Source organism: Bidens hawaiensis, unplaced genomic scaffold (assembly GCF_021521415.1).
Source record: "Bidens hawaiensis isolate Kalapana, Puna unplaced genomic scaffold, B.hawaiensis_p1.1 tig00022287_1, whole genome shotgun sequence".
Taxonomy (NCBI): Eukaryota; Viridiplantae; Streptophyta; class Magnoliopsida; order Asterales; family Asteraceae; genus Bidens; species Bidens hawaiensis.
The window spans coordinates 57852-168833 of NW_027493456.1; the positions used below are offsets into that span (position 1 = coordinate 57852).

Below are 110982 nucleotides of genomic sequence, written 5' to 3' on the forward strand. Positions count from 1 at the left end.
TTGGAGACAGATTTAAATGGATTATTTTAAGACTTTTGAACTTTGATGAGTTATTTTGAGAATCTCTCTCATAAAAAGAATAATTTTGGGAATTTTCTCAAAATTAAAAATATTGTAATCACATCAACTTTTTACTGTTGTGTTATTATATATATTAAAAACTAACATACATTCCTCTCACTATTCATCCATCTTTAATTTATAACCACGTAAAATTTTAATCAAACTTATTATCAACCACACACCATTTACCTCATATATAGTTATATACCATTTAAAAACCAAAAGATATTCACTATTAATAAGATATACAACTTTTTTAGCTTGGTATGCAAGTTCTTAAAACATGTTAGTTATTACATTTTTCATTTATTAAAAGCCATTTTTCAAACTTTTAACCCTTTTTTGAATGTTAGACTATAGTTTATATTTTTGTGCTATTGCTTCTATTGCATTTTTTTACATTTTTTAGTTACTACATTTTACCACTCTTAACTTTTGTTAACATATATTTTTATGACGGTACGGTAACAAAACGAACCGATTACGCCCGAGTTTCCATTGCAACGTGTCGGCTTAAATCAACTACAAAGAGAGGGTTTTGATTTTTTGTTTTCTGGTGAACCAACAGAGACATTAAAGTTTATTTGAGAATCAAATTCGAGTCGCTGCAACGCGGGGGACATTAAACTGGTTATTATGATGATGCAATATTGTGTCACGTGACAAAAATGTAGTCTTTTAGTTCATTTAATAATATTTACAGTCCTTTGTTTTGTCTTTCACTCCCTGCTTGCGGTGTACTCATATAATGTATATATGTTTGAACCCTCGGGTGGGTAAAAGTGAAATTGCACTATTTTGACGTTATTTTACTAATTTCGTGAAAACAACGTTAAAAGTGGTAAAAGGTTAATCAGGCATCATGTGGTGGCGTTGATAGCCGAAAGACAAGGGTACATGCACCAATCGGTCTGCGTCCTGATGGTTGAGTGTTATGTGTCTTATGTCCAAGGCTTGATGCAAAACTATTATCGAGCCGAGGGTCTCACCGGAAGCAGCCCCTCTATCCCTACGGGATAGAGATAAGGTTGTCTACATCTTACCCTCCTCAGACCCTACCATAGCTTTGCTATTGGTGGGATTTACTGAGTACGATGATGATCATCATCATCATGATGATGATGATCATCATCATGATGATGATGATGATGATGATGATGATATTTTCTATTAAACTAGTTGAGACCTCACTAAATCTATTCCAAGTTCTTGAATTTGCATATTCAAAACGGTATTAAAAACTTCAACCTCAAAATGGTGTCAATTAGTAATGATATTCTTTCGGTTTCGTCGATTCCCCTAACTTTTACAAAAATATGTCACCCTAGCCAACATCTTGTCAAACCCGTTTTGTCTTAGATTATTCAATGCTCGGTTAAGTCTTGATTTTTTTTAAAGATGTTTTGATATAGCATTTGTGAGGCGTAATATATCGTCCAACAAATGTATATATATTATTTTAAGTGTAACATATATTAATGAGTTTTATTTGGACTTTAGTTGGGTTGCATTTTTAAATTGGTTGGGCTTAAAAAGTATATGGGTAACCAGTGGCGGATCTAGAACCAAATGTCATGAATAACGTTCAAAAAAAAATTAACTGCATTTCATACAATGTAAACTAAACAAAAATAGAAACACGATGATAAATAAATTTAAACACGTAGGTTGCATATTCTACATTCGGTTTTTAAAAGCTTGAAATCGAGCCATTACATCATCTTCTTTTACTTTATCAAGAGTTTCTCTTTCGACCACACAAATTAAAGCATTGTTCAAATACTCATTACCAATTCGATTGTGCCAATCTGTCTTGATAAGCTTCATTTTAAAAAACCATCTTTCAATGGTTGCAGTTGCAAACGGTTAAATCAATGCTAGCTTTAATATACGATAAACCAAAGGAAAAGTTGCGTGTTATCCAGTTTCTATTAAACGAGCAAGGTCACACATTCCACCCAATTTTGCAAATTTATCATCTTCATTTAAGTGTGATAAAAGATTTTAAGATCACCCGAAATATATCATCTTTCTTCATTACTAAAGTCATTCGAATACATATTAGAAAATGCCAATATCTTCGATATATATGTCAAACTTAGAAAATGAATCACAAAGATTTAAACCGAACATATTTTCTATCAAACTAGTTGAGACCTCACTAAATCTAATTCCAAATTCTTGAATTTGTATATCCAAAACGGTATTAAAAACTTCAATCTCAAAATGATGGTGATTAGTAATACTATTTTTTCGGTTTCGTTGATTACCATAACTTTCCGTCATATCTAACATCTTAATCTTGTTATTTTCCACAAAAAGATATCACTCTAACCAAGATCTTGTCATGCGCGTTTTGTCTTATTCAATGCTCGGCTTGTCCCGTTTATCAGCATAGACGCTTCTAACAAGTCTTGGTTTTTTTAGGATGTTTTGATAGAGCATTTGTGAGGCTAAAATATTGTCCAACAAGTGTATATATATTATTTTAAGTGTAACATATATTTTTTAATGGTTAATGAGTTTTATTGGTTTCGACTTTACACCTTTGTTTGGGCTTTAGTTGGATTAAATTTTTGAATTGGTTGGGCTTAAAACGCATTAGGGTAACGTTATTTTTTCAGGGGTAACGAACCATGAAAACCGACCTAATACATTTATTTTTACGGTACCGACGAGAAGTTGAGGGGTAGCGGATCCGCCACTAGGGGTAACATATTTCTTTTTCAATGGTAACGAAACAAGAAAACCGACATAAAAAAAATTTACACTACCGACGAGAAGTTGAGGGGTAGCGGAGGCTACCCCTTGTATTACACTACATCCGCCACTGCTTGCTGGAATACACTGTAAGTATCGTACATTGTTGTTTCAATTTTTGAAACACGACTCATACGTAAAAAAAAGTGCTCATTTTTGTTGTCGGGTTAGGACCTTTCGAAGATATAGGTGTTGTATTGTTGAAGAAACACTAACCGGACCCGGTACAGATTACTGGTAACCTGGGGGTTGGATAGCTGTTTCCCACGAGGGGTTAGACCCTTGGAAGATGGTTCTTCTGATAACCTGCAAAACAGACACCGTGAGCTCGTCACTGAGAAGGGGGGGGGGGGGGTTCCTCCTTGTGACCACCCTCCGGCGTGAGAATCAGACTAGATTGCTCTTTAAATATAAAAGTATATTAAGAGATTGCTAGAGCAGATATCAGGTATATTCTGATGATATAAGATAATGTAATGTAATAATATGTTGAGATGATCATACCATTTGGGGTATTTATAGCCGAAGGTAGGTTTCCAAGGAGGTATGGCCGGCTGCTACAGTGTTCCTGTTCATCAACAGTAGCCTACGCACGTGCCCTGCTGGTAGTTGGTGGGTAAGCAGCGGCTGATAGTGACCAGGCCTGCTGTGTACTATTCCCTTTCCACCAACTGCCGGCTACGCACGTGGTATGACAGTAGTTGGTGAGTAGGCAGCGGCTAATAGTGATACAGTACAGGAGCATGCTGCTTCGCCATACTGTATCAGTGAGCTGTCGTATCTCTGATCAGATCTTTCGCCCATACCTCGTCAGGTACAGTAAAAGATCCTTTAGTATACGGACTGGCTTATTTGGGCGGGAGTATTCCCCCTCCCGCCTCTGTGCGGGATTGCTCCCGGCTTGGCTCATTCCTTCAGGTGACACTGAATGATCGAGAGCTAAGTGCCTTGTGCGTGTAGCCATGCTGCGCGGGTGGCCTTCCCTAATGGCTTGTATCCGAGGCTGCGGGGACAGGCGGAGTCCTTCACCATTGGGAGGCATTTCCTGCGGGACCAGCTTGCGTACTGCGCGTAAGGACGTCACGTCTCTGAGCATGGTTGGTTCTGCGGATCCAGTTGGTCTCTGCGCAGACTTCCCTGTTTAAGGTGAGTCTTGCGGGTCCAACTGGGCTCTGCTGGGACCTACCTCTTCAAGTCCCCCCAGTCCAATGTTCTTCTCATGAGTGTTTAATAAAGTGAGGTGAACTTTTGGACTTGAGCAAAGGGTTTTGAAAAGGGTTTTGTAAGGTTTTCCATGGGGATTCTTTCCGCGGAAGTCCTTGTCACTTGCAGAAATGCCCGAGTTTCCTGCTTGGTCTTTGGGTATGATGCGGGTAGGTCTGTAACCTCCTCGCAAGTCAGGAGCATTGAGTCCCAGTTGTATGGATTTTCCATGAGGTTTTGGTAGTTTTGAACATAGTGATCAATTATGTTAAGACCACCAATTCCATCCTGGAGCTTCAAACAACGTAGTTCTCGACGTTCCCGCTATGCGGGGATGTTATTTCCGTTTCCGCAAGCATTGCCCAGAAGATCCTTCTTGGTTTCAATTCCCAGCGGAGCGCTAGGTATGTGAAGGGTTTTGCCTTAACACTGTACCTGCGCTCGTCTTACGGTTACTTTACTTCCAAGGTATTCCTGGCGTCAATTCCCTGCGGGTGCTAGGTATGTGAAGGGTTTTGCCTGAACACTGTACCCGCAGCCGTCTTATAGTTACTTGGTTGCTGAGGTACTTGGCTTCAATTCTCTGCGGGTGCTCGGTATGTGAAGGGTTTTGCCTTTACACTGTACCCGCATCCGTCTTACGGTTACTTGTTTGCCAAGGTTTATTTGGCTTCAATTCCCTGCGGGTGCTAGGTATGTGAAGGGTTTTGCCTTTACACTGTACCCGCATCCGTCTTACGGTTACTTGTTTGCCAAGGTTTATTTGGCTTCAATTCCCTGCGGGTGCTAGGTATGTGAAGGGTTTTGCCTTTACACTGTACCCGCATCCGTCTTACGGTTACTTGTTTGCCAAGGTTTATTTGGCTTCAATTCCCTGCGGGTGCTAGGTATGTGAAGGGTTTCCCGCCGATCTTTGCCACCTTCCCGTCTGCCTGACCTGTTGGATGGATTTCCTTTAGGTTCAGGTGATGGGTTTGGCGGCTATCGGCCTGTCATTGACCCTACAGGTGCGTGGGGTTCCTTTCTTTTTCCCTTGTTTTTTATCATCTTTTCCTTACTGCCTTTGTTTCTTTTGCAGTGTCGGATTCCAATGAAGTGTATGTTCCGCGATGGAACATACGCCGAAGAACAACCCTTCGTACCCCTGTGGAGTGCGTGGACTGGGCTCGCCACGCTGCTCCTCATGGTGCGTTGGGGGAAGCCATGGCTAGCTACCAGGAGGGTAGGCTAACCAATGAGCTTCGGGTTCTCCAAGCCCGGATGCAGCCGCGCGTCGAGCTGCTTTGTCGTGAAAACGACAAGTTGAAAGCAGCTCGCGCCAAGGACGTATCTGAGGCGCGTGCTCTTCGGGAGGAGAACCAACAGCTGGCGGCAGCTGCCGCCGACAAGGAGAAGGCCTTCAAGGCCCTCGAGGTTGAAGTTCAGGCGCGACTCGAGGCCCGCTCCAAGGCTGCCCAAGCTGTGAATGAACAGCTTCGGCTGGCCAGGGAGACTGCGCGAAACGCAACCGAGAGGGCTGCCAAGGCTGAAGCCGTTGCTGAGCCTTTGCGTGTGGAGAATGAGGAGCTCAAGGCCAAATTAGAGGCTCTCCAACGCGCTCATGATGCCTTGGCAATGGAAGATGCCAAGAAACTCCAGGAAATCCTGGACCAGAGGGGGGTGCTTGACCACACCGAGCGGAAACTTAAGGGCGCCGAAGAGGCTGCCGCAAAGGAAGTTTTACTTGCCAACCTTAACAAGAGCGAAGCCGAACGCGCCCATAACGAAGCTCAAGCTGCCCTCCAATGGCTTCTTCGAGAAGCGTTGCCTCAGGTATGTTTAGTTTTATCTTCACGCTTTTCTTTTGTAAGAAAAGGTTCTAATACTTGTGTTTTCTTTGTAGGTTGTGCGTCGGGTCTTTTCAGAGACCTCTTACGATGATGCTATGACCGCAGCCCTCAACGCTTCTCATGAGGATGGGCAAAAGGCCGGCTTCCTGCTTGGTCTAGGGTTTGTTGAGAAAGGCGTCCCGCCTTCCAACTTCCCTTTGTTCGATGTGGATACCGAAGCCATTTATGACCAAGCATTGAACCAATACGCCGCCTTCCCGCATCCAGTGGTGGAAAAGGTGGACGAAGTAGCTGCTGCTGATGATGGGTTAGCTGTCCTCAAAGCGTTCCTCGAACCACCCCGTTCTTCTGACGGAGCGGGTCCAAGTGGAAGCGGCCCTGAAGCTTGATCCTGAAGATCCCTTCCCATTGCTAAGATAGACTTGTATAGTTTTATTCTTTTAGGCGGGTAGTTACCCGGCCATTCTTGTAATATATTCTTGAAATATTAATCTTTTTGCCTATAAGATTGTTATTTCCTTCTTTGGGTTCCTTGCTTTATAAACTTATGACTTGCATACTTAGTTTAAATTAGCAATTTTCCAAGTGTTTAGAATAAGAACCTTTGAACGTGGTTGATAATGGGTTAAAGTTTCGCTTCCTCCTTCGTGATTGTGCGGGTAGAACCGTCACTTGCACTTGGTAGGATGGCTAAACTTTAACCTTCATCTGACCTGCGTGTAGGTTTTCCTTTTCGAAATTTCTAAGGCATTAAGATAAGTTAACCTTTGAACGTGGTTGATAATGGATTAAAGTTTTCGCTTCCTCTTTCGTGATTGTGCGGGTAAAACCGTCACTTGCACTTAGTAGGATGGCAAAAGTTTACCCTTATCTGACCTGCGTGTAGGTTTTCCTCACCTTTTGAGGATAAGTTAACCTTTGAACGTGGTTGATAACAGGAAGTCTTGCTTCCTCTTTCGTGATTGTGCGGGTAGAACCGTCACTTGCACTTAGTAGGATGGCAAAACTTTACCCTTATCTGACCTGCGTGTAGGTTTTCCTTATCCTTTTTAAGAATTTTGTTTTGAACCGTTCGACGCGCGGTTGTCGATAGGTTAGTGTTCGGTTTCCTTTCATGATTCATGCGGATAGACTGGCACTTTCATTTAATGGGATAATTGAACTCTTCCCCTTCAACTGACCTGCGTGAAGGTTTGTCAAGTTATTGGGTTCGTGCGGGTAGGACCGCCTTCCCACGCAACGACTTCACGTAATGTGAACGCCGTCACCAGTGTTGCATAGTTTAACCGTTCGACGCGCGGTTGTTGATAGGTTATTATTCAGTTTCCTTTAATGATTCATGCGGATAGACCGGCACTTTCATTTTTGGGTGCTGAACTTTTTCCCAAACTGACCTGCGTGAAGGTTTGTCACGTTATTGGGTTCGTGCGGGTAGGACCGCCTTCCCATGCAATGACTTCACGTAATTATGCGGTGAAAACCGGCATATTAGTGTTCAGAAAAGTATGAATGTAAAATCATCAGCTTCGATGTTCTTAAAGAGAATCATTTCCATTAGAAGTGGCTCTTGGCCTTTTCTTTACAAATTGGAATTGATTTACATGCAGACTGTGTAAATGAGCTCCCTTCCATGTTGTTGGGATGGGAGTGCCATCGAGCCGATACGCACCTGGTTCGGGATCTCGTTCTTTACGCAGCATGTAGTCTCGATTTTGAAGCTGGAATTGATTCGTGTTTTCCCCAGCTGAGGTTCTATACGCACCCGCCTGCTCAGCCTTTATTGTGCCACGAGGTGCGCGAGCGTCCCATCTCTGACAAATGCTTCGACCATGTCCTTTACGTCTATGCATTCTTCAGTGTTGTGGCCTTTTGTCTTGTGGAAGTCACAGTATTTGCTCCGATCAGCATCGTGACGATGTCGGATTATTGGAGGCTTTGGCCATGGGAGCTCTTCAGTGGCGAATATCTCAGTGACGCTTTTGGTGAGTGGCGTCCATCTGGAGTTCCGGTGCGACTGTACATTATCCCTTCCGCCCACTCGATGTTGCAAGCCGGATGAGGTGTCAAAGTTTACCCTTGACTGCCAAATGCCTAGCTTTCGCTTTTTATTTAGTCTGGCGGTGAGGACGTTGTCTTCTCTCGTCTTCTGAGTGTAGAGGTTTGTGCTCTGTGGGAGATCTCTACCCAGTTGCTTCTCTGTTTCCGCATAGCATTTTGCTGCTGTCATGATGCCATCCCATGTGGATGGCATGCCATCTTTACCCGTTAGGGTGCGGATGAGCTCTGGGTCATGCGCGCCCTGGATGAAGGCAGCGCGAACAAGATCTTCGCTGATATTGCCCAAACTTAGCTTCTTTGAGTTGAAGCGAGTGATGAAGTTTGGCAGAGATTCATCTTCCTCTCGTATGCATTTGAGGATTGTCCATTGCTCCTCGGTATACTTCCGTTGCTGGCTGAAGTGTTGGCTAAACTTCTGTTGGAAGTCTGCCCAGTCGTAGATGTGGTTGACCGGTAGACGATCAAACCAAGCTCTAGCAGCCCCAACAAGCGTCATTTGGAACATGTAGCACCACGTGGGTTCCGTCCAATTGCTGACGGTTGCCCCCGCTATGAACCTGTTCAAATGATCGTCTGGATCAGATAAACCGTCATATGTGCCTATGTTAGGCATTTGTTTGGCACTCTTTGGGGCGATTGCTTCCGCAATGTCCCTTGCAAACTTGGACGTTCCTGCATTCGCAACGTTTGGTCTGAACGTTTTGGAGAAGTCTCGTGGACTTCCACCTGTGCTTTTTGGTTTGAAGGCTTGTCCAAAATGCCTTTTCGGTTGGGATTCCGTTTCCTTACGCTTCCCTTTTGCCCTATGGCGAGGGTTCGCGTCGGAGTCGGATTCCTCCGAGTCATCCTCCCAGTATTCGAATTCGTCGGCCTGTGGCACGGAACGCAAGCGTTCGTCCAACTCAGCCTGGAATTCCTTTTGTCGTGCCTCCGCCCATGCCTTAACTTCATCGAGAGTCTGGCGGGGGAGTCTACGTTTCTCAAACTGGGTATCGGTGGATCCCAGTAGGCGATCATTTACTGCACTTGCCCCAGCTTTGGTAAGTGGGGTAGTGTTCGTAAAATTTACTTCACTTGCCCCGGCTTCGGTAGCCGGGGTAGTGTTCGTAAAAACTGTGTTGCCGGTATTCCCCCCAGTAGCTGGGGTTGTGGTTACCGGAATTTCTCTAACCATCTTTGTAAAAGTTTGAAAAAACTGGAGAAAATTGTAGTTCTAGCTTTATGCACGGATGGCGCCAATGAAGAAACACTAACCGGACCCGGTACAGATTACTCGTAACCTGGGGGTTGGATAGCTGTTTCCCACGAGGGGTTAGACCCTTGGAAGATGGTTCTTCTGATAACCTGCAAAACAGACACCGTGAGCTCGTCACTGAGAAGGGGGGGGGGGGGTTCCTCCTTGTGACCACCCTCCGGCGTGAGAATCAGACTAGATTGCTCTTTAAATATAAATGTATATTAAGAGATTGCTAGAGCAGATATCAGGTATATTCTGATGATATAAGATAATGTAATGTAATAATGTGTTGAGATGATCATACCATTTGGGGTATTTATAGCCGAAGGTAGGTTTCCAAGGAGGTATGGCCGGCTGCTACAGTGTTCCTGTTCATCAACAGTAGCCTACGCACGTGCCCTGCTGGTAGTTGGTGGGTAGGCAGCGGCTGATAGTGACCAGGCCTGCTGTGTACTATTCCCTTTCCACCAACTGCCGGCTACGCACGTGGTATGACAGTAGTTGGTGAGTAGGCAGCGGCTAATAGTGATACAGTACAGGAGCATGCTGCTTCGCCATACTGTATCAGTGAGCTGTCGTATCTCTGATCAGATCTTTCGCCCATACCTCGTCAGGTACAGTAAAAGATCCTTCAGTATACGGACTGGCTTATTTGGGCGGGAGTATTCCCCCTCCCGCCTCTGTGCGGGATTGCTCCCGGCTTGGCTCATTCCTTCAGGTGACACTGAATGATCGAGAGCTAAGTGCCTTGTGCGTGTAGCCATGCTGCGCGGGTGGCCTTCCCTAATGGCTTGTATCCGAGGCTGCGGGGACAGGCGGAGTCCTTCACCATTGGGAGGCATTTCCTGCGGGACCAGCTTGCGTACTGCGCGTAAGGACGTCACGTCTCTGAGCATGGTTGGTTCTGCGGATCCAGTTGGTCTCTGCGCAGACTTCCCTGTTTAAGGTGAGTCTTGCGGGTCCAACTGGGCTCTGCTGGGACCTACCTCTTCAATTGTATACTATTTTAACCCGTGAAAGGCACAACGCATGACCATTTTAATACAAATAACGCGTTAGGGGGTGGTTTTTAACGCATTATAAAAGTCCACGTAAACTTTAATGGATGTGACATGATAGTGTGTACCGAGAGGCCTAACACCACTTTCGCCTAACTTACACATATTTAACGGTTTCATATTTGATTTTTTTTAATCTTGGGTAAATTTAAATAATTAGTTGTAAAAAGTTATTGTCTGAGTTCTGCTTAAAACCAGTTCTTCTCAATTTTTCTTACTTTTTTTTTATATAATTTAGTATTACTTTGTTTCATTTTTTATACATATTGATTTATAGATCAAGTAAAACATTCTGTTATACTTAATAAAAATTCTGTACAGTTTTGAGCCAAATAACTTGATGTTAACATTTGGTTATTTTCATTTTGCTTAAAGTTTTAAATTTTAAATTTTTGTATTAATTTGTTTCATTTTTAACACAGATTGTTTGGGATTGAGGTTAAGCAATAAGTGGCCATGGATGGAAACTCGAAAAGCTTTACCAAATGAACCGTGAGTTACGACATTGTGATATTTTACCCAATATAACTGATGACTTGTTAACCCATTCCAAGGACCGGCCCATTTTCTGTTTATTTTATTAGTGTTTAAATAATGTTTGGTTAGTTAGTTGGGCTAAAAGACTTTAGTATTAAAGCCCGTCTGTATGTAATTTATTTTGGATCTAATCTTGGTTAATTAGGGTCAAAATAGAGGTAGCAAAGGAACGGCGATATACAACGGTTTTGCACAACCGTCACAATCTAACTGACACGTTTGTTCCTTGATCGCCCTCTCCTCCTATATAAACCAATATCCAAATCTCTTGTAAACATCTCAGTTTAATCAATATACGTTGTTGTTGTTATTTTTCTTTCTTCCACAAATCTCATTCAATACTTAGAATTATTGTTGCTGTAAAAACAAAGTATGAAACCACAATCGAAGTTCAGACAAAAACAAATGATCAAGGCTAACAGTGGCATCAGAGCGAAGGTTAGAGGCGATTCGCTTAACGATTCTAGCGCCACTGAAAAAGTTCGAAATCCTGCCGTAAGCCTCGAACGACGATGATGTTCTGGCGGTGATTCAAAACTTGGTTTTGGGAATAAGATAATCACGAGGGGCTTGGCAAAAATGTATATCGAATCATGTCCGAGAGAAGGCACATGGAGAAAACAAGCCCATACTTCTGGAACTATGAAATCCTTGGCAACCCGGAAATCAATCTCGAAAGCAAAAGTTTTTGCTAAGGTTGTGTACAAGGGTAATTCAAGTTCTAAGCAGAATATGAAACGGGTTACATGTTATCGGTGCCGTACTCGCGGTCATGTGGCAGCCAAATGTACGAGTAAGTCTCCTCAATTATTTTCGTTTGAAAACAATAATCCAAAGATTACTTGGTTAAGGGAACTGAGTATGGGAATTGGAACAAAATATGGGTTGTTGATCCTTTGTTTAAAAAGCATATGACCAGAGACGAGTCAATGTGTAATAACTTGAAAAGTTGTTTTTCAATTGAAACAAAAGGAAAAGATCATGGATTTCTATATTCCCGTGGGATCGGTGAAATAGAAATTTTTATGAATGAAAACCCGAAATTGATTCCAAGTGTTAGGTTTGTATCAACTTTTTAAAGAAATGTGTTGAGTTTGTCTCAATTAAATGATCAAGGATTTGAAGTAACATTTGAAGGGGACAAGTGTTACATAAGTGGTATGTTTGACACAATGGGGGAACCTAGTAATGATGTTAATTCTGAAAACAATTATGTTGCTAATTATTATGATACCTTAGATGATCTATGAAGAAACACTAACCGGACCCCGGACAGATTACTGGTAACCTGGGGGTTAGATAGATATTTCCCACGAGGGGTTAGACCCTTGGAAGATGGTTCTTCTGATAACCTGCAAAACAGACACCGTGAGCTCGTCACTGAGAAGGGGGGGGGTTCCTCCCTGTGACCACCCTCCGGCGTGAGAATCAGACTAGATTGCTCTTTAAATATAAAAGTATATTAAGAGATTGCTAGAGCAGATATCAGGTATAATATGATGATAATGTGATAAGATATAATAGATGAGATGGTCATACCATTTGTGGTATTTATAGCCGAAGGTAGATTTCCAAGGAGGTATGGCCAGCTGCAACAGTGTTCCTGTTCCACCAACAGTAGCCTACGCACGTGCCCTGCTGGTAGTTGGTGGGTAGGCAGCGGCTGATAATGACCAGGCCTGCTGTATACCATTCCTTTTCCACCAACTGCCGGCTACGCACGTGGTATGGCAGTAGTTGGTGAGTAGGCAGCGGCTAATAGTGACATAGTACAGGAGCATGCTGCTCGCCATACTGTGTCAGTAAGCTGTCGTATCTTTAGTCAGATCTTTTTCCCATACCTCGTCAGGTACAGTACAGAAGATCTTCCTGTATCGTACAGACTGGCTTATTTGGGCGGGAGTATTCCCCCTCCCGCCCTTGTGCGGGATTGTTCCCGGCTTCGCTCATTCCTTCAGGTGACACTGAGTGATTGAGAGCTAAGTGCCTTGTGCGTGTAGCCTTGCTGCGCGGGTGGCCTTCCCTGATGGCTTGTATCCGAGGCTGCGGGAACAGGCGGAGTCCTTCACCATCGGGAGGCATTTCCTGCGGGACCAGCTTGCGTACTGCGCGTAAGGACGTCACGTCTCTGAGCATGGTTGGTCCTGCGGATCCAGTTGGTTTCTGCGCAGACGTCCCTCTTCTAGGTAAGTCTTGCGGGTCCAACTGGGCTTTGCTGGGACCTACCTCTTCAAGTCCCCCCAGTCCAATGTTCTTCTCATGAGTGTTTAATAAATTGAGGTGAACTTTTGGACTTAAGCAGAGGGTTTTGAAAAGGGTTTTTTTTTTAAGGTTTTCCATGGGAATTCCTCCCGCGGAAGTCCTTGTCACTTGCAGAAATGCCCGAGTTTCATGCTTGGTCTTTGGGTATGATGCGGGTAGGCTGTAACCTCCTCGCAAGTCAGGAGCGTTGAGTCCCACTTGTGTGGATTCTCCATGAGGTTTTGGTAGTTTTGAACATAGTGATCAATTATGTTAAGACCACCAATTCCATCCTGGAGCTTCGAACAACGTAGTTCTCGACGTTCCCGCTATGCGGGGATGTTATTTCCGTTTTCGCAAGCATTGCCCAGAAGATCCTTCTTGGTTTCAATTCCCAGCGGAGCGCTAGGTATGTGAAGGGTTTTGCCTTAACACTGTACATGCGCTCGTCTTACGGTTATTTTACTTCCAAGGTATTCCTGGCGTCAATTCCCTGCGGGTGCTAGGTTTGTGAAGGGTTTTGCCTTTACACTGTACCCGCACCCGTCTTATAGTTACTTGGTTGCCGAGGTACTTGGCTTCAATTCCCTGCGGGTGCTAGGTATGTGAAGGGTTTTGCCTTTACACTGTACCCGCATCCGTCTTACGGTTACTTGTTCGCCAAGGTTTTCTTGGCTTTAATTCCATGCGGGTGCTAGGTATGTGAAGGGTTTTGCCTTTACACTGTACCCGCATCCGTCTTACGGTTACTTGTTCGCCAAGGTTTTCTTGGCTTTAATTCCATGCGGGTGCTAGGTATGTGAAGGGTTTTGCCTTTACACTGTACCCGCATCCGTCTTACTGTTACTTGTTTGCCAAGGTAAGGGGGTATTTTCCCGCCTACTTTATGATCTTTTTGAATTTTGAATTTTGAAATTCGAAAGGTTGGTGAGGATAAGAACAGTCCAAACATCTGAAACGTCGTGCGACGGTTTCTTCTGACTGTGTCAGATCGTGCAGGAAGTTATGGTGACGTGACAGTACATGGTCATTCCAGACGCTTTTTCAGGCGCGTGGGCGCGATTTTTCGGGCGCGTGGCCGCGAAAATAATGGTACGCGTCCTGTCATCAGCTGTTGCCAGCCTGCTCTTTGCCACGTGTCATAGTTTCATTGCACCTTCGATTTCTCTCTCCTTCGCATTAAATTCACCGTATTAATTGCGATCACTATATAAAGGGGAGAGGGTAATTTGTAATTCTCATCTTCACTTCTCTTTCATCTCTAAGGCGATTTCTGGTGAATACTCTCTTATTCAGTTGAGCATTCCTCCGAAATCGTTTCTTCTTCCTCTGCAATATGTCTTCACATGATACTGAAGCTGTAGTCGATGATAAGAGTACTGCTGGCGAGTGCCAGTGTGCTCTGCCCGGCGATCAGTACCGGTATATTGTTAGGAAGTTCATGCTCGATCCTCTCGAGCCTGAGTTTCCTGAACCCCATCAGACCGTGTACGATGCCCCCAGTGGCAAGATCGGGGTATATGCCGCATTCTTTGTTTATGGGAATCTTAGGTTCCCATTGACAAAGTTTGTTTACCGTGTCCTCGAAAGGCACGGTGTTCATTTGACCGAGTTGCACCCCATGGCGATCGCCAAGATTCGCCACTTCGAGTGGGTGTGCCGGATTTTGGGCATTGAGCCCTATGTGGACCGCCTGATGACCTTCTATACTTGGAGGTGCATCCAGGGGTGGTACACCCTGACAACCCGGATCAAGGGTTTGAAGATTTGCGCCACCGAGCGCAGTCTCCGATCGTGGAAGCGGGAGTTCTTCTACATTTCTGCCCGCGCCGTCCCCATTGCCATGAAGTTTAAAAATGGCCAAGCCATTCCGAGCCACCACGCCACCAACTACCAGGAGGCGGAATGGTTTGCGAAGATATCCCGGGTCCAATCTCCGGTTTACCGGTTTGCGGAGTCCGGGATGGTGATGCTGGGGATGAGCCGGGTATGGAAGGAGAAGGCGGCCTCCACAGCCGATCCAGTGCTCCTATCTGACACTGAGTCAGATAGTGAAGAGTTGGCGGGGAACCCCGGTGGTGAGAAGACCACTGTTCCGGAGGCTACGACTGTTACCTCCGGAGAACCAATGACGACGACGGTGACCGGCATCAAGAGACCGGCTCCATCGGGTTCGTCCCCGCCCGTCCGTACGTTCAAGCTCAAGAAAACCCGTAAGTACAACTCTTAGCTTTTATCTTCGTAGTGTAATCGTCAAGTCTTTTAACACTTTTCTTCTTTACGCAGGTGTGGATGTTGGCGCATTCCAGGGTGAGGGGCCGAGTACTACCTCTCCGCCAATGACGGTAGGCTTGGTCAGCCTACCTGAGGCGTCGACCCAGGCGCCTGCGCCTGCTTCCGCTGGTTCAGTTGCTCATTCTGAGCCGACTGTTCCAGCCGAGATGACGTCACCGCCGGTGGTAAGTGCGATTTTTAGAGCATCTTTCACCGAGCCGGCGGTTACGATTGCTGCGGATTCTGCGGCAGCGACTGCGGCGGCTGCCACCATGCCCCCGCCACCGGCACCGACGGCCGGCCCATCAGGTACGCATGGGAGTACTCGCCAATCTTTGCCACCTTCCCATCTGCCTGACCTTTTGGATGGGTTTCCTTTGGGTTCAGGTGATGGGTTCGGCGGCTATCGGCCTGTTATAGACCCTACAGGTGCGTAGGGTTCCTTTGCCCCTTTTTTACTTTTATTTTTTATCATCTTTTCCTAACTGCTTTTTTGTTTTTTGCAGTGTCGGATTCCAATGAAGTGTATGTTCCGCGATGGAACATACGCCGAGGAACAACCCTTCGTACCCCTGTGGAGTGCGTGGAATGGGCTCGCCACGCTGCTCCCCATGGTGCGTTGGGGGAAGCCATGGCTAGCTACCAGGAGGGTAGGCTAACCAATGAGCTTCGGGTTCTCCAAGCCCGGATGCAGCCGCGCGTCGAGCTGCTTTGTCGTGAAAACGACAAGTTGAAAGCAGCTCGCGCCAAGGAAGTATCTCAAGCGCGGGCTCTTCGGGAGGAGAACCAAAAGTTGGCCGCAGCTGCTGCGGAGAAGGAGAAGGCCTTCAAGGCCCTCGAGGTTGAGGTTCAAGCGCGACTCGAGGCCCGCTCCAAGGCTGCCCAAGCTGTTAACGAACAGCTTCGACTGGCTAAGGAGACTGCGAGGAACGCAACCGAGAGGGCCACCAAGGCTGAAGCCGTTGCTGAGCCTTTACGCGTGGAGAACGAGGAGCTCAAGGCCAAATTGGAGGCTCTCCAACGTGCTCATGATGCCTTGGCGATGGAGGATGCCAAGAAACTTCAAGAGATCCTGGACCAGAGGGGCGTGCTTGATCACACCGAGCGGAAGCTTAAGGGCGTTGAAGAGGCTGCTGCAAAGGAAGTGCTACTTGCCAACCTTAACAAAAGCGAAGCCGAACGCGCCTGTACCCAAGCTCAAGCTGCCCTCAAAGAAGCTCTGGTTGCCAAGGAATGGCTTCTTCGAGAAGCGTTGTCTCAGGTATGTCTATCTTCATGTCTTCACGCTTTTCTTTGTAAATAGGGTGCTGACACTTGTATATTTTCTTATGTAGGTTGTGCATCGGGTCTTCTCAGAGACATCCTACGACGATGCTATGAGCGCAGCCCTCAACGCTTCTCACGAGGATGGGGAACGGGTCGGCTTCCTGCTTGGTCTAGGGTTTGTTGAGAAAGGCATCCCGCCATCCAACTTCCCTTTGTACAATGTTGATACTGAAGCCATATATGACCAAGCAGTAAATCAATACGCCGCCTTCCCGCATCCAGTGGTGGAGAAGGTGAACCAAGTAGCTGCTGCTGATGATGGGTTAGCTATCCTTAAAGCCTTCCTCGAACCGCCCCGTTCCTCCGATGGAGCGGGTCCAAGTGGAAGCGGCCCTGAAGCTTGACCCTGAAGATCCCTTCCCATTGCTAGGATAGTCTTGTACAGATGTATTTATTTTCTTTTCGTAGGCGGGTAGTTACCTGGCCATTCTTGTAATAATTCGTTTGTGAAATATTAATCTTTTTGCGTATAAGATTGTTATTTCCTTCTTTGGGTTTCTTGCTTTATAAACTTATGACTTGCATACGTAGTTTAAATTAGCAATTTTCCAAGTGTAGAATAAGTTAACCTGTTGAACGTGGTTGATAATGGGTTAAAGTTTTGCTTCCTCTTTCGTGATTGTGCGGGTAGAACCGTCACTTGCACTTAGTAGGATGGCAAAACTTTAACCTTCATCTGACCTGCGTGTAGGTTTTCCTCATCTTTTGAGGATAAGTTAACCTTTGAACGTGGTTGATAATAGGTGTGAAGTTTTGCTTCCCCTTTCGTGATTGTGCGGGTAGTACCGTCACTTGCACTTAGTAGGATGGCAAAACTTTAACCTTCATCTGACCTGCGTGTAGGTTTTCCTCATCTTTTGAGGATAAGTTAACCTTTGAACGTGGTTGATAATAGGTGTGAAGTTTTGCTTCCTCTTTCGTGATTGTGCGGGTAGTACCGTCACTTGCACTTAGTAGGATGGCAAAACTTTACCGTTATCTGACCTGCGTGAAGGTTTGTCACGTTATTGGGTTTGGGCGGGTAGAACCGCCTTCCCACGCAACGACATCTCGCAATGTGAATGCCGTCACCAGTGTTGCATAGTTTAACCGTTCGACGCGCGGTTATTGATAGGTTATTATTCAGTTTCCTCATTATGATTCGTGCGGATAGACCGGCACTTTCATTTTTGGGTGCTGAACTCCTTCAACTGACCTGCGTGAAGGTTTTGTCCTGTTATTGGGTTTGTGCGGGTAGGACCGCCTTCCCACGCAACGACTTCACGTAATTATGCGGTGAAAGCCGGCATATTAGTGTTCAGAAAAGTAAAATCATCAGCTTCGATGTTCTAAAGAGAATCATTTCCATTAGAAGTGGCTCTTGGCCTTTTCTTTACAAATTGGAATTGATTTACATACAAATTGTGTAAATGAGCTCCCTTCCAAGTTGGGATGGGAGTGCCATCGAGCCGATACGCACCTGGTTCGGGATCTCGTTCTTTACGCAGCATGTAGTCTCGACATTGAAGCTGGAACTTTTATTCGTGTTTTCCCCAGCTGAGGTTCTACACGCACCCGCCTGCTCAGCCTTTATTGCGCCACGAGGTGCGCGAGCGTCCCATCTCTGACAAATGCTTCGACCATGTCTTTTACGTCTATGCATTCTTCAGTGTTGTGGCCTTTTGTCTTGTGAAAGTCACAGTATTTGCTCCGATCAGCATCATGACGATGTCGGATTATTGGAGGCTTTGGCCACGGGAGCTCTTCAGTGGCGAATATCTCAGTGACGCTCTTGGTGAGTGGCGTCCATCTGGAGTTCCGGTGCGGATGTACATTATCCCTTCCGCCCAATCGATGTTGCAAGCCGGATGAGGTGTCAAAGTTTACCCTTGACTGCCAAATGCCTAGCTTCCGCTTTTTATTTAATCGGGCGGTGGGGACGTTGTCTTCTCTCGTCTTCTGAGTGTAGAGGTTTGTGCTCTGGGGGAGATCTCTACCCAGTTGCTTCTCCGTTTCCGCATAGCGTTTTGCTGCTGTCATGATGGCATCCCATGTGGATGGTATGCCATCTTTACCCGTTAGGGTGCGGATGAGCTCTGGGTCATGCGCGCCCTGGATGAAGGCAGCGCGAACAAGATCTTCGCTGATATTGCCCAAACTTAGCTTCTTAGAGTTGAAGCGAGTGATGAAGTTTGGCAGAGATTCATCTTCTTCTCGTATGCATTTGAGGATTGTCCATTGCTCCTCGGTATACTTCCGTTGCTGGCTGAAGTGTTGGCTAAACTTCTGCTGGAAGTCTGCCCAGTCGTAGATGTGGTTGACCGGTAGACGATCAAACCAAGCTCTAGCAGCCCCAACAAGCGTCATTTGGAACATGTAGCACCACGTGGGTTCCGTCCAATTGCTGACGGTTGCCCCCGCTATGAACCTGTTCAAATGATCGTCTGGATCAGATATACCGTCATATGTGCCTATGTTAGGCATTTGTTTGGCACTCTTTGGGGCGATTGCTTCCGCAATGTCCCTTGCAAACTTGGACGTTCCTGCATTTGCAATGTTTGGTCTGAACGTTTTGGAGAAGTCTCGTGGACCTCCACCTGTGCTTTTTGGTTTGAAGGCTTGTCCAAAGTGCCTTTTCGGTTGGGATTCCATTTCCTTACGCTTCCCTTTTGCCCTATGGCGAGGGTTCGCGTCGGAGTCGGATTCCTCCGAGTCATCCTCCCAGTATTCGAATTCGTCGGCCTGTTGTACGGAACGCAAGCGTTCGTTCAACTCGGCCTGGAATTCCTTTTGTCGTGCCTCCGCCCATGCCTTGACTTCATCGAGAGTTTGGCGGGGGAGTCTTCGTTTCTCAACCTGGGTATCAGTGGATCCAAGTAGGCGATCATTTACTGCACTTGCCCCAGCATGAGTAACTGGGGTAGTGTTCGTAAAATTTACTTCACTTGCCCCGGCTTGGGTAACCGGGGTAGTGTTTGTAAAAACTGTGTTACCGGTATTCCCCCCAGTAGCTGGGGTTGTGGTTACCGGAATTTCTCTAACCATCTTTGTAGAAGTTTGAAAAAACTGGAGAAAAATGAAGTTCTAGCTTTATGCACGGATGGCGCCAATGAAGAAACACTAACCGGACCCCGGATAGATTACTGGTAACCTGGGGGTTAGATAGATGTTTCCCACGAGGGGTTAGACCCTTGGAAGATGGTTCTTCTGATAACCTGCAAAACAGACACCGTGAGCTCGTCACTGAGAAGGGGGGGTTCCTCCCTGTGACCACCCTCCGGCGTGAGAATCAGACTAGATTGCTCTTTAAATATAAAAGTATATTAAGAGATTGCTAGAGCAGATATCAGGTATAATATGATGATAATGTGATAAGATATAATAGATGAGATGGTCATACCATTTGTGGTATTTATAGCCGAAGGTAGATTTCCAAGGAGGTATGGCCAGCTGCAACAGTGTTCCTGTTCCACCAACAGTAGCCTACGCACGTGCCCTGCTGGTAGTTGGTGGGTAGGCAGCGGCTGATAATGACCAGGCCTGCTGTATACCATTCCTTTTCCACCAACTGCCGGCTACGCACGTGGTATGGCAGTAGTTGGTGAGTAGGCAGCGGCTAATAGTGACATAGTACAGGAGCATGCTGCTCGCCATACTGTGTCAGTAAGCTGTCGTATCTTTAGTCAGATCTTTTTCCCATACCTCGTCAGGTACAGTACAGAAGATCTTCCTGTATCGTACAGACTGGCTTATTTGGGCGGGAGTATTCCCCCTCCCGCCCTTGTGCGGGATTGTTCCCGGCTTCGCTCATTCCTTCAGGTGACACTGAGTGATTGAGAGCTAAGTGCCTTGTGCGTGTAGCCTTGCTGCGCGGGTGGCCTTCCCTGATGGCTTGTATCCGAGGCTGCGGGAACAGGCGGAGTCCTTCACCATCGGGAGGCATTTCCTGCGGGACCAGCTTGCGTACTGCGCGTAAGGACGTCACGTCTCTGAGCATGGTTGGTCCTGCGGATCCAGTTGGTTTCTGCGCAGACGTCCCTCTTCTAGGTGAGTCTTGCGGGTCCAACTGGGCTTTGCTGGGACCTACCTCTTCAATCTACTATACTTGAATTAGAGAAGGGAAAATTGGATGCCGATATTGAAGGATGGTTTGATCATGATGCTAAGGATAATATGGTTACTTTGGTTGATGATTCTGATGTGGATCAAGGAAAACCAAATAAACAATACAATGAAGATTGGGTAAAATTTCTAGATTCTCTTCACATACCAAATTATGTGATGCTTTGTAAAGAATCATCACGTAAAGAATTCGGTAAGTTTGTAAAGTGGTTCTATGAGGATCATTTTAATCAAACCAATAAGGAATATCCACCTAAACTTCCCAATGGGCAAGAAATTGATCTATTCGACTTATACCTATATGTCGAAGAGGCCAAGGGATATAAGAAAGAAACTAAATATGGAAAATGGTTGGATATAGTGTCAAAATTGGGTTTGCAACAAAATTATGTTGCAAATCTAATGATGATTTATACGAGTTACTTGGAGTTGATGGCTTGGAAATATGGTTTGGCAAAGAATGAAGAAAGAGAAGCAAGTACAAATGTGAAAGAAGGAAATGATGTTATGATGATAGAAGAAAATACTAAAGAAGATGATAAATTTTGTGGAGGTGCCAATGAAGATACCAAGATACAAGATAATCAAATGAAAGATATTGTTAAAGAAGCATTTTTGCTAGATGCTGATAAGATGAAAATTTCAAGCTGGACGAATTGAAGGACCTTGAAGATATTGATGAATTCTTCCTTGTTGAAGAAGAACCTGCTGCAGAATATTGAAGGATCGAGGATTACCTTGTATAGATTAAGGGGGTGAATGATGACTTGTTAATCCATTACAAGGACCGGCCCATTTTCTGTTTATTTTATTAGTGTTTAAATAATGTTTGGTTAGGTAGTTGGGCTACAAGACTTTAGTATTAAAGCCCATATGTATGTAATTTATTTATTTGGATATAATCTTGGTTAATTAGGGTAAAAATGAGGTAGCAAAGGAACGGCAATATACAATGGTTTTCCACAACCGTCACAATCTAACAGACACGTCTGTTCCTTGATCACCCTCTCCTCCTATATAAACCAATATCCAAATCTCTTGTAAACATCTCAGTTTAATCAATATATGTTGTTATTTTTCTTTCTTCCACAAATCTCATTCAATACTTAAAATTATTGTTCTAAAAACAAAGTATGAAACTACAATTGAAGTTCAGACGAAAACAAATGATCCATGAGATGCCACTGTCTAACAATAACATCATGTTAAACTGCTTCTAACATTTTTCTTTCCAGATTTTATGTTTATTTTTAGTTTAGTATTAATTTGTAGCCATTTTCCTTACCAGTTTATATTTACCATTACGGCGATATCTTAATTTCATTTTTAGTTTAGTATATCCGCGATATCGACTGCATAGGATCAAAACAAAAAAGAACCATAAATGAAAGTACATTATTCTTAAACCGGATACATTCCAGTAATAGAAATATAAGATCTTATACGAATCACGTTACAACCAAGCCGGATTTTTCAACGCGGTAACAACAGCCTTCACCTGTAAATAATTATGAAGACTATGTATACCCTTTTCCCTTCCAATCCCACTCAATTTATACCCTCCAAAAGGAATTGCAGCATCAAACACGTCGTAACAGTTCACCCAAACGGTCCCAACTCTCAATGCTCGGGTCAACATATTTGCAGTATCGATGTTTTTGGTGAAAACACCAGCTGCAAGTCCATATCATGTCGTGTTGGCCCGTTTTATCACTTCATCAAGCTCCCTGTCATAAAAAATATGAGATTAAATAATCAACTTGGAGTTTGTTAACAATGTTATTGTAAGAGTTATTATAGGATCAACCTCAAAATATGTTTATTGATTATGAAACTATATAGGCAAAGGATACAACAAACTCTCCATAAATCATGGAGGTTAACAAAATTAACAGATACATAATTAATTACAAGATATACTATAATATTATCTAATATCCCCCCTCAATCTGCATGGTGGTGGACCAAGGCGGAGCATTGTGCGGAGCTGCTCAAAACAAGTACGAGGTAGACTCTTGGTGAAGATGCCAGCCACCTGAAGATTGGTTGGAACAAATTTTGTGTATAGGCGACCCGAGGCAACAAGTGCCCATACAAATGATAATCAAGATCAATATGTTTGGCACGTTTGTGAGAAACGGGATCCTGAGTCATGAATAAAGCACTTTTATTGTCAAACAGAAGTGTGGGCTGATCCAGATCCAGTGGCAGGGCATGCAATTCACGAAGCAAATGGCCATACAATCTTGGCAGCGGTATTTGGAATGGCCTGATACTCAGATTCACAACTTGATCTAGTAACAGTCGGTTGCTTTTTCGCACTCCAAGAAATAAGATCCCCCCCCCCTCCAAAATATAGAGTGGTTGTATGTGGAACGACGAGTCTCGATACAACGGGCCCAATCAGCATCAGAATAACCAAGAAGAGTGTTCCGCTGAGGCCGAGTAAAGTGAAGACCAAATGAGACCGTTCCTTTGACATAATGTAAGATCCGCTTAACAGCTTGAAAATGAATAGTGGTGGGAGCATGAAGAAACTGACTAACCTGATTCACAGCATAAGACAAGTCAAGTCTGGTGATTGTTAAGTATTGCAAGGCACCCACAAGCGAACGGTATAAAGTTACATCCTCAAATAAAGGTCCATCGGAGGTGAAGGACTCATGAGGAGAGAGGGGATTGGTGGCGGGTTTGGAGTCAAATAAATCGGCCCTGTGAAGCACATCCTTAGCATACTTGGACTGGCTTAAAAACAAACCATCATCGGTGTAGGCAACTTCTAGGCCAAGGAGGTAGTTGAGATTGCCAAGATCTTTTATAGCGAATTCCGCATTTAGACGAGAAACAAAGGCAGCTATAATATCCTCGTTATTTCCGGTGAGGATGAGATCGGCTACATAGATGAGCAGATACATAATCGAAGAGCCGCGCTTATAAACAAAAAGTGAAGTATCCGCTCGACTACACGAAAAACCATACGCAAGGAGAAAGGTACTCAACCTTTGAAACCAAGCCCGTGGAGCTTGTTTTAAGCCGTATAAAGCCCAAAAACTTGCAAACAGATTTCGGAAATCCAGATTAACAAAGCCGGGTGGTTGCTCCATGAAAATCGTGTCAGTTAAGTGCCCATTAAGAAAGGCATTCTTGACATCCAATTGGTGGAGATGCCATTTGTTTAAAACAACAAGAGACAACACAATTCTAACAGCAGAGGCTTTAACGATCGGGCTGAAGGTGTAAGAATAATCGAGACCAGGTTTTTGGGTGTAACCTTGAGCGACAAGGCAAGCTTTATAACGATCAATGGAGCCATCTGAACGATACTTGATGCGATAAACCCATTTGGAACCCACAACATTGGTCGTAGCCGGACGTGGCAAAAGAGTCCACGTATTGTTGTTGTGCAAAGTCTCAAGTTCCTCATTCATTGCCGCCAACCATTTTGTATTTTTATTGGCCGATTTAACTCCCTTTGGCAATTTTTCCTCATAAAGGGCAGCATGCAAAGCATGATGGTTTAGAGTGGCAAAGTCAGCGAGGTGTTTGGTTTTGAAAATACCATTCTTTGCACGAGTACGCATCGGGTTAATATTAGAGGGTGCAGGGTGATCTGGTGAGACAGGGAATAAATTGGGTGAAGTCGTTGGGCCGTTAAGAGGGGCAGGTGGGCCGTTGGGAGAAGCTGGTGGGCTGTTTGGGGCAGATTGGTTTGGCTGGTGGGTATTAGGAAGTGGGTCGATGGGAGGAGGATTGTGAATCGGTAAAGGTGGTCGAGGAGGTGAAGTGCATAAGGTGCAAGGAGTAATGCGATTAGGCAATTTGGTTGGAGGAGTAGGTACTTGTGGAGTGGGGAATTGGGAAGCGGATGAGGTGGTCGGTGAGTGTGAGTCTTCAAGGAAGCTATGAAGTTCAGATATAGACTCGTTTAAGGGAGCCGATTGACCAGCAAAAGGGAAAATCGTCTCGTTAAAACGTGCATGGCGGGTGATATAGATACGAGAGGTAGCCGGGTCAAGGCAACGATAACCCTTATATTGGGTTCTATACCCAACAAAGATATACGAGATGCTCCGTGGTGCCAATTTATGAGGAGAATAATCCCGCAAATACGGGAAAACTTGGCAACCGAAAGTGCGAAAATTACCATAATGCGGGTCTTGCGAATAGAGCATTTGGAAAGGAGACTTGTTGTTCAAAATCGGTGTGGGTAATCGATTAATGATGTATGTAGCCGAGCAAAACGCCTCTACCCAATAAGAAGCATGAACATTAGCATTGAACAACATCGCAAGACCAGTTTCAACAATGTGCCGATGCTTTCTCTCCACACGACCATTCTGTTGAGGTGTGTACGGACAAGAAAGTCTATGAAACGTGCCATTTTCTTCAAGTATTGTCGAACGGTGTGATTCACAAATTCAGATCCACCATTCGATTGAAAGACTTTTATCTTTCTCGAACATTGTGTTCCAACAAGTTTGATAAAGCCAAGTAAACCTCGAATAATCGTCCACAAATGCCACATAATAGCAAAAACCATCCTTAGAGGTAACTGGTGCAGGACCCCATAAATCACAATGGACAAGGTCTAAAGGATGCAATGACCGCTTGGAATTAGTGTCGAAAGGCAATCTGTGACACTTAGCTAACTCACAAGACTTGCAAATAATAGGCTTAGGCAATAAAGATGTAACATGCAAAACACCCAATTTATGTAATAAAGAAATAATGTCAAATGAAACATGTCCAAGGCGATTGTGCGATTTGTGCCATAATTCAAAAGATGCTTTATTTAAAACATTATGCCTAGCAACAAGAGCTTGAGGTCCATCTTTAAGCACATAGAGTCCGTTCTCACAGCGTCCTTTAGCTAGAACCTGCTTGGTTTTGCGATCCCGAATAGTAAAAAATGATTGAGATAATAAAACATCCATGGGTAGATCCGTGGTCAATTTACAAATCGAGAGTAACTTCTTCGTTAAATGAGGAACTACCAATACGTCACAAAGAGGCAAATTATAACCAATAAACGAAGTACCCATGTGTGTAACAGGAAGTGAATCACCGTTACCAAAAATGACACGCATATTACCTTTGGGAGGCCCGTGATGGTGAAGAGAACCACCCCGGCTGCGGTTTTGATTAGAATACGATCGTGAGTGCTGAGCATTAAACGCAGCAACAGGGGCGGCAGCAGAGTGAAGCGATTGAAGAAAGAGCTCATGGCTTTCCGCTTGAGACATAAGATCCCGAAAAGCAAGAGGTGGTTTGACAGCTTTGATGGCGGTAGAGAAACCTTCAAAAGACGGTCCAAGACCACGAAGAAACCAATGAACCTTCTCGGACTCATTAACTGGCTGTCCAATTGCAGCCAATTGGTCACAACACGACTTAAATTTGCGACAGTAATCGGTCACCGAAGAGGTGCCTTTGAGAAGTTGGTGAAGCGAATCACGAAGAGAATAAGCTCGTTCAATTGAGGGGTTGATGTAGGCTGTTTCAAGGGCTGCCCAAATCTGACGAGCTGTTGTGTGAGACCTATAATCTCGGCGGCGCCTCTTCAGAGAGAGACGAATTGATGAGTATGATGGCCCTTTGATCGCGTTCAACCCAGACCGGGAAGTCGGGATGACGGCAATTTGGGTAAAGAAGGGAGGAGGTATATGGCTGATACCATGTAAGAGTGATTATAGGATCAACCTCAAAATATGTTTACTGATTATGAAACTATATAGGCAAAGGATACAACAAAGTCTCCATAAATCATGGAGGTTAACAAAATTAACATATACACAATTAATTACAAGATATACTATAATATTATCTAATAGTTATAACATGTTATGAATCCATGATGATTATATATTTATATGAGGATTACTTGAATTTCAAGATGGTTTGAACCGGACCGAATATCTCATCTTGAGCTATTAACATATCATCCTGTTTCAAAAAATAAAAAATCATTAACATTTTGGCCATAGAATGTATAAACCTGAGTTTATTCGCATAACATAGTACCTTAACATTTGAGAAAACAGTCGGTTGGATATAGTACCCTTTGGACCCGATCTTGTCACCTCCACATTCGAGAGTAGCATTGCTTTCAATCCCGGATTTTATGTACCGTAGGATTTTCTCAAATTGCTCAGAGTCAATCTGAAGTTTTTTACAAAGCTCATAATCATATATAATAGAGGTCAAACGTGTGTTGACCCGAGCCTATGTAAATCATTTACCTGAGGGCCTTGTTCAATGCCCTTTCGGAAAGGATCACCAACGGTCCGTCTTTGAGCCCGTTTTTTTGCTTTTTCCAAAAACTCATCATAAACACGCTCATGAACGAATGTTCGAGAGCCCGCAGCATTGACCCTAGAGTTGCCCGATTAATTTAAATTAGTGCGTGTTTTACACATTTCACAAGCAAAACAAATCAATTCTATGTCATACTTGATTGAAGAAGAGAGCAAAGCGTGCTTGTTCGACAGCTATATCAACATCAGCATCTTCACACACGATGAAAGGCGATTTCCCACCGAGCTCTAACGTTACAGGCTTAAGATTGCTTTTTGCAGCCAACTCTTGCACAATTTTGCCAGTTGCAGTCGATCCTGTAAAAGCTATCTGCAAATTTAAACAAATCATCAAATCCGCTACTAAATTAGATATTAATTATTACTTACCTTATCCACATCCATATGACTAGCAAGAGCTGCGCCAGCAGTCGGCCCGTAGCCCGAAACTATGTTAAGAACACCAGGAGGAAGACCAGCCTACCCACAAAACATACATGTAAGTAATGAAGTTAATCTGACCCAAAACAAAATAAATAAATATTATTTATTTATTTACCTTATGGAGCAATTTTGCAGCATAAAGAGCGGTTAATGGAGTTTGTTCAGCTGATTTCAAAACAACAGTATTGCCAGTAGCAAGGGCGGGCCCGACTTTCAAAGCAAACATAACAAGAGGAAAGTTCCAAGGAATGATCTGACCCGCAACCCCAATTGGCTCATGCAATGTTTGCGCATGGTAAGGCCCGTCTGCAGGAACCGTTAGCCCATGGATCTTGTCCGCCCAACCTGCAAGTTTACAATACCTAATATGTAACTTATGCATGACAAATTATACAATTTAGTCAATAATAATATAATATCAAGATTACTTACCAGCATAATACCGAAATAGACGTGCAACAGATGGTACTTCCATTTTGGCAGCTTGTTCATACGGCCTACCGTTGTTCCATGTCTCGAGAGCTGCCAGGTCATCGTTGTGTTTATCTATGAGATCAGCAAATCTTAATAGTATACGCGATCTCTCCTGCAACAGTTAGTTACATAAAATTATTAACTTACAAGTTTAAGTCTTAAAAAGAATCTAAAACAAGATTATGAAATGTTATTTACATAAGCAGTCATTTTAGGCCACGGGCCTTCATCAAACGCCTTGCGAGCTGCAGAAACCGCACGGTTGATATCTTCTGCATCACCTTCAGCTACATTAGCTATCACTTCCCCGGTACGAGGATCCAAGGTTGGAAATGTCTTTCCTGAAATAAATAAACAAAAAAATAAATAATTTTTTTTATCAAGATTATTACTAATAATATTGATAAATCAAGTTTTTACCAGATGCTGAATCAACAAATTTCCCATCGATTAGAAGCTGCGTGTAGTTAATCCGAACCGGTGGGGTGATCGGTTCTTCAAGTGCAGCAGCAGTACTGAATCTTCCAACTTCTCTTCCCAAATTAAACCTGTTTCCTGTAAAAAAAATAAAAAAAAAATAAAAAAAAGAATTAGGAAATAGTTATTAGTCAACACAAAAAAGCATGATCCCAAATTCAAAATTTTAGATTCTGTTACATAAAAGATCTACTTTTAACCTTTTAATTAGGAAACAATCATAGTCAAGAAAACAAAATATTTCCCACCAATAAAAGTTTGTATCTTTTTTCAAATACATCAGCAAACTAACAAGAAGCCAATAAAATATGCATTCTTTTTCAAACTCATCAACAAACTAACAAGAAACCAGTAAAAGCTTGCATCTTTTTCAATCTCATCAACAAACTAACAAGAAACCAATAAAAACATGCATCTTTTTTCAAACCCATAAACAAAATCATCAAGAAACCAATAAAATTTCTATCTTTTTTCAAACCCATCAACATAACTTTCATTATCAACATGTTGAGTACGTGACCACACATTAATATTTAAAACCATCGAAACCGACAACGTATACAAACTAATCTTCTCTTTGAGGCATTTCATCAAACACTTGTACTGCAAACTTAAAACCGTAATATTAATAATAAACTAACAAAGACTTTCGACCTGCAGAAACAATTGTAGACGAAAGTGAACGAGAGATAATTCTTCTAGCTGCCATTTTTGTTATATTGTATGTATATATTAGCTACAAAGACAAACAGATGATCATGTGAATGAGTTTTGTTTTGTTTCATGTGTTTAATATTTATACAAAATAGTTGAACGTTAACTCAATCTCAACCACCTTAATATTGGTGTGTCACACCATTAGTCTACTCTTTGTTATTATTGAGTTTAAAGTTTTAATATTTTTTTTTAATATTTTTGTATGGTTTTGATTAATAGTTTAATGATATCACTATCACACAAAGCTTATAAATGAAGCATCGTTTTACACGGGATCAAACAGTATACATAAAGTTATTTTACAGGAAAAAAAATGAGAAAGATGAAAATGATTTGTAACCACGTAAAAAAACATTTTAAAAAAATTAAAATCATAAATAAAATTTAATAATTAATAAAAAACGAAAAAAGTAAAAACACAAAAATGTTTTCACCGTATTTCTCGTTCTCATAAGAAAACACAATGGTAAGTGAAAAAAATCGTTGTGTTTTTTTGTTTATCATTGTGTTTTGTATTTATTTTCGCTATTGATTGTGTCTTTTTCTCTTTAACATTGTGTTTTTTTCTTTATATTGTGTTACTACTCAACAGTGTGCTATATTTTGTTCGACATTGTGTTATATTTTGCGATCGATTGTGTCTTCTTTTAGTAATATATGTGTTTTTTGTTCACTTTTGTCATTGTGTCTTTAATCTCGGCATTGTGTCTTTTCGTCAATTTTTTTTGTATTTTTTAACAGGAATGATGGCGGAAACATTTTACTTTATTTTATTTTTTCCGTTTTTTATTTATATTTTAAGTTATGATTTTTTTTTTGAATTTATTTTTAAGGGTTTTTTTGTGTGTCACAAATCTTTCTCACACTTCTCATTTTTATCTCCCTTTGTATTTTAACTTTACCCTATATAACTTTATCATTGTATAATTATATTAAATAAAGTTACATTTTTATTAAAAGAAACTAAATGGTTTTTTTGGCGAGTATTGTATCAATAAGATGTTTGACTAATTAAGAGGTAGTCTTTGAATCATTCAGTTTGTCACTGAAACTTAAACATTAAGGGACCTCATGAGTCATTAAGACGTGTTACCAAAGTACCAAACACATTTTATCTCTGATCGATTCAAACGTAGCCCTACTAGCATCTTAATAAAATCATTAAGCGGTTACCAAATAGCCACTAAGAAGAGAGATAATAATAAGTAGGGTGGGATATGTGGATCACTTAGAAATCATACAAAGTGAGAAAAGAAAAGAAAACGTTGTGCGGTGGTAAATTTGTCATTACTTTGAATAAAAATTAATTAAGCTACAACGAAAATACATTTACTAATAATTACCGTGTACTTTACAAGTAGCGTAATTATATTCATTTTACTTCATTATCATTACACTACACTTTACAAGTACCGTTATTATTAGTCGACTTGTATTTTGTTGTAGCGTGATTAGTTTATTATACTACTGAAAGTAATTACGAAAATGTCATTCCGTCCTTTTTTTCACTTTGTATTTTTCATACGTGTGAGTTGTAACAACTAAGTGAGTTAGCTGGGATTCACAAAAATGTTTTGTCATTTATATTTTCTGAAATGGTCAGATTTGTTAGATTGAGCAATGAAAATTAATGGGAGCGGTGTTTTCAGCTTATGATTGATGTTGTCCAGTCGAGGGACTGGACTCGTGGGAATGCCTTGGAGATAAGTCAGTAATTTTACGGTTAATTCAGTTAAGAAGCTTTAAAGATCTTAGCAATAACTATGTTATGAAATGATGTGAGCCCCAAATAAATGTAATATCTATACTTGGAGGGTGGAACTGAACCAAGTCCCAACTTGGGACCTTAAATAGAATAAAAATCCAAGGCGTGAGGAGTTTATGCCCTCAATGTGGCAATCTCACATTGATTATTGGTCTAATCTCTCTTCTCATTCATTCTACATATCCATGGGTTATCTAATCTAATATAGTTATTATACTAATTATAAAAAATAATGAGGATGATGTGGCAATCTCACATTCATTATTGGTCTAATCTCTCTTCTCATTCATCCTACATATTCATGGGTTATGGGGCAAAACCATTTTGACAAATGAGTTATAATTTCCTTTCTAACTCTCTAATCTCTCACCTCATTTATCCAAGTTATCCATGGGTCACTGATCAAAATAATTTTGGACAATGGGTTATAACAATTCATTAATTTTTCATCTTATTTATCTTACATATCCACGAGTCATGGGTCAAAAGAATTTTGAAAAATGAATTATAATTTCTCTTCTAATTCTCTAATATCTCATCTCATTAATCATAGTTATCAATGGGTAATGGGTCAAAACAATTATGGCAAATGTTGTATATATAAAGATTTTTTCGAATTTGTAAATTTGAGATTCTAAACTTCTTATTGTTTGTGCTATATATTTTATTTTATTTTTAGCTTTAAGTTTGTTCATTTCTTTCAAATAGCGAACCTTATTTATTTTTATTATTTAACAAATCTCGTGTAAGACACAGGTTCAAAAGCTAGTTAAGAAAATAAACAAACATAAAAAATAATAAAAGTTACATATTGTTTAAAATATAGATAACTAAGGCTGTTTTTCAGCTTTCTTTAAATAGTATTGATTCATACATTATACAAACTTTGTTTTTTTTGAACGACCAACTAAGTAACGTCGGGTACTCTGTACGCGGCCCCCATTGGATAAAGGTAGCCCGAGCAGGCCACTAGTCCGGACGGACGGAGCCCCTAGCGGTCCGCCTATTGAGGGATTCACCGGATAAACCCCAACCCCCACGCCCACCAAATGGCACGACAGCGAGGAGCCGGTAAAACCGGGTGAGATCAGGACTCGAACCCTGGCAAGCCAGGGTCATCCCTCATATCTCCCATGTAAATTGGTGATAGTGAGGTTTGCACCCCTACCTCTCACTAGTAAAATGAGTGCTCTACCATATACAAACTTTGTTTTAAATATAAATATATATATAACTAGTTTTTATCCCCCGTATTACGGGGGTTGTTTTATATTATTTGTTTCTAATATTTATGTTTTTTTTTGAATTTTTATTTTTTTTTATATGAAAATTAATAATATACTTATGGTTTGATGATAAACTGTTTCACAAATAAATAAGATGTTATAATACGGTTTAAAAGTTATATGGGTTTGATGAGACCCAAGACCCGTTTATTTTTTTTACTATAAAATTGGTTTTTTAATTATAAATAATATATATCTTTTTTTAAATAAATCATATATTAATTTTTAGTATATCCCTATTTTATAGGATTTTTATATCAAACATTTGGTTAGATTAGTTTTAATTTATTGAGATGTTATAACCGTTTTAAAAATATATGGATTTGATAAAACTCATACCCATGAATTCGGGTCAAATGCATGGGAAACCTTTATTTAAAAATCAAGCAAATCTGGTGACTCCAAAAAAAGGGGGAGCGACCACATCACGACACATAAGATTTTTATGTTTTCATTCATATATATTATAGATATTATAGATAGATAGCTTAAAACATATATAATATTTTATAACTGTTGAGGTTGTACATTGAATAAAGAAGTTGTATAGCTCACATCTTCTAGTTGTACAACACACATCTTCTATATAGATAAGATCTATATAGATGAGATCGGCGGAAAAAAAAAATCACCCGTGGAGTCGAGGTCACCCTTCCCCAAGCCAAATGCCTGGAGTGGTGTTTGCTAGTCACCCTTACCGAATCTCGATCCCACGACCGTACTCCACCGTCACGTAGGTTCTTATATCATACTTTTTAAAATTATTTTTATAATTGATGACTTATTTATTTTTGTTTATTAATTTTTTTAAGAGAAAACGTTGACAAAATAAGTAATTATTGTTTTACACAAATTTCCCAAGGTAAAAGCGGATTTGGATGTTTCGCACACTTGTATTATAATAATTTAATATAGGTAAAGAGTCAACAATAATATAAAATTTTGTTGAATTTTCATTTTTATGTATACAACCACTAATTTACCGCGCTTTGCGCGGCTTCCGGGTGTTGAGGCGTTAACTCGACATGAACTCGGTTATTTTTTGTTACATTCATTACACTACCAGAACATAAACAAAAAAAAAAAAGTTAAAATCAGAGAGGACTAATGGGGTGATGTCGGTCGGTAAAACTCGGGCGTTGGTAAACCCATGCGGTGTCGGTCTCATGCGTTGAGGCGGTAAGTCTGTGCAAATTTGATGTGTTTCCGACGTGTTCGTTACGCTTTTGGTTATATTTGTTTCGGTGACGGAACAAAAACAAACACAAACAGTATAAATATTGATGCGGGTCAATAAGGTGGCGGCAGTTGGTAAGAACATTTTGTTCGTAAAACCCGAGCAACGTCGATCTCGGAAGTTGATGCGGGTGAGTCTACGTGAAGATTTCGATTTCCATGATCTTCGTAACGGTAGCGTAACTAAAACAAAAAAATTCGTTCGGTTACGCTGATTACGGTACCAGAAGTAAAACAAAAAATATATATAAATTGAGGTTGGCCAATGGGGCGACGTTGGTCAAACTCAAGCGTTGTGACGGTTAGTCTACGCAAATTCGGTCGGTTCCATCACATTCATTACGGTACCAAAACTAAAACAAAAGAGTTCGGTCGTTTAGCGTTACGTTTTGGTTGATTCCGTCACATTCATTATGTTACTGAACCTAAAACTAAAGAGTTCCATCGATTAGCGTTATCTTTTTTGTTGTGATACCAAAACTAAAAAAAAAGAAAAACAAAACAAAATAGCATGTGCAAAAAAAGAAAAACAAAACAAAATGACCGGTGAAAAAAAAGAAAAAATAAAAAATAAGAAAAAGAAAACAAAATGGCCAGTGGGCGCTAGCCATCATGTTTACTTCTATTAGATAAGACCGTGGGGTGTGGGGCTTCAACGGGGGCGCTAAAGCCCCTCCGCTCGCGCCCCCAGGCGCTAACACCACACCACCAGGGTGCTAGCGGGGGCGCTAACGGGGCGTTAGCGGGAAAAACAAGGCAGGCATGAGCCGGTTAGCGGGAGAAGAGAGAGCTGCACATCTTTTTATGTTTTTTGGACCGTTGTGGAGCCAAACAAACCAAAAAAAAAATATTTTTCCTATATAATTATACTCCATTTCACCCATTTTTATACCAAAACTTCAAACCTTCACCCAAAATCAATTCATCTTCTCAACTTTTTTTAAAAAAAATGGCTGGAAATTGGTTCCCAAACCTTGATTCAGATTATCTTGACGACGATTTATGGTCGTCACCGCACCAACCGATGTTTTATTCGGAGCCGCAAGAATCATCCGGCTTTCAACCATCCAACACACAACCGTCTCCTAACTTTGTTGTTTCGGAGACACAAGAATCACACAGTGAAGCTACGGGACCAAAAAGACGCGTCCACCGGAAAAAACCAGTTGCAACGGACGGGTCGGGACCGGCTTTGACTCCGAGGACGAAACGGAAAGCCACTCTGTGGTCATCGGATGAGAAGGAAGCCTTGTGTCGGGCTTTGATAGTCATTTATGAGGATCGGCGTTGCGGTAATTGTTTTAACGTTTTTAAAAAAGATTTTTAATAAAAAAGTTAAATGGAAATCTAATTTATTTATTCATTTTGCAGCCGACTACCAACAGAGAAAGATATTTTGGACAAAGGTTAGGGAGACGTTCTACATGCTCGTTGGGAGTACAGAGCGGAACCCCGATATGATTTCGGGTCGGTGGTCCGAAATCAGAAAATTTGTCGGCTTGTTTACTAATCTTTTCAACAGGAACAGCGGTCGTATGAGACCAAGTGGCAGTGATGATTTGGCGATTTACAATTTCACGGTCGAAGAGTGGAAGCAGGAGTGTTTGCGGAAGTATGGGATGGTGAAGACGTGGGACGATTTAAAGTTGTGGGACAGGTTGAAAATGTGTTCCAAGTGGGTTGAGCTGGTGGCGCCGGACTTTGATGCGGAAGTAGGGCCGAAACGGACTAAAACTAGTTCGTCTGGAGCGTATAGCACTTCAACCGGGTCGGATTGCCGCGTTAGATTCGACCTAAACATTGCGGAGGAGGAAATGTCTTCACCACCGAGGAGGCGGCCATTGGGAAGGGACGCCAAGGGGAAAAAACCGGCTGAGGGGGAAGCCGTAAACATCACCAATCTTGTTGAATCCCTCAATAAATTCAACAGAACCATGGAGGTGGTCTCTTATGACAAAAAGGAAAAAAGTCGAATGAGAGATTTGGACTTTCTTACTAGAGACTTCAGTAACCTAAATCCGGTCGATCAAATGCTAATGGAAAAGCAAAAGGAACGTATCCGAAAGAGGTTGATCGAAGAAGACCAAGACGAAGAATAAGAAGAATGTTTCTTTTTAGTACTTTAATTTTTATTTTATTTTTTAGATATTAATGTGTTTTTTTAATAATTTATGAGTTTTTTTATTAATACGTTGTTTGAATATATTTATAAAAAAATAGAAAAAAAATTTCGCTGGAGCCCCTGCTGGAGCCCCTCCACACCAGGGGCCAGGGGCTCCAACACCCCCCTTATCCAGTTTCTCTCTTTGCCACACGTCATAATATTATTGGTTCTTGGCTCTTAAAGCCCCCACTAGAGCCCCCCACACCCCTTAGTCTAATAGATAATTGTCTTCTTGAAACAATAAATTTCATTAAAACACTGTCGTACTAGCGAGGAGACAAGGAAAAGTACATAGGATACAAATTTAAAAGAAAATCTTATATATCCTTAAAATTAAATGTTTTAAACTTATACCTTTTTTATTCAAAAGAAAGTCCAATAAATTTAGGGGGTGTTCGGCCTAGCTTTTTAACTTTTTTGCTTATGCTTATATTTTGCTTATGCTTATAGCTTATCTTCTGTTATTTGATAAGCTATTTTTAAGTGTTTAAATTAACTTATATTCTACAAGTTAATTGTGTGTCTTAATAAGTTGTTAAATCCTCAATCTTTAATCTGTTAGAGTAACAAGTTGCTTCAATAATTACTAATTGATGTGCGAAAAAATATATATATAAATAAAACACGAATCGCAACTAGCTTTAAAAAATCAAACAACCTATCCTAGTAGTTCACACAAACGGCAAGTGTACCGATCGCGTATAACAAAGAAAAGAAAAGTCTGGATATCGCATTGAAGACACGTGAGAACGACTCAGATTATAAACTCTAATCCAAGTCCTACCCTGAAAGATTTCTGATTGATTTTATTATTTTTATTTTATTTTAATTAATTAAACTAACTTAACTTAACGAAACTAACTGGAACACTTAACGGCACTAACGGGGCTCTTAACGAATATGGAGAAATGACTACCTAGACAAGAATCCTACTGACAGTTTAAAGGCTAACGGAATTAACTAATCACAAGACACCGGGATCTTAAAACAGTCAACTAAGGCACATTAAAGTTCGTTAGATCACCTCTCGGTCTCACCAACTAACCCTCACAAATCTAAGAAGATTGAATAAATGCATCGGGATAAAGATTACTAAGGTACCCTGATGACGCATCTCCTCTCGGACTCAACGACACAAAACTCGCTAAAAATTGGTACTAACAATTATAGGGATAAAGGGGTAACAATATCTAACCCGATCTAAGACACATATTTGCACGCAAAACTAAATCAGACAAGACCAAAACTCGCCCTCGCGCAATTCTAACCTAACCAAATAAAGATACGAGACAAACCGACTCCCTGTTACCTTTCGGTCGCAAGGAAAGTGAATCTATAGAATTTTAATAATTAATCGCACTCAAGATTCCTATGGTAGTACTAATAATGACAAGATCAAAAACATCAAGTCTAAGACCTAAACGTAGAACCCTAACCGAACGACACACAATCAATCAATCAAAGTCATACGCGGAATCACAAGCAATAATTATATAAAAACAATTTTTTAACACATCAAAGATTGAATTATATAAAGCCGTTTCAATAGTAATACGTCGTGTAATTAATTAAAACCAAATAAACCTTCAAGCAAAATCAACATTCATCTCAACCTAAATACTGCAATAAATTTTAGCAACTCATAATATTGATAAACAAAACAAAACTACTTGAGTTCATGATATATATTAAAAGAACAATAGCTAAAAGATTCAAACCAAAAGGCTCTCTTCTCCTTTTAACAGATGTCGAACTTCACCCCAACTTGTTGTCTTCAAAAAAAACCTTATTATGCTTCCTTGTCTTTTTTCCAAAAGCGGCTCCCGTGGTGTCTCCAAACCCCCACCCCCCTATGTAGGGTTTTTTTTCTTTTATAATTATGTTCTTTACAGTTTTTTTCCACCGACACAAGCCTTTCTTTTCTTTGACCAAAAATCACATATCATATGATGAGCCCAAATTGATGCCTCAAAATTTTATTAGTGGACCACCAACTCAATTACTTCATGAAACATAAAACAATATATTGTGGTTATTATTCATTACTTAAAAATTAATTTGATATATTAACATACCTCGTTTTATTAAATCATATTGAATAATAATAAGAATGAGCCCCAACGAGAACTTGTGTAACATATAAATAAAACTAAAGTTTTACTCATCGATCTTATGTTTATTTAAAAAGAACTTTAGTTAGCTCGTTGACACTCGAAACATTTAAAATCTAAATATGAGCCAAATAAAAGTATTATTCAATAAAAAAACCTAGCTCAAAGTGTTTAAAAGTGTAGGAATTATTTATATAATAATATGTATATTTTAGAGCACATCACTAATACACAACCATTTGAGAACAGATGAGTAACTTACACCCTTACACAAATAAACTTTTTCGAATAAGCTAAAAAATCATCTTCAAATTAGCTTATATAAGCTAATAAGAATAAGCTTTAAAAGCTAAACCAAACACCAAATTAAGCTTATTTTGTAAAAAAAAAAGCTAAAAAAGATATAAGCTTTGTTAAAAAAAGCTAGGCCAAACACCCCATTAGACCTATTTTTATCTCCTTGCTAGCCGGGATTTCTAAGTTGGAGAAGACCACTTCATTCCCTACTTTTCAAATGCGCCAACATGCCGTCAAGATGATACAACATTTCCGTTTTTATTGCATAGCGGGGTTGTTTTGTATAGAGTGAGAGTATCTTGTACAAAGAATGCCGTGAGCAGTGTTCTGTGTTTAATGAGCTATCCCCACAAGTCCCACAAGTCCTGACATCGATTTGAACGTCGCGTTAAAAAATGTGATACTAAGCATAACGTGGATATTGAGATATAGTTTAGATCAAAAGGTAACATCTAGAAGACTATTTTTTAAGGGAAATTCTTAAAATAAGCGTTTATGAAAATGGTTTTCAGGTTTTACGTGTCATTTGCAAGAAATTCCCAATATATGTATTATAAACTAGTCGTGACGAGTAGTTTATGATTACACACGAGTAGTTTATAGAACCAGTTAAAATTTGCCACGTGCCCTTAAACTAACTGTAACGAGCAGGTTCACTAATCATTTACTCATCACGACTAAATAAGTTCCATGTCTCGTAATCAACTTCCACAAGTAATTCATAAGTTCTTTAGTCGCGGCGACTAGTTTACCTGGTTTACATTCCCTACACGAGTAGTTTATTAGTAACTAACCCGTCACGACTAGTTTAATCTTACAATCTACTCATCATGACTAAAGAACTTATGAATTACTCGTGAGCGTTGATTACGATGCATAAAACGTATTTAGTCGTGATGAGCAAATGATTAGTAAATCTGCTTGTTATGGTTAGTTTAAAGACACGTATCAAAATTTAATTGGTTATACAAACTACTCGTCACGACTATATTATAATACATATTTTTAGAATTTCTTGCAAATGACACTTAAAACCTGAAAAACGTTTTCATAAACGCTTATTTTGGGAATTTTCCCTTTTTTTAATTAAAAAATTAAAAACAACACTTTCTTACTCTTTTGTTTTCTTACCTTAAAACACATGTTTCTAGAACTTCATTAATGAAGATACATTGTAACATTCTCTAGAATGAAACTTCATATCACGTAACATTTAAGTTCGTATTCAAAACCATGGAGTTTTTATTTTAATTTTAATTTTATTTATTTATTTATTTACAAATTGGTTCACATTTTAGTTTTTGACTTAGTTGTGTAACCGAGGTGATAGATTCGAGAAATTTTCAAACCATAGAGAAAAAACTTTGTTTTTTAATTTATAAGTTGTTATTACTCTGTCTAAAATAATAAGTATATTATATTTGGTATGCGGATACCGAATTCAAGCATAATCATATGCGTCATATCATATGACACATATCAGGGCTACCCAATAAGCAGGGACACGAAGATATGAATTCTTTGAACCATGTGGGGCCATCTAGAAAAAGCAAGATAAATTCGGACCAAAAAATTTCCGAACCGATCCCAAAACTTGGGGTTAGGTTTCGGTTTCAAACGGGTTTCTGTTATCGAGTTGGATTTCAATTTTCAGACCGGGTTTGTTCACCTCAACATAATTCTTTTTAGTACATGTCAGAGTGGGCCAAGCTTTTGAGCCCACAGCCTCTGTGCCACTCAATCATAGTCCACAAAGGTGTTGAGCCTACCGTAGCCCAGTTTTTTATTGTGTCGACAGACTCTGATCCATTAACTTTAAGGTAGACCCCGATGGGCCGATCCATTAAATTCAAGGTTTTACCCATGGCCCACTATTCAAATTTCTGATAGATATACATGTAAACAAAGTACAAACCACACAACTAAATGAGATTTATATACCAACTTAATATTGATATCTTATAAAATACAGTAGCCATATTTTGATTTATCTTTTGTTTGTTTTAGTTGTAATATTTATTTAGGTTAGATTTCAAATGATTCAACAATTCGTTTCGTTTTATATATCGTTGCGTTACGATACAATAATTTAATTTTATTCACCCATGCTTAATGCTTGATAAAATGACTTTTAAAAGTGTTTACATATGGACTAATGTTCATTGAGTACATAATTCATATATGAACCAATATTGATTAAAATGATGATAAAATATTAGTCAACATGTTCACTGAGTACGAGCAAATAATAAAAATACAAAAACGCTAGCTAAATTCACATTGTTGGTGACTACAAACCTGATTGTTGAATTTAGCAATAAAAGTAGCTTAAATGCGAACAGACATTAGTTCACATGTGAAGTAATGCTTTCAACATATAAATTTATATGTGAATCAACACTGAATAAATGAGAAGCAAATAGTAAAGGCTAAAGATGATAAAGACCCCTAAAACTCAAGGCTCTTAAAGCTCGAGCCCATAATGGTCGTTAAGACAAGTTCCCAGTTTGTAAACCCGAGACCCATAAAGCCAAATCATTGTAAAGTCTAAGGCGCGTAAATTCATGTAAATGTTGAGGCCGGAAAGGTCAAGACTTGTATAGTTTGATCCCCCTAAAGCCTCGTAAAGAGGTTTGTAAACGCTCGTAAAGCCCAAGACTGGAAAGTCCACAAATGCTTAGACCCATAGAACATATGGGCAATAAATCCTTGTAAAGCCTAGGTTCATATGACTTGCAAAGCTTGAGGCCGTAAACCATTGTAAAGTTATATGCTTGCAAATCCTTGTAAAACCCGAGATTGGTATAGGCCAGAACTCGTAAAGCTCGAGACTGGTAAAGTTCGTATAGCCTTGGTTACTCGATATATTTTAGGTTGCTCATGATAAATATAATACATCCGGCCACTTTTAAAGTTATGTAACTTATGAATTTATATAACATTGTTGGTTAGAATAGCTTTTGATAGTAAATATCCCATTTTGAAATAATGTTACAAGATCTTTTTTAGGTGCAACCCTTTTGAACACCACAAACACGCTATCTTTACTTGTAGACTATTAGTCGTTGATAATGACAAGCTAAGTTGGACTCACTTCATCAATTGACAACGAAAGTTTACACGTGTTCTAATTCATCAGTCTTAACACAAATGCTTACAAAAGCATCAAAATTATTTGTCAAATGAGCCTAGATCTTGAAAAGTCTCTGGAACACTAAGATGTTTCTCATATATTCATATCATTGTGACATTACATGAAATGTTACAAATATAAATTAGAATAATAAGAATTTGTTAAAGATATAATTGATGACATTATCGCTGGCAAAGGTTGTGTAGGACCAGAAGTTGAAACAACCGTTAAAAGCCACCCAATCATTTTGTTGTTAGGTCCAGTGGACCAAGTCAATGAAGATTCTTAGCTGTATTATATTTTTTATATAAGCTTTATGCCTTTATATATGAAACAAATACATTTTAAATGTTTAGTAACGTAAACTTTGACTCATTATGTGGGTGTTACTTTTAAACGTTTTAGCTTGATTTTTATGGATTAATAACTCAACTTTAAAGTTTTTAACGTATAGGCTAAAAGAATTTGCTTGAGAAACGTAATACCAAAGGACCTTTGACTTAATAGAACCAAGATATTTGATAGAGGTGTTCTATTACATATGATAAGGCTTAAGCTTCGTGGTCGACATAAAGGTGTATATTTAAGAGTATAGTATTAAAAAGTGTGAGTTTACCATTCTGAAAAAAGTTAGAGAATTATAATACATATTGTTTGAATACTAATAGATAAGATACTGTTATGCAATTGTCCGTTTAACCGCATCTCGAACTATTTGCCACAACCTTACTATATCTAGCATGAAATAGTTACAATCATACTATATCTAGCATGCTTTATACGTTTGTAAATCTTCTTTAATTAGAATCCATTATGTATTAAATTGACTTTTAGACACCTAACTGTCTTAAAAATAAAAATAAAAATAAAATTATTATATTTATTTTAAAAAATATATATTCAAAAATTTTTATGAGATTTTTCAATCATAGCATTGACTAACAAATCATTTATGTTTTACTCTAGTCAAGCTATGTATTATTTTACCAAACCATTTCAATAATATATACTTCCGTAATGTTTATATAAAATAACAAGAAAAATACGTGTAAATAACTATTAACTTTTATCATTAAGAAACATAATACGTAAACAACTAATAACTTTTATTATTAAGGTCCTTAATGGGTATAATGTAATGGTAAGACGTCTCTCCTCCATTTTAGAGATGGAGAATTGAAAACATGCACGATACATATAAATATATATATATATATATAGATGTGGGAGGGTTATACTAAAAAAAAGTAGTTTCCTAGAAAGACTAAGAATAAATCATAGCCATTGGATCATATTAATCAATGGTTGAGATTTAAAATTACCAAAAACCGTCATAGTTTCCTAGAATTATTCTTTTACCACTATAACCGACATGGTTTCCTAGAATTATTCTTTTACCATAGGTTTTAATGCCAAATGTCAAAATTCTATTGGTTCTTACCATTCCTAAGAAACAACTTCTTTTTATTTAAACTCTTTTCTATATATATATATATGATTTAAGAGAGTATTTATATTTATAAGTACGTTGGTTTACCATTAAAAAAATCTTTTATTATTAAAAGGCTTTATTAGCTGTTAGCGTCTCAAAACAAGGAAACGTAGTTGTTGCAAAATACAAATTGCAATTGCAAACTTGCAATCTCGACATTCGACAAAACTATTCCAAAACTCAGGAACATTGACTTTTCAAAAATAATAATATCTTAACCCTCCATTAAAATAAAATAAAATTAATAATAAATCTTAACAATTAAAAGATTAACACCAACAACCCTTTTCGCTGTAGCAGTTGTCTTATTATGATAACAACATATACCTTTAATTCCACTAAATTCATTTCCTTGTTTTCTTCCTCAATAACTAACCACTTTAACATAAAATAGACAACTTTATTCTCAAAATAAATAGAAACTAGTATTTATACCCGCCGCAACAAATAGAAACCAGTATTTATACCCGCCACGGTTGCGACGGGTGTCATAAATTTGAAAAATAGGTTTTATGTTACAAAAACATAGAGTGAAATTTCTGGTTTTCAAATAATGCTCCCAATAATTTCACTACAAAGCTTCGAAAACATTTAAATAGTAATGTGACCGTGCTTGTTCTTTGACCGCTCCCTTTTATACAAACTTCTACGCATTTCAGCATATGTTCTCATAAGATGGTAATTTAAAAACATCTATCTATTACTTTCAGTTTGTCCTCACTTGAATATAATTACATTATACAAAAACATACAAAACCATACATCTGTAAAAGGAAATGAGGGTTAGATCTTGCAGTAGCAACTGTGGGGTCACCGACAATCGCATAGTGCCGGGTTAGTGCAGTAGATAAAGCAGGTTTTTTCTAACTTGAATTCCCATACCCTAAACAAATGTAAATATTTCCAATGTTAACAATAGCACAATATCAAAACATGTGATAATATATAATCATTAAATTAACTTGTTTTACCTTACACCCAAGATCTCCATAAACGCAAGAAAGACGTACTCCAAAACCAACGATCTGCAAAACTCAATTTCTCCCCACACTGTACACAACTATATCATATGGTGTGGTTAGTTTGGACCAAAATTCACAATATTAGCAGAACCATAGAAGTTAAAATCGATTGTCGAGACCCTGAAAGACATGTCCTAGAAGCTGTCAAAAGGAATTAATTAATAAGAGGTAATCAAAAAAAAAAAAAAAGCTAACTGGTCACAGATTAAAAAGTTTTTACTTTGTCCATACGACCACTGTTAGAACATGCTGTTTAACCCTGATAAGGAAGGCACTAATCGAAGCGACGAAACCAGCCATAAACATATGCAATAAAGCAAACGTAATCCGCTACCATAGGTGTCGCTGCGGGGTCAGCATGGCATTTTGCCCCTGTTTCTAAAAAAACAAAGGTTAAAAAAATCTCATGTGTCAAACTATCATAGTTTGAAAACGATAGTAAACATATTAACTCAAAATTAAAGCTTCAGGCAATGACAAACTTGATAAACTTGCGAGACTATCGGAAGGCGAGACATGTCCTCACATATACACATGCATAACTATGTAATACAAAGGGCAGTTTCAGTACCACATTGTGAACCAATACATTAAACCTGATTGTTTTAAACGATAAAACGGAACCAGCTCATATTTTTTTATTTGGATGGTTCCTACTGGTCAGATGGGGTATGTTAGACTATGGTTTGATGCTTGAATAACATCATAACATGGTATTAAAGGTATGCCATATACAACTAAAAACAGATAGAACCAAAGCACCACCCAACGTCAGGGATAATTTGGGGTTTTACGTCATAAAGCATAACTACCGAACCACTCTTATAACCTCTGTCGCCACCGCCGCCGCCTAGGGTTCCAGAAAGGAAACCCGGCAACAGCAGAGAAAACCACGAACGACGACACTACCGCCACCTAGGGTTTCGAAATGAAACCCGGCAACAGTAGGCGGGGTTAAAGACGGTGGTACCGGAGCTCCAAGACCACCTGAAGATGGTATCGTATCGTAACGGACGAAATCGGAGGCATACCGATTTAAGACGATGCCGGCGATGGATTGTAGTTGTGGGCGATGGTGACGATGCGTTGCTCGGTGAGGGAATTGTTAATGCAGAGATAATAAATTATTATCAGCATAATGTTGCAGAGATAGACAGATGTAAAGGTTGATTACACGTGGAGGATTCTAAAATGAACGCTAAATATACAACATCAAAAGCCAAACGTACATAAGCTTTAAGCATTATTGTAAATAAGTACAAAAGATAATGCTTTAAATACAACTATTATAGCCAAACTCACAATCTATAAAGCACAATGTACAACTTTGTTTGTTAAGAAAGTTGTAATTAAAAATATCCAAAAACATTTTTTTTTAAGTTGGTTTGTTTTCTCGATGTCTAGATTCTTCCCACGGACACTATATGTTGCATTATCCAGGGTAACTAACGGACATGGTTTAAAATTGTTAATATCGTATGACAATAGGAATACCTGTGATAAAAAATCATAAAACAACTAATCCGTATATCTCAAATTTATAAATAAGAGATTCTAAGATTTTTTTATTATTGTTTATTTTGTATATTTTATGGGGAAGTTTTATTACATTTTAATATTAACATGAGAACGTATGAACCAATACCAATTTAAAAAAAAATGATAACGTAAGAAACAATACCAACTACAATAGCAGTCTACATAAACAATTATTTATAATAACAAAATGAAAAAAACCTAAAAATTACAACAAAAGAATCGAAATTAAGAACAAAATAATAGCAACAATTACTTAAAACAGCAAAAAAAAAAAAATCTAATGATGACAACAAAATATAAATCAACAATTTTTTTAACGTCTCATAATCGAAAATTAGCAAACACTAACAAAAAATAACATCAAACACCTATAAAAATAAACCTAATAATAACAGCAAATTGGTTCTTATTGTTTTCATATTAATAATAAAATGCATTTGATCTTGTTTTCATATTTCATTTCCTTTTATCTTCGGTTTTATTAATTTCTTTTAAATAACAGACGTTATTTATCTTTATCATTTAACATTTAACAAATCCACTGTCAACCACTGTTACTATATAAACATAATAATCCCGATTACTAATATCATTATTATTCATTCATCCACTTCCATTTCCCAAAACCCCTAATCACATTCCAACGGAAACATGACGTCACCATCGGAAACCCACTACCCCAACAACCGGAACTGTTGTTTCTGCATCCCACACCGGTGGCGTAAAGTCCCCACATCAGAATCCGACGAAGACCCACCAACCAGAGGCCTATGGACACGTGGAATCACCGTCTTGAAGAAGATTCGAGAGTGGTCGGAGATCGTCGCCGGTCCACGGTGGAAAACATTCATCCGCCGGTTCAATAGAAACAAAACCTCCAAGTTTCAGTATGACCCGATTAGTTATGCGCTTAATTTCGATATGGGTCCGTTGGAAAATGGAGATCCGGAATCGGAGAATGAATATATGGTTCGGAATTTTTCTTCTCGGTATGTTTTGCCGCCAGCGGCGGTGGTCCAGGGTAGTGGTAGTGGTAATGGTAAACCGGATGGGTGTAGAAATGATATTGGACCGGGTTTTGTTTGATCTTTGGTTATATGTTTTGTTTTGTTTTGTTTTGTTTGGTTATATTGGAGTTTAAAGTCTAGAAATGTAACTAAATTCTTATTAATTTGTTGAATACATATTATTTTACATATATTGAAAATCTTTGTGATGATGAGATGTATGAAATCGTGTTCTTGGGGGTATGATTGTGTTTATTTGAATTGGATTCGAAGATGTATGAAATCGTTCTTTGGCGTACGATTGTGTTTATTCGAATTAGACTCGAAGATGTATGAACTCGTTCTTTGGGGTATGGTTGTGTTTATTCGAGTTCAAATCGGACTCGAAGAAGTATGAAGTCGTTCTTTGGGGTACAATTATGTTTATTCGAATTGGACTCAAAGGTGTATGAAATCGTTCTTTGGGGTACAATTCTGTTTCTTCGAATTGGACTCGAAGATGTATGAACTCGTTCTTTGGGGTACTATTATGTTTAATTGAATTGGACTTGAAAATGTTAACCCGAATAACCCGATTTGAATGACCTAAAACCCGATTCGATGAACACCCATGGTAGTCATGAGTCAAAGAAACGGTATGAAGTTAGTTGCAACATCTAAATCCGGGTGAGGATTATTGATGGGGTTAGACTTGACTATCATGTTAGTGATTTATATCGGATAATTATAAACGGTATGAAGTTAGTTGCAACATCTAAATCCGGGTGAGGATTATTGATGGGGTTAGACTTGACTATCATGTTAGTGATTTATATCGGATAATTATGTGATCAGTATAGTTCAGTATGCAAGTGATTATTATTAAATATATAAGATAAAAGTTCTCTTGATCAAGTAATACTAGTATGGAAAGATTGGTATAAGTTTAGTTTGTAATTTCTTTGGTATCTTGTTTTGGTATTGTTTTCTTTAGTGTCTTGTAATTTTTGGTGTTACCGGTTTCTAGGGCCTTATTAGGCTCGTGTTGGTGAAAGTTGTTCAAAAAAGAGTATATGAGTTTGGAAAGGAGGTTGTTGAAAGAATATGGTTTATTCTCAATTCTCAAAAGAGATTAGATGTACAAACTAGAGGTGGGCATAAAACCCGGTTTCAACTTAACCCGGGTGTACCTGACTTGGAACCGGACCGTAAGGGCGGTTTTTTTTTCTAAAAGTCTAAAACCCTAATGGGCTTATTTGATATGTGGTGGAGTCCAATGGGCTTGTTTGAGAGTTACGGGCTGGTCCAGGCACGCTGTGATATCACTTTGCTTAGATATTAAACAAACCCACTATGTTTATTTTCAGTAATTCTAGAATCTAGATGAAGATCTATTTCCATAATAAAATATATTGTTTACGTCAAGATAGAAGACAAACGGGCAACAAGTTGCGCCGTAAGCCCTTTTTCTAAATTTATTTTATAGTTAATATTTCCGTTTCATAAAATTTCAACGAACAAAACACCCATTACAGAATGTTTTAGGGAATTCAGTTGCGCATCGAAACAATTACTTTGATGCACAATAAGAGGGGATGCACTAACAAATGTTTGAAACAAGTGCTAGTTGACATAAAAAAGTCATTTTACACTTGTGTTAACCAACCTTTATGTTACTTACTTTAAACTTTAAACAAGCCATGTATCCCTACTATAACTGTTGGCCTTTGCAAGTAAATTGCATAAAATAACCAAGAAGAATAACCAAAAATTAATTATGTCAATATTCAAAATACTAATGAGCACCATGCATGCCCTTATTCTCCAATACAAATAATTAAAAAATCCAATGCACATTGTTACATATTATGTCTATAAGTGTATTACACCATGTAAATTAACATCTTATATCTCAATATTCTTGCAACTCCACCTTTTAAAACTAAAAATCATGGATCAGAAGAAGCCATTGATCTTTCCTCTTCTTCCTTCAAACTAACCACCATTGTAACCACTTGATCCATACTAGGCACATCATTAATACACTTCAAAGCTATTTGCAACAAGCGCACCATTCGTTCTTCACTCGCACCTTCAACCACCAACACCTTATCAAACACTTCACCCGTCCACTCTTCCTTAACAACCGAGTTAACCCACTTAGTCAAATCATACCCGTTGCTCTGAACCGCCTTCCCAGTCACCAACTCAAGTAGAACCACACCAAATCCATACACGTCAACATTAAAGGCGTTACTATTCTTTGAACCATTGTCTACCACCATTAAACCGTATTCACTCACGCAAGAGTCCATGTCTTTTGTTAACAAGATGTTTGATGATATTAAGTTTCCGTGAGCGATTCCATCTTCTTTGAGCTCTTTGTGCATGAACGCGAGTGCTTCGGCTGTGTTACATGCTATGGTTAGTCTGCTGCCCCAATCGAAAATTTGTCCATTTTGTGATTCTGTAAATTAACAAAAGATTAGTAACTAACTTATGATATTATAAGTATTTGTGTCAAATGGACAGTGTCGGGTAACCGGTTGAAATGGGCTGTTTTGAAAAAAAAAACAAAATATGTCAATCGGGCCGGGTCAAGTCAAGTTGACCTACTAATTTTAATCTTTTATGTATCATAATAACCAGCATAGTAAATAAAAGTTATACTTCATACACAAAAACAACAACAAAAATAAAATAAACGAAAATACTACGTACCTAGTAAAATCTTACTTATAGCAATACTTCATATACATGAAATAGTCAAATAACAAAATGTAGCATCATAATTCATAAGTATTAAACATGTTACTAGTGACTTTATGTCTATATGGGTCAAGACTGTCAATTGTATGCAGCCATCCAAAATAGTTTTTATGCCAATAAGATTAATTATTATCATAACATAGTTTTGCAATCATATATTTAAATCTAATTATTTATGAAATAAAAAAAAGATGTTCATGGGCCAACACAACACAACTTTACCCGTTTGACCCGCAAATAGAGGTGTACAAAACCGATTTTAAACCCAAACCGAACCTGTTTGGTCAACGACTGGTCAAAACCGGTTTGACTCAAACAGGCTCGGTTTATAAACCGGTTTAGAAGCACGATAGGCCGACCTGGTCACATCGGTTCGGTTCGTTTTATAAACCGGTTTAACCAGTTCTAAACCGGTTTTAACTGGTTTTCCTCAAACCGATTCGGTTTTAAAACCGGTTTGGTATATCTTAAGAGGAACCGGTCCTGAAACTGGCAGTTTGGGTGAAACTGGTTTTAAACCCAAACGGGTTCAGTTAGGTTCGGTTTTCCTAAAACCGGTCCCAAACCGGTTTTTTTAACACCTCTACCCGCAAATTTCGTAAGCTCTTTTTAGTTTGAGCCCATTTAGACATGTTTAGGCCCATTATTGGCCCAAACAAGCCCAAAAGATTAGCAAAAATTGTCCCATTGGGCCAAAACTGTCTCCTAATAATAACCATGCTATTCTCAAAATCATTGTAAAATAATTAAATGAATAAAAAGTTTACCATGAAGAAGCTTAGAAAGACTGCCATTCTGTTGGAACTCATAAACCAAAAGCTTTTCTTGCTTAGAACAATAATAAGCAACAACCGGCAACACTTTAGGGTGTTTCACTTCATCAACTCTTTGCATTCTTTTCTTAAACTCAACCCGCGAAATCTCCCAATCTTTAATCCTTTTAACGACGAGTGGAATCCCGCCATCTGGAAGCACTTTATAAATACTTCCATGTTTCCCCCGGCCAATCAACTCAGCCGGGGCTCTAAGCAAGTCCTCAAATCTCAACCCGTTAACCGCCTCCACGGGGCTCGAAAGAACCACAAGCGACGCCGACACCCCACCGTTCTCAGCTGAAGTTATCGAGAATTCTGACCTCGTTTGACCACCCTTTGACTCACTTGAAACACCACTGTCTTTTCCACTTTCAACTCTTCTTTTACCAATATTGGTATCTTCAAGATTCCCTTTTTTCTTGAGAATCAAAAGACCAACCAAAACAAAAACTATCAACCCGAGAACCGAAAAACCCGAAATAATAATATAATCATGCAATTTATTTTTCTTTTTCTTTTCCAACGGACACGCGTTTGGTAACACCTTCCCACATAAACGAGGGTTACCCGCAAAGCTTCTAGCGCCAAAACGACCCGTGTCGTCAGGGATTTGACCGGTCAAATCATTATTCGACACGTCAAAGTCTTCAAGTAACCCATAGTTAAACTTAGGTAACTCCCCAGCGAAATTATTATTTTGTGCCAAAAAACTTAACAAGCCCGTGTTTCTTGACATATCCAACAAGCTACCATTAAGCTCGTTGTTGGATACATCGATTCTCACCAAACTCGTCAACTGGCTAAACGAATCAGGTAAATTACCTGAAAACCGATTCCCATTTAGATACAAAAGCCTAATGCCTTTACAATTTGATACTTCTTGTGGTAAGCTTCCTGAAAGGTTATTATTTTTCAAGCTTAATAAAAGAAGAGATGTTTCTTCACAAACCGATTCGAAATCAACGGTTCCTGATAGATTTAGTTGCTCGAGGGCGATGTTTTTAACGGTCGTGTTACTTGTGTCACAAGTAACTCCATACCAGCTATTCTTGCAAGGGTCAGATGAAATGTTCCAACCCCAGTTTGGTTTTTGCATGGTTCCTGGGACAAGTTTGTCCATGAAATCGACTAACGCTTCGATCACATCTTCGGATTCCGTTTTTCCTAAGGAAAAAAGAGAAACAAAAACACAAGAAATTATAATAACATGTTGCATTTGAATCCAACCCATTATTATTATTATTAGTTGAGTACAATGTGAGTAGTATAGGACTATAGGTTATGTAATATGTTGGTTTGGTTGAGTTGATGAAGTTATATTAATAATATTATGCAAATCAAAGGTGGCTGAATTTACAATGTGATGAGATGTTGTTAACAACTAAAAGCTGTGAATGATGCCTAATGGCTGGAGGTTAAGACTTGTTTGAATAAAAGTCTTAACAGAAAATACAAAATATATATATGTTGGGCCGGCTGAAAATGGTCAGTACTAATAATATTATTGTTGCCGGCTTTTAAGTTTTAACAGAATAACAGATGCTGTTTAATCTGGTTGTACATATTTGTAATTGTAATTGCCGTCTGGTTTTTGGGTTTGGGCTTTGGACAGGTGGAACTTTTGGGCTTATGGTTTTGTTTTGTGTAATCCCAAAGGCTGTCTTGTTAAAAGTTTGCTTATGACTTGAATTCATCATAAATTCATAATTTATGCACGATCAATGTTTTAAAAACTGGTTTGTACTGGCCGCTAATACCGGTTAAACCGGATGTTGAACAAGTGGCTGGTACATTTTAGCCCGGTAACTTGGACGGGCGGTTTGTAGTTTGAACTGCTAGTAATATTGGTTTACTGCCATCCCGGTTTAAGCCCAAAGTAAATATAATTGTTGACGTTAGCCAAAGATTTTAGCAGCCTATAGTTACATCTGATCAAAAGTTTTATCTTATCTGCCTTCCTATACCATCAAATCAATCATTGTTTAATCTAGCGGCCTTTTTATATACCATAAAATCATGTACGTTTTGTTTAATCTTTGTGTTTTAATTGTGTTTTTATGGAATAATAGAATTACCTAGGCAACCCAGTTGAATTTCCTGGTACAACCGACTGTATAATTTCTAAGTCCAATATAATTTCAAAAACCGGTTTTTAAAACAATGTGCACGATACATGCATGTTATTTTATTTTATTTTTTAAATAACAAAGATTTAGACACTTAGGATCACCCTGACAGATGGATCACTCTTCTGTTCCAAGAATAAAAAGTGTTGACCCGACTCACCCACTAAAGAAGAACACAATGTAATTAACATGACATGATTATTTCAGTGTTATACTCTCTATTAAAATGATTTTCATCCTTTTGTGTACTAAAACTTAAAAGATTAACAACCAAATATCTGGATTTGTCAAATTCATAGGGAAATTATACAGGCAAATAAGAAAAAAAAACATTAAAAAAACTATGTTTATTTTATTTGATTTTGTGTAATATTTTTTCATGCTTCATGTTTAATCAAGGTGTCAAAATCATTGTAAATGGTTCCATTCTTTGCTTTAGAGCTACTTTTGACCTTTTATAAGTGTTTTTTGGCCGCCTCTTTGTTGAACTCGTAATATTTTATTCCTTTTAGGTATAGTGATGATGTTATCATGTACTAGGAAATTACATTACTTGACTCAATAATGCAATAAAGTTATTTGATTATTGATACATCTTTGAAACTTTAAAACATATATTTATGTTTATATAAGATGTTTTCAAGTAATAGTAATAGAACTTTTTAAAACTATATCATTTCAGTTAATTTATATAAAAACTATTACATGAAGCTAGATGGAACTTTGTAGGGATGCTCGATTTACACATATCGTTTGGAGGAGGTGCCCAACGAGTTTGCGATCATATATATACTCCTAAGTTGTATCCGATATGTCTTCCAGTTAATTGGTTGGAATTTTAAGTCTCACGTACTCACGTGAGACAAAATTATGAAATGTAAAGTTTTATGTTATTTTGTCGTTCAAAAAAAAAAGTTTTAAAACTTGTTTCCATTTAAAAGATTTTATATATTAAAAAAAATCTAGTTCCAAATCAATCATGATGTATAAAGTATAAAGTATTTTTCTAGTACAAATTAATATATCGCTCATCAAATCGTAAACGATGGAAAATATAACTCAAAAACTGTTATAAAATCACTAACTATAATCACAACTTTAATTAGGTTATATGGATCATGACTCGATACAGTTAAGGATAGACAATGGCGGGAATCATGCATCCAACAATTTGTGGTTTAATGAAACATTTATTCGCAAATCAATCACAACTTGGTAGTGATAATCCTTATGTATTAGCCATCAATAGCAGAGAGTACAATAAAGAAACTACCAATAGCATTATAAGGTGACAATAAATAGCTTTTTGGCAACTTAGTGTAAGTTATTATACATCCATGTTCCTCCATAAATGACAATAAATACTATTTATTAGCACTTAATAATGTACATAGCGGTATGAAAATATCGTGTGACAAAGTAATGTGTAGTTTAAGTCGTTCAAAAGAAGAACAAAAGAGTTTGGAACGGGAAGGGGGCCTCGAAAGCCCATGTATCGGTAGGAAGTACGAACACATGTCCATGTTTTTCAGTATCAAATATATTTTTCCTGATCGGGTTATACGCACCGATCATCCTGGTGAAGCCAACCATACTTTTACCGTTTAAAACTAGATGTTGGCTATTCTTATATGTTCGTGTTTCTTAATTATATTCCATAATTAATACGCTAAGTTAAGTCCCGCAAAATAATTCGTAGGCATTAACTGAATCTTCTTTTTATAAATGAAATCAACTACTCCATGAGGATGGAAGTCAAATCATGATCCTAATAGAGTTAGAATATACCACTACATAAACACAAAGATATGTGGTGGTTATGTTGAATATAATAACTTTACAACTGTTGATGTTCGACCAAGAGTTATCTTCACATACTTCGTCTTAGAAATAGATAGAAATCGTCTTATACAATCTTCTCTTTAAATTTTCTAATTTCCCCCCTAAATACACTTTACACATCATGCATGATGTTTGAATGTATTATAAAAATTGCAATTAGTTTAAGAAAATGTGTTAGTTTAGAACTTGAAAACAAAGTCATACCAAAAGCCCCAACAAACTCTTTCACTTGTGATGTTTATTAAATGTCCAAAAGTGATATAATTTTTTCACTTGTGCTCGAGCTCGGCTGGTTTTGTGCTCTTTTTCTAAAGTTCTAGCTTGGCTCATGAGTTGTTTTTTCAAGTTCGGGTTCGAATAGTTTATTATTTATTAATTAACTTATATATATTTATAATTATATTTATATATTTTGAGAAAGACCTAAAACGAGCATTAGCTCAGCTCGAGCTCATATAGTACCTTAAATGAATAAACGTGTCAAAGCTCGACTGTGCAATGTGAATTTAATACATAGAAATCTAAAAAATGTAAAACTTAAAAATACACAGGTTAAGCCTAAACAAACTGAGAGAATACATTGGAAAGAATAATAAGTTATGGAGAGGATAATTTACATCTATGTACAAGTTCTCTATTAAATTATGAGCATAAGCTCCCTATTTATAGGCTATTTACAATATATGTTAATACAAAGACTAAACCGCCTATAACTTATTCGATCGCTACGGACACCAAAACCGTGCACTAACAGACTCCCCCTTTTCCGTAGCTATCGAGTACTTTATCCTTGAATACTTTAACTGCAAATCACCAGTCACAAACCGTGCACTAACAGACTCCCCCTTGACTGATGATTTTCGGGCTTGTGCAGACAAACAATCCTTAAATCTTTTTCAGCAAACTAATAACATGTAGCTTCTCATATCAGATCTCCCCCTCAAAGTGAGCAACTCTTGGAGATCATCCCGATCATCCATTGGCGTATGATATGGTTCAATCTTTCAACAATCAGCAGCAAGTCATCAGCTATCCGTCAACACCGGTAAAAGAAAAACATATCTTTACGTTTAACCTCGTCACACATCATGAACAACTCGATCATTCAACATCTTTCACTTCGGTTTTCCCTCTCTTGATAACGTGTATCCCAATATACTCTTTGAAGCTCTTCCACATCTCGTTCGCAAAGATACACTAATGTTTGGGCATAAGATTCAGAGTCCAACCTTCATTAATAAACCTCAAATGAATCGGTAAATTTCGGGAACACTGCCACTTATGATTCAGTAAACTTTTAGGAAATTTGGGTAAAAAGAAAATGAGATGTAATAATTTAATTGGCCGGTTGCAATCGGTATGTTTGGATGGGAGCACCCCCTCACCCTATACATGTTATGATAGTTTTATGAACGATCCAACGCCATTTGTGTCCCCACATACATGGTATATTAAATGTTCTTGTTAGGATGTCATGGTATAAAACTATAAATGATTTTAATATATTTTAAGACTAAATAAATATCAAGTGTTACCATGAAAGATATGAGCACTTGGTTGTTTTATCATTCATGCTGCAAGATTTAGGTCTAATTCATGTGTTCATATCTTCCATAATAGCACTAATTGCTTTGACTGTTTTATTCTAAAAATAAATACATTTTTTTTATTTGAATTCGTATGATTTATTTTAAATAACCCAAGTAAAACACGAATCCTTAGACATAAACTGATAAACTTTTGTTTTTCATCTTCCTTTTCCATTTTATTTGCTATACTTTATCATAAATGCTAGAATTATTTTACTGCTTTCCTTTTATATTGTATTGTGTTACAACTAAAATTTTTTTTATTTGTATTATTCTACGAACAAAAGAGTGTGAAACCTGTTTGACAACAAGTCAAATGGATAAGGGGCATACGCCCCACTAACATTTTGTTTTGATTCTTAACAAACACTAACCTTTTTACTTAAGTCTTAGTTGTACCATTAAAATATAACTTAAAAAATTTAACAACCTCCTTTACATAAAAAGAAATAATTTAACCATGACCACCACCAAAGTTTGCTTGCTTATTAACCATTAAATACATAAATATTGTTAGATTAAAATTAAGATATATTTTTTCAACCATAGCCTATTTTTTCTTTGAATATGATCGAAACGGTGTATAAAACAACTCGTTAGGAACCCTGTAGCTCAAGTGTTTGTCGTTGTTAGATTTTTACATTTTTTTGTTGGTCGTATATGTCACTTGCGCTATAATACATGCATTGCATTTTAATAGCTTCTCACGATAACATTTTTTTAAGCATAACCTCTCATATAGTATATATTACATACTTAGTTTCGAAATCCATGCACATAATTTGCATACGCCATTCTACGACTTTCATTTAGTCACACAATTAATCTCAAACACATATTTACACATGGAACCCACAACTTTAATTTAGTTACACAATTAACCCACACAACATTTATAATATGGTGCCCCATCAAGCTTCATTAAGTTACATAAACAACCTAGCAAGTTTTTAATGACACGAACCGATACCATAACAAACCTGTAGAGATAAAACTTGTCTGCATCGTCAAGGAAAGACAACATATATCCTAAACAAGGTCCGCGAGACAACCCTAATCACCCACGAAACAATCCTTGAACACATCAAAAGAAACTCATGGGCACCGCCCACCGACACAAGGCTTGTCACTCATGGGAGAAAACAAACAGTACATAACAACTAGTCCCAAGCCAATCACGGTGCAAGATTCCTTTAAGCGCCCGCCAATACAAAAAGGACCACAAATGCACGATTGTCTTATCAACAGACGCAACACTGTACCTCCAGGTGACAACCGTCCTTATCAGTTAGCCGTCACAACCAATCAAAAACTTCACACGTCCTCCAAATCTCCAATCAAAACCAGTACCGAATTCCTGTCAGGTTCTCTCATCATAACGCTCGGGTTTAAAACAATCTAGTTTATATATAATAATAATAATAATAAAAATAATAATAAGGAAATTGGATTTTAATAATCCCAACCTAATGCGGTTGGCTGATAATAATCCTAACTTTGAAAGTAGCTGTCACTGGTCCCAACTTTCACACTATTTATTTTCATTGGACCTCCGTTAAAAAAAAAACTTAACGACGTTATGTTTTTTTCCAAATTTCAAACTGATATTTTAGGGCTTTTGATCGGAATGAGAATACGAGTCGATTGATGTAAAACTTACTTCCAAACGGTGGTCCAAACGACTAAAGGATGCTTCAATTTCGGTGTTTAAACTTTTAATTAACAAAAATTAAGCTGTTTGAAGCGTCGTTTCGAGTTAAGTTTTACATCAATCGATCTGTATAATCATTCTGATCAAAAGCCTCTAAACATCAATTTGAAATTTGAAAAAAACTTAACGTCGTTAAAATTTTTTTAACAGAGGTCTAATGAAAACAAATAGTGTGAAAGTTGGGACCAGTGATAGCTACTTTCAAAGTTGAGATTATTATCAGCCAACTGCATTAAATTGAGATTATTAAAATCCAATTTTCCTAATAATAATAATAATCATAATTATAATTAGAGTGGAAGTAAATATATGATGTAAAGTAGTGTGGAATCATGTAATCCTATTTAGGCTCTCCATCTTTTGTCTTTCTTTCACCTCACCAAAGATATAACACACATTACACATACATACAGTCCACCTCTAAAGTAAACACAACCTTCATATCTGTATACTCATTTCTTTATTCTCATACCCTCATAGGATCCTTTCTTATAATAATAATATTGTGTTCTTGATTGATTCATGTTCAATGGCTTCAAGTGCCTCTAGGTTCATCAAATGTGTCACTGTTGGTGATGGTGCTGTTGGCAAGACCTGTATGCTTATTTGTTACACCAGCAACAAATTCCCAACTGTAAGTCTTATTATTATGCATCTGGGTTTTTCATAAAGTTGCAGCCTTTATTGCTGTTTTCAAGATTCTTGAACCTATGGTTCTGGGTCTATCTTCTTTGGTTTTATCTTTGGAATCTTGTGTATTGCCCATTTTGTCATCTGGGTATCTTTCTTTTTTTCAAAAGATTGAATTTTTGATACCATTTTATGGTATATGTTTATGGTATGTGTTATCTTATTAATCCAGATTTGAATTAACCTAGATTAATTAATGAATTAATGGACTATGCTATGGTAACTAAATCTTTAACTGGTTTATTAAATTAGCACAAATTACCTTATAGATGGGTTTAAAGTTTTCAAATTCTATCAAATATAATGTCAAATTTGCATTTTTTTGGGTTCAAAAAATAATATTGTTCAGAATTTGAACCAGTTAAAATGTTCATTTAGTCCCACCCTATGGTACGCCCTAGATTTCTGCTCTCGCTAGTCGCTAGAGTGTTCTACTCTTGTGGTAACGACTGTCAAGTGGCAGCCGACGGTATGGTTTCCAAGGGAACGCCCAAGCCAAACTCTGAAGCCAGCGTGGGCCGGTTAAGACAAAATCGTCTGGCCAGAGTGGGCAAACTGGGCTCTCCAAAATTGGGGAGTGCGGTGGCCTAACATACAAAGAAAGTCGTCGTTCAAAAAAAAAAATACTCCCTCCGTCCCATTAAAAGTGTCATGGTTTGAAAAACTCAAGTTCAAAGTAGATTAAATGATTACTTATTTTGCTTACCAAATGGCAATAATGCCCTTGAAAATCGGGTCCAACAATATTGTTATTAATGTTAATTGTGTGTGTTTAAGGGTAAACTTGGAAATTGGCTAATAAATTTTGAAAGTGGAAATTTTGTAATGGGACAAATAAAAAAGGAAATATTGACACTTTTAATGGGACGCAGGAAGTAATAAACTTAAATGCTAATTTAGAAAGACTGTTACTTGTTAATGATGTTTTATTTCAAGACACACATTTATGTGTTTATGAGGTGTGATATTAGTTTTTAAATAATATAATGTTGTTAAATGCAGGACTATGTACCAACCGTATTTGATAACTTCAGTGCGAATGTGGTAGTTGAAGGCACCACTGTCAATTTAGGCCTCTGGGATACTGCTGGTAAGATCTTATATTCTTATCCACAATCACAAGTCATATTTCCGAATATAATTAATATTCAGTACTTTGTTAATTATGGTAGTTCTAATTTTTTGTAACATTTTGTTAATGCAAAAGGGCAAGAAGATTACAACAGGTTAAGACCGTTAAGTTATCGAGGAGCTGACGTGTTTATTCTAGCTTTTTCGTTGGTTAGTCGAGCCAGCTATGAAAATGTACTTAAAAAGGTAACAAATAAAAAACAAATAATTTTTTTATGATTCAATAATATTTGTTGTGTGATAATTAATTATTATTTGAGCAGTGGATACCTGAGCTTCAACATTTTGCTCCCGGAGTCCCTGTTGTTCTTGCTGGAACCAAACTCGGTATGTTGTTTTTAAAAATTAAGTTGAATGTTCCATTTTGACCCGGTCATTTTGTCAAATCTGATTTGATGTATGACTGGTTGATTGTTTAGATCTTCGTGAGGATAAGCGGTACTTAGCTGACCATCCAGGACTAGTACCCGTGACCACTGCACAGGTTGGTTTTCTGCTGCTTTTTAGTGGTGTGCACAAAACCGAAATAACCGAACCCAATAAAAAACTGACAGGCTGGTTTTATGTTTTTTGAAAAAAACATTTTTTTGGTTCAGTTTCGGTTTCGGTATAACCGAATAACCGATTTTAAGTAATCTATAAGAATTAGTAAGTGGGGTAGCCCAAATATATGTTAGGTCCAAATGTGTAACGGTTAATACTAATTAATTAAAAAAGATTACATCCAAAGTTTCTAGCCCAAATTCATTATTTTAGACCATTTTTCCGACCCAAAATTTTCAAGCCCAAATGATAAAACCGAAACCGAATTTTTTGATTTTGGTTCAGTTTAAGCCCAAAACTGACCCATGCGCACCCCTATTGCTTTTGCTCCCGAATTTTAGTTGTGTTCTATCTCAAACGGGCCAAATAAAAACATTTAATTATAACGGGAATGGGCCAATAAATTTATTTCCAACTTACACCTAATAAATTGTTTTATTTAAAGATTTTGATGTTATAGTAATAATATTAATATTGTAATCATAGTCAATGCAATAATTATTTATAAAAAAAAGGTAGACAAAAATGACCTGTATGGCTGTATCAACCATTTGACCTGCCACCTCATCACCTCTACATATTAATATTCAGATTTTGGATGTTGGTTAACAATGTTATTAGGGAGAGGAGCTACGAAAACAGATGGGCGCTGCATATTACATCGAATGCAGCTCTAAAACTCAACAGGTGTGAATATTATTAATCTGATCATGTTTCTTGTTTCGGTAACTATTTATTAACTTTTTAATTTATCTTTTCTTGATGACAGAATGTAAAAGCAGTTTTTGATGCTGCAATTCGGGTGGTTATCAAACCACAGCAACCACTGAAAGAGAAGAAGAAGACAAAGAAGCAAAACCAAGGATGTTTTGTGTTAGTTTCTTAAACTTTTATCCGTTAAATTTATCGTAATTTGCCATATGTTAATAGCTCTATTCGAGTAACTTTTTTTTTGGTAAAATTGTTAAAAAGTTAAATTTTTTAAGCTTAAAAACATACCCATGGCCATGAGAAACATGCACATATCAATAAGCAAATGATTGAAGCCTTTTTATAAATTTATTTATTTGCTTCTAGGGGTATAATTTAGGGGTGCAAACGAGCCGAGCTCGTGAATAGAATTTCAAGCTCGAGCTCGGCTCCTTTACTATTTATCAGTTATTTTTTTTATAATTATAATTATCTTTATATTTTTTTTCTATTATAATATTTTTTGTATAAAATAACATATATTATTTAGTTATTTATATTTATTTTTTCATAACATTATATATATTAATTAATAATTCTTAAATATATATTTTAAAAAATTATATAAATGACAGGCTCGTTTGGGCTCGCGAGCTGGCTCAAGCTCGATAAGTGAAGCTCGGGCTCGTTTATTAAACGAGCTTACTTTTAGGCTCCAGCTCGGGCTCGGGATTGATTTAGCTCAGCTCGATCGAGCTTTTTAAGGAGCCGATCTCTAGTAGCTCGTGAGCAGCTCGGCTTGTTTGCATCCCTAGGTATAAATGAGCCGAGCCGAGCCGAGCCGAGCACAAGCTAGACTAGGATCAAGTTCGGCTCATTTAACTTACGAGAGCTTGCACTCAGGCTTGGATCATTTCGAGCTCCATTCTTAAAGCTCGAGCTTAGCTCGTGAGTAGTTTTTTAAGCTCAAGCTCGGGCTCGGATTGTTTGTTATTTTGTAATTAATTTATATACGTTTTGGTTATTTTCATATACTTTTTAGTTATAATTTTTTATACATAACATAATATATATTATTTAGTTAAATTTTATCATAATTTTATATACACTAATAGTTATTATAAAAATATATATTTAATAAATTAAAAAATATGTAAATAAAAGTCACTTTTAGTTAGCCGATCTCGAGTAGCTCACTAGCGGCTTGACTCGTTTACTCCGCTATTAAAAAAATTTAAAAAAAGGTAACTGACTAGTTTTGAGGGGTTTGCAGGAACTTGTTTTGCACAAAGAAACTCGCTTGCTTGGGATAAAACCTACACTGGATTTGTTCGTATTGTGTAACTTAACGCTTAAAGCTTTGATAGAATCGGGTGCAATTGTTAGTATATTTGTTGAAATGTATAAATATTTCGATTTATGCGTGTTTTAACTGTAACCGTTGTTTTGTATAATATCAATAGCTACTTGTAATTCAGTTCCTAAGTATTTGTTTTGTTAGAGCTCTAAAACATCATATAATTAAAACAATGTTGAAAATAATTGTGTATTTAGGGGGAATATGTTTTAGATGCTTGTGTTGATGTTGCAACAGTTTGCTTAAAACAATAATCAATGACCATTTACAAATTTTGTCCTTTAAACATATCCGATTTACGAATCAGGTGTTTTAAAATGTTTGCTTTCAGGCGGTGTCCTTTACATGCTATGTTTATTTGATTTTTGTCCTTTAAGCTAACTGTCATCCGATTCCTCTGTTAAGTTGATGCACGTGAGTAACATGCAGACATGTTAAAGATATTTGGGTGTGAATGATCTGGTGTTTTATTGTGGTTTAAGAGATAGGAGAGATAATTGACATGTTAATAGACCAAAAAGCCCTTACATGTTACTCACGTGCATCAACTTAACAGAGGAATTAGATGGCAGTTAGCTTAAAGGACGAAAACCAAATATATAGCATGTAAATGACACCGCCTAAAAGTAAACATTTTAAAAAATTTGATTCGTAAATCAGGTATGTTTAAAAAATAAAATTTGTATTTCTGTCAATTAAGTATTATACATATATGTATAAATTAGTTAACCGAGTTTTTTTTATAATCAATGATAACCTAGTCTATCAATGGCAACATTAAAAAACATCATTTGGTCTATTTTATATACAAGAAATTAATTCTTTGTTTTTAACATAACGTTTTGTTCTTACATGACACTTTATGTTTTATTTGATTACTAATGTGAAAGTAGGGGTGAGCAACGAACCGAAAAAACGATCCTAAATTGAAAAAAATTAAGAAATTCAAACTGAAAAAACCGAACGGAAACAAAAATCGACGGTTTGGGTTTATGCTTTTGTAAAAACTGAACTTACGGTTCGGTTTTTGTTTTGCATGAAAAAAAACCGAACCGAATTTCTAATTTTTTATATTTTTATATATTATTTTAAATAATTAATTTTGAAAAAATTAAATATGTAACTTGAATATTTTTGACCAAATGTATAATTATCAAATAGTTAACAATCAACAATATTATTTATACTTATATTTTTTATTTTTACCTAACATTTGTTTCGACCTAAAATTTTCAAGCTCAAAGGAAAAAAACCGAACCAAAACCAAATTGAAAACCGGAAAACCGAAACCGAAAAAACCGAACGGTTTCAAAAATCCAAAAACCGAAGTTTTTAGTTTTTAATTTGGTTTTTGCCTAAAACCGCACGAACCGCATCACGCACACCCTATGTGAAAGCGTGATATACAAAAGCTACCAAAGCTATTTTGCATATGACCAAAATATAATGAGTTAAATGACGGCTTCATAGGTTTCAAAGTATGCAAGTGTAACTACTTGTGGGCTGGCTGGTCAATGGTCGTTATCACTTCTTATATTATTTCATATTAGAAGAGTGTCCGCGCGATGTAGCGGGAAACTGGAAACATATACTTTGATAATCATGTAACAAATTTTTAGGTGTTCATTATTTCGTTTGAAACTGTGAGACCGTTCACCAGTTTTGTTTCACGGTTGAAACCGGAGTTGGCCGTACATATTTAAATATTAATTATTTACTTATTTAGTATTAGATATAATATATATTAGACATAGTTCAAATATAGTTAACCAAAGTTTTATTTAATACGAGCAAACTCATCTATTAAAATTTTAATTTAGCCAAATTTACAGTGGTTTTTTTATAATATATGTTCTTGTTATGATTTCGCCTTCTATTTATTCTAATAAGGTTTATTGTTTATGTGACCAAAGTTATCTTTGTTCATAGTATGATTCTCTTAATAAAGTATTAGTTGATGCTTAGTTTGAAGTTAAGATATATGCTGAGTAATAATTCTTATTTTAAATTTTGACTCAATTTTTTTTATCGAAGTACAAACTATATCGGAACCTAATCATTGGCAATGGTTCGGTTTAGTTTGGTTTTAATTGAAAACAATTTAGTTTCGGTTTTCGACGACAAAAAAACGTGTAAAGTTGGCTCATGGTTTAATTTAAAACCATCAAAAGCAAACCATAAACACTTTTGCCCAAATGTTTTTACTTCGAAAACTATAGCAATATGATACTCAAATTAAAGATAATAAAATGCTTGATTTTATGATGCCATTTATTTTAAAATATATTAACGTACAAAAAAGTTATGATTGTTTAAAAACCGTGGGGGTAGTTGGGTTAAAAGTGAAAATAAAATAGTATATAAGTAAAAGACTAAGGACCAATATTGTAATTTTAAGGGATGGAAGTTGTAAATATATTAAGGAAATTGCAAAGGCACGTGAGATTAAATGTAACAATGACATTTTTGCCCCTAGTTGATGTTGTAACTTATGCATAAATATTTTCGGTTATATGTCACTTATATGTCACATGTTTTAAGAAAATACAAGATCTGTTACACTTGAAAGAGTAAAGGTTGCGTATTTGACTCGCGATATGTCCAAACAAACTGAAGTACGAGTTTTTGTTTTATAGGGAATTGGAATATCGGTGTCTCGGGTTTGCTTTGACCTTATTTATTTGTGTAACGATAATTGTGATTAAAATTGATCACCGAAATTCTGTTACATCGTTTCATGTTATTTTTTATACCTTTGACATATTTATACGGAGTGTTGGTTTTCCGCACTTTAGAAAGCTACGTTAAACAACACATTGTTGGAGTACTAAAGATTTAACGAATCCATATTGGCTACGGTACGGACCTAAAATTTCATAAGTTTGACCTTAGAGGTCAAATGGCACCTTTATTATGTGACCAGTTTAGTTTATTAGTGGGCTGCTAGCCTGCTAGAGTCATTGGGCTCATTTATTGTTTATGTTAATTTAATGTATATGCCGGGTCAAGTTAGAGCCTAGAGGTGCACAAAATACCTGGTTCTGGACCTGACCCGGAATTGGTTCCTACCATACTCAATTCGTGGGTATGACTTGGTATTAGATTTCTCCCCGGAACTGGACGGGAATACCCGATCCTACCTAAAACCCGGTCAAACACCCGACTATATCTGGAAGGCTGGAACCGGTTCCTACCCGACCCGGTTTTGACTTTTTTTTTACCATTCCCGGAACCGGTTCCTGAAAATACCTAGTTTGTGCACCTCTAGGTCAAGTTCTAGAATATTATGTTTAAGTTGTTCGGTTTGTTTCGGTCCCATTTAGGGTTTGATTGTTTGGGACTTTGGGCCGTAGGCCGATAAACAAATGTATTTGTTTAGATGAGTTTAAATTCCACGATTAAGTAGTTATTGGCGGTTAATATCCCAAACCTTATGTGACAAACTGATGGTTATCCACAACAATCATCTAAACGCTGAGTCTATCGAGTTCGTTTATATAGGATAGATTGGAAGTGTCAAACAAGTATGTTAATCCACTTTATCAATTTCAAGTTTCAATTTTTTGTTATTTGATTGTTTACAATCGTGAGTGTGCGTGTTTTCAATATGGTATCCAAGAACGTTAACACGAATCAAAAAGCTACTGAAGATCAAAAGGCCATCATAGCATTTTGGTTTCTTGTAACTGAAGATGTAGCATATTATTAGTAACCTATAAGACATTGTTAGCCATATTATATCAACAAATATGAGAATTATTATTTGTATCTAGAACTAGAAAAGAGTTAGTCAAATAGTCAACGCATGAGCATGAACATGACTACATGAGCATGTTAGTAGTGCACTTGATTAGTCTAGAAAGAAACAAATCCAACATTAAGTCTTTAAAGGCTATTATTGCACATAATTCTTCCAAAAATAAAAAGGTCCAAGTGGAATTTGAGCTGGGAATTTGAATCTTTAATTAATAACAATTAACCTAAGCGTGTCATTAGAAAAAGCAAACCAATAATGAGTTTATTTAAATATGTTTAGTTTTTAATATCACTTCCTAGCTTTGCCATTAGTTTAAAGTCAATAACTGGTCAAGGTATTATTTCCTTTCAAAAACCTCATATGCATAGGTGGAAAGTTGATTCAATCATCACCACTCTTTTGTAGATAGACCATGACAAAGTCACTATAAGTTTATAACATTCTCTTCTTATAAATATAAAAATGAATATGTCTTCTTTTTATTCTTCCTTTTTTTAGTTTATTTAAAAGTTATAGCCAACCATTAGTAAAGGACAAAACCTTTAAAACGTCAAGGTTGAGAAGTCTTGGATTCAATCCAACAAATGACAGAAATTTACCGCTCATAAATTCAAAAGTTCTAGCATATTTCTTGCAAGTGTTTATAATCGGTTTTGTCTATCATGCTTGTCAATTCAAACTCATTTGTGTTTAACATTTGAATTTCTTGATAATTATTGAATTACATTCGACGAGTGATCATTTCTAGTAACAACCACTATTTAACAATGTATAAATAAGTATCATTCCACTTGACCAAGATTAACCGCTCAGGACTCAGGTTACCTTAATGGGGAGAACCAGAGGAGGGTCAAGAGGGTCCATCGACCCTTCAGTCACCATTATCCGTCAAACATTTATATATAAAATTAAAGCCGTTTTTTTGCAATAAAAAAAGAGTTTAGACCCTTCAGTTGTAATTAAAAAAGTAAAGGACCTTGTGTTACCGAGAAGTTATATTTCAATGTAGGTAATAAAACACATAAAAATATACAAATGAACAATACTTGAACAATACTTGTTTATAGAATTAGTCTTAAATGCATATGAACAAACATCACAAGGGGTGTTTTTGTTATGATATTCATGGTGTCACTTTGCTTATAAGTTATAATAGTAACCACATGAAAACATAAAACACTTTTTTTTTGAGAAAATTCCCAAAATAACCCATTTATAGAATGTGGTTCCAAGTTTGTCCTCCCAAATTCAAGTTTCCAACTTTGTCCCTTTGGTATCTCGTCGCCGGCGACATGTTAGCGAACACCGACGATGTGTTAACATAACATAGAGTTGACAATGCGTTATGCTGCTACCATAGGGTAGCAGCGATGCGTTAATGTTTAAAGCAGGGGTTCCACGATGCGTTAGCTGCTAACGCATCGCTGCTACCCTATGTTAGCAACATACGCGTATCTCGTCGCCGGCGACATGTTAGCGAACACCGATGATGTGTTAACATAACATAGGGTTGACGATGCGTTTATGTTGCTAACATAGGGTAGCAGCGATGCGTTATCAACTAACGCATCGCTGCTGCCCTACATTAGCAACATAACGCATCGCCGCTACCCTACGTTAGCAACATAACGCATCGTCAACACAGATTCTGGCCATGTGTCGTTATCCTATTTGTTTCAGTAACGCATCGTCGGTGTTCGCTATCATTTCGTCGGCGACGAGATACCAAAGAGACAAAGTTGAAAACTTTTATTAGTGAGGATAATCTTGGAAACACATTCTCTAAATGGGCTATTATTGGAATTTTCCCTTTTTTTGGGTTTAAAAAGCAAAGACTGATCATGTGAATTTTGGTCAAGAAAGACATGAAGAGCTAGTGAGGGTATTAATCAAGAACACAAACACATGGAAGGCACTGAAATATAGGTCAAGTCTCCTGAAAGGATTTACATGAAATGAAACTCATTGGCACACTTTCTGGGCTATTGTCCTCCACATAGGAGCACATGCTGATAACAATGGAACTTTTGCTGGCTATTTGTCTGCCTGTTTTTTTTAATCTTTTTTTAGTGACTAACGAATCCTCTAAATAGAATACTGGCTAAATTCATCACATCGGAATATACTCGTTGGAAGGCACAACAGTGCGGTGAGATAAAACTCGTTCATTTAAAAAATTCAACTAGTGAAAACCACTTACTCGCCTAGTCTCTCATCCTCATCTGGTGCCGCCAAAACTAATTGATGAGGGCATGAATTGAATCTGGATCACATGAAACACCAAGTATTTTTTTTACCACTCCACCACAAACTTATTGACATTTGTCAGCCTATCATATGTGATAGTGTAATGTAATAAATTGAATTGTATATATACACACACTAATTAATTAGAAACTATTTTATTTAGTTGTGAATAAGTTATATAGTCTTTTGTTGGTTACACAAATAGTTGGGTGTGATGGAACAGAAAAACCTGAATGCAAAGGAAAACTGATGAGTTGATTTTATGGTTTTGTAAAGGCCAACTTATAGGTCAGGTTCGGCTTTGCATGTATAAGTAATTTATAACAATTTATTAGATGGTGTAAGTCATATATTTTTGTCAAAAATGTATAAAAATCGATTAACTATTAATTAACAAAAAGATTTAGGGTTAAGTTTATTGTTTTGTGCCAATTTTTTCCTGAGCCAACAATTTCATACCGAAATGGCTAAACTTTCGCCGAGAAACGAAAACCAAACGGTTTTTAAAAACTCAACTAAAGACAAAAATTTTGGTTGTTGGTTCGGTTCGGTTTAATTTAAAACCGAACCATACACAACCTCATTGAAATAGTGTAGTTGCCATTAAATACAACACGATTCCTAATGAATCAGAAGCATTTTTCTCATCAATAAATGCATTGAAGTAGAGCACAAAACTAAAATCCCTTTTCTAAGTTTTAAATCTCCATAACAAATAGTTTAAATTGATATTTTTGTTGACAACTTTGACATGTGTTATAAATACACCATTGGCTGAGCGTTTAGTTATTTTTTATAATAACAAGTCTTCAAACTAAAACTTAAAATCATGAAAAAGATTTGACTCTTAAAAGAAAAAAAACAAATATAGATTATGTTATTAGATAAGAAAATAACGAGTTATATCCTAGGAACGGTCAATACTTACTACTTACTAAATATATCAAATCGAGGGTTAAAGTTACAGATATTAATGGAAAAAATTAAATATTTAACGACAATATTTCAACACTTGCTAAATATATCAATGTTGATGATTAAATTTTGGGAAAATTACCCAAATAGACAAGTTTAACTAAAAAATTATCAAAATAGACATGTCTATTTAGCCTACATTTCTCCAATCATTGGTTTTTAACCAATAAACAATTGCCACATTACCGAAGCCGGCTAAGGCGGCTAAGCCTTAGCCTCCATTTTATGGGCACAGAATTTTATAAAAACTAAATGGGTCCCACCTTTAACTAATAAAAATTCGACACGTGTCAAAGGCGGCTAAACTTAGCCTACATCTATGGTTATTTAGCCGGCATCTTTGACTCTTAGCCGGCTTCGGGATACGTGTCTATTTAGTTAGCCGGCTCCAAAGATTCCTTCTTAGCCGGCTCCAACTCGGCTTGTAGTCTAAGGCTTCACTTAGCTGCCTTCAATCTTTTCATTTAGCCGTCTAATTTTAGCCGCCAAAATTAAATATTTTACCAACCTTATTAAATATTTAGCCGGCTTCACTTAGCCGTCTTCTTAGCTGGTGTAAATTTAGCCGCCAAAATTGAATATTTTACCAACTTACCAACTCTATTAAATATTTAGCCGGCTTCACTTAGCCTTTTTCTTAGCCGGTGTAAATTTAGCCCCCAAAATTAAATATTTTACCTACTCACTTAATTATTTAGCCGGCTTCGCTTAGCCGCCAATTTTTTTTCTCTTAGCCGGCACGTTTTAGCCATCAGCAATAAATACTTAACTACCCAAATTTAAGTTTTCACCAACCATTTTTATAAAACTAACAACCACATTCTCTACATATTATAAAACCATCTTCACCCAGAAATAGAAATTGTGGGTAAACAGAAATATGCGGTTTAGATATGTAAAAATGCATAAAGGAGATGTCGGTAATATAGGGTGGACAATTTTACCACCACAATTTTATAAAAATTTATTACAACTAGATTCTAAAATGCCAGCTATATATTGTTCTGGAAAGAAAGAGTTCTTTCCTGCAGTTTGGGAAGTCGATTATGTTTACATTTCGTTGTTTATAGAACAACAAGAATGGTTACTCGTTAGAGTTAATATGCGGTCAATGGAAGTAAAGTAGTATTGGTTTTGAGATTTTAGTTCTGTAATGTATCGTCACAAAATTCACCTAATGTTAGTCAAACTGAAGGTTTTTTTTGGGGCTTTGTTGGTTAACCTTCGCTACTGGAGGAGGTCTGGACGGGAAGAAAAACTCTTTGGGTTTGATAGTTCGGACAAATATATGCAGCCCAACCACACTGGTCAGGCGGAAAATTCGGGGGTATTTGCTTGTATGTTAATGGAACATTTATGTTTTGAAAAAGAGCTTAATTTTGAAGGAGATTTTAAGGAGAAAATACTTAAATATCGGAGATTCATGGCAAAAAAAATTTACATCTGGCGTTGTCGGCTTACAATCGAGTAGATTGTAATCTTTATTTAGTATGCTTTGTTATTATATGTTTCTTAATTTTTATTGTTAGTGAACACTTCCGTGTATTACTTTTTTGTTAGTATCTACATACATAAAAATAAATTTAATAAAAATAAACCAAGTTAATTCATTCATAAAATTTGGCTAAGTAAAGCCTACAATCTGATCTGAGTAAACGACGACGTTAACAAACATATTTTTCTAAAAAAATGAGTATCTTTTGAGAGGGTGAAGATGGTTTTATAAAATGTAGAGAATATGGTTGTTAGTTTTATAAAAATGGTTGGTGAAAAATTAAATTTGTGTAGTTAAGTATTTATTGCTGATGGCTAAAACGTGCCGGCTAAGAGAAAAAAAATTGGCGGCTAAGCGTAGCCAGCTAAATAATTAAGTGAGTTGGTAAAATATTTAATTTTGGGGGCTAAATTTACACCGGCTAAGAAAATTGCTAAGTGAAGCTGGCTAAATATTTAATAGAGTTGGTAAGTTGGTAAAATATTTAATTTTAGCGGCTAAAATTAGACGGCTAAATGAAAAGATTGAAGGCGGCTAAGTGAAGCTTTAGCCTACAAGCCGAGTTGGAGCCGGCTAAGAATGAATCTTTGGAGCCGGCTAACTAAATAGACACGTATCCCGAAGCCGGCTAAGAGTCAAAGATGCCGGCTAAATAACCATAGATGTAAGCTAAGTTTAGCCGCCTTTGACACGTGTCGTATTGTTATTTGTTAAAGGTGGGACCCGTTTATTTTTTATAAAATTCCGTGCCCATAAAGTGGAGGCTAAGGCTTAACCGGCTTCGGTAACGTGACAGTTGTTTATTGGTTAAAAAACCAATGATTGGAGAGATATAGGCTAAATAGACATGTCTATTTTGGTAATTTTTTAGTCAAACTTGTCTATTTGGGTAATTTTCCTTTAAATTTTGGAGACCTCAAAGTACATGTTTTTATTTTAGGAAACCACGTCTTACATAAGTTATACAAGCGTGGCTTTATGTTTGCTTGCGAATATTATTTATCTTATTTTATACGTATATCGTTTTTATATAATCACATCTTTAATCTTATTTTGTACACATCTATTGTAGATTTGTATAGTGCCGCTTAACCACTTTGATGGCATAAAACGATTTTTAAAAACGAGATCTTGTTGTAAAAACAAATTATTTTGCTTTTATTCCAAATAAATTAAGACGTTGTCATTATTTTTTACAAATATATTCAATTTAACGCAACTTAAGACATCCAAATCTCAAATTACAAATGTATAATTATTAATTTTGTTTTGGAAATTGAAGTCCTTAGAAAGTGAGAGCCTAAAACCCTAGCTTCCTAGCTTCATTTCACTGTCTCTAAAGATGACCCTGGATATGTATCATCAGAGTGTACTTAGTTTTAAGTTGTGTTGTACAATCATACAATGCGTACAAATGAAAAATGTTAAGTTGAGGTTATCATCATTTCACTTCCTCGTTCCTCAAATCAATCTTAAACCATCGTTCATAAAAAAGACATAGTGTCCACAACATCATTGGCATCCAATCACTATCTTAATGAAATTTATGTCACACCCTATGGCAACACATTTCTCATCGCCTCAACCAACCATCAAATCCCCATTTAAACCCTAACCTCTAAACATGCTTATTAGCCAATTAAACCCCTGATCTACAAACAAAAAGGAAACAAAAGGATTTAAACACTAAATACCGGCACATCGCTAACAACCTCATGCATTCTCCCCAAATCGACACCCCTTTTTCCACGTATATGTGTTTTGTATCCATCGCAACTTAAAATAAAATAGGGTTTAGTTTCGTTTTCGTCCGTAAGATTTGCCCAAAATTGCTAACATTGTCAATTTGTTTGCCATTTCAATCAGACACATTAACGTTGTCCATTTTTCAATTAACACTACTAGCTAACTTTTCATTTTCAAGAAAGTGATCTTCTCTTTCTCTTCTCAGTAATCTATGTAGTGACTACCTTTACACCGTGCATCAAGTGCATGTGCTTATATTTATGACATCGTATATCCTAATGTTTATGACAATTAAATTTTTTTCATCACGAGTTTTTATTTTATCATCACTAACAATGTTTATTAGTACAATTCATGTATGTGCCACCATTTATTCTACAATATTATGTTTTTAACTTTTTTATTTGTTAACACTCCTTTGAAGGTTTTAAAGTTCATTCATAACCTCAAAATATGCAGAGCAATTTTATGCCAAGATTATAAGTTTCTAGCACATATAGATACATTTTGATTTAAAGTTACTGTAAGCAAGGGATTAAATTCAAAATACAAATGCTATATAAAGTTATTATATATATGTATATATATTCATGGATGTGACGTCGACATCGACATAGATAAGTGTACGTGATTCGGATGAATAGGTGGTGGAGCCATGGATGCAACATCATATGACATTCAATCCGATAACATTATTAGTGGAAGTATGTGATTTGGAAGGAATATCTATGACAACAAAAAATAACCAATGGAGAAAGGAAGATAATATATGGGGCTTTTTATGTACACTAAACATCCCTCCTATACACCCCGTATAGAGTTATAAGGAGGGTCATATCCCGCCCGTATAGGCCCTCTTGTAGCCCTGTACAGAACCTTATACACCTTGTATAGCCCTATACGTGATATCAGAAGGTGTCCCTAGTAGGACCCTATAATATATTTGGTTAGACCATATTTTAAGTGACCTTAACACAAAACTTAAAAATACTCGTAAACCTATTAAGTTATGTGACTTATGTCTCACTTTAGATTTTCACTCGAAACATTCAGTTTCTCTCTAATCCTACAAATGACTTTACATATCTTTACATTGTCACGCTATCAACAATTTTTACATTTACTTTTCATATTTAAATTGCTTAATATTTTTTAGAACAATAATTTTCTTTTTGTATTTAGACCACTGCATGCAATAATTCATGAAAAAAAATAATATATAATAAATAATCGATACACAATAAACTACAAACTTATTAAACATTATTAATAGTTTAATACCCAAGTGTTATACAATAGTCTTTACAAAAGTTTAAAATAAACGTTACACTTTTATAATGACTGATCTAAAGGGTATATAAAATATATAACTAATGTTTTGTAATACCTAACAAGATCCGACCGGTTACTGATCCACACATCCATTTATCAATTTATCGCCTCAACTGAATTAGTTATGCATCGCTTTAAATTATATATTTGACCGCTTATATCAACATTGTTACCGCGTACTCCTCTTCATACCACACCTTTTTTTAAATTAAAAATGCATTAGCTTGTCAAATAGTTTCAATAATAATAGTTTAGATGAACACGAACGTACATATTATTATAGTATATAAAAAGAGGATAAATATCAATACCTGTATCTTCCTTTGTATTTGGATTTTTCACTTTCCAATATTCCCTTTACAAAAAGTGTCAAGAGCAAAAAGGAATCAAATCAAAGGCTTTTCCTGTTGGTTAAGTAAGTGAGGAGCAGCAATCAATTTTATAAATCAGAAAAAGTGTCGTCACCAACAACATCACACGTTCGCAGGTTATTTCCTTCTTTTAACGTTTCTCTAACCAAATCCTAACACCACTATTAAAAATATAGTACCTTGTACCAAATCATAAATATTAACTATTAGGTGTTATCTTCTTAATTTTGTAAATTAATAATTTTAATTATTAAGGAGTTTAACGTAGTGTTAAATCCGTCAACAAGGATAAGAGCACTCTCGGTAACCATTAGTGAAGTTCTATAGGGAAAACATGTGGGTAAAGACTTTACCAGCGGGAATGAAACACTGATAAGATTTTTCGTGAATGTTCATTGACAGTTATATAACTAATGAATAAACCGATGGATATTTTCTGTAGATAAGTAGAAGTTATTATCTAGATTATGATTCATTAGCAGAATAATAATCCATGCTGACTATTTAACTCGTTACACTTTGAACCTTCATGTTCATTGCCATGGCCGGCATATATCACAAGAATAATCATCATAGATTTATAGTCGATTTCTCTCACGGGATGATTATAAGAGAAATGGTGAGATGTACATACTTATGAGTGAAACCAAGTGTAAGTTAGAATTGCTATCTGGTTAAGTTTGCAAAATTAATATTATATGTCAAATGATCCTAGTTTAGATTATTACAACTTTCTCTATGGTGAAATTAAACTTTTGATATTATATTATTTTCGGTTGTGAATTCTTGTCAGTTTAAGTTTAAGAGAGTTTGTATTTACATGGTTTAAATGTATATATATGCAATGACCTAAAATAATATAAACTTGAATGATTAAAATCAGATTAAGGAAAAATAATTCCCAAGAAAAGGAAACAGGTGGGTGGCCACTAGAGGTGCACAAACCGGTTTTTTTAAAAAAACCGGTTCGGTTATTAACCGGACCGGTTTTTTTTGGCCCGGAAAAAAACCGGTTCGGTTAATAACCGGACCGGTTAATAACCGGTTTTTTTCTGTCAAAACCCTAACCGGTCTAACCGGTTAGGACCGGTTTAGAAACCGGTTAGAACCGGTTAATAAACCGGTTTTTTTATTAACCGGTTTTTAATAACCGGTTTTTAGGTTAACCGGTTTTTTTTTTTTTTAATAACCATTATTTTTTCACAGTATAAACAAACCGGTAACTACAAGGCAAAACGGACTGACCGAAGCCATTCTTTGCTTTCGTTGTTAGGGTTCTTTGCTTGGAAGATGAGTATGAGTGTGTGTTGGTGAATGTGTTTTCAACAAACCAAAGATTAAAAACACATAACTTTCATTTATAGTTTTTACATTAAAAATACAAACATTAAATCGTTATCGCATATTCGTAACTCAAAAATACAAACATTAAAGAATGCTTAGACACGATTACATGAACAACTTGCTGTTTCTTACTCATGATTTGCCTCCATGTTTGCTGTTTCTTTAACTAATTTTCTTCGCTACCCGATCCCGAGCTATTTCTTAGGTAATCGTCGTACGCGGCTTCTTCATCGGTCATGGGTTGAGTGTGTCCTTCATTGACCTCGTCTTCAACAACTTTTGACGTACCGCTTCAACGTCGTACGTAAACACCGCTCCTTGATTCGTCATCTCCGGCTGCGAACTACTTCCCGATTCGTCCTTCAAGGCCTTGCAAAAGGGCCTTTGTACATGCGCTTTTAAAGTGGAGTTTGCATCTTTGCCATAAAACTTCAAACAATGTTTGCATCGAGCTTTTTGGCTACCGTTAGACATTTCGCATAGGTCGAAATGTTGCCAAACATCATGGTTTCGTTTCGTGGGGATGACCCGAACGACCGTTTCTCCCGTGTTCGAGGCACCCATGTTGACGGATGAAGCAGCACTTTAGGAGGCCATGATAATCGACTACGAAATAAGAGTGGTATACTCGAGTATGAAATAAACGACTACGAAATAAGAGCGTATGGAGTGGTAATGTGGTATAATTGAGCGTGAGATAACAAAATAATCGCGTATGAAATAAACGTTTAGAGCGTTTGGAGTTGTATAATCGAGTGTGATCTAACCAATACCCAACCTAAACTATATATAGATGTTTGTGGGGGGTAAAATGGTAAAAAAAAAAAAAACGGTCCAAAAAAAAAAAAACGGCCATATAGCCGTTTTACAACGTTCAAAACCGGTTTTTAACCGGTTAACCGGTTTTTCCATAACCGGTTATTAAAAAAAACCGGTTTTTCCATTAACCGGTTCATTAACCGGTTTTGGATCTAGAACTTGTAACCGAAAGACGAACCGGCGGTTTGTAAACCGGTCAAACCGGTTTTTAAAAAACCGGTTTTCGTAAAAACCGGTTTCCGGTTTAAACCGGTAAACCGGTTCCCCAACCGGTTTTTTTGACCATCTCTAGTGGCCACCATGTAATGTCGTTCGTCTGGTTTGAAGACACAAACAGTTGTTTCTTTGGATCCTTTATGTTTTTTCCCCAACAATATGGTATTAGTTGTTAAACAAATCAATTCAGTTGTTTTCTTACACATATACATGAATTTAAAATGAGAACAATAAGAAAAATGATTTGGAGATTCATTTAGTTTAATAATTTATAACTTTTCTTTTTTTTTTATACAAATATATCACTTAGTTATTTTCTTTTCTTTTACCGTATTATTATTGATTGTGAGGTTAAAGAAATAACTAATAAGGAAAACAACCTTTACTTTTTCACTCTTAATTAACAATAAACTACAAGGCTTGTGGTTTACAAAATAAAAAATATATATGTTTTAACTTTTACATCAATGTGTGTACATGGTTGGGTTCGTGGCGTTGAGGCCTTTCTTGGTCAATTACCGAATCGAGTTGCTCTAGCTAGAAACATCACGGTGAATGGATCCAATGCTTTGTCCATGTACATGGGGAATTTGAGGAGTCGGTACAACACATGTTTGTCCCTTGCGGTCTAGCCCAAACAATGTGGAACACTTGATTTCTCAATGGTGCAAGGTACCATCAATTTTGGCTTTTTTGTGATTTAATCGAATTACATAAATATGTGACATTTCAAAAAGTAAAAACGAAGGCCTTTTATGTTGTTTGTTTGGTTACGGTGTGGTGTCTTTGGATGAAATAGAATGCTTTGGTTTCATGACAGATGCCCGATTCTTTTAGCTAGCTTGGTAGAATAAGTCAAGATGCTTGGTTTTTTTTGATTAAAAATAGATCACATAAAGTGGGTTTGGCTTGGGACGATTGGTAATTTGGTATACCTTTCGAATGTAACCGGATGCGCGATTTGGTCTAGTGACTACAGTCATGCTTGTGATTTGGTGTGGTTTTTTCTTTCTTTTTTTGGATTGTAAATATAATGATGTATCTAGCTTCTTGCTAACGTTTTTATTAATAAAAGTTTGTTGATCATTTAAAAAATATATATATGTATAGATAGTAAATAAGAATTCATTTATAAGATGTTAGTATTATTATTATTAATGCATTTGTCTAATTATTGGATTCTCTATTTTAATATATAAAAAAATGCAAAAAAAAAATATATAACTTTAACTTTGACCCATTTATCTTTTATTATTGGAATTGATATGCAAACCCGTTGTGTCAAATCTTTGTTGGTATGTTTTGGTAAGATAACCCGCAACAAGCAGACCAAAAGCATGAAATCCTCATCATCACACACCCTCCACTTTTATTTATCAAACCCTTCAATTATTGTTGGTTTAGTAATTAGTATAACAAATAAAATGAATAATTTATAAATTTATGCTAGTAAAAGGTTAAAACTGAAAACGTGTATGGTAAGAAAACCAGTTGAGTCAGTCATTTAAGGCCTGGTGTTATACAAGTACACAACTTTATAGTGGATTGTCTAAACATTAAAGTTGAGTTAGGTTTCTTCATTATTTTACTTCATAATGTCCACAATATAAATAATTGTACACTAAACAAATATATATGAATAATTGTACACAATATAAATAATTCTATGACAAATGGTATAGAAAGTAACATTATTTAGTTTATCAAATATATATATGAATTGAAGTGAATATATAAATTCAATCAATTGGACAAAGAAAAGTGTGATTTGTATGTATGAGTGGGGAGATAGTCCAAATATTTCAAGGGTGGAAGAATATTCTTGTTCATCATGCATGGTGTGCTCCAACCCAAAAGGAAACTATGCAACCACCTAGCTACTTCAATGCCTCTCTTTATTTATTAGTGATAGAATTATTTGTCTAGGGTTGGTGGTTCATTAACAGAGATAAAGACTTTTAAATATCTAAATGTTTTCGGTTTGATTTTTATCAAGCGAAAAAATTTATCTTTAGAAAAATAAGGAAGGCGGTGAGAGTTATTCAATATAAAAAGAAATATAAAAAATTTATATCACCCATCGCTGGTCATTCCCACTGATATTACGAACAAAACATTGATTGTGCACAATGTTGTAAAAATCTCGACTAGGCATCGATTAATCCCCGATTAATGTTAGTCGTTACCCCACCGATTTGTCGCCGATTAATCCCATTTGTCAAATATCGGTCAAAATTGAAAATTTTTATACGTATATTTTAAATTTAACATATAAATTCAAATCCGATTAATCCCGACTAATCCCTATTAATCCCGATTAATCGCCGGTCCCTACATCACCGCCCGACTAGCGCCTATAAATTTTTATAACATTGTTTGTGCAATACCACGCCCACAAGCTTCTCGCCCATATGACGTCCTTTCCATTCTATGGAAGCCCTTAATTTGTTTAACGTTTTCATTTTTGTAATAATATTTAACGAGTAAACTATAATGTATGTTAGTTTCATTTGTTATTCAAAGCATAATTTACTGATCACTTTAATTTAAAGAATGAGAATAAAAAAGATGAATCAGCAAATAATTTATTCAGTTAATCAAATCCGGAGATGAACATATATATCATAACAGAAAAGGAGCTGGTGTGGTGACTGGTGAGGCAAGTAAATGCGTGATAACGTGTACGGGAAGTGTGGATAAAGCTGGTAAAAAGATATAGAAGATTATTTCTATATAACTAGTACATACTCTTGTTAATTAGTTGCGTGCTATGCTAACTTTTATATAAAACTAATATCTTATAGTCCATACGGGTGACATTAATGTTTGAGATTTTAATGTCTCAAATTTCAAACCTCACTCAAAAGAGTTTTCAAACGATGGTGGGCTTTTAATTGATCGATGACATTTTTGTGTGAGCCAGACTTGAAGCGTCAAAATCAGTATAAACGGTTAATATCTTCTCTTAAAAAAGTTCACTCAGTTATGAAAAGTGGTTCCAACTATTATTAAAAAGCAACAAAGCCAATAGTATTGATTAAAATAACACTCGGTGTCATTCATACATCCCGTTCTTACTCTCCAACAAAATCAAAATATAATAAAGCCTATAAAGTTATTAATAAATAATTATATATGTTTTGTGTAATTAATAGAGCATCATCTAATACCATATCATCCTTATTCTATATATCCTATATACCGATTTAGACTAATCTCATATCTATTAACATAATGGAATGGTATGTGTGTGATACGGATTCGTTTTGACATGTTAAAAATAATCAATTCCAAGATTTTTCCCTTCTAAAAAAAATATATATATATATACTTTAATCATGAAATTTCAACGCATTTAAAGATTCCACATATTTGACTTATATTTCTTGCCTTTATTATGAGAAAAAATAATAAGAAAGAATTGTAGTTTGTTAAAATTTATTAATTCAGTCTAAAAGTTTAAAATTGTTATTTTTATCTCTAGGGTTTCATTCACGTTGCAATTTTCGTTCATAAGGTTTTGTTTTCATTATAATTTTCGTCTATGTGGTTTGTTATAATATGTTATTTCAATTTAAAATATGTTAACAAAAAGGACGAAACTTACAATAAAATGAAACCTTATGAACGAAAATACCAAATTCTAAACTTTTAAACAAAAATAACAAATTTAAAAAAATCACAAAAGCAAAAATCGCAGTTCATTAAATATAGGTAAAATTAAAATACAAGGGGAGACAAAAATAAGAAGTGTGAGGAGGATTTGTGACCACACAAAAAACCCGTTAAAAATAAATTCAAAAAATGTAATAAAAAAATCATAACTCAAAATATAAATAAAAAACGAAAAAAATTAAAATACTAAAATGTTTCCGGCATCATTCCCTTACAAAAAAAACAAAAAAAAATTGACGAAAAGACAAAATGGCGAGATTAAATACGCAATGACGAAAATGAAAAAAATACACTATTATAACTAAAAAAGACACAATAAATCGCAAAATATAACACAATGCGGAACAAAATATAACACAATGTTTAGTAATATAACACAATATAAAAAAATCACAATGTTAAGGAAAAAAGACACAATCAATGACGAAAATAAACACAAAACACAATGATAAACAAAAAGATTTAATGACCTTTTTTACTTACCATTGTGTTTTTTTATGAGAACAAGAAAGACGGTGAAAACATTATTATTAAATTTTGAGTTATGATTTTTTTATTTGTTTTTTTACTTTTATTTTTTAAAATTTTTTTGTATAACTAAAAATCTTTCTCATCTTTCTCATTTTTGTTCGCCTTTGTATAATAACTTGATCTTTAAATATAATAATCATAATAATAACAATAACAAATATTAAATAATACTATATAATAATATTAAACAGACAAGAGTAGTGGTGGGTGAGGAGACTATATATATATATAGAGACTGTTGTGGTGAATAACATCCCTTCCTTACAACTAACATTATCATATCATCCCATCTTCTCTTCTCATCCATGGGCAACTGTCAAGCCATAGACAACGCAAGTTTCGTGTTACAGACCGAAACCGGACGAGCCGAAAGGTTCTATTCGCCTATCCCGGCTGCTCAGATCATGAAGCTACACCCTGGCCACTATGTTGCACTTTTACTTACCACCACCTTACACCATCAACCACCCAACAACAACAACAACAACGGCACAACGACTATTAATCAACCTCTTCGTGTTACTCGAATTAAGGTTCTTCGACCGACCGATAATCTTGTTCTTGGTCATGCTTATAGACTCATCTCCACACAAGGTTTGTTCTTTTTTTCTTTTTGAAATAAAGAATTATTTTTTATTATATAATTAAAAAAGTAGTGTTTACATCTATCTATATACAGAAGGTAAATTGGCCAAAATTGCGCCAAAACTGCGTTCACTAGTCCTTTTTTGATATTGAATCATGATTATAAGAGTATATATGAAATTAAAGTCTTTTATAATTATATTTATAGATCTTGAAGTTATAATATTACTATATTTATAATGTGTAAATCTTTTCTATTAAATAACTAATATTTTATTATTGTAATTAATGATTGTTGGCTTTTATTTTGTAGAGGTGATGAAAGGATTAAAGGCGAAGAAAAACGGAAAATCAAATAACTACAAGAATTTTCAACCACCGAAGTCCGCAGGAAAAGAGGCAAAATTAAATTGTGATCAAACCTCAGGGACGGAATCTGATCAATTAGGGAAAACTCACCATCAGGTGAGGAAAACTGATAAACATCAGGGTCCCGGGAACTCGAAACCCCTAGGTGGGAAACCTAGGGGATGGCATCCATCATTGAACAGTATCTCTGAGGCATCAAGCTAGTTTAGTTGTGTTGATATAATATATTGTTTTTTTTTTGGGTAGGATTTTATGGTAGATGGAGATTTTCATTTGATGAATATGTGATTTCTTGAAAGACGAGAATTTGCATTTTTTTAATATTACATAATGATTTTGTAATGTTCAAGAAATGCTTTCTCTCTTCTTTACTTTCCGTTGAATAGGTTGACTACATGCAATCAACTCCTCCACAGTCCTCCAACCTTTGTAATCATCACTTCCTTGCCTTTGTTATATTTAGCAATAATTTAAGGTATATACTTTACATTAATTCAATAATTAAAGAAATAACTAAAAAAGGTTAAATAAAAAAATTAAATCTTTTATAAAATAAGAATACAAGAAAAATCATGAATCTGAATAAATATATAGCAATGGAATTTTATATTAAACTCAATGAACCCTTAATTATTTACAAAAATATATATTAGGTAATAGGTACACTAAGATATTGCATTTGCCGTTAAAGAAAAAGAACACTTAGAATATAGCTAGCAAAATCAAACTAAAAGTAAAAAAACACTCTTTTCTTATGTGGGTTTGACCATTATCTACCTTTGTTTTAACTTTTGTGGTGTGAAATTTATTTTTAGGATTTTTTTTATAAAATCATACCGGCAAATAGTATTGCTCGAATTGTTTAAACGAGCTCAGTACTTTATTTTGTTTGTTATACGAGTTATAGGATTTTTTTATAAAATCATACAAGCAAATAGAATTGCTCACCTTTGTTTAAACGAGCTCAGAACTTTATTTTGTTTGTTACACGAGTTATAGGACTTTTTTATAAAATCATACCAACAAATAGTATTGCTCGAATTGTTTAAACGAGATCAGAACTTTGTTTTGTTTGTTACACGAGTCACGTTAAGTTTTTCAGAAGTTGAGTGATTCTTGGCATGCTTAAGCGCTTAGCAATAGAGTTCTATCATCCAAAACCATTGTGTTCAAAGGTCGTTGATGTTAAATAAGATCGACATTTCTCTTTAAACCCGATATTACTTTTGTTAACTATCGATATGGGATTATCATTCATGTAGTGTTACATCAAGCTATTTTATGTTAGTTTAGATTTATTTACGCTTTAAGCAAACCAACCATGCCCCTAATGGCATGATATTGTACTATGTTTTAACTTACATAATTATAGAAAATCTTCAAGGGATATTTAACATTATTCAAGTTATATTTTTGAACAAGTTGATCATTTAATTAACATTTGTTGTTAAATCAACAGATTTCTTTTATACAAAAGAGTTCTAGGCCAATGAGTCGATGGTTGAGTGTTAAATAAGAGACTTTATGTTTCATGTAATTCAGGTTTGATTCATGCTCCCGTAATTTAGGTTTTGCGGCACTGAGTGATGATGTGAGACTAATCGAGTAAGTGCGTTCACTAGTTGAATCCTTGAACTAAAATGGTTTATTTTACCGCATTGTTGTGTCTTCGGGAGAGTGTTCACGGACGTTGGTATTAGATGAGGGTTTTCCCTGAATCGAAAAATTATTATACCCCGATATAATAAATTTAACCAGTAGCCTATTTAAATAAGCGGCAACTTCGTATAATAGTAACCAAGTTTCAAAAGTGTTCCAATTAGATCACTCAACTTTAAAAAGTGTTCAGATTAAGTCACTCAATTTTCATATTTTATTGAATTAAATGTTTTAACATGTTTTTTTTGCGTTATTCCTTTTTTGTTTCACATAGGAAATCTTTTTATTTTTTTTTATGTTGATGTTGGGTAGCGATGTGGATTTTATTTTTTATTTTTGAAATTTAAAATAATTAACGTTTAAATTTTTTTTAAATATAACTACATATATTGCATTTTTCGACCCCCACATCTTATTCTCAATTTCTTTCTTGACGCACACAAAAATCGATGAGACTTGATTTTTTGAAGATTTAGTGACCCAATTTGAAAAAAAATATATATATGAGTGACATAATTGAAACACTTTTGAAAGTTGGTTACTATTATATAAAATATTCCCTTTAAATAATTAATAATCTAAAGTTTAGGGGCGTGAGAGAATGGTGGGTTCTTGGAATATTTGATGAAGAAGCGGATGTAATAATCACACTCCAACGTTGTAATCATAATCATAATCATAATCATAAATATTCTATATATATTTCAACTCATCATTATTCATTGCCCCCACATATATTAATCTCTTTTTCTAGGCAATGCTAGATTTTACTTTAATTTCTTTACATAATTAATTAGAGATAAAGATGTTTGTGTACATCCGAAACTAATGTGCCATCTAAATTGAGAAAAGAGAAAGTGAAATTTGTTCGGAAATTAGGTGAGAAATGAAATATGTAAGATAATAAAAAGTGAATAAGACCGGATGTTGCGGTGTGACGGCCCAAGCCATCTCATCAACTTAACACCGTCAACCTTCAGCCAAACCATTACACCTGGGCGCCAAAGACAACAAAGCTCCTATGGGTACTAACTACCCAAGCCATCTCATCAACTTAACACCGTCAACCTTCAGCCAAACCATTACACCTGGGCGCCAAAGACAACAAAGCTCCTATGGGTACTAACTACTAAGGCAGTAATGTAACGGGCTTGAGAGGATGATTGGGTTGGGCCCCTATGTCTACGTGACAAAACGTTTTTCACTTTTTAGTTAAACCACTACACTTAGTCAAAAAGAGCGGATGTCCTATGTGAGCCGTCCACTTATAGATAACATGTTACATCTTAAAAAAAGATTTATACACTAAAGATTCGATTCATGCACATTATTACAAATATACCTGAAGTTTTTTACTCCCTCAAATCCTATAGGGATGTGATCTCCATACATCACACCTATTGTGACTATACAGGTCTACACGGCTCGTATAAGCTATACGGGTCGTATAGGACACACATGACTAGCAAATGTACAGAGAAGACACACAAAACAACTTTTTCAGGTACTATACGACCCGTATAGCTCTATACGAGTCGTATAGGTCTTCAACAACTCAGATCCTATACGACTCGTATAGCCTACGAGCCGTATAGACGAAAAGATAGTGTGTAAAGATCCATAGTGTTGTATGAAGATCCTACGCTACCCTATATTGTAAGGGTATACCGGTCAAAGTTTTTAAATAGTGATGTATAAGTTTAAAAGTATGATTATTATTATTTCTTTTAAATGCAAAACAGCCTTAAAGAGAGGGGGGCTTTGGGGAAGAAAGTAATCAAGTGGTGTTTTCTTTATGGAGGAAGATAATAATGAAAATTGTGCTACACCATTTGCATGCTTCTAAACATGTTCAAATATCCATAAAAACAAAACATGTTGAAAGACCCACTAAAAAAATAATAAAAAATAAATATAAACTATGTGACATAATCAATTGTAATCTTGTAATTAATAGTTTTTTTTAACAAATTTTAGTTAATATCTTACACAAAAAAAAAATAATAAGATAATCAGTTGTAAAACATAAGTTCAGACTTCCCGTCTAATATTAGTCTTTTCAATACATCATTTAACGTCTCAATCTGTGGATGCACTTGATCATCGACTCGAAACTCATGAACATCACCATTCACTTCAATCCAACTACATCCAATGCTTGCTTTTGATCTTAATTTATTCTCTTTTTGGCTCATTACATTTTTCACTTCATTAACTCTTTCCCATTTGCTTAAAGAAGCATATAAGTTCGAAAGAAGCACTTCATTTCCACTTATTCGACAACAATATCCTCGCTCGACATATGCAACAATTTTATCTGCAAGACTCGCATCCTTATAAATCCTACACGCACTAACCAACGCTCTCCATATAACTATATCGGGATCTAAAGGCATTTTTAATGCAATAACTAAAGCCGGTCTCAAATAGCTAGCACGAGCGAGTAGATCAATAAAACAACCATAGTGTTCGACTTTAGGTCCAATGTTCCAAACCCGATACATATTATTAAAAATCAAGGAACCCTCTTCGACTAGACCCGAGTGGTTGCAACCTTTTAACACACCAAGAACTGTTATATCATTAGGAGTGATGTTTTGAGATATCATTTCATGGAACGCTTGAAGAGCGTTGCTACCCTGACCATGATCCGAGAACCCTGAGATCATGCTCGTGTAGTTGCAAACATCCGGTTGAGAAATACTGTCAAAAACTTGATATGCATCGTTTATGATCCCGCATTTTGAGTACATATCAATAAAAGCAGTCGAGACGTTAGACTTTTCGGTGAAACCATTCTTGATAATATATGCATGAATCGACCTTCCTAGATCTAAAGCCTCGAGGCTAGCACACGCGGATAATGCACAAACAAGAACCGCTTCATTCGGCTTTAAAGAACCGCACGACTCCCTTACCATATGATTAAAGTATGTAAGCGCGTCAGTGTACCTACCGTGATCAAGAAATCCCGAAATAATAACAACCCATGATACCATATTGCGTACCGGCATCGTGGAAAAGATTTCCGAGGCTTTTCCCATTTCCCCTTGCTTGGCGTACCCGCCTAACAGACTCGTCCACGAAAAAACGTCTCGTTCAGGCATTTCATCGAACACCTTGCGCGCATTGTCTACCATGCTAAAAACAGCATAAAAATTTATCAAAGCATTGCTTAAATATAAATCACTTAAATACCCATTTTTAATCACAATTCCATGGATAATCATGCCATGTAACTCTGTGTTTTGGTGTGTGCATGATGTGATCAAGAAAGTGAACGTGTATTTGTCCGGGACAACCGAATGATCATATAATTCATATTGTAAGGCGTTTAATAAGCGAAAAAGATTTATCGGGTCGGGAGAGTTTTGATGTTTGGAATATGATCTGATCATAATATTCCAAAGCAAAATGGATGGGGGGTAATTAGGGTAATGATCAAATAATGTTCTTGCATAGGTGAGGTTATTATTTGATAAATAGCAGTGGATTAATGAGTCAGTTAATATGGTATGTGATGAGACTAGTGAATGTGTGATGACTTGGGCATGTACTTGTTTGATTTGTGACAATGGTGGTCTTTGATTTAGTAGTTTATTGAGTGTTTTTGGTGATGAACAGAAGGTATGATAAGTTGTGAAGTTGAATAAGTGGTTAAAGGTTTTAACTTTAAGCCTCAAAGTTGTGTTCATTTTGTGGGAAGTGAGATTTTTTGGAGTGTGTGAGGTTTTGATTGTATGTTTAGTAAGAATAGTCTTGAATGATATCGGTCCGGGTGGTCGGGTTTCATTGAGGCATTTTGTCGAACACCTTCTGGTCACAGTAATATTTAAATCAAGCCATGACAAGAGTTGTCTAGAATGATGTCAGAGAGCATCTACAACGAGCCTCAATGCATGAGGTCCGTGGTGATGTGGCGGACCGGGAAGCAAGGAGTCGAGTGTTGTGGTACCAATGTTCGGGTGAAGTTTGTTACCGCAGACGATTGTGCAGACAATAATGGGTCCTCTCTCTCACATACACACATTATATATATAGTTTTAATAATATTTTTAGCGGGTTCGTGGAGATTTAGTGTTGCGGAGGAAAGTGGAAGTTTTTGCGAGAAGTTTGAAATCTGACATGACACCGGTGTGACGGTTTGTAGAGGTCCAGCGTTGCTGCTAGCACCCCGTTATCAAGTAACCATTGATTCTCCTTCAGACTCCAAATGATCTAGGATTAATTTTTAGTATTTTCTTTATAATTAGTAATTATGTTATCAATTTTATCAACAAAGTTGTATTCAAATAAAGTATTGTTGTAGATTTATATTATAGAACACGTACGCCGACTTCTTACATTATAGAACGTGTATGCCGACTTCTTGTTACTTTCATCGCGTTTAAATTTGTTTTAAACCAATTTGATATTGTTTGGTCCATGGAACTTGAAGCTGCATTTTACAAGAATGTAGAATTCTAAACAAAGATACCAATATACCATAAGGAAAAAAACATGCAAAAGCTTTCAGTAATCAGGCATTCAAGCCATGCTGATGATTCCAAACCATTCATTTTTATGCATTTAAACAAATATTGTACTTGAACAATTAACAATACTGCCTACTCATAGATTATTGACAATCTTTAGGTTGCATAAACGGAACAGTAATTACCAACAACCATTTTATGGGGCTACTACTTGGATTTGAAAGCTTTACGTGCTTCTTCTCGTGTGACAGCCCTGACGTAGATCTCATAGCAACATCCTGGAACAAATTTCATAGTATTCAGCATAATTAAATACAAAAGAAAGTAAATATATGGCTAAATAATAAACAAATGTAGCCATATGTAGATACAATTCTTATTCTGATGCATCTTTAACAGGTCAAAGTCAAACAAATAATATTTTAAAAAATAGCTTTAAGAGTAAACTGGCCGAAAGACACCCAAAGAGTTATTTGCAAAAAATAAAAAAATTAAAAATAAAAAAACATTTTGGCAGTATTACGGGTCAACCCAACTCGTTAAGACATGTAAAAGAACAATCCCTTTTGATCCAATCCTAAGCAAGTGGGTAGGTATTACAGAATTTTAGTCTTTTAGAGCATCACTAGTTGTGAGGCTAAATTACATAATCCTCTAGCAAAATGGCAGATGTATGCATTTCAAGCTGGATGTATAGTATTTCAAATAGTTATGTATCGTGTAACTGTAACGCCCTTACTTGCATCACTACACCTAGAAATATAAAACATTGTTTTCAATTAGGATTGACATACCAGCTACCACAGCAATAGTGAGGTAATCACCGATTCTTCTGATGCTTGAGGCACTTTTCCTATATGATTTGAAGCGCTCTAGTGCTGGATCCTTAGCCAAAAGCTGCAGCGTAATGAGGTTATTTTAAAGAGATATTGGAGAGCTGGAGCACAAAAGTAAGAGAACCGAATCTCGGTAAATGTCACTCCATTCAGAAAAAAATGCTTGACTTTTGCATGTCAAACAGGTACCTTTTCAGTTCCATGAACTAACACGAATCTTTTTTGGTTGCAGATTAAAAACAACAATTATCACACAAGCTTTAAGAACATGCTGCTATAAACTGAACATGAGTATGGCAACAGTTGTGCAGATTTAAATGCAAAACAAGCATGCACAGTAAGAAAGATTAGCAAATATAATCTCCATGAATCACTTTAAAGTTTAAATAATTAGAAGATACAATAAGTTAGTGAGTGCAAGGATTCCTAAGTGGACATGGAATCATTAATCTCTTGTAAATTTCAAGCAAAGTTGAGAAGGTTACAAAACTTGTTACAAAGAATATAGCCATAGGGAAGAAGTAAACAGATGAGATCTAAAATAATAAACTGTGGACTGCAACATATATTTTCACATGTTTTTAGACATGTAGATTACATGCGAGTTTCCAAGAAGTTACGGTTAAATATATAGAAACATAAATCTTCTTAACCACACAGTGTTGATCAAAAACTGATTGGGGTGGTTTATTTATCAGTATGGAACAATAAAAGAATATACTCCTTGAAAACGGGGTTTGGTAGCTATAATGGCCGAACACAAAACATCAATTCTATTAAACAAACAAATCTTGATTGCCAATGTTGAAAATACACACTAAATCTTGCTAAATAACCTTGAATGCTTCCTCCATAGACGCTAAACTATAAAACTAAGAACTTGGAAATTAGAAGACTTGTGATTGCCAAGAGAAATGGCAACGAACCCTTAAAATCACAATTCACAGTTGCCGGTATCGATTTTAGCAAAATCAGGCAAGAACTTGGAAATTAGAAGACTTGTGTTTTTAGACATGTAGACTAATTTTACTTGCAATATGCCAGCTTTCCATGGCATAATACCCTCCAAACTTCTATTAGTTTACGTGTTGAACTACAACTTGTTGATGAATAAACTAGATCAGAAAGTTCTGTTTATTACACTTTGGCCATCAAAGCTAGCTTTTTACCAGACATTCTGCTAAAACTATGGTTATTTGATGTTTATTATACTTAGGTGCACCATGTGTGATAAGTTCTTGTTAAAAAAAAACATAACATTCTTAAGCAAAATCGGTTATACTTCTGCAAACAAGTGTCAAAGTGTCAAATATTATGCCCAAAAGAGCCAAAACTGATTGTTTAGACACTTCTCTCTGAATTAGAAGACAGACTTGCAGAGCAGTAAATAGACGAATAAAAACAAACGAGAAATCATAAACTGAATTAGGGCTCCAATTCCATGGCATAAGAAGTTAATATTCAAAAAAGAAAACCACATTAAATCAGATACTCAGCATCAATATCCAGATCTTAATTTAACGTGAGTAAGAGAATGTTGGGATTGAGGATAAACATCGGATTTTGTATATTAATCCATACTAATCTAGGTTTAATAAAGGTTGGAAAGGGGGGGGGGGGGTAGTGAAAACAAAAACACAACAATAGCCACCATCGCACGATCTCTTGCACACCTATCCCAAAGTACTCCTGGATCCTCGCCTGACCCGATGATCTAAGTTGATCACCTGCGTGATGTTGGGGACCATGATGTTGTGGATTATTGACCTGGTGTTGTGGATTATTGTCCTATCGTTGGGAATTATGGAATTATTGCCCTGATGTTGTGGATCATTACCCTCTTGGGTACCACCCAAGAAATCCTTCATAATTCCGACTATTGTAGATATGTTGTTCAAGATATTTTGTATAGATTGAAGGTAACTAGCCATTATTGAGATCGCCTACATAATATCTTACAAAATATCTTGAACATAATATCGACCGTAGTTATCATTTTGAAGGATTTCTTGGGTGGTACCCGAGAGGGTAATTATCCAAAACATCAGGGCAATAATCCACAACATCGGGGCAAGAATCCACAACATCACAGTCCCCAAGTGATCAACTTAGATCAACGCTGCAGGCTGAGGGGATCCTGAATTACTTCGGGTAAGATGCGCAAGAGATTATGCAATGGTGTCTATAGTTGTGGTTTTTTTTTTCACCGGCTTGGTAAGCTTCTCCGTCCACATGGCAGCGAAACCCACCACCTCCATATCCGGGCCCCCTCCGACCTCTATCAAACCTAGATAGGTACGGACTAGTATATGAGATACAATGTTTGCACATATCCTCTATCCCAACATTCCCTTAAGTCAGATATTAATGTTTCTTAACCATGCTATGTAGATAAAGACTGATTTGGGTGGTTTATACAACATTATGAAACAATAAAAAAAAAATCTTTACTCCTTGAAATCGATGTTTGGTAGCTATAATGGGCAAACATAAAACATCGATTTTATTAAACAAACAAATCTTGATTGCCAATCTTCAAAACACACACATTAAAGTATTATTAAACCAAGCTAAATAACCATGAAAGTTTCTTAAAAACTTTGAAATTAGAATTGTGATTACCTTGAGAAATCGCAGAAAGTAGCAAAAACAAACAAGAAACAAAAGTAACGTGATGCTATACAGGGAGGGACTGGCGATTTTACTCATAATACGCAGCTAAGCTTAGCTTTCCATGGTATAAGGACTCATTCATTATAATTTATACCCTCTAAACTTATATTAATTCATTTTCTAAACTAACTACTACTACTTGTTATCCCCACTTGTGTCACTTTTGGTGGATTATGGCAATGAAGGATTTGAGCTAGGCCTTGCGAAGTTGTCACTTGTCAGTTCGAATCCTTAGCCCACCCGGGTTTTTGTAACCCCCCCCCCCCGGTGTGTTACGCCGGAGAGTTATGCTCTTGTGGTGGCAAAAAGCTGTCAAGTGGCGGCCGGCGGTATGGTTTCCCGAGGGAATGCCTAAGCCAAACTTTGATGCCAGCGTGGGCCCGGTTAAGACAACATAGTCTGGCCAGAGCGGGGCAATGGGGTTCTCCAAATTGGAGACTGCGGTGGCCTAACACAAAAGAAAGTCGTCGTTCCAAAAAAAAACTGCTACTTGTTATGAATTGACTAACTAACTAACTAACTAACTAACTAACTCAACAAGTTGTATTTATTAATAATTAGACTAGAAATCATGAACCGAATTAGGGCTCGAACACGTAAAATTAGAATCCTGAACTTAACCTAACCGACCACACATACACATTACACATGTAAATGATGAGCAGATTGAATTATTGAAATAATAATAATAATAATAATAATAATAAGTACTTACAGCTTGCTCTCGGAGTCCAGGCTGTACATGAATCTGACGTCTAGGTTGCAATGTTAGACCCTGAATCAAAATCAAAAGCAAAAGCTAAAGCAATTATTATTCAATTGAAAACACACACTCGTCAATCGATAACAAATGCATACAACAAACATAGATCGATACCTGCTGATGAGGAGCACTGCGTTTGATCAAGGAATAAGCCATCTGCTTGGTAGGTAACTTATTATTATTATTTTTATGTTGTAAATTAATAATGTATCTCTCTATATATATCTTAAATCTTAAATCTTAAATCTTAAAATACTAATAAACAAAAATAACAATGCATAGGTGTTCTAACCACATTCATTTCTAGATTAAATTTCATACTAATATTCTAATCTCTATTCTTCTTAATCCATGCTATCCATGGGTCATTAGTAAAAATGGTTTGACCCATGAGTTACATCTCAAGATATAATGCATGCATTAATAACTATTTACAATAGTATAAAGCCTAAAACATAATTTTGCTCAATGCATACATTACTTTTTATTAAAGATAACACATGTTTTAACAATAAGGACTTATGAATTCAGTTTGAATTATGCGAGACATTTCACTTCATATATATAAATTTTTGATTATGCTATTTAATTTAAATTTCCAATTATTGCGATTATTAATTTTGTATCTTTAATTTAAAATTATAAACGTAGTCACTCTAAAAAAACTTTTAAGCATTGAAACAATAATCAGTTATACCTAAAGAAATTTGGAGTCCTGTAATTTAGATTTTTTTCTAAAAAGTTATAAAACCGAATTCTTTGATTTTTGGAAACTGTAAAATTTCGTTTTTTTATTTCATAAACATTTATTACATAATCAATTTCAACAAAACAAATCTTATGTTACTCTACTAATAAAACAAAGTGTTGACGCTTAGGTGTCAAGCCTACATTCACTCATAGCCTAATTTTTCATCATAATTCTTAATATCTTATCTCATTCATCTTAACTATCCATTAGTCAAAACCATTTTATCAATTGGGTTATAGAATCGTTAGATGGATTTTATTTAACTATTTAAAGGTGTATAAATGCCACGTTTATAATCACCATTCAAGAAGAATTGATGCTAAACATAATCAATTATTAGGTTGGTTGTGGTTTTTCAACATTGCATAAAGTATATATTTAGATGTGCATATATGTAATCTGATGACATTATACTGTACATTAATTATCATCTTTTAAACATTGTTACACGAAAAATTACATTAAGTTCATGTTATCCATCATGTGTAGTACACATAGTGAAACATGAAGAAGATGCATTTTATAAGTCGTGAAACGTGAAAAATTTATAATTCATAAATTGTTTATTTTGTCTAATACATTAATTTACATGGTAAATGAGACCTTAAAATGATGTTTACAAATTTGAAAATACTTCTTTGTATACAAATTTTGTGCCACATGTTGCGTTTAATGTGAAGACACCTTTTGGACATGCAATCCTATTACCAAATTGTGTTTGTCGCATTTCGGACTACAACTGTATCACATGTTTCGTTCTGATCTGACATAAGATAATCATCGAATACATATGGATCATTTTTAAAAAATGGTGACTTTTGTTCATTTCAAAACAACTTTAATAAAAACTAATATAGCCTCAAAGGCCTGTGTAGGCACTTGCATTTATAGCAACTCGGTTTATCATCATCACTGAATCTTTTAGATTTATTATATGGTATGTTAAGCTACACGCAATTTCAATCATGAAAAGTATTTTAAGAATCACAATTAATATATCCTACATAATTTTTTAATTTATTTTTACCTTTCATTTTGTTTATTTTTTTTACTATAACAGAACTTATTTATTTTTATCATTTGATAAATCCCGTGTAATACACGGGTTCAAAAGCTAGTATATATATACTTGGATGAGAGGATTATGCATGATCTGATAGACCTGAACCTCACTATAGAGGGGAGGAGACCTAAATTGACTTGGGATGAAAGGATTAGGCATGATCTCTCTGAGGACATGGTTGAGGATAAGAATCTTTGGAGAAACAGAATTAAAGTTAAGGATTTTTAAGAATAAATGAATACCTTAGGGATTATACTTAACTTATTTAGGTCACATACCATAATGGTATTTCCCTTTCATATATTATTATTATTATTACTATTACTATTACTATTATTATTATTATTATTATTATTATTAGTTTAGATATAACTGTTGAACTTTGATGCCCTTTGTTTTGCTTCATACATATTATTATTATTATTATTAGTTCTTTATATAACTGTTGAACTTCGATTTCCTTTGTTTTGCTCCATACATATGTACTTAGAGCCGAGGGTCTCTCTAGAAGCCACCTCTTTATCCCTTTGGATAGAGGTACGGTGTGCCTACATCCCACCCTCCCCAGACCAGTGGCGGATCTAGAAATTTTTTTCACAGGGGTCGGGAATGTTGAGAATCGGTTGTCTGTCGTTGAATATATATATATATGTGTGTGTGTGTGTGTTTATTCGGGTCGCGTCACATAAGAAGAAAGATAAAACAAAAAAGGTTATAAATACAAAACAATATTACGTCAATCACAAGACGCATTGAAACACAATGATTTACGTATGCGATAAAAATCAGAATAAACTCTATATAAACACAACGAGAAAGCAAAAACGTATATATATATATATATTATGTTGAGTCAAATATATAAAATAATAAGATAACAAAAAAATAATGTAAATAAAAATAAGCTAATTCAATAAAAAGAAAAGCTAAAAAAACTTATGTATAACTCAAGAATAAAAACAATACTTTAAGTTTGTTTTAAATAGTTTATGTCCTTTCATCATTAGAAATAAAGAAAAAAAAAGTAAATTAGAAAGGACAGAAGTAAAAGTATGGTGTATAGACAAAAGACAAAGTACACATCTAATAAAATATTAATTAATATCAACTTCTCCTTCTATAAATTAAATTCTTAGGTGCGCTGCAACTCCACATCGCTGGAAATATATCCGTCAGTATTTTTTCTACTCTTTTCTATCTTTTGTTCTTTTCTCAGTATTTCGCAGGGGTCGGTGTCAAAATTTTACAGGGGTCGGCTGGGATTTTTTCGTACATATAACACTAATTCTTTTTTTATCACAGGGTACGGCGTCCCCTGCGCTCAAGCCGTAGCTCCGCCCCTGCCCCAGACCCTACTTATAGCTTTGCTGTCGGTGAGACTTCACTGGGTATGATTGATTGATTGATATATGTCGAATCACGAAATGAATCTTACCTGATCCATGACGATGTTTCCACGGATTTTCGAGATGAACGAACCACGTCTTGATCTTCTTCTTCTGCGGCTGCGCCTGTGACCTGCCATGCTGGGACCTGCAATGGTTTCGGGGGTGTGGAGGCGACTGCTAAGATATCCTCAGGATTTCTTGTTCACAGACACAAAAAGGTGGTGGTGGCTCTTATTGAGCATTCCCTTTGATAAGGAGGTGGAGACCTCCTTATATAGAGTCTCATGGCCACCATCATGGTACCCTAATGGGCCTAGCCCAGTTAGGGTTACCTCCACACAACCCCCTCAGCCCAATAACATTGTATTAGTCCATGCAATGAAATAAGCCAAACATAATAGATTTAGGGTCGTAGAACCGGGTTTTAGTACCATACCCCTACAAGCCCCCCAAGTCCAGTGTTGCTCCTGGGCGCGCAAGCGTCTAGGTGGAGCGCTGGACTTTATAAGGTGTGAGGCGGTTTTTTCCCTTTTCTTTGGCCTTGTCTTTATTGTCTGAGTTTTGGGAGGTTTTTCCCATGATGGTGACAAGCTGTAAAAATAATGAAGCCTGCGCGTGAGGCGGCTTACGAGCTATAATAATAGAGCCTGCGCGAGTGGCGACTTACGAGCTAAGAATAATAATGCCTGCGCGCGAGAGGCGACTTACGAGCTAAGAATAATAAAGCCTGCGCGCGAGAGGCGTCTTATGAGCTTTGAGAATAATAATGCCTGCGCGCGAGAGGCGACTTACGAGCTAAGAATAATAAAGCCTGCGCGCGAGAGGCGTCTTACGAGCTGAGAATGATATAGCCTGCGCGTGAGGCGCCTTACGAGCTATGAGAATAGTAAAGCCTGCGCGTGAGAGGCGACTTACGAGCTAAGAATAATAAAGCCTGCGCGCGAGAGGCGTCTTACGAGCTGAGAATGATATAGCCTGCGCGTGAGGCGCCTTACGAGCTATGAGAATAGTAAAGCCCGCGCGCGAGAGGCGTCTTATGAGCTTTGAGAATAATAATTAAGCTGGCGCGCGGGGCGACTTACGAGCTGAGAATAATAAAGCCTGCGCGCGAGGGGCGTCTTACGAGCTGTAGCATAATAAAGCCTGCGCGTGAGGCGTCTTACGAGCTAAGAATAATAAAGCCTGCGCGCGAGAGGCGTCTTACGAGCTGTAGCATAATAAAGCCTGCGCGTGAGGCGTCTTACGAGCTAAGAATAATAAAGCCTGCGCGCGAGAGGAGTCTTACGAGCTAAGAATAATAAAGCCTGCGCGCGAGAGGCGTCTTACGAGCTGTAGCATAATAAAGCCTGCGCGTGAGGCGTCTTACGAGCTAAGAATAATAAAGCCTGCGCGCGAGAGGCGTCTTACGAGCTGTAGCATAATAAAGCCTGCGCGTGAGGCGTCTTACGAGCTAAAGAATAATAAAGCCTGCGCGCGAGAGGCGTCTTACGAGCTGTAGCATAATAAAGCCTGCGCGTGAGGCGTCTTACGAGCTAAGAACAATAAAGCCTGCGCGCGAGAGGCGTCTTACGAGCTGTAGCATAATAAAGCCTGCGCGTGAGGCGTCTTACGAGCTAAGAATAATAAAGCCTACGCGCGAGAGGCGTCTTACGAGCTGTAGCATAATAAAGCCTGCGCGTGAGGCGTCTTACGAGCTAAGAATAATAAAGCCTGCGCGCGAGAGGCGTCTTACGAGCTGTAGCATAATAAAGCCTGCGCGTGAGGCGTCTTACGAGCTAAGAATAATAAAGCCTGCGCGCGAGAGACGTCTTACGAGCTGTAGCATAATAAAGCCTGCGCGTGAGGCGTCTTACGAGCTAAGAATAATAAAGCCTGCGCGCGAGAGGCGTCTTACGAGCTGTAGCATAATAAAGCCTGCGCGTGAGGCGTCTTACGAGCTGTGAAAGTAATAAAGCTTGCGCGCGAGAGGCGTCTTATGAGCTCTGAGAATAATAATTGAGCTGGCGCGTGAAGCGACTTACGAGCTGTGAATATAAAAGCTTGCGCGTGAGGCGTCTTATGAGCTTTGAGAATAATAATTGAGCTGGCGCGTGAAGCGACTTACGAGCTGTAAGAATAACAACAGCTTGCGCGCGAGGCGTCTTATGAGCTGTGTGAATAATAAAAGCCTGCGCGTGAGGCGACTTACGGGCTGTAAGAATAACAACAGCTTGCGCGCGAGGCGTCTTATGAGCTGTGTGAATATAAAAGCCTGCGCGTGAGGCGACTTACGAGCTACTTTATGTCCCGCGCCACGTGCAGATGTTGCATGCGCGTGCGCGTATACTTTGGTTTTGTGTTATGTGCCACGCGCAGATGTTGCGTGCGCGTGCGTGTAGACTGTGACATGTGTGAGCATGTGATGCGTAAGCATGTGTAATAGGCGTGAGCATATGTGATGCGTGAGCATATGGTATGAGGATTCCCAACCCTTAAGTTTGGCGCGTAGCCATATGGGATATTATGAGGATTCCAAACCTTGAAGTTTGGCGCCTAGCCATATGGGATATTATGAGGATTCCCAACCTTGAAGTTTGGCGCGTAGCCATATGGGATATTAGGAGGATTCCCAACCTTGGCGCGTAGCCATATGGGATATTAGGAGGATTCCCAACCTTGGCGCGTAGTCATATGGGATATTAGGAGGATTCCCAACCTTGAAGTTTGGCGCGTAGCCATATGGGATATTAGGAGGATTCCCAACCTTGAAGTTTGGCGCGTAGCCTGATGCGCGCATGCACGGCGATAGAGTGGTGACTCGTGAGTGCGAGTGCATGGCGGAGGTCTCTTGCGCAAAACCCAGATGGTGGTTTCCGCGGCGGCACATGCACGGCTGCGGAGTGAGAATCCACGGGCGTGCGTACATGGCGGCGGAAGTCTGGTAATTTCTGGATCTGCAATTTTAGAGTCAGATCTGCAACTTTAGACCTAAAATCCAGGTCTGTAATCTAGACCTAGATCTGTAAATCAGATCTGGACAGATCTGAAGCCCGGAGCAGATTTAAAACCATCACAGATCACGGAGATCTGATCATTCGAATCAGGCCGTTTCTTCTTACCCAGATCTGGAAGCCTCTTTTTAGATCTATAGATCTTTTTGAACTTTAAGAGAACAAGCTTTAAAGCCTTTTTCTGTAAACTTCCAGACCTGTGTTTTTCTTGGGAGAGATCTGACAGCCGAGATGAAGATCGAAGGGCAGTTCGTTGCCGTCCCACGGATGGCGCCAATGTCGAATCACGAAATGAATCTTACCTGATCCATGACGATGTTTCCACGGATTTTCGAGATGAACGAACCACGTCTTGATCTTCTTCTTCTGCGGCTGCGCCTGTGACCTGCCATGCTGGGACCTGCAATGGTTTCGGGGGTGTGGAGGCGACTGCTAAGATATCCTCAGGATTTCTTGTTCACAGACACAAAAAGGTGGTGGTGGCTCTTATTGAGCATTCCCTTTGATAAGGAGGTGGAGACCTCCTTATATAGAGTCTCATGGCCACCATCATGGTACCCTAATGAGCCTAGCCCAGTTAGGGTTACCTCCACACAACCCCCTCAGCCCAATAACATTGTATTAGTCCATGCAATGAAATAAGCCAAACATAATAGATTTAGGGTCGTAGAACCGGGTTTTAGTACCATACCCCTACAATAAATATATATATATATATATATACTACCCAACACATGTTAAATTACAATTTGTGTAACATCCTACTTTCGGTTATATTAATAAAATAAAGTTCGTTTATTTTATAGCGGGTCGTTATCGGTTTAGTTGAATAGAATACGAGATGGACTTGTGTTGGGCAAATGGATATAGGTTATGGACTTGGGTTATGGAGGAATGAAGGAAAGACCATGGGGCTTAAGCTCATGATCAAAAATATATATACCCTTAATCCTCCATTTAATTCATTTACACATATCCCTTACACCATCCAAAACACACACTTAAGATTCTCTCTCTAGTTCTCTCTCTCTCTCTAAACCGATATCAAGAAGAAAACCGAGAACCGACCCGAGGTAATGATAGTATTTTATTGTTTGAGCTTAAATCCGTTAGATATAATCATGAAACGACGAGCCGACACCGTTAAACCGTTTAAGTCACGAGATCCGGGTGGATTCGGGTATAAACCGAACCTATGATGAGCTTAGGAGTCACCCTAGCTCAGATCTGGATTGAACGGAACGAAAAACGGTGAAAAACGAGCTAAAACCCGTTTTTTCCGGCGAAATCGCGTTTTTCCGGCGGCTTTCCGGCAATGACGGCGCCGAAAAGTGGTACGAGGTTAAGGGGGAATGTCAGGGAATGTTCTGACATTCCTGACCTAACCCTAGTTCGCTACAGGAATATAGCGAATTAAAGGTGATTCGCTAGCTAGTTCGTCCATGGGAACATAGCGAACTGATTACAGTTCGTGTTCAATTCGTTAAGGAAAAGGGGTGACGAATCACCCTTGATTCGTTATGACCAGTTCGTTAAAGTAGATAACGAATTAGAAGGTCCAATTCGCTACTTGGACTGGTTCGCTACATGGACTGATTCGTTAAGAGTCCAGTTCGTTAAAGGTTCCAATTCGTTACAAGAACCAGTTCGTCATGGTAAGTCAGTTCGTTAAGGATAAGTAACGAATTAGAAGTTTAACAGAATGACAGAATGGTCCCTGGACTTAGAAAAGAATGATTTAATTACAAATAAACCCTTGAACTTTTAAGTAGCATATTATTCAATGATTCAAAATGCTAATGGAAAATGTGATAAGACAGTTAATGAAAATAAAAATTTTCCAAGCTGACCTGGCAGCTTAACCCCAGCCAGGGGCTCTGCCCCTTGGACGCCGCTAGGGGCTGCCGCCCCTAGAACCCCGCTGCCAGGGGCGCTGCCCCCGAACCCCGTTCGTTGAGGGTAATGATTAAACTAGAAAGGCGATATGTGTAGTGATAGTTTACTGAAACGTATAATTATTATACAGTTAGTCGTGCACAGCTCAAGAAGGGAATAACCGTAAACGGTGAACGCAACCGCATTGAGGTGAGTTTCTAGCCCCACTTCCTTGTTATGTTTTCGGGGCTGTGTGCATACTCGATGTGATAGTTAATACACTTATCTTAAGTGGTAAGTGTATGCCTTGTATGATTTATGTATGATGATTGTTTGACGGTGCGTGAACGATCTTCGGATATTGCATGTACCGCCAGGTGGTAGTTAAGATATGATTGATAAGTATGATGAAAGATAGGATGTATGTATGAATATATGATGTATTCATAATGTATGTATGTTATGATGATGGTACGTGAACGCTCTTCGAAGATTGCACATATTGTCAAGGAAAGTATGTTTGAACAGGTACGGTACAGTTACACGAAACAAAGGGACCAGACCTTAATAATATCTGTGATGTTAGGGACCAGACCCTAATAATATCTGTGATGTTAGGGACCAGACCCTTATAATATCTGTGATGTTAGGGACCAGACCCTTATAATATCTGTGAGGTTATAGGGCCAAAGGCTCTTTAAAACGTATGATTATGTATTTAAAGGAAGTATGAAGGTAAGAATGAAAGTATATGCACTTACGTGTGTATGTAAGAAAGTTAAGAGGTTAAGTATGAAATGTAAGAAGGTATTGTATGATTATGTGATTAACTAGAACTCACTCAGCGTAGCTGACTTTTAGTATGCACGCAGGTGAGTAGGATGAGGCAGCTCGCTTGAGGAGATACGTGGCACAGAATAAGGGGTTGGCATCGGAAGACTCAAGACGTTTAAGTTTAATGTTTTGTTTATTTTGAAAGACAAGATGTTGTTTTAAGACAAGAGGTGTTTTGTTATGAAATGTTTTATGAAAGCTTTTATATTCCGCGAATGTTTTAATTAACTCTGATATTTAGAACTGCGTTAATGAGTAAATCCAACACGAAAGTAGGGTTAGTGTCTAAGATTGGATCAACTAGTTTCACTAATCACTCGAGCCAGACACGACACCTAGAAGCACTTGTTTTAGCCAATCCCCGTAAAAAATCATATCTCGTTAGAAAATCATCTCTCTTATCTACTAGTTATTAACCTTTGGTTATAATTCATATAGCAGTAACTAACATAAAGTAGGGCTACCGGTAACGGGGCCTTACAATTTGGGAATTATTATAGGCTTATAGCAGTGAATGATGGCGATTATTGTCACATGTTTTGTATTTTCACACTCCCATATTTTTTGTTAGGTGTTTTTTTTTCTATTTGAGATAGCGGATCAGAGGTTGGCAGTCCATATTCATATCAACGATATGAGAATTGTGAAAAAAAATTAGGCCGAAGGCGAAAAAAGTTTGGGCCTAAAGTTAGTGTCGGTTTGGGATCGGTCGACCATTTGGCAGTCGGCCTTGCTGCTATTGAGACAGTGGATTCACTTTTCGTCATATTGTAGGCAATACTGCAGGGCTAGACGCATGGTGAGCCATCTTTAGATTAGTTATCTTAGAGCGCGGATTATGAACAATAATTTATTTGAGATTATGGTCGACTTTTACAAAATTTGATACTCAAAAGGCACCAAAAGTGACCGGTATAAATGTTTTCACATGATTCAACTAATTCTTGTATGTATTCAGATATTTTTTAATTCATATTCATTACTTTTCCCCTTCAATTCACTGACTGTTTTCATCTAATACATTCAAAATACTTTAATTCACATGAACGCATTAGTTGAATTACAACATTTCTTTCTCTTTGTCCACCTATACCATTATACATGAAAAAATATGGAAATCCTTAAATAAATATTAGGATAAACATCCATTTAAAAAGAATATACTAAAAAAATAAAATTAAATAAATAATTCTTAACTAGAAATACATGTTGTGGCTCCATCAATATCTTTAAATCAAAACAAACCTCCTTAAACAATACATGTTATGGTTGTCACTTGTCAACATTTTAAGCACCTCCAACTTGAAATATATTAGGATTTAGGAGCATTGAAAGTATTGAAACATTTTGTAAAATAAATACATGCTCCTTAATCCTTATATCTTCTATATGAGCATTAAAACATTATGTAGGGTCTCGTCGGATCAGAGCTGCTATTCAAGATTTTCTATCTCAAATAGAGGAACTCACGGGGCATGCCACGCATGCAGACCATCCGAATTGGCTGCAAACAATAGTTTATAGGGATCCGCTGTCTAAGATTGGATCGACTAGTTTCACTAATCACTCGAGCCAGACACGACACCTAGAAGCACTTGTTTTAGCCAATCCCCGTAAAAAAATCATATCTCGTTAGAAAATCATCTCTCTTATCTACTAGTCATTAACCGTTGGTTATAATTCATATAGCAGTAACTAACATAAAGTGACGAAAACTTACAACACATATTTGAACATCAAAATATGTGTAAGGCCCATACTATTAGTTGTTTTGGTCTCTCAATGAACAAAAGACATGGGAGCAAACTATAGGAACTTTCATACGATTGTATAAGGCACATACTATCGCATAGAATATTTATCTGACACCGTACACTGGTTCACTGTGCAGTTGACAAAATTATGAACCATATACGATCATATAAGCTCATATAAGCTCCATACGACTCGTATGGAGTCAAATGGTGTTTGAATAAGTCAACGAGTGTGTAAACTTCCATGGCCTAATCATAATAAGACAATGTTACCTCTTTATAAGGAACATATATACATGACTTGTAATCAATCATAACTGACCAAAAGGCAGTTTCATTGCAAGTAATCATGCTTTTGTTGGTAAGGTCAAACTGTACATCATGATTTATTTGATCAAATGGTATATCAAGATGTAGCTGCTGATATATATGCAGCAAATGCTCAGCACAACAAGCCGTTTCAAACGGGTGCAAACTTTATTTACCGTTTAGTCACGAGTGAATTATAGTCACTCCAGCAACTCTTTACAAAACTACTAGTTTTTATGCACTCTTTAACCAAAAGGTTTCAAACATTTATACATCTAAACTGCACACAATGTCTAAATCGGGCTGCAAAAACTACACAACCCGAGTTTCACCCCGGGTTCATGCACTTCACGATGACTCTTCGTCGTATCTCTAACATAAGAGAGAACCATTTAAGAACACTATAAACAATCTTCCATCTTCTTTGAGCTTTACCAATGGCGGAATGAGGGAACAAAAACCCATCAACCGCACGCTGCAGATCCACCTGAGAAGAAGATGTACCAAAATACCGCATATCCTCATCATGATGACCCTTTAGTGACCCCGAGTCACAAATCAAGGTCTCGTTGGGTAAGCTCAATTGCGGATCATGATCAAATCCAAGCTCTTCGGTTTCCATGCTATTTAACCCGTATTCATCTAAGCTATCAACGCCCTCTGAAGGAAATATGGTAGGCATAACGCTAACATCTGGAGATAATGCACTCATTTGTGGGTAATCAAAACGGCCTTTTTTATGTGAAGTTCTTATTTTGCTGTTTTCCGGATCTAAAGGGTAAATATCTTCAGAAATAGAGCAGGTACCAGCTCTAAGAGACGCTTCATCATCATAAGCAACAATTTCTTCTTGATGTTGAAAAGCTGATATCACCAGATTATGTGCGTCAACCTGAATATGCAATAACCAAAATTAATTAACTTGTTTTTATATTGTTGATGAAATAAAACCGACAAAACTCACCTTTTCAAATTCAGAGAGACTGTCTGCGACAACGTATTTGCGATCTGAAAGAACACCGAGCACTTGGCCCACAATATTAAAAACAACACCGTCTCGGTTGAGTGATGGAGGACAATATAGATACAACTTCTTATCATCAACCGTACATCTTCTAGCATGCTCCACTACAACTTCCCACATTTTAATAGACATACCCGACCCAAGGATCTGAAATTGTTACAGTCAAAAGGGAATAAGGGTCTTTTAGTACTTAATTTCAGCTCGGTCTATATGTTTGGTACAACTCTGTTAATGAAATAATGATCCAAATCTAATTTGAATAAAGCAACATCTTACATTTCGAAGCTTTGCGGGGTCCAAGTAGGAAAAGGCCAAGAAATCTTTGACCGTCTTGATCTTTTCCTTATTCAACCGCTTATGAAACGCTCCATCTTTCCCAATTTTTTCAAGTCTCCAAACCTCATCAGACAGATATGGCGGGTGATGCTTTTTGTACACTAGAAACCAAATGATTCAATAATCAATATCGACCCGTTTACTTGTGTATAAATAAGAAATCATAAAAAATAAACACATACTCACATTCACCACGATGATCCCTCACGACAAACGATTCTGATTTTGCTTCTCTCACCCTGTCTCCGTCACATTTATCTAAAACCTGTGCTCCTAACCTGAACTTGCGACTTCGTGTCCAGCTGGAATTATCAGTAAAAGAAAGATCACCAACAAGACCAACACCTTCTTTCAGATTCAAAAGTGCATTCCCGGTAAGAAGATTCATTTTCCCTTGTCTTTGTTTAACAATATTATTAGTGAATTCTTCAGGTGTCCAGTTATTATCTTCATTGTTATCAAAGTCTCCTTCAAGAACCACAATTTCCACTGCTGCTGATGATTCATTTCCATATGAAACTGTTTTCCCAGTGCAAGCATCAATAATAGCTACTTTTAATGTATTACAGTCTTCTCCTTCAATACGAGTACCAGTGAAAACCGGGAGAGATAGACGGCTTAGAAACTGTAATTGCATATTTCTTGGTACAGAAGAGTCCTCCTTGTAACTATAATCCCTATGTATAGAATATACAGTGTCCTTATTCCTTAACCATGGTTATCATTTATGTATCTAAAATTGTCCCAAAATGATAATTCATACACCTTACCAGTTCATGTTAGCCATATGTTTTTCCATTGCTGATTCAACTTCCTCTTTCACCTACATACATAATATCGTCAGTGTCATATTTCATAAAACGTTTAGGGTAACACATTAAAGGTAAAAAAATATAAAATAAAAAGGGAATTCAATAGCAACCATCAAATTGGTCATTTTGCTACACTATATAAGAAAACATGTGATTTAATGTACTTTCTCTCTCTTCATAACTACACCTATATTAGTAAACAAACGGTAAGGCAAGTTTGCTGACTAATATGGATTTCTACACATAAAAAGTATCATATCTACATCTTGTCAAGATTGTATCTGTATGTCAAAATCATAAATTTATAGTTGTAGAGGTCCAAATGCAGATGAACTGAATTTAATAAAAGTCAACATTCTAAATTAGTATTGCATGAGCTTACGAAAGAAAATCTACAAATATAGCTGCTGCTTTTACAGTATAATATAGTACTATTTAGAGAGCATTCATTATAACTTTTAAGGGTGCAAACCAGGTTGAAAGGCATTCAATACTGATAACAAAGCATGCACAAAACTGAATATTAACTTCTAGTTTAAACCACTTGACCAATTTATCTTCTTTCTGCTTTCATTCCATTCTCTAACTTTAACCAATCACACAGTTACTTATCTCATTGTACATATATTCATCTTAATTTAAAATTCCGCCCGTGTATTCATTTAAAAAGGCAACCATTAATCTAATGCCCTAGACCATGTAACTACCAATCACCATCCACACAAACAGAATATATATAATATAAGAGGAAACAAAGCTTTCACATACAACTTTGCGAACCAAGGTCTCCAAAATCGGCTCCACATACTTGTTGAATTTTCTGAAATTCATCACCTCAAGCACCACACTGTATATCATAAACAAAAAGGTAAGAACATTTAACAGTAACACAATGCATTTAAACAAGCTGCTTTGTTACTTCAATATCCTTCCCAAAATTTAAGTCTTAACATAATGCGTTATGCGTCAACCGATTGAAAAAAATGAATTATACAAAATTTGTTTTAACACCTATCAGGCTATCACACTAACTTTATACAAATTAACACAAACAGCACTGACAAAAACTCCTTATTCTGCTATTCAAAATTACTAGCACGATATGAATTGAATAACAAGCATAAGTACTAGTAACTTCCTACTTCTGCTCAATATCAAGTTATCAACTTGGGGCTTTAGATGAAATAAAAAGGCTTTAGCAATTTAACCAAATTACTTTCAAAAAGAAGGACGCATACGACTGCATCCGGCATAAAAAAACAAAAGGGTAAGAACAGTAACACAACGCAACTTAACATTAACAAGCAACTTTACTCCTCTAATATCCTTCCAAATTTTCATTCAGCATAATCCGTCTAACATGTTGAAAAAATTGAATAATATAAAATTAGTTCATCACACCTAGGGCATTTGATGAACAAAAAAGGCTTCTAACCAACTCTACTACGGCCACCGACATCAAAAACCAAAAAGCAGGAACCGTAACACAAAGCAACTTAATAACATTTAACAAGTAACTCTGTTACTCCGATATCCTTCCTAAATTCCGATCAACATAATCCATATATATAACAAACTGAAAAACTAAATGATACATAATTAGTTCATCACACACTAACGTCATATGCTAACATACAAATTAACACGCAACAATGATTAAATCAAGCTAGGGCATTAGATGAACAATAAAGGCTTAAACAATTTAACCGAATTAAACGCTTACGACTACAATGCAACTTAACATTTAACAAGCAACTCTGTTACTCCAATATCCTTCCAAAATTTTAATCAACATAATAATCTGAATTATAATAATACAAAACTAGTTCATCACACACTATATATCGCTATAAACAAATTAACACTCAACACTGATTAATAATAATTACTCCTAATTTTCTGAATCAAAACAATAATAATAATTAACACTCAACACTGATTTATAATATTACTCCTAATTAAATGAATAAAAAACGGTCGACGTACTTACTTTCTGAACGACGGACGTTTACGACTACGACCGGCATCGGAAGACGACGACGACGGTTGCTCCGGCGGAGACGACGACATAATTACGGCGGTTTTGACCGTACAACTAAATCGATACCACAACTGCTGCTGCTGCTGTTGTTAGTGATCAGCACCATAAACAAATAATAATGATAATGGATTAAATGATAGTGACGTAAGGTAGGATGAGATTTGACCTATCGGTGGGTGGTGGAACTGTGTGCCGAAGTACGACGCCACAAGTTTAGTGTGATTCCGAACGTATCTGCAATTAGAAGAACACGAGAGGTGAGGATGTGGACGAAAACTAAGATAGGGCCCATCAAAACCGCGTATTGTTTGTGTGGGGTCTACTGGTTAGTAGAGTTTTGGTCTTTGAAAACACTAGTTTTTTAGTTTACTTTCCTCTTAAACAAAGTACTATTAAATTAAGAGATTTTATTTATTTAATCGGGATAGGTTGTTTTAACTGGGCTTACGTTGGTTTTAGAGTTTGGTTTGGACGTTTATTCGGGAATACATACAGTCGGCTGAGACTTGATGGTTGTTATGCCGCCACAAGAGAAGAACTATCTGGCGTAACACACGCTAGGACGAAAATCCGGCGGGCTCGAGAATCGAACTGACAACTTTGTAAAAAGTCTAGCTCAAATATTTCATTACCAATATACATCTAAAGTGACATGAGTAGGTATCGAACTTGGATTTTCACTGAAGAAACCAATGTTTCCTATCACTATGCCACAAGTGTAGGGCTGTTCACGAACCGAACCGAACCGAACGTGGTCATGCTCATACTTGGTTTGGTTTGAAAGCGAGCCGAACCGAGCGGATTGAATTTAAAGAAACGAGCGATATCTTTATGCTTGAACTTGGTTTGGTTTTGAAACCGAGCGGCTTGGTTCGGTTTGGTTTTGCTTGATTTCGTACAATGTTTCCAATTTTAAATTTCTAAAACTTCAAAATATCATTAATTCAAGACTTTCAACTCTAAATTGTCTGAACTTTTACCATTAAAATGTATAAAACTCATAGTTAATAACAAAACATATATAAAACGAGAAGCTATGGTTTAAATTTGAACTTTGAATTTAACACAAAAGAGAGAAATTTTAAAAACTTTAAAAAATAGTATACTTTTATATATATATACATAAAGTATTATATATAAAACTAGTAAATAAAAAATAATTCGAGCAAAACGAACCGAACCAAACCGAGCGAGGCTTTGCTCGTGCTTGGATTGCTTTTAAACCGAACCGAGCCGAATGGCTCACTTCCAAACCGAGCCGAAATCGAACGAGCATTTTTTGAGCAAAATTCGAGCGAACGACGAACGAGCGGCGAGCAACAAGCAGTTTGGACAGCCCTATACAAGTGGGAAAGTTAAATTAATTAATAGGTATGTTAGTTAGGAAATATTAAAAAAGTATGTTTTTAGGTTTTTAAGTTTTTTTATATGTAATAACTAGGTATGTAAACGAATAGAATGTTTGATGAGAAGTTTGTTCATTTAATAAACGAACGAATATGAAGAAAAAGCTTGGATTCATTTAATTAAATGAACGAGCATGTGCATATGTTTCGTTTATTCATTTATGTTCACGAACGTTTGTTTGTGTTCACTCTTGCTCGTTTGGTTAGATCATCTAGTTAATATTTTATATTTGTTTGTATGTGTTTATTTAATTGTGTTTTTTTTTATGTTTGGTTGTGTTTGTTACGACTTTATGTATGTTCATATGTGTTTGTTTATCTTTATGCGTTAATGTCTATGAAATATTCGTTTATATTTCAAATGAACGAACACGAACATGCTTATTTTTTTTAATGAACGGATATGAGCACAAATATTTATTCGACTAAGTGCCATGTTCGTTTAGAAGCCCAATACTAATACTACGTAATGTTTAGTTTACTCTTTAAAATTTGGATATATTACTTTTCTGAATATTTTATTTCATAAAATGAACTTTAATTAAATTATAGGCTAGGGTCATTTGGAGATAGTTACGAGTTACGACCCTTGGTTATACTCTAACGCCTACGTTATTACCCTCTCAAGTCATAATTTATTTTATCTTTTCTAAAGAATAAGAGCATTTTCATTGATAATATGTTTATAGGAATTAAGAAATGGAAATGACGGCAATAAATGATTTAGATAAATTTGAGATATTGTCAGTTCGAATCTCGAGTTTGCCTGGGTATTCGTCTCAACGTATGTTAAGTCAGAGAATCATGCTCTTGTAGTTACATAACGATTGTCAAGTGACAGCGTGAGTCTAGTTAAAACAATAAAGTATGTTCAGAATATGACAACATAGCTCTCTAAATTCAAGAAGTGAAGTGGTTTAACATAAAAAAGTCGTCATTCAAATAAATAAATGGAAGCAAATGTGAGACAGCTCATTGGATCATCAAATAAAAATACGCCCAAATTTTTTATATATTTATAGTCAACCCACGTAAGAAATCCAACTAGTAAACCAAGAAACCCACTTGAACAAAAACACCTATAATAATAAAAGTTTTCTTTTATATAAAACCCTAATTTATCTCTTACATTCTCGGTTTCTCACCACTCCTCTTATTGAAGCCTACATCAACACCCGAACACCACATCTATATGTGAGAACTCATTTGTCTGGCTTACACGACGTAGTTTTAGGACATAAGACGTACAAACGAAGACGATGAAGTTTTGAATGGTAAAAGTGCCTCAACTCTCTTAAACAGGACTAACTACTCTTCCCCTCGGAGGCATATCTAACCTCGGGTTGTCTATATGAACCATATATGCTCATTATATCTCTCCCCACTAAATATTGTGAGAATTTGCAATGTGAAAATAAATTATTATTAAAATAATACAAAGTAATTTTTATTTGTGTATCTTGATATTTAAAAATACATATATATTTTAGATAAACAACTCCATTTAGTTGTATATAGCACAAACATATGTAAGTCATGTGTATGTCCATACATATGACCTATCAATATTTAGGTAAAATGTTGAATTTTAAAACATATAAAAAGATAGTTCAATTGTTTTTATGCACATAAACACGTACAATTGTATGTAACAAATACAAAACTTAAAATTATGAACCTTTTAATTAAAAAAATAGTTATTTTTTTTCGTAATGAATTTGCACAAATATATTTAATTAGAAAGAAATTCGAACTAGATTGGTAAAAGATTAATAACACGCAAATTTCAAAATTGACTTATTTTCCATATTTTAAAAATCTATGTGATTCTTTAGAATTGTCTCTTCGAAAACAACCTAAGGCCAAGTGCAGTGAGGCGACAAAACAAGAAAAATGGGACGATATTTGTGGTGAACACTTCCTCTCTGGGCTACAAAAGGGGTGATTTGATGGGGGGCGACAAGTTATTGTCCGGGGTGATTTGTGGAGAACATTATTAACTAATATGTGTTGTGTGTGTAATATATATATATATATATATATACATATATATATATATTAGGCTACAACACCATTACACTCCAAAAACAAATTTTTACCTCTTGCTGACTGGACGCCACATGGTGTAAAACGTCATATTTTATAGTCTCTCCACTACACATAGCCTAACTGATTAATTGATATATATGTGATTTTTTAATTCTTATTATGCAGTTTTTGGTTTTCAGAAATGTCGTATGAGTGGCTTTTCACTTTTATTTTATTATTATTAATAATCAACTTGTTTGAGCAAACAAGCACACCATTAATATGACATTTCAAAACTGTTTCTTTTTTCCTTTATAGTGTGCTATCGCAATTACTAGCGACACATATTACAAAAGGCAATATCGGCCCATAGATCCACTCGTGTTAAAAGTTTATAATCAGACCGCAAGTTTGTTTTCTAATATAAAATTAATATTGCTTGACTAAAGATTTTAAATAATTAAGTATTTAAGTTAAAATGAAAATTCGTCTATTCTAAACCACCAATGTTAGACACCGTAAACACTAACTCTATGTCAACTGGCACGTCATATTTTAACTCATTTGTAACTTTGCAGACCTACCAACCATCACTATCTCGTATTTTAAATTATATATTCTTTAGCATGCCTTTTAAGAGTGCTTATGGAGCAATATAGAACCATTGGCAAGGTGGGTATGAAAATTTTGGTGAAAACTCGCCAGTTTTATAACTCCATTAGTTTTATAAACGCAAAATAGGCAAAGGATTATTTTTAAGCCATTACTTATAATGTTGCATCAACTATTAATTACATTTATTATTATGTTTTGTATACAAGCTATTAAGCTAACGCATGAAAAGTAAAATTATTTTTCTAAAAATATAACATGTTTTAAGCCAATACAAGTTTATAAACAATCTGTTTTGAAACAAAATTAAGTTGGTTCGATATCCCGTTCCTAGGACTTGATCATGATAAACTCTAGTATATGTTTTAAGAATCAAGAATTAAGCTTCAAGAATACTTACAATAAAGTTTTCTTCACTTGTTGGTTGCTTGATCTTCTAAACTTGATTTTTATCTCCAGTTACCTCTCTTCAACACACACTTTTCTTTTTGAATTTTGAGTCTCA

General features: G+C 36.7%; 7 protein-coding genes and 1 pseudogene across 9 annotated transcripts; 3 read left to right on the forward strand and 5 right to left on the reverse strand.

Moving 5' to 3' along the window:
* Positions 1-22090: 22090 nt before the first annotated feature.
* On the reverse strand, positions 22091-29088 carry LOC143565134 (benzaldehyde dehydrogenase, mitochondrial-like; annotated as a pseudogene). Its single transcript, XR_013141003.1, has 11 exons — positions 29030-29088; positions 28319-28453; positions 28097-28239; positions 27857-28010; positions 27540-27769; positions 27371-27460; positions 27138-27311; positions 26927-27059; positions 26709-26846; positions 26569-26630; positions 22091-22414 (listed from the first exon to the last, which is right to left on the reverse strand). The product of XR_013141003.1 is annotated as a benzaldehyde dehydrogenase, mitochondrial-like (transcript).
* Positions 29089-45788: 16700 nt separating this feature from the next.
* Positions 45789-46223, forward strand: LOC143565120 (uncharacterized). The gene has a single exon (XM_077052193.1). The coding sequence runs from the start codon at positions 45789-45791 to the stop codon at positions 46221-46223; it is 435 nt and encodes a 144-aa protein (XP_076908308.1).
* A 1780-nt stretch (positions 46224-48003) lies between these two features.
* LOC143565102 (putative inactive receptor kinase At2g26730) lies at positions 48004-50946 on the reverse strand. Its single transcript, XM_077052180.1, has 2 exons — positions 49660-50946; positions 48004-48590 (listed from the first exon to the last, which is right to left on the reverse strand). Exons 1-2 carry the CDS (start codon positions 50936-50938, stop codon positions 48073-48075), a joined length of 1797 nt encoding a protein of 598 aa, XP_076908295.1. The 5' UTR covers positions 50939-50946; the 3' UTR covers positions 48004-48072.
* Positions 50947-57467: 6521 nt separating this feature from the next.
* Positions 57468-61420, forward strand: LOC143565103 (rac-like GTP-binding protein ARAC8). Its single transcript, XM_077052181.1, has 8 exons — positions 57468-57609; positions 58668-58755; positions 58873-58982; positions 59060-59123; positions 59216-59280; positions 59961-60026; positions 60109-60212; positions 61303-61420. Exons 1-8 carry the CDS (start codon positions 57505-57507, stop codon positions 61340-61342), a joined length of 642 nt encoding a protein of 213 aa, XP_076908296.1. The 5' UTR covers positions 57468-57504; the 3' UTR covers positions 61343-61420.
* An 18714-nt stretch (positions 61421-80134) lies between these two features.
* Positions 80135-81201, forward strand: LOC143565105 (uncharacterized). Its single transcript, XM_077052182.1, has 2 exons — positions 80135-80488; positions 80793-81201. The coding sequence occupies exons 1-2, from the start codon at positions 80200-80202 to the stop codon at positions 81050-81052; spliced, it is 549 nt and encodes a 182-aa protein (XP_076908297.1). The 5' UTR covers positions 80135-80199; the 3' UTR covers positions 81053-81201.
* A 3305-nt stretch (positions 81202-84506) lies between these two features.
* LOC143565106 (pentatricopeptide repeat-containing protein At2g20540-like) lies at positions 84507-86750 on the reverse strand. The gene has a single exon (XM_077052183.1). The coding sequence runs from the start codon at positions 86200-86202 to the stop codon at positions 84520-84522; it is 1683 nt and encodes a 560-aa protein (XP_076908298.1). The 5' UTR covers positions 86203-86750; the 3' UTR covers positions 84507-84519.
* Positions 86751-87094: 344 nt separating this feature from the next.
* On the reverse strand, positions 87095-91415 carry LOC143565107 (succinate dehydrogenase subunit 7B, mitochondrial-like). The gene is made up of 4 exons (XM_077052184.1): positions 91369-91415; positions 91207-91266; positions 87777-87879; positions 87095-87260 (listed from the first exon to the last, which is right to left on the reverse strand). The coding sequence occupies exons 1-4, from the start codon at positions 91408-91410 to the stop codon at positions 87190-87192; spliced, it is 276 nt and encodes a 91-aa protein (XP_076908299.1). The 5' UTR covers positions 91411-91415; the 3' UTR covers positions 87095-87189.
* A 10955-nt stretch (positions 91416-102370) lies between these two features.
* On the reverse strand, positions 102371-106551 carry LOC143565135 (calmodulin-binding protein 60 A-like). 2 transcript variants are annotated; one of them, XM_077052202.1, is made up of 7 exons: positions 106381-106551; positions 105159-105237; positions 104349-104401; positions 103765-104255; positions 103519-103679; positions 103183-103389; positions 102371-103110 (listed from the first exon to the last, which is right to left on the reverse strand). In XM_077052202.1, exons 1-7 carry the CDS (start codon positions 106458-106460, stop codon positions 102547-102549), a joined length of 1635 nt encoding a protein of 544 aa, XP_076908317.1. In that variant the 5' UTR covers positions 106461-106551; the 3' UTR covers positions 102371-102546. The 2 variants fall into 2 exon arrangements, with proteins under 2 accessions (XP_076908317.1, XP_076908318.1); XM_077052203.1 differs by lacking the exons at positions 105159-105237; positions 106381-106551 and having other exon boundaries at positions 104344-104401.
* Positions 106552-110982: the final 4431 nt, after the last annotated feature.

Bases quoted from the DNA above. Each gene is read 5' to 3' on its own strand.
- LOC143565103 (XM_077052181.1), top strand. From the start codon at position 57,505: ATGGCTTCAAGTGCCTCTAGGTTCATCAAATGTGTCACTGTTGGTGAT. The intron at 58,756-58,872 runs GTAAGATCTTAT...TTAATGCAAAAG, and splicing joins AGGCCTCTGGGATACTGCTG to GGCAAGAAGATTACAACAGG. The intron at 59,281-59,960 runs GTTGGTTTTCTG...CAATGTTATTAG, and splicing joins TACCCGTGACCACTGCACAG to GGAGAGGAGCTACGAAAACA.
- LOC143565105 (XM_077052182.1), top strand. From the start codon at position 80,200: ATGGGCAACTGTCAAGCCATAGACAACGCAAGTTTCGTGTTACAGACC. The intron at 80,489-80,792 runs GTTTGTTCTTTT...TTTATTTTGTAG, and splicing joins TAGACTCATCTCCACACAAG to AGGTGATGAAAGGATTAAAG.
- LOC143565102 (XM_077052180.1), bottom strand. From the start codon at position 50,938: ATGGGTTGGATTCAAATGCAACATGTTATTATAATTTCTTGTGTTTTT. The intron at 48,591-49,659 runs GTAAACTTTTTA...GTTAATTTACAG, and splicing joins TCTTTCTAAGCTTCTTCATG to AATCACAAAATGGACAAATT.
- LOC143565107 (XM_077052184.1), bottom strand. From the start codon at position 91,410: ATGGCTTATTCCTTGATCAAACGCAGTGCTCCTCATCAGCAG. The intron at 91,267-91,368 runs GTATCGATCTAT...ATTTTGATTCAG, and splicing joins GCAGTGCTCCTCATCAGCAG to GGTCTAACATTGCAACCTAG. The intron at 87,880-91,206 runs GTAAGTACTTAT...ATTACGCTGCAG, and splicing joins CTGGACTCCGAGAGCAAGCT to CTTTTGGCTAAGGATCCAGC.
- LOC143565120 (XM_077052193.1), top strand. From the start codon at position 45,789: ATGACGTCACCATCGGAAACCCACTACCCCAACAACCGGAACTGTTGT.
- LOC143565106 (XM_077052183.1), bottom strand. From the start codon at position 86,202: ATGAACACAACTTTGAGGCTTAAAGTTAAAACCTTTAACCACTTATTC.
- LOC143565135 (XM_077052202.1), bottom strand. From the start codon at position 106,460: ATGTCGTCGTCTCCGCCGGAGCAACCGTCGTCGTCGTCTTCCGATGCC. The intron at 105,238-106,380 runs GTAAGTACGTCG...TATGATATACAG, and splicing joins AAACGTCCGTCGTTCAGAAA to TGTGGTGCTTGAGGTGATGA. The intron at 104,402-105,158 runs GTATGTGAAAGC...TTATGTATGTAG, and splicing joins AGACCTTGGTTCGCAAAGTT to GTGAAAGAGGAAGTTGAATC.